This window comes from Sphaerodactylus townsendi, linkage group LG07, assembly GCF_021028975.2.
Source record: "Sphaerodactylus townsendi isolate TG3544 linkage group LG07, MPM_Stown_v2.3, whole genome shotgun sequence".
NCBI classification, from domain to species: Eukaryota; Metazoa; Chordata; class Lepidosauria; order Squamata; family Sphaerodactylidae; genus Sphaerodactylus; species Sphaerodactylus townsendi.
Genome location: NC_059431.1, coordinates 122,248,715 through 122,390,216, shown reverse-complemented (window position 1 = coordinate 122,390,216; position 141,502 = coordinate 122,248,715). Strand labels below are relative to the sequence as shown.

The window sequence follows — 141,502 nt, the reverse complement described above, 5'->3', positions numbered from 1 at the left end:
TTATATCCAAGGGCTGAGCTGTCTGCTTTTTCTTGCTATAAGCATAGGTGCCATCACCCTTTTCCGAAAACAATGTGCCCCCTTCAAATGGGAGATCCTCAACTCTGCCGAGTTTCCCCGGGTAGGGCAGTAAATTGTAGCCATGCGTGGCGCCTGAGAACGTGCTACGGCCTGCTTGCTAAGGAGTCAATGCAATGCCTGTTAGCATTGAATTGCTAGTTAAGAATCAATGATTGAGCCAGATAATAATCACACTATTAAGGTAGAAGAGATTTAGATAATGCAGGTGCTTTGCTGTAAAAAAAAACTCATTCATATGACAAGCAAAGCAGATTTCTCTGGATCAAAATCTCAAAATAGATTAGGTAAGATTTCTCTATGCATATAAGATTTGAGTTTATAGAAAATCCATAAAAGGATTCTTAAAACAAAAACCTGAAAGTTGGTTTTGCTTTAAATTTTAACTTACTATAATAATGTTCGGAGCTTTGAAATGTCTGGCACTTGTTTTTAACAGCAGTCCCAGGATTAATTTTGTATTGTCCTGCCTAAGAAAGAAGACTATTTCTTTTTCCAATAAAAAATTAACTAGGAAGGTTTGCTGCCATTACCTCACCTGAACAGATTTAAAGACTGATAAACAACTTTTATTAGGTATCTGCTGCTAAACTCTTTTACAACTGTGTTTTTCTTACAACTTTGCAAAGTTTCCTGCCTGGTTTGCCAATCTTAGTTCAATAAACAAAATTCACAATTATCTGTACTATTAGATTTACAGAATAATAGACATATTATATTAGGTATAAGAACGCTAAATGTTTTAAACAGAGAAAGTCCTTTAGAAATGTTTAGTCCAGATTCTCCAAATAGGTGCAGGAGTAAAACATCCTGTTGCGTGATGTGTCTGCTGATGCCCTCTGAGGTTGAGGATGGAGTGAAGACCTTTTTTGAGATCCCTAAAGCCCTGGGCCCTTCATGCACCCAGCACCAACATGAGGGCTGGGGCTTGATTTTTATTTCTACCCTGCCCTTCCCAACAGCAGAGTGGTATGTGGGAGAAAGCCATCAAGTACCGTTTTCAGTTTCTGCTGTACCAGTTTTGGTGCTTTCAGTGGCAAGATCAGACTGCTGATAATAAGGCTGTTGATGGTTCAGATTTCTAACAATAAAAGTATGGAAGAGCCAAGACACAAGCAGGATGAAGATCTACCCCAAGAAGGCCTTTGCAATAGTGGCTCAGAGCATCATTTCAACATCTCGACACCTGGAGATTGAATCCTAAGCTAATGATGCCCTCAGAATGTATTTATTAAGACTAGTAGCTGAGAGGCAGAAACGGTGGCTCAAGAGCAATTCTGGCCATTTGGGAAGCAGGTCTATCAGAACACACAGGAAAACATTCGTCGCAGGGCCTGCCTGGAACACCCCCTTCCAATCTGCCTGCCACCCTTTTGATGTCGCCCCTTGGGTTTCTCATTCCTCAGTTACAACAATGACCCAGATTTTAAGCTTAGTATTAGCAAGCAAGCAAGCCTTTATTGGCATAGAAAGCTTAGTATTAAGGAATCCTGATATCACCCATTAGACCATCAAAAGCAGCACTGATCCTGAACAGACGGGTATCTGTGTGCTTGGAGCAGCAGTGGCGCACTCTAATCTAATCAGGTTTTCTCACTGCTCTGCCGCTTATAAGAACATAAGAACTAGCCTGCTGGATCAGACCAGAGTCCATCTAGTCCAGCACTCTGCTATTCACAGCGGCCCACCAGGTGCCTTTGGGAGCTCACATGCAGGATGTGAAAGCAATTAATAGGTTAGAGAGCACTGGACCCAAAACTGATCCTTAGGGGACACCACTCCTTACATCTCTCCACATTGGCGCAGAATTCCCTCCCATTTACATCCTTCACTCTTTGGCTTCCTGTTTCCTCTAAATCCAACTTTTTTTTGAATCCATAGGAGGACTTCCCCTCTTATTTCTTCATTGCTGAGTTTTCTCAACAGTCTCTGGTGAGGAACTTTGCCAAAAGCCTTTTGGAAATCCAAGTAGACAATGTCCACTGGTTCCCCCTTATCCACATGCCTGTTTACACCCTCAAAGAACTCTAGTAAGTTTGTAAGACAGGACTTGCCTCTGCAAAAGCCATGCTGACTCTTCCTCAGCAGGTCTTGCTTTTCTACATGTTTTATAATTTTATCTTTGATGATAGATTCTACTAATTTACCAGGAACAGATGTCAAACTGACTGGCCTGTAATTTCCTGGGTCCCCCCTAGACCCTTTCTTAAAGATTGGTGTGACATTGGCCATCTTCCAGTCTTCAGGGATGGAGGCAGATTTCAGGGATAAGTTGCATATTAAAGTGAGAACATCAGCAATTTCATGCTTGAGCTCTTTAAGAACTCTTGGGTGAATGCAATCTGGGCCCGGGGATTTGGTAGCATTTAGTTTATCAATGGCTGCCAGCAGAGGTGGGATCCAGCAGGTTCTCACCAGTTCCCGAGAGTGGGTTACTAATAATTTGTGTGTGCCGAGAGGGGGTTACTAATTGGGTCCGCTTTTCCATCTCCACGCCCTTACCTCCCCGTGAGGCATCCTGCCTTTGAATGTGAAGGTTCCGTATAGCAATTGCGACTAATAATGTCACTCCCTGAACTGGGTTAATCCCTTCCAGGTACTGCAATTCATTGATTCTCAGCCTTTCGTACCTTTTATCTCACCAGTCTCTATCAAAGAACCTGTGTGTTTCACCATTGCTGTGGTCAGATTTGTGAGTTGGGGCATTTTCTATAATGGGATGATGATTTAGAAATGACCTGGTGCCAAAAAATTTTGGGGGGGGGGCTGTGGTGGGGTGGCTGCCCATGGGGAGGGGGGCATCCAACTCAGGTTTTGCCCAGGGCTCAGGTTTTCCTCTGCCCCCTTTGCTGAGGTGGGGGGGGGGGGGCTGGCGGGGGAACCTGTTACTAAAATTTTTGGATCCCACCACTGGCTGCTGTGAACTTCTTCCTCTGGTTCTACAATTTCACTATTTTTCATGAAGGTTGCCTGGATCTAGGCCTCTAAGAGCTGCTTGGTTCAGGTGCAGGAATTTTCCTCACCTTTTCTTGGGTGAAGACAGATACAAAGAATTCATTCAGTTTCTGTACAATCTCCCTGTCCTCCTTTAGCACACCTTTTGTTCCTTTGTCATCTAACGGGCCTACTGCTTCCCTAGCTGGCTTCCTACTTTTGATATACTTGAAGAACTGTTTGTTGCTGGTCTTGATGTTCGCAGCTATGCGTTCCTCATAATCCTTTTTTGCCTCCCTTACAGCCAGGGGCGTAACGAGGCAGCCCTGGGCAAACTGTAGCCCTGGGCAAAACCTGAGTTGGATGCCCTCCCCCCCCCCCATGGGCGGCCACTCCACCACAACCAATTTTTTTTGGCACCAGGACATTGGTGCCTGCAGGGGGTGCATTTTTAGAAATAACAGCACCACAATTTCAGCATATCATCAGGAGACTGTCCTTATGCTACTCCCCAAGTTTGGTGAGGTTTGGTTCAGGGAGTCCAAAGTTATGGACTCCCAAAGGGGGTGCCCCATCCCCCCATTGTTTCCAATGGGAACTAATAGGAGATGGGGGCTACAGTTTTGAGGGTCCATAACTTTAGCCCCCTGAACCAAACTGCACCAAACCTGGGGGGTATCATTAGGGCAGTCCCCTGATGAGACCCTGAAAGTTTTGAGACTGTGCCTTCAGAAATGTCTCTCCCACCCCCCAGCCTGCAACCCCCGTGGACAGCAATACAGAAAACTCAATGCAGAACAAAGATTCTTGGGCAAATTTCTAGGATGTTCCTGCAGGGGGCGCATTTTTGATGTATCGGCACCAAATTTTTAGGGTATCATCTGGAAACTGTCCTTTATGGGTAGGTGCCTCCTCCAAAGTTTGGTGCAGTTTGGTTTAGGGGGTCCAAAGTTATGGACCCTCAAAGGGGGTGCCCTATCCCCCATTCTTTGCTAAGGAGATGGGGGCTACCCTTTGAGGGTCCAGCTAACTTTGAACCCCTGAACCAAACTGCAACCAAATCTCTCAGGGTGCCATCATCTCAGATGATACCCTGAAATTTTGGTGCCGCATACATCCAAAAATGCACCCCCTGCAGTGAACAATCCTACAAAGTCTTGCCCAAGAATCTTTGTTCTGCATTGAGTTTTCTGCATTGCTGTCAATGGGGGTTGCAGGCTGTGGGGGCACATTTCTGAAGGCACAGTCTCAAAACTTTCAGGGTCTCATCAAAAGACTGCCTCTAATGATACCCCCCAGGTTTGGTGCAGTTTGGTTCAGGGGGGCCAAAGTTATGGACCCTCAAAACTGTAGGCCCCTATCTCCTATTAGCTCCCATTGGAAACAATGGGGGATAGGGGCACCCCCTTTGGGAGTCCATAACTTTGGACTCCCTGAACCAAACCTCACCAAACTTGGGGGGTAGCATAAGGACAGTCTCCTGATGATACGCTGAAATTTTGGTGCTGCTAACCTAAAGCCTGCGCCCCCTGCAGGCCAAAAATGGAAAACCACTAAAATACCCAAAAACGAACCCAGCATTTTGATGCCCCCCACAAGGTGATGTCCTGGGCAGCTGCCCACCTTGCCCAATGGGCATTACGCCAGTGCTTACAGCTAACTTGCTTTTCTTTTGCCACCATTTGTGTTCCCTCTCATATTCTTCATCAGTCAAACTGTACTTCCATTTTCTAAAATACATTTTCTTTTTTCTGATAATTTCCTCAACCTCCCTTGTTAACCACGGTGGCTTTCTTTTGGACTGGGCGCTGCCTTTCCTAACCTGCGGAACACATTCCAGCTGAGCTTTGATTACTTTGTTTTTAAATAACCTCCAAGCATCTCAGACAGTTTTGACTCTTGATTTTTCCTTTCAGCTTCCTGCGCACTATCCCCTTCATCTTTTGAGAAATTTCCCTTTCTGAAGGCGAATGTAAGTACATTAGTAGTTGTCACTTGTTCGCATGCAGAGATACTGAATCTGACAAAATTGTGGTCACTGTTCCCTATTGGCTCAACAACACGGACTTCCTGCACCAGTTCCTGGGTTCCACATAGAATTAGATCTAGGATCACCTCTCCCCTGGTTGGTTCCACAACCATCTGCTCTAAGCCACAGTCATTTAGCATATCCAGGAATGTTCTCTCCTTACTATGACCTGAACATGCATTTTTCCAGTTTATATGGGGATAGTTAAAATTGCCCATTACCACTACATTTTTGCTTTTGTTGGCCTCTCTAATTTCTTTTTCCATCTCAGAATCCTCTTGTGCGCTTTGGTCAGGGGGACGATAATATATTCCTAATGTTAAACTATGCTTCACCCCTGGTATTGATATCCACAGTGATTCTGTAGGGGAATCAGCTCCCCCTGCATTGTCTATTTTATGTGACACTATGCTCTCTTTTATGTAAAGGGCAACTCCACCCCCAATGCGCCCTGTCCTATCCTTCCTGCAGAGTCTGCAACCTGGGATAACAGCGTCCCACTGGTTCTCCTCATTCCACCATGTCTCTGTGATGCCCACTATATCAATGTCCTCCTTCAAAACTCTGTACTCCAACTCCCCCATTTTAGGTCAAAGGCTTCTACTATTAGCATAGTGACACCTGTATACTCTGTCTCTGTCCCTAACCTGGGATTTATGTGCTTTGCCCTCAAGTCTTTTGTAGACACTATCCCTTGTCATATGCACATTGCTATGTTCCTCGCTTGTATGTGGTTGATTTAGAAAAACCTCCCACTCTGCCTGCAATCCCATAGATACTGCATTCTGAACCGAAGTCACCTCAGCTCCTGTTGGCTTTCCCCCAGGAATCAGTTTAAAAGCTGTTCTGCCACCTTTTTAATGTTGAGCGCCAGCAGCCTGGTTCCTCTTTGGTTAAGATTTGTACAGGCCTGCCTTGTCCCAAACGGTTCCCCAGTTCCTGACAAATCTGAAACCCTCTGCCTTACACCACCTTCTCATCCACGCATTGAGACCCTGTATCTCCGCTTGCCTAGCTCGTCCTACGCGTGGAACAGGTAGCATTTCGGAGAATGCCACCTTGGAGGTCCTGGACTTCAACCTGTTACCTAGCAGCCTAAATTTAGCTTCCAGAACCTCCTGGCTACATTTCCCAATGTCGTTGGTGCCAATGTGGACCACAACTGCTGACTCCACCCCAGCACTGTCTATCAGCCTATCTAGACGAAGTGTGACTTCCGCAACCTTCGCACCAGGCAGGCAAGTCACCATGCGGTCATCACGCTCCTAACAAACCCAACTCTCTACATTCCTAATGATCGAATTGCCTACTACGAGGAGCCCCCCACTTCCCCGAGGGCTATCCTCAGTGCAAGAGGATAGCTGATCATCAGCTGAGGAAGGGGTCCCATCTAAGGGAGCATCTTCCCTCACCTCAGACTGGCACCTTCCGTCCCCAAAAACTTCATTCTCCATGACATCTGAAGAGATATCACCTTGGGAGTGGGACCCGGCTGTTTGGTCCCTGAAAGCCTCGTCTGTTGCCCTCTCTGCCTCTCTCAGCTTCTCCAGGTCTGCCACCTTGGCTTCAAGAGAACGGACACATTTCCTGAGTGCCAGGAGCTCATTGCAGCGAGGGCACACCCACGACTTCTGTCCTAGTGGCAGATAATCATACATGTGACACTCAGTGCAAAACACTGGAAAGCCCCATCCCTTTTGCTGGCTTCCTGCCTTCATATCTGATTTTATTTAGATATTTAATTATTAAACTTTTAATCAGTGCCCCCCTTGAGCTATCTGTACATACTATCCCTCAAGAAATGTCCTTATTTAGTTTTTTTTTAACAGCGCATGCCGCTGGTTCCAGAGACTGAGCTAAAGACTGACTCACCTCTCAGCAGCCCCAGAACAAAGAGAAAAAAGAGATAACCCCTGTTAACCCCCACCTCTCAGCAGCCTTACAAGGAGAAAAAGAGATAACCCCTGCTAAAATACACGGTTTTAAAATATGTGGCTTTGAAAAAAGCCTTCTAAAATGAAAACCAGAGCTCACTCTGCTCTTCCTGGCCCAGTCCACTTCTCCACTGCTTCTCCTCTCTGCTGGTTCCAGAGCTGTGGAGGCTCATCTGGGGAATTCAGATTAGTCTGTGCACTCCCACACACGCCAGCTGGGTGACCTTGGGCTAGTCACAGTTCTTCGGAGCTCTCTCAGCCCCACCCGCCTCACAGGTTGTTTGTTGTGAGGGGGGAAGGGAAAGGAGTTTGTCAGCCCCTTTGAGTCTCCTTACAGGAGAGAAAGGGGGGGTATAAATCCAAATTCTTCTTCTTCCATTTATTTATTGCTTTAGAGAGCTCCGTCCCAAAGAGTGGGCTGCAATCAGAAAGAGTCCACATGCTTGCCTACTTAGTAACCTTCAGGCAGAAGATGTGAGTCTCTGTGTTAGAATAGTGGACCCGAGTCCAGCAGCATCTACAAGATGAACAAGATTTTTCAGGGCGTGAGCTTTTGAGAGTTAAAACTCACTTCCGATATCAGATGATGGGAGGTTTCACTCTTGAAAGCTTATGCTCTGAAAACCTTGTTGAAGGTGCTACTGGACTCGAATCTAGCTATTCTTCCATAGACCAATATGGCCGGCCTCTGAAAAGCCTGTTTGTTGCTCTTCAAAGAGACCCTGATAATGGGCCAGCCGGTGACAATGTTCTACTGCACTTCAAACATGGATCATAGGTTACAGGCACCAAAGAAGACAGCATTGAAAGAGCACAGGAAAGACAGGAAAACCTGAGATAAAGAAAGGGTGTGTGGGGGGGGGGGGAATATGCTGACGGGGCTAAACAGATGCTCAAAACATGGATTTAATGAGAAATGGAAACCTTCCTTCCTATATGGAGCTCAACTGATTATGTGAAAACAAAAATAACTTGAAGTTTTTTAAAAAACTGATAATGATTTAAAAATAATTGTCTAATTAGAAAGGATATTTTGAAATTGGCAAATAAATGATACTGATTTAAAAATTCATAACTGTTTCTCCAACATACGAATGTTAGACAGGGATCAATTATGGAGTGTTTAATTAATATAGGTTTAGGTAGCTGTTCTCTTTTTCTAACCCTTATCTACACTCTACTATTTTTCTAATTCTTATCTTGACAAATATATTGTGAAAATCAATAAAAGATTTTTTTTAAAAAAGAAAGAATGGGGGGAAGTGACTGTGTGGGGAGCGTATGGGGAAGAAAAACGAGGCCATAGAGGAGACCCGGAAAACAATATTCCTCAGGGCTGCCGCTGGAGTGGATGAAAGAGCTGAGCGGGTCAGGCGGGACTTTCATGACTAAGAGTCAGCTTCTGAAATGTTCCAAGTCAAACCTCTGCCCAGGGGGTCTTTGTGGCCCATTCTCCATATGTGTGATAGAAGATGTTTGACTTCTACCTCCACTCCCAACCATCAATGAGAGACAAAGGTGGCAGGGGAGAAGGACATGGTCAGCCATTTTGTGGGCCGCAGCAGCAACGTTGCAATGACCACCAACCATTTCACTTATCCTGACAAGCGGAAAAGGCTCGCTGTGAGCTAGCAGCATACCTGGTGTATCACTCTGGGCCACTGCGATGGCCTTCCGCAGCACAGGGATGATCTCCCGCACAGTCTTCACCGTGGCACAGAATTTGCAGAGGGGCTTGAAGAGCGACAACTGGTCAATGTCCTGGAGAGCACCTCGCCCCTGGGGGAGAAGAGAAGAGACTTCACACGTGCCCCTGTGATCCTCACCCCTCGCACGCCGCTGGTCCTGCCCTCAGGAGAAGAGGAGTCTGGGTTCACACCTGGCTTTTCTCAACCGGAGCACATTGCAAGGTCCTCTCTTTCCTCTCCCCACAAAAGAGGCATCACAAGGCAGGCGGGTCTGATAGGATGCCGTGACTAGCCCAAGGCCACCCTGCAGTCACGCAGGCAAGTGGGGAAACACTGGACCTTTAGTTGAGGCCACTCACGTGCCCCGATGTCTTCTGCCGGCTTCCCTATAACACGCTGTTCTCCCGTGCGGTCCCCTGATTCAGCCCATGCTGGAACTGTTTAATGGAGGGTTTATGCTCAAGCTAGGCTGGGCCACATTTTCACCACCTTGATTTTTAAGTATTGGTTATGGTTAGTGACCTTCATGCATTGTAAAATTGGTTTCTGAAATGTCTGTATACCACCTGTGGCCTGGCTTTGGGCAGGGAGGGGATAAAAATTTAATAAAATAAATAAACTGAGGGGCAGCGCTGGAGAACACAGAAAGACCAGCCAAAGTCTGACTGTTTATTACATTTATATCCCACCTTTCCTCATGGTTCAAGGCAACTTAAAATAATAGTTAAACACATTTCCAGTTCAAACCAAGCATAAAATTGCAAATCTTTCTTCTTCTTCTAAAAATGCCCGCTGTTCCCACCTCCTCAAAAGCCCTGGGAAGCAGGCAGTGCCTGCTGGAGATCTCCTAGCAGCCCTTTCACCCTGCCCCCACCCTCAACCTTAAGGGAGCCCCTCTACAGAGCCGGAGTCACAGTGGAGAAGGCCCGGGCTCTGGTCGATGCCAGATGAGCCACCCGGAGTGGTGGGACAGCAAACAGATGGCTGCCTGGTGACCATAGTTGGTACCCAGGGGCCAATACTGCCCCACGAGGTCACTTCGTTCATCGGGGGAGTACCTGTTAGAGGTCCCTGGCCCAAAAAGGATCTGGCTGGCCTCTACAAGGGCCAGGGCTTTTACAGCCCTGGCCCCCATTTGGTGGAACAGGCTTCCGAGAGAAGTGAGGGCCTTGCAGAAATTCCACAGGGGCTGCAAAACGGTCCTGTTCGCCCAGGCTTTTCCACCTGGCCAGCCAGGGAGATTGTGAGTATGCCCTCTATTGCCTTGGCCTCTCATGGGTTTAGTGGGAGGTGGGTGGGCTTGTTGCCATCTGTTTTTATCTGTTTTATGTGTTTTATTTAATGGACCTTTATTGAATTATTTGTATTGATGTTGCACTGTTGGTTCTCACTGTACACCGCCCTGAGCCCTTCGGGGGAGGACAGGTTATAAATACAATAAACAAATACATAAACGGAAGTGCGCTGCCCAATATTTCTTTACCAAATAACAGAAGAGAGTTTTAAATACCTTTATTTGCAAAGGGGAGACACCCTGCCTGGGTAGACTCCGCCAAAACAGTGTATCCGCAGCATGTTTATTCCCTTCTCCTGATTTTGGCACTCCCTCTCTGTCCTCCCATTGGCTAAGGGTACTTAGTCACAACCTTCCGATCCACCTATTTACACGTTGCTTCTTAATATGTACCCCCTCCCAAATTCCACAGATACGTACATTAAAATGAGGTTTGTCGTCAGAGCAGGAGGAGAAGTTAATATGCATTAGCTCATTAAGCCAGCTTAATGTGTACGACCTGATGCACGCCTTGCCCTTCAGCCTGGTTACTCAGATCAACTGGTCTCAGTTAGTTCTTATCTCGTCCAACCACAAACCTCCTCCCGCATGACTCATTCCCCCACTCCTAGTGGAAAACACATTTTTCATTGACTACAGAAGGACAAGGTCTTTCAAATATGCAGTCCCCACGATGTGAAGGGCCTTCAAGGTCACGGCCAGCATCTTGAATTGGAAGCAAACTGGCACAACTTGGAAGCAAACTGGCACAACTATTTCAAAATGGGCAACTGATGCACCCGGTGGCTAGCCAGGCTGCTGCATTCTGGACCAGTTGTAGCTTCCAGAGTGCCTTCAAGGGCAGCCCCATGTGGAGCACATTGCAGTAATCCAACCTTGAGGTGACAGAAGCATGGTTCAGATCAACCAACAGAAACAGCTGCTCCTTCCTGTTCAGAATCTGCAGGTAGGAGCTGAAGTTGCCTACCTTCTGCAGCGTGGCAGCTGCCCCTCCGATCAACAGCACAGGGGATTCTGCCATCTGCGCATTCTTCATGGCTGTCACGGTATTTGTCACTCCTGGTCCTGCCGTCACTGCAGCAACTCCCACTGTCCCTGTGCCAGGAAAGAGACATTACCCTGTGCTCAGGGGCTCTCCCCAGCATCAACAATGGGCACAAAGAGGGTACCTGAGAGTCGAGCCACTGCATCGGCTGCAAACACAGCTGTCGCTTCATGCCTTGTGTCCACCACACGAATGCCCATCTTCTCACAAGCCACCAGAATAGGCGAGATGTGTCCTCCCACCAGGGTGAAGACGTGACGCACACCATGGGCTTTCAGCACTTCCGCCACACTCTCCCCGCCATGCCGAGGGCTCTGGGTGTCCACCTGAAACAAACACAGCCTGGGCTTGACAACTGCATTTTGGGAAAAAATACAACAAAAGGGAAGTGGAAGACAACTTATGGCAACCCAACAGGGCTTTCAAGACAAGAGACCAACGGAAATAGTTTACCATTGCCTGCCTCTGCATAGTGACCCTGGGGTTCCTCGGAGGTCTCCCGTCCAAGTACTAACTAGCACTGAACCTGTTTAGTTTCTAAGATCTGTCAAGAACAGGTAGCCTGGCCCTTCCAGGTCAGGGCAACAGAAGGATATGAATAGAAACATCACATTTCCAGAAATACAGAAGCCACCCAGGCACACATCCTCAAAAAAGAGGGGGCCCGTGTCATATTCACTTCTCTTTTAACCCAAGTGGGCTTTGAACCTAAAACGTATCACTTGTAACTTAGTTTGCACATAAAATCATATACCGTAATTGACATATTTATAGATTTAAAAGAATAGAGGTGGACACGGCAATCCTAAAGACACTTCTGTCCCTTAGGACTGCACTGCTACCTTTCCACAAACAAAACTATTGAGGGTGAGTAAGAATTATTTAATGCTGTAGCCTGACTCAGTGTATAGAATGACAAATGAAGTGAATGAAACACTGCCTCATACAGCATTTCACTCAGTAAAAAGTCAAGGTTTCTTCTCCACTACTCTCCAGTTTTTCATTTGCTTGGGCTTTCCCATGACTGGTTGGGCCCAGCATGCCCACGAAGACAACAGAGTTAGCAGAACAAAGACACCTCAGATCCCTGACTCTTGTAAGCCTTGTGATGATTTGCCCGGGATCATAGCCGTTCAGCAAAATCCCCCAGGGTGTCGGATTCTTAGCCTAGAACTGGATTCTTTCTTTTAAAGCCAAGATTCTTCAAAGCGGAAAAATTCTGAACTTAGCATGGCAGCATGCACAACTATCAAAGTCCCACAAATTCCTATTACGCTTCTGATGCAGAGCAGGAGAGATCGAAGAGGACGGGTCACCTGCTACCAACAGTTTATCGGCCCACTCTCCTGGCTTTCCACTGACTGTGTAAAACTGAATTCTTCAAGAGAGCTTTACCACCCAGGCAACAGGTTCACAACCATACAAAACAGTTCACAAAGTTACTTAAATAAATGGTAAGGAACTGGGATCTACACTATAGTGTACAGCTTGCTATAAGGAGAATCATACTCAGCAAAGAAGGAGTAAGAGGGGAAGTCCTCCTGTGGATTAAAAACTGGTTGAGGAACAGGAAGCAAAGGGTGGGTATAAATGGGAAGTTCTCACAATGGAGAGATGTAGGGAGTGGTGTCCCCCAAGGATCTGTTTTGGGACCAGTGCTCTTTAACTTATTCATAAATGACCTGGAAGTAGGGGTGGGTAGCGTGGTAGCCAAGTTCGCAGATGATACCAAATTATGTAGGGTGGTGAGAACCACAAAGGATTGCGAAGAGCTCCAAGCGAACCTTGATAAATTAAATGAGTGGGCTAAGAAATGGCAAATGCAGTTCAATGTAGCAAAATGTAAAGTGATGCACATAGGGGCAAAAAATCCAGACTTCACATACACGCTACAGGGGTCAGTGCTATCAGTCACAGACCAGGAAAGGGATTTGGGTGTCTTAGTTGATAGTTCCATGGGAATGTCAACTCAATGCATGGCAGCTGTGAAAAAGGCAAACTCTATGCTGGGGATCATTAGGAAAGGAATTAATAATAAAACTGCAAGGATTGTCATGCCCTTATATAAAGCCGTGGTGCGACCGCACTTGGAGTACTGTGTTCAGTTGTGGTCACTACATCTCAAAAAGGATATCGAAGAGATAGAAAAAGTGCAGAGAAGGGCAACAAGGATGATTGAAGGATTGGAGCACCTTTCTTATGAGGAAAGGCTGCAGCATTTGGGACTCTTTAGTTTGGAGAGGAGACGTCTGAGGGGGGATATGATTGAAGTCTATAAAATTATGCATGGGGTAGAAAATGTTGACAGAGAGAAATTGTTCTCTCTTTCTCACAATACTAGAACCAGGGGGCATTCATTGAAAATGCTGGGGGGAAGAATTAGGACTAATAAAAGGAAACACTTCTTCACACAACGCGTGATTGGTGTTTGGAATATGCTGCCACAGGAGGTGGTGATGGCCACTAACCCGGATAGCTTTAAAAAGGGCTTGGACAGATTGATGGAGGAGAAGTCGATCTCTGGCTACCAATCTTGATCCTCCTTGATCTGAGGTTGCAAATGCCTTAGCAGACCAGGTGCTCAGGAGCAGCAGCAGCAGAAGGCCATTGCTTTCACCTCCTGCATGTGAGCTCCCAAAGGCACCTGGTGGGCCACTGCGAGTAGCAGAGTGCTGGACTAGATGGACTCTGGCTAGTTCTTATATACTTTTGCATTGTCTGATGTTACATGTTAATATTTATGATCTGTTTTAGTTGGGTTTTTTTTACATTTCTGATTGGTTCCATATTTTTGCCATTCTAATCCCTTTTCATTATTGAATGTCCCATCCCATTGACTGTATCAGCTGACTCTATGTAACGTGTCTTGAGTCCTAGTGGAAAAACAAAATAAATAAATGAATAAATAAATAAATAAATAAATCAGCACCACTGAATCATAGGACATCACCTGTAAGAAAGTGCGACAGGGTATAAGTGGCCATATTTTGGGTCTACCACATTGAAACCCTTTGCACCTTCTTGAGAAAGGGAACAGATATCAGAGGACAGTAACTGGTTTCAGGTTTACCTGATGCCAAAGCTGGTAGGTTAATCCTAGTTTGTGAGAGGCCACGAAAGTCAGCATCCCTAACAGCGCTAAGAGCCAGAGCGAGGGGCCGCCCAGGGCCAAAGCGATGGCAGAAACAGTGGGATCCATTCGGTCAGCTGAGCACACAGTCCTGGTCCAAAAAGAAGACAATGGGTAAGTGCCGTTCATTGACACAAGTGCCACCCACACCAGACATGTTTCACTCCTTTAGGTCCCAACTTTAGCCTTTTTTTAAAGTTTCCCTGAGGTGTTACCCAGCTTAACAGTATACGAACTTATTTTTATAGAGCAATGGGGAATTACTCAGCTTGGCAATGCAAGAGGTAGGCTGGGAGGGGATCTTTTTAGATAACTATACCAGAAACGGCTTGAAACGTATCCATAGAATTCACAAAAGACCAAATTGCAGTTTAAATATTTTTATATAAGTTTTGGTTGCAAACAATCACACAGTGAGATGTTAAGGCACATACACACAGTTCCTAAGTATATAGAATATAGATAGTATATAGTATATAGATAGTATATAGATAGTATAAGTATATAGATAGGGAGGAAAAGATAGGTTGGATGATAGAATGGGGAAGCAAGGGACTTATAATCTGCAGAGAAGTTCCAGAAGAAGGCAAGGATCTCTATGCCAGCATAGGGACCCAAGCGAAGGACGATATATCGTGTCTCACACCAACTTAACCAAGGGAGGGCCAGGCTAGCAATGAGCAATGAGCTTAAGGTGAGCAGGACTTTTATAGGGTAGATCGCTAGTTTGGTGGGAAAAGAGACCCTTTCCATTAGGTTTCGTTTCTTGCATCTGTGCTGGGTTGCAGGGCTGAGCTAATTAACAGCTGTAAGGAATTCCATAGAAGCAGAAATAAAAGGCTCTTTGGTGAAAAAGACCGTTTATTCAGACATCTTAGAAAGCTCAAGTACACGCAGTGGCAGGAATGACACTTCCCGCCAGAAGCACAGGTTATAACTCTATTCACCCCATCCCCCTTCCTGCTTCCCATGGGAACGGAGTCCTCATCTCCCGCGCAAAGATAACGTCTCCGCCGATGAAGCTGGCCCATCGCCCGGGCTGTGGAATGCACTCAAGGTTACTGTACCATCAACACCGTTGAAACCTTTACACTCTGCCTCCCTTAAAGACCCCTCCCCCCCAGGTTTATGCGGAAAGGCGCGGTGGAAAGCAGAAATAAGGGTGGGGGCGTCAATATTTTCGGAATAAACCCATTGATTATACCCAGAGGAATATCCCACCCAAGAGACTAAATATTGCAAGCGTTTGCGATTAAAGCGAGAGTCCAGGATAGCGTCAATTTCGTAGTGCTTGTGGCCATCAATAATAGTCGGTGGGGGGCCTCTCCGGCGGGTCGTGCCAGGCATCGGAAGCGGGAGCCTCCTTGAGCAAGCTGGAATGGAAGACAGGATGAATGTTACTAAGGGAGTTAGGCAAATCCAATCGGGCAGTGACATCATTAATCACTTTAGTAATCTGAAAAGGTCCCACGAATCTTTTGCCAAGTTTGGAAAATTTATGCACGTCTCTGAGATTTTTGGTAGACAAATACACCCAAGCGCCCACACGCAGAGGGAAATCCGAGCGGTGTTTATCCGCTTGCAGCTTTTGGGAGTCCTTAGCCTGTTGTAAGGCGGTCTGGACCGATTTCCACCCCTCGGCTAGGGACGAAATCCATTGTTGAAACTCTGGAGGGTCCAAAGCTGTCGCGGGTAGTTGTGGCAACGGCGGGAAGGAGCGACCAGACACAATTTCAAAGGGGTTTTTCTTTGTACTGCTATGAACCGCATTGTTATAGGCATACTCGCAAACGGAATAAGCTCGCACCAATTGTCTTGGTGGTAGTTGGTGTAACAACGTAAATACTGCTCCTAGGGTTCTGTTAAGTTCTCTCCGTCTCACCGTCACTTTGAGCGTGGTAGGGGGGGCTGGCAACGTGACGGGCGGCCCCTAACAACCCCAAAAGCGCCTTCCAGAACTTCTTTGAAATGAATTGGGGGCCGCGGTCGGAGACCACCTTAACGGGGGCGGAATGTAGACGGTAAACGTGTTGAATGAACACCCGTGCCAACTTAGGAGCGGAGGGGATGGAAGCACATGGAATAAAATGGGCTTGTTTAGAAAATAAGTCCACCACCACCCACAAAACCGTGTTGCCATGACTTTCGGGCAAATCTGTAATAAAATCCATGGAGATGACTTCCCAAAGGCGGGAGGCCACCGGGAGAGGTTTCAACAGCCCATGGGGCTTTCCCGGCATGGTTTTGGCTTCTGCACCAACAGAGCAGCGTTTAATATATGCCTCAATGTCCTTGCGCATGCGCCACCAGAACTGCCGGCGGGCCAAATGCAGAGTTTTCAGAAAGCCAAAATGTCCAGCCGAGGCGGGCATGGTGGCAGGCTTCAAGAACCTGCTTGCGGAGGGAGGGAGGCACGTACCAACATTCCCCCCTCCGCCAAACTCCATTCTCCAAACGCAATTGGGAGTCACTTTCTTCCGCTGGAGGCTCGTGCAGCCCCGCCTCCTCGAGTTCCCGCAGGAGAGGAGAGACGAGACTAGGAATGGGGGTGGAGGAGGAGTGGACGTTTGAGATCGGGTGACAGCCAGCCCCAACTGGGAGGAAGAGAGAACAGTGCGTGGAATGTCTCGTAAGGCAGCTCCACCCCCCTCCCGGGTAAGCGCGAGAGCGCGTCAGCCAGTTTATTGGTTTTCCCGGGGAAAAAATGGACTGTAAAAGAGAAGCGAGAAAAGAAATGCGGCCCAACGGAGTTGCTTTACTTGGCGGACATCTTGAGGGTGGAAAGAGCTGCCAGGTTTTTGTGATCCGACCAAACCTGAAAGGGGTGTTTAGCCCCCCTCCAGCCAGTGGCGCCAAGTGGAGAGTGCTACTTTGATGGCTGCAGTCTCTTTATCCCCTACAGTCCAGTTGAGTTCAGCACCAGAGAATTTCTTAGACAAATAAGCACACGGAACCAGCCTACCATCTTTATTTTTCTGCAACAGGGCTGCCCCAAGTGCTTTGTCCGAGGCATCCGTGAACCACAAACGGGAGATCTGGGTCAGGGTGCTTTAGGATAGGTTCGGTGGTAAAAGCAGACTTTAAGAGTTGAAAGGCTGTGTGACACTCTTCAGACCAGGAAAGGGGGGGCCCCGGGCTTGGCGGACAGTGGATCTTTACCTTTAGTGCGTAAGAGGTCTGTGAGAGGGAGAGTCAGTTCAGCGAATTGGGGTATAAAGTCACGATAGAAATTAGCAAAACCAAGAAAAGATTGGAGTTCTTTGCGGTTGGTGGGGGCAGGCCATTGGAGGACTGCGTCAATTTTAGCAGGATCCATTTTTAAGCCCTCAGGCGAGATCCGGTAACCCAAATAGTCAATGGAGGTCTGGTGAAAACAGCATTTGGAGAGTTTGGCAAAGAGAGAGTTGTCGAGCAAGCGTTTCAATACCTCCCGAACCAATGTTTCATGCTCTTCTATGTTTTGTGAGTAAATTAAAACGTCATCTAAGTATACCACAACTCCCTTGTACAATAAATCATGGAGAACTTCGTTGATAAGGGCCATAAAAGCCCGGGGGCCCCTTCTAATTTAACCCGAATGGCATTATCAAGTATTCAAACTGTCCAAACTTTGTGTTAAACGCGGTCAAGTGTTCATAGCCTTCAGCGAGATTCTGACCCTGTAGTAAGCTTCTCCTCAAGTCCAACTTAGTAAAGAGATCGTCCTTTGCGGGGAGTGCATCCTAAAAGGTCCTTGATCAAAGAAGGCAAAGGATATTTATTAGCGGACAGGGAGACCCGCTGTGAGACCTCGATAATCTGTGCCAAAGCCGTAAAGACCCATCTTTCTTTTTACAAAACAAAAGCGGGGGGGCAAGCGTGGTATTGTGCTGTTTGGTAGCCCGCCATTATGAACCAGCGGCGAGGTTCTTGTCAAAAGAAGACTACGAAGTTCAGCTTCTCCTCATTGGGACTCATCGCGGTAGATTCTACCTTTGGGCAGTTTCGCCCCTGGTTGTATAAGCGATCTTGCAGTCGAGTGTCTCTCTATGGGAGATTTGGCAACTGATGGCATTCTTGCTCCACAAGAAAAAACTTCTAGAAGCTAGAATCATGATCACGCGGGTGGGATGCCAATAGAATGTCCCGGGAGCAATAAGCTGAAGGAAGCCAGGGAGAGGGCCATGTCAGGAGAAGTTGGGTTTTCCCCCCAATTCATGTGTTCACCGCAGGGAGGAAGTCGGTAAATTCCAAGATCCGGTTAACTTTCCAAATGAACTTTGGTTCATTGTAACAATAACCATAGCATGCCCAAAACTATGGAGTGTTTGGCCACTGGAAGCCAAAATAAAATCGGCTAATTTTCTCCCAATAATTAGCGCAACGGAGGAGAACCCGGCACAGTGTGTTTTGAACTGGGCGGTCCTTCGTTCCGAGGGGGCTGCCGATCCATTTGGGTAGATGGTTGATATGGAAGCTTAGCCAGGGGAATTTGGTCAGACCTGAAAGCTCCTCTGCCACACCTGGGGTACGTGTTAAGCAATGGGAGCAGCCAGAATCCACAAGGAGCCGAGAGCTATAATCGCGAGTGTGTTTAAGCGGGGTTGGCCAAGGAAACGCTTGGACAGTAATGGGAAGCGCTGCCTTCCTCCACCGCGATCAGGAGTCGGGCCCCATGTCCATAGAGGGGGCTGAAGAAAGGCAAACAGCTGCTTCCCCTCACTCTGGTGTTAGCCTTCGTATACGACCGCTTTGGAACCAGCGAAACCCGTGGGAGGCGCGGCCCCGATCTCGCGTGGTGGCTTGGCAGATGGAGTAGCGCGCAGCTTTGGAAGGCGGTTAGTTTTGTTTCTTAGGACAGTTGGCGGCTAAGATGACCTGGCAAGCCTCCGCAGTAAAGACACAATCCCAGTTAGGCGTGGCGTTCAGAGGTGGTTTCGGTAAGAGGCGGCTGGAAGCACGGCTTGGTGAAGCAGTGGCGGGTTTTGGGCGTGGAAGGCCTCCGGCCGCAGCGTATTCCAAAGCAAGGCAGCCACCTGCAGGATCCCAACTGGATCAATCTGCAATGAAGATCACGAGGAACCCGAATTAAAAAGAAACACGTTTCCACGCCAGCTTGCCGTCCACAGCATCCGAGAAGTATTAGCATTTCATGTCGCGTTCCAAGGCCGCACTCAGGAGGAAGTCCGAGGGCAGCCGCCGCACGAAATTCACGGGCAAATTCTTAAGCGAGGCGGTTGCCTTGCTGGATGAGTTTTGGTATGGTGCGGATAGCTTCATTCTACGGCGCCTGGATCTTGGAAAGCTCTTCGCAGGCTTGGAGGAATCACGGGAACTGCGTCGCGAGAGTCTTCATCACTGCTGGAAATCCAAAAGAGTCACCCGAACCAGTGCGGCTGCTGCCCCATCCAGGACTGAGCGATGTCGAAAACGTATTATTTTTTTGGCGCTCAGACCGGTATAAATCATCATAGTCTTCCAAGTGGAGCATTGAGTTGCAAAATGAAGTAGGGAAGTTTGGAAGCCGGTCCCATCAAAAAGACGGGCTGGTATCGGGGGCCTATAGTAGCCACGTTCCACGGACTCTTGGCGCCTGCTGGGGCGGCGGTTGAAACAGAGTTGGGCAGGCGAAGCGCTGTTATGCGGGGCGCTAAGCCGGAATCGGTAGCGCTGGCGGTGCCGCTGGCGTTTTGGGTGGGAGGGACCCAGGTGCGTATTAGCCCCCCTGGCAACATTATCAGTAACAAGCATAGACTCCAACCAGGGACTGGCAAGCCTGCTGCCTCCTTAAGCTCCCTCTCCAGCGCAGCCAGCTCCCTCTCCTTGCGTCGGTCAATGCATCCTGAAGATGCGCATGCAGAGCAGCTTTTTCTCGTTCCAATTTATGCCAGATTCGTCCCGTTTAAGCTGCAGTGAGCTCCGCTTTGCGTCGCGCAGACACAGAACAGCTTTAGCGTTGCCGTTGTGAAACTCCAGTCTGGAGTTGTTTACCAGGGACTTTATCATGGACTGACAGATTCTGGAAGCGTAGTATTATGCGTTAGATGCGCATCTTTGGCAGCGGTAAGCTTCGAGGCTGGAACTTCTTTCGTTGCCGTTCCCGGTCCCTCTGCGGAGTTTTAGCTCTTGCTGCCAACTTCAATACTGCCGTTCATCCTCTCCATAGCTGGCGTTCCACGGGTCCATGCTTGGCTTGGGCATCTGCGCGGTCGCCCACTTCCCTCATCCCAGAGTCTCTCCTTCCCGATGGGAGAGGAACAGATCCAGGCTTTAAAGGAGTGCAGGCTTTCCCTGCGGACTCTTCGTCGTCGGGAAGCGAGAGACGCCGGAGACACAATAGCCCCCGGTGGCTCCAGGCACCTCAAGTGCGCGACGCTGACCGGTCAAGGGGGTCCGATTGGAAAGCAATCTGGATACCTCCCAATCCCCGGTTTGATCCGGTGTCAGCTGGGACGGGCCCCAGTGCTGCAATACCACGGTGGTTTCTTTGTGGAGCATCCCACCGCAAAATACGAGTCCAGGAACCGTTCAGCGGACGTTCCCGCAGTTTACCTGGCCGAGAAGGTGGTCAGGCCCACGTCTCCTCCATGACCAGAGTTGCCCTCAAGGGTTTGTAATCCACGCGCAAAGCGGGTAGAGATCCGAATCCTGCAGGCGCTACCGATCCATAGACCAGCAGCCCCAGGCGACTCATAATATAAGTCCCCATGGTGGAGTGGTCGCGTCCCCTCGTTTCCAGCGGAGTAAAAGGAAGACTTCCGGGTGCTGATCACGAGGGGCCGGGAAAGAGCCACCAGCGAGGCCCGTTCTCCTGCCGAGTTTCCTCCATGATCCAGAAGGGAAAAGGTCGAATTGCCCTCTTTAGGGGAGCTACCGCACCTTCCTGCAGTAACATTCAAAACACTCTCTCCGGCTGTCGAGGACACTAGAGGAGTCCACTTCGCACTGAAAGTAAAGATAGATGGATTAAGGATTCCTGCCACAATGCGTAAAGGAATTCCGCATAGAAACTAACAAGAAATAAGTGCCAGGCTCTTTGGTAGAAAAAAAAGACCGTTTATTTCAGACACATCTTAAGAAAGCTCAAGTACACGCGAGTGGCAGGGAACGACAACTTCCCGCCAGAAGCACCGCGTTGCGCAAGCTCTATTACACCCCATCCCCTTCCCTTAGCTGGCACCCCATGGGAACGGAGTCCCTCATCTCCCGCTAAGCAAAGATAACAAAATCATCCGCCCGATGAGAGGCTGGCCCATCGCCCGGGCTGTGGAATGCACTCAAGGTTACTGTACCATCAACACCGTTGAAACCTTTACAACAGCTCTATCTATTGTCTCTTCTCCCCAGGACAATGGGGCCAATTGGTCCTAGTTTATATCAGTGAAACCTTGAATGGTTTATGCAGAGGTGCTTCCCTAAAGTCTCTGCCTTAAGTATTCAAATTTGGCTGAGGCTTGAGTGAATCAGGAAGGGATCTTGTTAGGGAGATCGTATCTGAGGTTGAGGAAATGCATGGAAGAGGCAATTGTCTGGAGAAATGTTTTCTCAAGAGCACAGTATCAGGGAGTTTTCCAGGATTTATTGTACCAGAACAGCTTAGCAAGGTGTGGTGTTCAGGAGTTCTACAGATTCCATTATATTAACGGAGTACTCTGGCAGGGTGGGATAATCAAAGATTCATGTCCTTGTTATGAGGCGTCCAGATGGTATCACTGGAGTAACTCATAGATCTCTGCAAACAGATGTTTTTCCTGAGGCTTGCTTTCAGTTTGGACACTCTGCTATCCACCCATACAAACATGGAAACTGGCATTTTGTAGCACACAGTATGAGAAACAATATGAAATCCAATAATTCATAAGGCAGGGGATGAAGGCCATGCTAACAGAGGTGAAAGACAAAGAAGTCTCAGCCTGGGATTCCCATCTTACCAAATACCTGTTGAGCCTCAGCAACCCAAGTACAGCTGCCAAAAGCTATTTACTGTATCAGCACTCTTACTTCAAAGTCAAGAAGTCTCTCGGTTTCAGAAGCCACAGCAACTGCTATGACCGCAGATTTATCACTGACATTTTTGAACAGAGCAGTCACTGAAGGAAAAGCAGTTAAACTGCCTGGGATGCAGACGCAAGGGCACCCAATACGTATATACCATGGTCATCATAGTCACACACAAAGAGAACTCTGAGAATCAGCTTGTGTAGGGTTTTGATAGGTAACTATTTTGGGCGTGTTTTATTTCTGTGGCCTAATGTGGGGTGAATACTATCACGTCGGGGGTCGAAATCTAAACAGTGTTGTTGGCCCTGGTTAACACATAAATGGGAGACTCCTAAGAAGCTCAGGGTTGCCACACAGAGGGCGACAAGGGCGAACTGTTTCCAAGTGACTTGTGCCTTCAAAACCCTACTGAGTTGCCATAAGTTGGACAGATAGATGAGTGAAATGTCCTATGACTGGGTGGTAGTTGTGCTTAGAGAAGCAGAGTTGACAGGATTTTTAAAGGGTTTGAGAAGAGAGAAAAAGGAAGATGAATGGATGAAGAGATTTATGGAGATGCTGTGGGAGGGTGAGAGAAATCTGTATTGTTTGCATGGAAGTTATGAGCCTAAGTAACAGAGTAAAATAAGCCTTCTGTGGCGAGGTCTATTTAAAGTACTAAAGAAAGAAGGAGGATATTACCTGTATATAACCATTACACTTATGAACCACATTGAAACCACTGCACTGTTATGCTTCTAAATAAAATATTTTTGTTTAAGAGAAAACAGCTGTTTCAGTTAGAGTCAAGGATACACTTTGACCTCCAAGTCAACCCCACCCCCACCCCCCACTGTTCTGTTATTCTACTCAATATAACTAAGCCGTCCTGGTTTTTTGGTTCAGCTAAGAAGTCTAAGAGGAGAGCTTTTGGTGGCAGCAAAAATAAACAGGAATTGCTAAGAAATACTCCTGAGAGGAGCCACTGCAGGTGCTACAATTCAGGGGGTCAAGCATTGCAGACTGTCTTTCACACACTGTACTTCCTTCCGTCTACATTTAATACAGAAACTAACAGCAAAGCCCACTGCAGGGAAGATGCAATGGGAGAGGAGGCATTTCCTGGGTTGCTCTGCCAGCCTGGGGTCTTTGCTGGGGTGGAGGGCTTCTCCGGACCTGCAGAGCAGCAGGCACCAAGGTTCTGCTGGCCTGGGCGTCCTGTTGGGGTGGGTGGGTGGGGGAGGCAGGAGGGCTACCCTTACAACAGCCCAGTGAGGTAGGTTAGGCTGAAAAAATGTGACTAGCTCAAAGTCACCTGGTGGCATTTGAACCTGGTGTTGTGTCTTTACAATAAATCCTCCAAACCTTGTAATCAAACTTTATTCAAGTTCATCCAAACACTCTGTAAAATACTCTCACAGCTGCATGCATTCCCCTTCCTTACATGTCCTTCAACACTAGCCTCTCAAGGGGACACGCACACTCCACCCCACCTGGGTCTGCTGGATTCTAGCCTCACACGCTCACCATTAAGACCAGGTGGCCACCAGAACATCCCACTTCAGGGGAGCACGGCTTCCCACGAGCTCCTGCTCAGGCCATTCCAGGTACATGCAGCACAAAATGAGGCAGAGGGCAGATCTACACAGCACAAGCCCCCCACCCCCACCATTCTGAAGACAGAGCCCAGCTCCCACACACACGTGGACCCCCTCCACAGACCAGCACAGCTCTCAGAGTGGCTCTCTTTCAGGAACTTTTAGACAGGCTGAACGCTGCACCTTGCCGTTTGGATTCTCCTGCATGACAGGGCGAGACCCACCTGCAGACCACCACAGGACTCCAGGGGAAGGCCGCCAGCCTGGGGATCCCCTGAGATTGTAGATCACCTACAGAGATCAGCTCCCCTGGAGAAAATGGGTGCTTTTGGGGGGCAGGGGGTTCTATGGTGCTGTACCCCACTTTCCTCCCCAGGCTCCACTCCCAAACCTCCAGCAGCTTCCCAACCTGCCTATTCTACCCCCCCCCCCCCGCCCCACCCCCCAATTCTCACCAGTGGCTGGAGGGAACCAGGCAGCCCTACAGTCAAGGCAGGTGAGAGCATCCCTAAGTCCCAGCAAAGGAAGAGCATCCCATTCACTGACAGCACCCAGGAGAAAAACTACCAGGCGGCCTCCACCAAAGCACGTGCGCCATGCGCCAGCACCACAGGACAGCCACCACTCCAGGTGCAGGCTCTCAATCTGGGCAGGGCTCCAGGGGTGTTGTCGAGGCCACAGGGAGGAGTTTTGTGGGCCGACTTTTAGCTCGGCTAGGGGAGAGGTACATGAGCAGAGCAGCAGCCAACCCTGCCGGACAAGATGCAGGGAAGTCATAGGGTTACCAACCTCCAGGTGGGGCATGGAGATCCCCTGGAATACAACTGACCTCCAGGCGGCAGAGACCACTTCCCCTGCAGGAAAAGGCTGCTTTGGAGGCTGGGCTCTACGGGGGAGCTGAATTCCAGGAGGCCTCCTGGGTCCACCCTGAAGCTCTTTTGGGGTTGCCACCCTCCAGGCAGGACCTGAAGATCCCCCGGAATAACAACTGACCAGCAGAGCTGCCATAGAGCTGCCCTTTTACGCAAGATGGACTCTGCCCTCGGGATTTTCCTGCCTGGCGGGGCAAGATCCACCTGCAGACCGGCCGTCTCTGAAGTGCATGGAGCCAGTCTGGAGGTCCCCTGGAGTGAGCGGTCACCCGCAGGCGACAGAGATCAGCTCCTCTGCAGGAAATGGGTGCTTTGGGGGGCGGGGGGAGGGTCCAGGAGCTGAGCCCTCTGCTCCAGGGGGCCCACCGCGCCCCACCCCCGAGCCTCCGGGGCCCTCCCACTTGGATCTGGCTCTGCACGTGTGGCCGGGGGGCAACCCAAGGCGCGTGAGAGCATCGTGGAGCCCCAGCAAAGGAACCTCTCCAGCCACTAAGGAGAAAAACCACAAGGCAGCCTCCACCGAGGCAATGGGGTCTGTGTGGAACTGCACCCTCCCCCCCGGTCCCTCCCCCCCTCCGCCAGCCCTGCGCTCTCCCACGCTCCACACTTGGCCTACCTAGCAAGCACCACACACCCCGCGGACTCTTCGCCGCCTCCCCCTCGGCTGGCGGCTTTTATGGGGCAGTCAGAAGACCGGCTTGGCCTCCCTTCCGCCCCCGTGGCGTCATTTCCGGCCCGCTCCTTCGCGCCCCCTCCCCTTGCAGGGTCAGGTCTGGGCTTCCCGTCTCGTCAGCAACCCCGGGAGGGCGTCCGTTGGGGGAACAGGCGGCGGAACCGGCCGGGCCTTGGCCTGCGCATGCGCCTGCCTCTTCGGCCGGACGAGCCGGGACGGCCGAGTTATTCCTCCTCATCGAGTTTGACTGGCCGGCCGCGCTCCTCGACCGGCTCCCGAAGCAGCAGAGCGGCGGCCGCCGGCGGCCAGGGGAGCCAGTCCAGCAAACTCGATTGCAGTGGTCGAGTCAAGTCGAATCAATCAGTACCAATCAATCAATCAATCAGTCAGTCCCTTTATCGGCATAAAATAAATAATAAAAAGCTGAGGGTAGAAGGCAAAGCTCGTAAGGTCAGATTCCTATTACAAGAAGTTATAACCATATTTATTTTTAAGTTATTTATGTTATTTACTTACAAGCTGTTTATAAACTTATTTTTATTTACTTTACACTTTATTTTTAAAAGTATTTCAACAACCTGACAAGAGTACTAATAGCCAAGCGAGCAAAAGGTCTTAGAGGGTCTCATGTTAAGAACTTATATTTATTCTCTATTTCTTTATGTTTGTTTTATATTTATTCTATATGTTCTTTATTTGTATTTATTAATATGTTATTTTTACATTCTTTACGTTATTTATTTAAGAAGGCAAAGGGCCTTCCCCCTTGTAAGATGTTTTCTGGTGAAACAGATTTTTTGGGGACTGGGTACGTGGCACTAGTCGTTCATACTGGCAGCGGTTTATTTCGTGGTCTATACACACTCACTGACAAGAATGCTGACATTTCTTCCACTGTTGCAACTTATCTTGCCTTAGCTCTTAAAACGAGACCCTCTAAGATCTTTTGCTCAGTGGATGATAGGTATTCTTCACACCCACAGTAAAAGACCACCTGTCAAGAATACTAATAAAGGTAAAGTAAAAGGTCCAACCTAGAGGGTCCCATTTTAAGAGCTAAGGCAAGATACACAGCAATGGTGGAAGGAATGTCAGTGTTGTCGTCGACCAGAATATATATCACAAAATAGATGGTTGCCTGCATGAATGCCTAGTCTCCAAAAATCCATTTCACCAGAAAACATCCCACGCGGGAGATGGCTCTTGACTTGAAGTCGATGAAAATGCTAACTCGGGGTGCGGTGGCAGTAAAAAAGATTTCTTGCTGAGGATTATTAGAAAATGAATTTAACATTAAATAGCCACTGTTATTATGTATAGATAATATGGCCTCATTTCTGGTTGCAACCTGAAAAAGGACATTGTGGCATGTAATGGGCCCTTTCTTTAAACAGAAGTGGAGACCCATGTTTGTTTTGACTGTAAAAACAGAGATCACTTAGGTAGGTGTAACCTCTAACTGTGGGTTCTGTGGGGCAGAACTTGGAAAGAGTTGCAACAACTAAATTTAAAACAAAATGGTTTACTTTTTTGAACAAATAACACTTATTAAACATTAACATTTAAGTGGGGTGCTGTGTGGTTTCCAGGCTTCATGGCCGTGTTCTAGCAGCATTCTCTCCTGATGTTTCGCCTGCATCTGTGGCTGGCATCTTCAGAGGATCTGATAGTAGGAAAGGAAAGCAAGTGGAGTATATATACCTGTGAGTAAAGGTCAATAGCATAAGCATTTATTGTCATTGTGCACGCACAACGAAATTTACAGCAGCATTCCTCGATGCACACAATTTCAGACTCATACCCCATCCTCACTTTCCCCATCCTCCACCCATCCCTACACAGCCCCAAACACATCAACACGAAGCTGCGGAGTCCAGCATAGCCACAGCTCTAGAGTAGAAGCTGTCTCTAAGCCTCTTTGTCCTAGTTTTGATAGACCTGTATCGTCTGCCGTATGGTAACAGTTCAAAAAGAGAGTGTGCTGGATGAGACAGGTCTCTCAGAATATTTTGGGCTTTCTTTAGGCTTCGGGAATTATAGAGTTCTTCCAAGGAGGGGAGAGGGCAGCCGATAATCCTCTGTGCAGTAGTGATCACCCTTTGGAGCGCCTTCCTATCTGCCACTGTGCAACTGGAGAACCATACACAGATGCAGTAGGTTAAGACACTCTCTATAGCACAGCGGTAAAAGGACACCAGGAGTTTTCCATTCAGTTGTTGTTTCCTTAAAAGTCTCAGATAGTACAGTCTTTGCTGGGCCTTCTTAACCACCATGGCAGTCTGTACGCCCCAGGTCAAGTCCTCTTTAATCATAATGCCCAGAAATTTAAAACTAGCCACCCGCTCTACTTGATCTCCATTTATAGTCAAGGGCTGAATTTCTGAGCTATTCCTTCTATAGTCCACTATAAGCTCCTTTGTCTTGTTAGTATTAAGAACCAGGTTATTTTCCCTGCACCGTGAGAGCAATCGGTCCACCTCACTCCAATAGGCAGACTCATCCCCTCCAGAGATGAGCCTCACCACCGTTGTGTCATCGGCAAATTTGATAATGGTGTTATTATGATAGACAGGAGTACAATCATATGCATAAAGGGTGAACAATAAAGGACTCAACACACAGCCCTGTGGCGTTCCCATATTTAAGAACTGAGGAAACCCGATTTTCCAGTCTAACCCTCTGGGAACGTCCAGACAAGAAGTCCCTAATCCACAAACAGATTGAATGTGAGAGTCCAAAATCCACAAGTTTTGTCACCAGTCTTTGGTGAGGGCATCTGAATAGGAGTGGCCTGGCAAGTGAGCAACAATGGAGATAGCAAGGTGAGGCATCTGAATAGAAGTAGTCTGGCCTTTGTTCCCTTTGATTATCTATAGTCATCCTATGTTTGTGTGGAGCTGATTAGTCACTGTCTTGACTCTAGTGGAAAAGCTTTAGGCTTCAAAACTCCAAGGATTGGGACCCTGTTCATTTTCAAAGGTTTCTTTTCCCTTTCTGTTGAAATCTGGCCCATGTGCTTGTGTGGATTTCAGGCGTGGCTTCTCTGTGTAGTCTGACACAGTGGTTGTCAGAGTAGTCCAGAATTTCCTGTGTTTTCAAATAACATTCTGTGTCCAGGTTGGTTTATTGTGTGTTCTGCTATTGCTGATTTTTCTGGCTGAAATAGTCTGCAGTGCCTTTCGTGTTCTTTGATTTGTGTCTGAGCGTTGTATTTGATGGTTCCTATGTAGACTTTTCCACAGCTACATGGTATGCGGTAGACTCCTGCAGTAGCTAGAGCCGTGGTGGCAAACCTTTGGCACTCCAGATGTTATGGACTACAATTCCCATCAGCCCCTGCCAACATGGCCAATTGTAGGGGCTGATGGGAATTGTAGTCCATAACATCTGGAGTGCCAAAGGTTCGCCACCACTGAGGTAGAGGATCCCTTTTGAAGGAGGTGGGGTTTCATCTTGAAGGAGGTGGGATTCACAGATTCTGTTTGCGCGATCTACCAAAGTTTTTATGGTGCTCCTTTTTTGTCCTGGATGATGATTGGAGTTTTTGTGTAGATATCTATCCATGTGCGTAGGTATATATATACTCCACTTGCTTTCCTTTCCTACTATAGGATCCTCTGAAGATGCCAGCCACAGATGCAGGCGAAACGTCAGGAGAGAATGCTGCTAGAACACGGCCATACAACCCGGAAAACCCACAACAACACCCTAGTGATTCCAGCCATGAAAGCCTTCGACTATTGAAAGCCTTCGACATTAAAGCCTTCGACATTAACACTTCACAGTCCTGTTGAGTTGCATTTCAAGTCCTTCTATTTACAGTCTTGTAATGTCAAGTCCAATTCTTCCTGCTGGTGGTTGGCTTATGAAGACTTCAGAGGCTTGGTGAACTGGATTCAAAATGATGAAGGTCCCCAAAAGAACTCCCATCAACTACATACACAGAAAGCCCTGAAACAATAAATTCGAACATTTACAATGCAGCAAAAATAAACAACTCCCTTCCCACTAGTTCCCAACAACTTTGCAGTTACCTTAAACAAAATGTTAAGAGCTTATAAAGAATTAAATCCAGGTCCCAGCCTGGTAGCCCAAGAGCTTCCTCCAACTTCATGAGTTTTTGCAGCCTCCTGCTGCTTTGAGTCTCCACCCCTTTCTGGGTCAACATAAATAACAAGGTTTTATTTTTTTAGGGGTTATTTGAAAGAACAGACCAGAAGCACCGGTCTCCAGATAGCCAAAGGCCATGTACCTGGTGTAAGCACATATGTTTAAACAAGTTAGTGTGATTTGATTGCTTGCAGGTACAACCTGCTTTCACTGACTAACCAGTTTGCTGAATCCTTTTGATTCCACCCACACCAACCTGACCCAAGAATCAGACTACAGAGGTCTGATGGTTACTACTAGAGATAGGCTTCACAACTGGGTGCCAGAGCTGAACCTCTCTGTCTGGCAGAACTTCCCTTCAAGCAGTTTCCCCTCTTGCTGAGGCAGACCCCAGAATGGCTCCTTATCTACTTCCCTCCAACATTTTATCCTACCCATGGAAGGTGATTGGATGCTGAGAGCCAGCAAGGTATAGAGCAGGGGTAGGGAACCTGCGGCTCTCCAGATGTTCAGGAACTACAATTCCCATCAGCCTCTGTCAGCATGGCCAATTGGCCATGCTGGTAGGGGCTGATGGGAATTGTAGTTCCTGAACATCTGGAGAGCCGCAGGTTCCCTACCCCTGGTATAGAGGTTAAGGGCAGGTGGACTCTAATCTGGAGAACCAGGTTTGATTCCCCACTCCTCCACATGAGAAGCGGACTCTTATCTGGTGAACTGGATTTGTTTCCCCACTCTCCCACATGAAGCTTGCTGGGTGACGTTGGGACAGTCATAGCTCTCTCTGAACTCTCTCACCTCCACCTACCTTACCAGGTGTCTGTTGTAGGGAGAGGAGGGGTATTTCTAACCTGGAAAGTTTTTGTATCTCAGAATTATAAAATAATGACTTTGGCCAGATTGTTTTTCTGATCCTCCATTTTCTACATCTCAATAATGAGACAAATACAATATTTTATGTGGCTAATGTATACAACTCATATATGTGAAATTTCATGAAGGAATCTATCCTTTGATTCTTCTGCCAGTGGTTTTACTGGGTGACTTTGATCTAGTAACTTTTGCTATGTTTCAGTTTTCTCATGGATTTGTGAGACTTTTGCAGTACCCCAGAACCTACCAACATCCGTCAAGGACTCCAGAAAGGAAATCATACAGTAGGAAAGGATCAGACAATATTTCAATCACCTCTGATGCTTATTCTGCTCCCAAGCTGGCTTCCAAATCAGATTGGGGGGTTTTATCAGCAAAAAACGAACACATTAACTTTACAGCCCAGTCGCCAGCATCCTGAGACCCCAGTCTTAGAGTTGTTAATTAACAAATTTTGCTGAATATGTTGCAACAGCACAGCAGCAAAGAAGATTTCTTTGGCAGGGTCACTTCTACTTCATAGGCTTCTACTGGGCTCGGTGGCATGCTCAGTCAGATATTTTATATTTTATTTATTTTACCAAATTTCTATACCTCACCTTGACTTCACGCTCAGGGCAGTTTCCAACAAAACAAATACCCAAGTAAATACAATTCTAATTATCTGCTATAAATTATTTTTAAAAACTATACACACATCTACTAAAAACAAGACAGCAAAAACATCTACTTTCACTGAGCCCCAATAGATCATGAAAGAAGGGGAAGATGAAAACAAAATCTATTATCTAAAACTGGTGATTGGGGGGACAGAGGAAAGGGGAGGCCAAAATAGTAACCTCAATAAGCCTGATGGACCAGCTGTGTCTTATAGACCCTGCAGAACTGCATTAAATCCTGCATGGCCCCAGTGTCATTTGACATAGCGTTCCACTAGGCTGGGGCCAGGGCTGAAAAGGCCCTGACTCTGGTTGAGGCCAGCCAGACTTCCTTCAGGTCGGGGACCACAAGCAAGTTTTCACTAGATGATCAAAGTGTCCATCAAGGGACATAATAGGAGAGATGGACCACAGCTGCATTGGTCTCAGACAGTTTTCGGGCTTGGTATGAATGTTCCACCCGCTGCCACCCCCTCGCTTTGGTAGGAATTGCCCACTGAGAGGACGAGGGCTCCCAGCTTCATCTCCCTGTTCTAAAGCCTTGCCTTTTGTGTCTGCTGCTGTTCAGAGTCTTATAGCCACGGGGGCAGCTGAGTGCCTTATGTACCACTAAGGGACAACCGACTTGCTAACTGACAGACCTGCTTCTTGGGACTTCTGTTTTAAAATAGCACACCCAGAACAATGGAGGTCTAATGTGGTACAGAGAATGACCACCAGCTTTAAAAGTTATAAAGCATTTCTTATAAAGAAAATGTCCACACACATGGTCTCGCGCACAGCACAAGCTGAGCGAGGGATCCAAAAGGAAAAGGTGAAATGCAGTTCCTGTGTCCCTCCCCCTGTAATGCTTAAGGGAATGTTAACCTAAGACTGGCTCTTGAGTGTAAAAGGTTACTGCTGTTCTAATGGGTTCCCATTACCTTGAAGCCTCTGCTCAGGTGTGCAGCCCTGCACATGGCAACGGCTGCCTCTAGGAGACCTCAGGTGAGACTTTCCTCCAAGCTCCTAGGACTTTTATTATTTCTCCTCTATCTCCCACTCATAAGGTCAGGTCAGGTCAAAGAGGTTTTTCTTGAGATTTCTTGGAAGTTTTTCCTGATATCTGTCTAGCACATGAAGTCCCACCTCTGCCCGACCGAGTCACATTTATGCCATATCCAGCCCTCGCAACAAATTAGCCTCTTAACAAATATCCCTGCTGTAAGTCCTCCAGATCTCTGTCCCCTGCAAGAAGTCACTGCCTAGCTGGAGGGGTGTGTGTGTGTGTGACATGATCATCTCCTTGCATTCTGCCAGGCCTGCCGTTTGCCTTTCTAAAGGCTTGGTGGGTGACTCTGGCAAGCAATTGACTCCTCCCGCCTGTGCTCTGCAAGGGACAGAAAAACCTTTTAAAACTCAAGGTGAACATTTTGCTCAGTTCAAGCCACCAAAGAAAAACACACACATCACTTCTCCAAATCTGAATGAATTGCGAGTGAGTCCAAGTTGCACAGTTCACATGTTAGTTTTGGTTTATCATCTTTCAGAAATAATATTCCCTGTGGCTCACAGTCCATCTCTGTGGGGGAAGTTATTGTAAGGCTCTCTACTTATAGTTCTTGCAAACATCACTGCAAAAACAATGAATAGCTATTAGCAAGGCAGGTGGCTGGAACGTGGGGCGTACAAAGCTCTTGTATACCTGAGCAGCTCACCAGCCACTGGGCGTGACAGAAAATGTTTGCATGAACAGTCTGGAAAGAAAGCCCACGTAAAACAAAAGTTATAGGGATGTTTGTGAAAGTTTCTCTCCGTTTATATTTCTACTTCCAAATTATTTGCTTGTGTACATGTAGCGGCACCAATGTGTTATCAATCACTTGTTTGTTCATGTTTGACTTCCAGACTTTGTCCCAATGCATGAGTGCCATTTGGCATCATTTTCAATGCCTTCCGATAATTCACATTCTTTTTTCCCCTTAGTGCAGGTTACCACTGACCCCAAACCAAACAAACAAGAATTGTGGTCCAAATAATACCTCCCACCACTGCAGACCATCAGGCGTTTCCACCATGCTCTGAAATATTTGCATACTACTTGTGTAGTGTTGTATAATACTTCTGTTACTTTTGGATGTAAGTTTGGGAGTCACAGTTTCTGAGCCGTATTTGGATGTGAAAGAGAGTCTAATAAGGCTCATTCCGCACACGCAGAATAATGCACTTTCAAACTGTTTTCAGTGCTCTTTGAAGCTGTGCGGAATAGCAAAATCCACTTGCAAACAATTGTGAAAGTGGTTTGAAAACGCATTATTTTGTGTGTGCAGAAGAGACAGCTGATGGCCGCTCTTCTTCAATTCTTTGAGGCAAACGCATGGGTCCAGCAGGCCAGCCCAGCAATTGGTCCGTTTAAAGCCGCTGCTCTTTAGACAGTCTTCATTGGCAGGGACACAGTTAGATGGTGCCAGGTGCCGATTTGTCCAGTTGTTTCAGAAATATGTGGGTAAGTTCCCTGGAAGTCTGAGACCTACCACTTGTCTGTATGACCCTTCATCTTCCTAGCTGTTTCAGTCTGCTGGGGTGAGGCGGGGCTAGCTGACAGGGCTAATGCCTCCTTGAGAGGGGTGGTCACTTTAGGCTGTGGTGCACCCACTTCTGAGGAAGTCTGTCTTGACTCAGAGATCTCAGTAACTATTTACCAGTCTCAAATGTTCCATTCTTGAACAAGGTGGTTGAATAAGTAGTGGCTGAGCAATGTCAGACTTTCCTGAATGAGACAAATTGCTTAGATCCAGTCTCATTTTAAGTCTGTTTATGGGACTGAAATAATAGCGCTGGTCATCCTGGTGGACAACTTGCGTTAGGAGATAGACATCAAAAGTGCGACTTTGTTGATTCACCTGGACTTCCCCATGGCTTTGATACCATTGGTCATAGTATCCTTTTGGACCATGTATTTTATTTATTTACTTCATTTATATCCTGCCTTACTCCCTAATGGGGACCTAAAACAGCTTACATTGTTCCCTTCTCTATATCCTCACAAAGCCTCTGGGCCCTTGAGGTCCCGCAAGGTTCCCTGTGGGTGAGATCATCTGGAGATTTTCATTGGGATGTCAGTCACCAACAGGCAGATGACAATCAGCTCTACCTCATGCTTCTGGCTGTGCCATATTCACTCTCTATATAGGTATGTAATGGAACAGTCCTCTATTGTCTGTGTAATTTAGCTTGGGTCCAGTGGGAGGAGCTCTTGGTTCCAGTTCCTAGTTCTTGCATGTTAGCTAAAACTGATGGATGTTAAGAGTTGCTCTTCTTGCAAAGAAAAAACTGTTGATTTGGATCAGCTTGTCTCTGCTGAATGAATTTGAGAACCGGTGCCTAAGGAAATACTATGCTCCAAGGGATACCACACTTGCTGGATCCAGGCACAGTGTAGAAACCCTGAATGTATTATGCCTAGAGGTAGTTTTGGAGGGCCCGTGGGCTAATAAACTGAACCTTGGTCCTGATAAGATGGAGTCATTACTGGTGAGGGAAGGTCTGACCAGGGGTGTAAGGTACCACCTGTTCTGGATGAGATTGAACTCCTCTTGAAGTTCATGGTTTTCATTATATGATTTTATGATGCATGTTTGTAATTTGTTAGCTACCTCGGTGGCCCTCATAAGGACAGAAAGGAACAGTATGAAGCGAAGGGCCACTATATATGCATGAACCTAGAGCAGTGGTGGCGAACCTAAGGCACGGGGGGCCAGAGGTGGCACTCGGAGCCCTGTCTGTGGGCACGCACAGAGTTCATCATGTGGGGGGGAAATCGCTTCCATCCTAGGGCTGCTGGCCTGGGCTGCTGGGTTCGTGGGATTATTAAAGCATTACTAACCTAAAACCTAGTAGTCTTTGGGGAAGCAGTGTAGGTAACCCTGTTAAGTGCTGTTAACCCCTGCTGATTTTCATGTGAATAACTAAAGCGCGATCCTTTACCTGGGAGTAAGCTCGGTTGCTGGCAACGGGGATTGCTTCTGAGTAAACCCTCCTAGGGTTGTGATTCGAAGAATTCCATGGTTGCTTCAAAGCAAAGCCACCGACTACCACCAAGCTTACTCGCGAGTAACTCATGCCTCTGAGCCAACCGTTTTTTCTAAACTAAAACCTCAGTATTCAGGTTAAATTGCTGTGTTGGCACTTTGCGATAAATAAGTGGGCTTTGGGTTGCAATTTGGGCACTCGATCTCAAAAAGGTTCACCATCACTGACCTAGAGGTAACTTTTAATCAAAGATGAGATAGTCAGAAGTCAATATATGATGTGTAGTGCATGGTGTTTGCTTGCATGTTTTGTTTGTCTGTTTTACAGGTGAGAAAATTAAAAAAAACATCTTTTTTGGTAAAGGGTGGGGAATACATTGAAATAATAAACAAACAAATAGATAAAAATCTAAGAAGACATTTTATTAAGACTTTTATTTAAAAAAAATGGTAAAGAATCTCAAATAGGTTTGGCCCAAAGGCATTCTTAATTTAACAACAGCATCACGTGAACTGAGATGTGTCCACTTGAAAACACTGAACATGTTGCTTGGTTTATAAATCACCCTGCGCTGGTGAGAAGGATCCAGTCTAGTCTAGACACACTTCCTAGCCCTTCTGCTCTTTGGTAGAAAACGTTACCCTGCAGAAAGGCCCAGGGTGAAGCAGTTTGGAGGGAGGCCTCAGAAACCAGGGGCAGTTGTTTGACAAGAGGCTGCTCAGACTTTTGGGTCTGTCTAGCCCCTTTCCAGTCTGTCTGTACATCACCCTCTAGATCAGGGTCCCCAGTGGGCGACATGGCATCTGAAAACAAACACCTTTCCTGGCTCTCACCAGCATTTGTGGAACATGGGTAGGACTTTTGCCCAACAGGGTATCTGACTGACCCTTTGAGATCTGACGGGCTGTGAAGGTTAAAAAAAATGTTTTGGCAACAGCAGCCGCTGCTGCTGGATCTTCATTGCATGACTGGAGGCAAGAAAATGTTTCCAAACAAAATGCTCATTTAAAAAGGCATCCTGTTATGCCCGACTCCTGCCTGAAATGCTGAAGTGTCATGCATATCCTGACATTTAGCGGCTGGTTCCACCCAGGACAGCCACTGGGGGTTTGTGCCCAACCACCTTCTGTCAGAATTGAGTTCCCCAATATGGATGATCGGGAACAACTTCCTGATGTTGCACCTCCAGTGTCAGGAGTGACCGGGAATACAGTTGAGGAATGCTGAATATTGGGGCGAGACACTCAAGACTGTTGAGGGAAAGGGGCAGAATTGGCCTCCCTGATCCCAGAGTACCTCCATCCACTAAGGGGTTCTATTGGTTCTTCTTAGCCTGGTTGGGTGTAAATGCATCCAGGTCAGGGTTCAATCTCTGCCTAGGTGACAGTTAGATTGATGTTCTGATTGCAATGCCTTCCATGAACCCAAATCCCCAACTCTTCCTGCCTCTTGCTCTGTTTTCCTGCCTGCCACTCCAGCCTAAGCCTCTAGCAGAATTTCCACCTGGGCACTGATCTCTCTGGCCACCAGAATGCGCACCTCTGGCTGTTTTACCTCCTGGTGACCTGTTCCCCAGTACAGTCACCCAGAGCAGATCACAACAGAACAATTCAAGAGGCAGCTTTTGACACTAAGGTCTTGCCTGCAGTGGGGGTGCCATTCCTGACTAATGGACTAGTATTGGGCTCCTCCTTCTGGTGGGAGGATTGTTCTGATTTGCTGGTGCTGCCCTCCAATATGGGGGGGCCAAAGCGTTTGGCTCGGCTCTCCTCTGTGCTCGGCGCAATGGACAAGAAGCAGCACATCAGCCTGAAGATGGCCTGCCGCAGGTCCTTACTGGTCAGGGTATAAATGACAGGATTCAGTAGAGAGTTAATCATCGCCAAGCCCAGGAAATAATCCACCTTGTAGAGTACACTGCAGGCTCGGGTTTGGCATGTGACATCCAGCAGTAAGAGGAGGAACAGGGGCAGCCAGCAGGCAATGAACATGCCCACCACGGTGGTCACAGTTCTCAGCAAGGACATGTCCTTCTTGGGTTTCTTGAGCACGCCCTTGTGAAGGTAGCCCAAGCGCTGCCTGTGGGACGTGACCATGCAGTAGATCCGGGCATACAACACCACGATGGAGATGAGGATGGCTAGGAAAATGCTGATGCAGAAGAGGATGTAATGCTTGGAGTAGAGAGGCAAGACCGTGGAGCACTCAGGAAGGCGACCGATGCAATTCCAGCCCAGGAGTGGCAGCAGTCCAAGCAAGATGGCGGCTCCCCAGCTGGCCCCCACCAGCAACAGCATGCGCCCTTTCTTGTTCCCATGGTAGAGTCGCACCCGGATCATGGTGATGTGTCTCTCCACGGCGATTGCAAAGAGGCTGAGGACAGAGGCGGCAAGGGTGACAAAGACCCCCCCTTCACGCAGGAACCATTGGACGGGAGTCAGCCAGAGGGTGCTGGGCCCTGATAGGATGATATTGGCAGAGTAGGTGACTCCAGCTAGCAAGTCTGACAAGGCTAGATTCCCAAGCAGGTAATACATGGGCGAGTGGAATTTCTTGTTCCTCCATATGACCAGCAGAACTGCTAGATTTTCAGCCACAATGAAGGCACACACCACCAGGAAGACGACGGCTTGGGCTTGGAAGCTTCCCCTGTACTTCCTATTGTGGAGCTTCCCTGTGTAGTTATAGTGCAGGGAAATTATGTTGCTGTTGGGGTGGTGATACTCCTGAGAGGAGATCTGGACCAAAGAGGGTAGAGATTCCATGATGATGGGAGTTCATGCGACAACCCCACCCCCCTTCATCTTGCAGGTCCACGCGGAATTATGTGTTCTCTCCCACCCCACCTGACGTCACGCCGTGCCTCTGTTGTGCTTGTCCCACGGGAGCAATACTGCCATTTCACAAATATTCTCATTCCCCCATTCCGGTCCAGGAGAAGCCGTCACGGTACTCACAATCATGAAGGAACCTAGAAAGTTAGCAAGAAACCCTTGTTCAGTTGATGTGCTTGCAAACTGCAAAGTCAGTAAAGGCCAGAATAGTGTAAGGGGGAGAATTTGAACAGTACTCTGAGACAAAAGCTGATCCCTGGTAGGCCCTTACTGCCGACGTTGCTGTCAGCAGCTCATGAAAACAGGCCCCAAATAATCAGTTTTATGACGAATCTGGTATGATGATTAATATTATATTTTTTTTAGGCCAGTTCTCACTTTTATTGTTATTACTGGTCATTGAACAGTTTAAGGTATCTGTTCATCAGTGTATGTTAGTAGCCATTTCAGTTGTGATTTGGAAATATGCTAGAACCATACACAATATGCTTGTGAACACCTGCAGAATGATTAAAGAGTGTTCGGAAAATTGTATGTGAGAAAGTTTTGTAACGCCTTTGTGCAAATTTTATGATTCTAAGATTTTAATAAATTTTATTCATTTGGTTTCATCCATTTTTATAATATGTGCATGATTATTTGTATTCTATCTCTTTTTATGCCAGTTGTCAATGTTATTTGTTATTATTGGTCACTGACTGTAAATAAATAATGTATATCCCCAAATAAATGTTAGTCTTCACGATCTTCAATTATCTTAAAAGGCCATTTATGCACTTGCGGGCTCCTTCATATTGACTGAGTATTCTCTTGGAGTTGGATTCTCAGTTCCACTTTCCCCCCTCTTCAAAATTTGCTGCACTGTCAGTTTACAGAATCTCCACAGTTTCTAAAACCTGGTTAAGCCTGATGTGTCTCACTTTCTTCGGGATTTCTCGCTGCTCCTCCCTTTTTCCTCCCACTCTGGGCATCAGCATCACAGACCAATCCAAAGGACTTTCTTTTTTTTAAAAAAATGGGTCTATCACTTGTAAGTTCACCATGCACATTCACACAACAGAATACACAAATAATAATTTTGCATGCCAATTAATTGCCTTTTTAAAAAGAGTGTGTGGTGATCCTAGCAGGAGTAATACTGAGCACAGTATTGATATGGACATATAGCTTATAATGTTTTAACAGTATCATAGCCAGAAATGCATAATACTTCAAAGTCCACAGAATACGTGTGGAAACAAATGGCACACCAACCTGCCAAAACTGTCAGGAATCTTCAAAACACCACCATGCTGGTCTCATCATACCCATAGTCTGCAAAGGCAAAGGGACCAAGAAATTATTCTGAACACAGGGGTCACACAGAAAATGCAAGGCCACGGTGTCAAGTTTGGGAGACATGTAGAAAACTTTAATGGAAGAAAATGGCCCAGAAGGCTGTTTGACCCAGCAACCTGGTGGTTTGCACCAACACAACTGCATATGCAGCATTAAGAATATAAGAGCCCTGCTGGATCAGACCAGGGGTCCACCCAGTCGAGCATCCTGCCTCACAGGGGGGCTACCAGTTCCTCTGGAGAAACCACAACAGGGCATGGAGGCCAAGGCCTTCAGAAGAGCATCAGAAGAGCCCTGCTGAATCAGACCAAGTCCATCTAATCTAGCATCTGGTCTCACATGGTGGCCCAACAACAGCACATTAAGGCCAAGGACTTCATAGGAACATAAAAAGAGTCCGGCTGGATCAGACCAAAGGTCTATCTAATCCAGCATCCAGTCTCACATGGTGGCCCACCAGTTCCAACAACAGGGCATAGAGGCCGAGATCTTCAAAAGAACATCAGAAAATCACTGCTGGATCAGACTGGTGGTCCATCAAGTCCAGCATCTAGTCCCACACAGTGGCCAACCATCAACTGGAGGCGCAAGAACAGGGTGTAGGCTAGAGGCTGACGTCATTGATAGACTTATCCTCCATGAATCTGTCCAATCCCCCTTTTTAACTTTTTTTCAGAAGAAAGTTTATCATTATGGTACAATCTAGACATAAGCATAAACACCATAATTTTACAAGAAATGTTTACCATATTCTTTGTAATGGTTACACATCATATCTTCTCTTTACATTTTTTTGCTTTTTTGCAGAAAAAAAGTTTATTATGCTGTAATTTATACTTAAGCATAAATACAGCTTACAAGAAAGGCTCCCCATATTCTTTACAATTGTTACATATCATGTAACACTTTTTGCAGGGCATAGAGGCCTCTATGCCTCTTTACACTTTTTGCAGAAAAAAAGTTTATCATGCTATAATTTATATAGAAGCATAAACATATTTTTACAAGAAAGGCTTCCCATGTTCTTCGCAGCTGTTTCACATCTCTTGTTACATTTGCCAATTTGACTAGGAGCAAGATTTCCTTACATTTCAGAATCTACTTGTCAACTACAGGGCTTGAGTCTGATTTCCAATATCATGCATATACTAATCTAGCAGTTGTTAAGAGATATACAATTAAGGTCTGTTTATTTGTCAAAAATATGGCTAGATAGCTTAGTAGCATGATGACCTCGGTAGAAAAAGGGAGATTTACCTCACGGCCTTTTTTTTTTTTTTTTAGATAATCCAAAACAGAGGACCAATAGGTGCTCCCTGCAACATCTCTCCCTTTAAGGATGCTTATGCCTGTGGCCATCACGACATCCATCTGGCAGTGAGTCCAACATGGCTTGGTGCAGGCTCTCAAAGGAAAGAGATGTAGGACCATCCATGCTGATAAGAAGGCCTGTGACTTCTCCCCCCAACCACTGTACTTCTGTCTTGTCCATATATCACACCTTTCAAATGTCCCTTTAATCTCAAATCCTGCACAGACTCCTCCTGAATTCCATCTCCTACACTCGTCTCCCACCATCTCCCACCCATTGCTCAGCAGCTGTGCTCACCCGCTTCACCATTCCGCAGACTGAGGTCTCCTTGCATGCAGCTTCCCTCCTCCTCTGTTGTTTAGACAGCCAGGCTCTCTCAGGTTTGCCACCCATACATTCCAGGCAGGCCCTAACATGGTTGCCCGCAACCTGCCCCCTGCGCACCCATGCCAACACCTTTCATTTTCTAGAGGACGGCCGGGTGCCGTCTTGTTTTCTTCCTGGTTAGACTGCCTACCAGGCAGAACAACAACAACCTCTGTCCGTTGGCAAGCTGCAGAAACCTGCTGGGAGAGGCTTAGGTGTGTCTCGAAGATGCCCGGAGAGTTTGCAAGAAAAGTAAAAAAGTGGGGAAAAACAGGATCGCCTGGCTCCTGGAAACAGGTGATCTTGCAAAAAACTGGCAAATGTTCTCACCAGCAGAACTCACACAGAAACAGAGACAGATCTACACTAGAATCTAAATGAGGGCTTCACCCAGAGAGCATCCCTTCGGCAGGCAGAAGGTCCCAAGTTCGATGCTCGGCATTCTCCGGGTCAGATAGCAGATGATGCGAAAGATCTCTGCTTGAGGTCTCTGGAGAGCTGCTGTCAGTCTGAGTAGACAAGATGGACTCTGACGGACTGAAGGTCTGATTTGGTAGAAGACGGCTTCGTGTGTTCATGTGCAGGAAAGCACCATTTCCGTTCCCGATGCTTGCCCTGGGGGAAATGCATTCACAGCGCTTTTCCCAAGCAGCTGAGCTCCCAGGCATCTGTTACACGAGCTTGAACCCCAAAACCTGTCTTTTCAGCACTGACCCATCAACAGGCCTAAAGAAAGAAACATCTGTCTGCTATCTTACCCCAATGGAGTGGATAAGTCTCAACCCAATATTCATTGCAGCTCTAGAACTGCCCAGCATAATAAATGTTATAAAAAATTGAACTTTGGAAATTGGCATATTTTTTCTATTGAAAATTTTCCTCCCTACGTGAAGACAAGCTTCACTGTGCCCGAGAAAATGCCGGAGGAGTTGAGAACATTACATGTGAAGTTTCCTCCAACACGAACCTACACTTGGCTCACCACATTCCCCAACTTCTGCATCCACAATAGTTCTAAACAGCCTGTTTCCACACCCCTGGTTCTAAGGTCAGTTTCGTATTAAAAGAATGGGCATACAAGCAGCACCGGAAGGGTTGCCACCCTCCAGGTGGGGTCTGAAGATACCCTGAAATTACAACTGTTCTTCAGAGATCAGCCCCGCTAGAGAAAATGGCTGCTTTGGGGAAGGGCACTGAAATCCCGCAGTCCTCCCCAAACTCTGCCCTTCCCACTGCCCACCCTCAAATCAACCACAAATATAAACCAACTCCAAATCCAAAAGGAAAGGCTACTAATGTTTAATGCAGTGAAGAACATGTCAAATTTAAAGGGCCATAACCATCTAATGTCACATTGAACATGTAAATCACTTCTATGTATAACATACAAAGCTCGAGACACAGATGATGCACTGACTCCTATAGCAGTATACTTGATTCAGAGTCTGTAAACATCCACAGTATAACACTCAGAAATTCTTAGCACCCAATGGCCGATTATGTTGCCCGCTGCTAGGGCAACACTCATTGAGTTTATTTCGATGATTCAGACCTTCAGCAACAGATCAGCGAGGGCAGCAATAAAATTGAAGCCACAAAGTCCAAATTGAAAAAAAGAAAACGAAGTTTTCATGCGGTTGAACAGAGTTTCGTTCAGTAGCCAGTGAAGTCAGCAGCAGCTCGGGGGTACACTGGCACGCAGGCTCCATGCACACTGACCACCAGGCAGGGCGCAAGGCCAAGCCTGCCAGAGCGCACTGAACACGGAAAAATACAGATTTCTTATAGTAATTTTAGAGGTTACACCATAGGTGGAATTATACAATAACAATACAGAGCCACCAAGGGCCATCAAGCTTCTTCTTCCGAGACGTCCAGGTCTTATCTTTGGTGAGGAAACACCTCCGAATGGTTGTTCCTGTGATAGCGTAGATGCTTGCCTGCTGGCTCTTATGCATGTTCACCTTGAGTCTCTCCGCCCTGCATCTGGCTGTTAATGGGTTTTTACAGCATTTAGTGAGGCCAGGTGATTAGGTTATTCTTTAGTGATTTTTCCCAAACTAGGAGGAAGTTACTTAACATAACTTCTGCCATCGGCTGTGGGCTTTTCCTGGGTGTGTGTGACAATCACTTGGGGCTCTGTCAAAATGCAGAAGGGGGTTGCCTGATTCATCAACTGTCTGCATCCTGTTTCTCTGGGTCCATCTTTAATCTTTTTGTTTCAGCAAGCTTGTGACTTAGAGAGTGGTTTGAGGGAGTGATGCATTTTACAGCAGGAAGGAAAACTTTACAGAAAACCAGAATAAAACCTAAATTCTACTAACATTATATATCTATCAAGGCTATATTAAAAACAAAAATAATTATCTGTCTCTCTGGCTACAATTGCCCATGTGGCACATGGTGGGACCAGAAGCATGATGTCAGGGCAAGAAATCTTGTCCCTACATGCTTCCTCTTTGCAGCGCATCAAGGGAGGAGGTTGTTGGAGCAAAAAATCTTGTCCTAACTTGCTTCCTCTTTGTTGAGTGCTGATAGAGGAGGTATGTCAGGATAAGAAATCTTGCCACAACGCGCTTCCTCTTGCTCTGCGTGTGTTTCTTGCTTTCCGTGGGGGAAAAGAAGAGCACTTTTGACAGAACTTTTTGCACCACAGGGGGGCGAGGACTGGAAACAGACTGCAATGGGCAATCGGCCAATGTGTAAAGAAGAAAGTATTCGTGTTTTGGGAGAGTCTTTCCCTACATCAGCTTTTCTTGTCAGTTTCAGTGCTGCCCTTTTATCTTGCAGAGCTACAACCATGAATCAAAATAAATAAGTTACAATAAATATTCAAGTATTTTGCCATGCATTATCTTAAAGAAATTTTTAAGATAGTGCATAATATCAATACAAAATACTATCAATACTACCCCTACAAAATACTATCAATACGTGTACAAATGTACAATAAATATTGAGAGATATTATATGTAATCTAATAGTATTTAAAAATTCTTATTTAATTCATGAATATGATAGTAGAACCTTGTAACAAAATATGCATGTTACATTTTAAATGGTGCTACAAAACCACTTACAGTTCATTTTGCTGTGTGATGCATGTACAGCTCTGCTGGGCTTAGCAGCACAGAGATCCCTCGCTAGCACTGAATGTACAAAATGCATCATGCAGCAAACTGACAAGAAAAGCTGAAAGGGGAAAGACCCTACCAAAATGAGAACAGCATCACTATAGGTGTCAGTGCATCGTCTGTGTCTCTAGCTTGGTATGTTATATACAGATGCAGTGTACATGTTCAATGTGCTATTAGACGGCCATGGCCCTTTAAATTTGAAACTTTTTTCACTGCATTAAATATCAGTAGCCTTTCCTTTTGGGTTTGGAGTTGCTTTATATTCATGGTTGGTGCTCATATCTGAACTCAGTTGTTTTTTGATGGTTCCAATCTCAATCTCCAGGAATTTCCCAACCCGGACTGGGCAACCTTAAGAACACTTCTAATGCATAGTTTCAGTTGTGATGAACCTCCTTTTGCACAAAAACTGTCATCACAACAAAGGTGTCATCTTTTGGCACACCCTGGAAACTTCTCGGTATCTTCCTGATTGTATCTGCCAAGCTGGAGACAAGCCAAATACCATCACAGAGGGAGCTCTGCACAGCTCTCTCCAACAAGGACTTATTTAACTATTTCTCTCCTGCCTTAGTTATCATAGCGACTCCCATTGCATTCATCTTTATTACGATCCATGATCAGCAAACAAACACATCAGCAATGCTATGGCTAATTATACATTGCTTCTCTGTCCCGCAGTGAGGGAACCTTTTCTTTGGGACAGAAATTTCCTTGCAGATGTGCTGTGTGTGATGGTGGTGCTGCAGATCCTGAAAGGCCAGCAGCTAGTGAGAATGGGGAAACCCCAGTGTTTACCTCGCTTTGGGGTTTCTGCTCCTTTCAGTCTTGCAACCAGGGGATCTACAGTCAGCTTTTGTGAAAAGCACAAAAATATTGATATAATGCAGAAATATTGCTCTTACACAAAAGTATTGATGCAACACAGAAATAGCAATACAAACTTTAAAGGGCCTTAAAAACAAAGCCAGCAATCTGGGAACAATCTGCAAGCCATACAGCAGGCAGTGGGGTGCCTCCTCGGGTGTAAACAAACACAAAGAGACCTCACTACCACCCCATTGGGGAGCGAAGAGCCCCAAGGAAAGCACTCCATGCATAATGGGCTTACAACAATTGTATTAAACAATACTCAATGCAAGTAAATACAATGTTTAAAACATAAACTAACTGAGTTGTGAAAACTGAACCACAATTTTCTGCCTTATTGAGCATGCCATAGTGCAGAAGGTGGCTTCATTGGAGCTATCAACAAGGAGCAAAGAGATATAAAAATGGTTTGTTTTGCCTGGGTATTTAGACAAAATTGTACAGATGTACCGAGTTCCAATTTCCTGATAGAAACTAAAATATAAAAGCACACGTTAATTGGTTTCTAACATTCCCAACACCACAGTGACTCAAGATGGCCTACAAAGGCCTAACCACCATGAGCACTGTGAACCTGAAATGCATAAATTGGTACAAAGCCATTTTGTAAAACGACTCCCATCAAGTTATATTAAAAGGCCCCTCAAAAAAGAATGATATTTGCGTCTTGAGCTTCCCACAAAGGGCTCAGGGCAGCATCAGTGCCACGGGGCGTGATGGGTCTGAGGAGCAGGCAGAGGCAGAGAAGCTAGAATGTAGCTCCCAGTGGAGTTCCCAGCAATGTAGCTCCCAGCACTGGCTCCCAGTGGAGTTCCGGATCGTTTTCAAGGTGTTGGTAATGACCTTTAAGGCCTTACGCGGCATGGGGCCCTCATACCTACGGGACCGCATCACCCCTTATGTCCCAAACAGGCCGCTGCGTTCGGCGGCGGCAGAGCTGCTGGAGATCCCTGGTCTCCCGCGATGGGTGCGGTTTGGTTTCGACCTCGGCCAGGGCCTTCCTTATCGGCCCTGGCTATTCCTGCCTGGTGGAATGCTCTATCTCCAGCTGTCCGGGCCCTTCGCGCGGGACCTTTTGGCAGGAGTTCCTCGCGAGGGCCTTGTAAGACCGAAAGCTTATTCCACCGGCGCCTTTGGGGGGGGCTGGCCGTTGCCCTACACCACTCCCCCACTGAAGCTGCTCAAGTTTCCATCTGGCCGGGCCCTGGTTTCCATTCTTGGGTCGCACTCTATCCCTCCCTCCATTGGCCTTCTAGTCCAGGCCTTCTCGGATATTTTAACCAGTATGTGTAATTAGAAATCGCTTTAAGTTTTGAAAGTTTTACGCTTTAATGAATTGCTGCTAACTCTTTGTACTTAGATAGGCTCTTTATTGATTTGTTATTGAATGTGCAGCCATTCTTTGGTGAGTCAGCTTCCTGAATTCCTTCTTCGGGGGTGAGGCGGCTTATAAATCTCATAATAAATAAATAAATAAATAAATAAATAAAGTTTTAATCCCTCGCAGAGCCTGGGAGCACGAGTGACCAGCTGGGGTGGGTGGAGTGGAAGGAGGAGTCGGACTTTCGGACAGATTAGAAAGAGTTCAGCTCTGATTTCCAAAGAGAACAGATGTGATAAGTGTTTGTGAAAAACCTGTGGTTTTGGCGGGAAGAGAGTGTTGGGGAAAGAGCGAGGGACGCTGCCGCACTGCCTTCTGGGGCGCTCCCCTGTTTCCTGCCCTGTGACCGGGTGGGAAACCGGGGAGTGCCCCAAAAGGCAGTGCACCCCTCTCGGCCGCGTGCGCGGGAGGCTGCCACACTGCCTTCCAAAAATCCAGAGATTTTTGAGTGCACAAACTCATAACCGTTTCCATGTTCATTTTATGGCAGTTGCCACATGGATAGTTTGCCCTTGAGGCAAATTTGAAATATTTTCATAACAAGCTTTTAAAAACAGGACACAGGATGCCTTCATCTCCTCCTAAATGCCTCTAAACTATCCTGCTCCGATGCCCTCAGGGCTTGCCTGATCAATGTTCAGCTTAGATATCCTCGCTGCTTGACTCCTTGTTCAGCTCAAATAAAAAATCAGAAGTTTTCTTATTTCTAAAAGTGAGTAGCTACAAGTGACTAATAAAAGTAAGCAATTAATATAAAATGGAAATATTAGTAAATGCAATTTGATATAAGTAATTAATAAGTGCAATTAATTCTCAGTGATAACTAACCAGGGGGCTGGATAGTACGGGAGGCAGTCCTTCAGACCAGAGAGATGCATCCAGTCACCCATTGACTACAGAGTATGTTTTTTCCTGTTTCCTTCACCATATCTTTCAAAAATATATTTTATTGTTATGTTGTTTATTTAAACCCCGCTTTCTCATCCAAAATGGCTCACATTGTCCTGCTCTCCTCCAGGATAACCTCACAGCAACTCTGTGAGGTAAGTTAGGCTGAGAACGCATAACTGAACCAAAATGATCAAGCAACCTCCTACGACCAGGTGAAGATTTGAACCTGGTGTGGTGGTTAAGAGCAGCAGACTCTAATCTGGAGAACCGGGTTTAATTCCTCCCTCCTCCATATGAGCAGCAGACTCTTACCTGGTGAACTGCTCCTCCACATGAAGTCTGCTGGGCAACCTTGGGCCAGTCACAGTTCTCTCAGAACTCTCTCAGCCCCACCTACCTCACAAGGTGTCTGTTTGGGGAGGTGTATGAGCCAACGGGCCCGTTCTGACTTTCTCACAGCCCTGCAGGCTTTGATCCAGCACTTTCACTCCAGCGAGAGAAGAAATGAAAGCAAGGGAAACCAATTCCTTTCTATAACGAAGTCCAAAGCCTTTTATTCGCCGTCATTTAAAATCACAAAAACAAGCCATCCTTCAAACAGTTCCAAACATTCCAAACGATAAGGATTGGTTTCAGTCTACTGACCAAGAGTCAAGGCTACGTGCCGACTCAGTGAATCACTCGCAAAACAAACTTGCTTCCCCCCTGCCTTTATCTTGTCTCCTTTCTCAATCAGCACCAGCTGTGTTCACTCTAAGGAGATGGTCATTTATCTCCTGCAGGCAGCATTCTGACTGGCTCTGAGATGCAACCCTTGCATACAGGAGGGGAAGGGAAGCAGTTTGTAAGCCTCTTTGATACTCCTTACAGGAGATAAAGGTGTGGTATAAACTCAAACTTTTTTCTTCTTCATCCTAGTCTGCCACATTAACCACTGCCGCACACTGTCTAATTTCTGTATATTGCCATTTTAATGTCAGATTTGTGTTCATGGATTCCTTTGTTCAAGGGCTGACCTCTTTGTCCTCTGCAGAAAATAAGGCATTGTTGACACATGAAGGTGTATATCCCATTCAAGGGTGAGCAGGTGAGCAGGTCCCAGAGCAAACCCTCACACCCTTCCGCTCCCTGCTTGATCGTGCTCTCGCACCAGTCCTCCCAGCTGCAGGTGCTCTCCAGTGTTGCCGGAGATGGGCATATGGGTCGTACACGGGACATCAGAGTTCCCAGTGGCTGTGGCCGTGGCCATCCTGACATCACTGGGGAAAAGGCATGCAGGAAGCACAGGGGGCTGAGACTGCAGGTGCTCAGAAAGCTACAGGTGGGCTAGAGAATGATGCACAAGCAAGTGGGGGCACATGGGCAAGCAGAGAGGCCTGGGAGTGGGCAGCAGGGGCCCTTGGCACTTTCTGCCCAAGGCCCCCCAAAACCTGGAACCAGCCCTGGCCTGACAGTTCAAAGCATCCCCCCCGCCCTCACACCATGTTTGGGTCATTGGAGGTGAGAACAGCACACATCCTAGGCAATCCAAATGTTCAGTCCACTGCTCACTGTCTGATTCCTGCAATTAGGCCACATAGTTTGTGTGGTGTGGTGTGGGCTGAAGCCCCCTATATAGCATGACAATTTGCCTGTGCAAAACTGTGCGTGCTGCGCCGCCCCCTGCCTCAGCCTCAGGATCCCCTTTCCTGGAGTGAACTTCATACACGTGTCCACACATATTCAGCTCCCTGTTTATGGCAACTCCTTCCACGCAGCTTTACCCATCCTGATATTTAATTTGCACGTGGGAAAATCTGTACACTCAACCATGCTATTAATTTTGACATTGTCTTCCCGGTGGATCCTACATAATGGTTAAGAGCAGGAGAACTCTAATCTGGAGAACCAGATTTGATTCCCTGATCCTCCACATGAGCGGCAGACTCTGATCTGGCGAACTGGGTTTGTTTTTCCTGCTATTCCACAAGAAACCTGCTGGGTGACCTTGGGCCAGTCCTGGTTCTTTCTGGACTCTCTCAGCCCCACCTACCTCACAAGGGGTCTGTTGTGGGGAGGGGAAGGAGTTTGTAAGCCTCTTTGAGGCTCCGTTCAGGAGAGAAAGGCAGGGTATAAAAACCAGCTCTTCTTATATTTCTAGCACAGGAATGGCTGCTTCTCTCTCTCTCTTCACATTATCTTGCAATTATCACCAAGGATCTGCCCTGCTCAAACTGGTTCTGCTGGCGCCCGTCCTGCCTGCCCTAACCCTGGGGTGGCTCCCCAGCTGTGTTCTCACCTGCTACGCATGCCAGCCTCACCTGCAGATTCAGCTCAGCTTCTGGGGTTGTAGGGGGGTTCCATCTGGGCCTCTCTCTCTCTTTGCAGCACCCACAAAACTGAGGTGCTATCACAAGGGACTGCCACAAGGAACTGAGGTGCTGTCACAGGGGTCATTTTACCACACCCTGACATGTGGGAGGCCTCATTTATTCCACTGAATGGGAACTCTCACTGAGTTCCCATTCAGTGGAACAAACAAGGTCTTCCACATGTCAGGGTGTGGTAAAATGACCCCACAGATCCTAGTTTTCCTACAAAGAAGGAGAGATTTATTCAGCTGGTCTTGGTCTCAGCCGGCTAGATTTCAATGAGAAGGTCACCTCTCCAGCTTTATCCCACTTGCTCCCCTTCACAAAGGTGGATTCCACACAGCATAAATATACTGTCTTTAGGACATTATAAAGGGATTCATTTTGGCATTTTGTGTCCCCACAGCACAGGAGAACACAAGCATTGCCATCTTTTCCCCCATCTGCTGCACAGAGCTCTGGTCAGTTTCACAGGGACACCTGCTATGTTGTGTGCTGCGGCAGATTCTCCATGGAGATTCCCCACTCAGGTTTCCTCTACTTGCAGCTTATCTGTTTGCTATCTCACTGTAAAAAGTAGATGAATAAAGTTTGTTTAACCTAGCTATCCTGTGCATGTGTTGTTGTTTTTCTTTTCTTCTTTTTTGTTCTGAGGGGAATGTCAACAAAGCTATGACAGAAATATGTGCATATTGCAGCTTCCCTAATTTTGTCACTATAGCTTCGCAGACATCCCCCTCAAAACAAAAAAAAGGAAAAATGACACGTGCACAGGATCACTAGACAAGAAGAAGAGAAGAAGAAGAGTTGGATGTATATCCCCCCTTTCTCTCCTGCAGGAGACTCAAAGGGGCTGACAAACTCCTTTCCCTTCCCCCCTCACAACAAACACCCTGTGAGGAGGGTGGGGCTGAGAGAGCCCAGGGGTCTGCAACCTGCTGCTCTCCAGTTGTTCATGGACTACAATTTCCATCAGTGTTTCCTGCCCGCTGGCATTTGCTCAGTAGGCAGGAATTGTCTTCAATCCAGGTTGGGGGATAACGATCACTAGTTTAATGATTTTTGAAAAACCTGGCTTGAGAGGAATAACACAGGACAGACTCATTTTGAGGAAGAGAGCTGTGCAAAGTTCTTGCCCAAAATATGTACAATGTCCTAAAGACGTTATATTCGTGCTGTGCAGAATCCACCAAATACTCTGCTGCCACCAGCAGACAATGGCAAGCACTGGGGCCTGATAGTTCATATTCAGACCTCCCCCGGAACTATTTTCAGTCAGCTCTGGGTTAGAAAATCCCTGGAGATTTGGGGGCAGACCCCGGGCTGGCAGGATTTGGAGCGGGTTTCATCCCACCCGTTCATTCCACCCACCAAAGCGGCCCTTTCCCCCAGGAGAACTGATCTTTACCGTCTGTGGAAAAGCAGATTTTGGGAGGTCTCCCTGCCAGACCTGGAGGTTGGCAGGTTCCCATATTTGTTAGGATGAAATAACTCTAATATGAGTGCAGTTCTCTTTCTCTAGGTCTAACGCTCATCTCCACCATGTTGAAAAAAGGGGGTACACACAGCAGCCAAGGAGGTGGAAAACATCCACAGAGAGCAAACAGGCTGTTGTGGAGTGGTTTCCTATACTTGGGCATGCTCTAGCTATTTCCCTGTCATATCTACTCAGCCTGCTGGTCTGCACCAGCTATGGAAGACTGCTGCTGTTACCCACTGACAGGGCAACAAGAAGTGATTGCAGTGATTTCAGCCATGAGCTGGGTAGGGCATACTCTAGGGCAAACTTGGAGCCTCCCTGGGCAAAACTCATATGTTTGATGCCCTGATGGGCATGGCCAAACCTCTCCCACGGTAACCAAACAATGATTTTTTTCCACCAGGTTGTTTCGAAGTCACCATCACATTATAGAACATGCCCCAACTCACAAATTTAAACACAGCAGAAATATTTTTGAAAACATTTTCAAAATGCTTTCGAAATGTTTTATTACTGCTATGAAAACATTTTATAGTGTTGTATCCAGTCCCTCCAATTGGGGAAAACAGCATCACTTTCTAATGTTATTTAAACAGTCCCCAGATTCTCCCTTTAAGGTGGATTTAAAAGGAGAATCTGGGCTCCCTAGTTTAAACAAGTGATGCTGGAATCCACCCCCAAACAGCATTATTTTCAATAATGTTTAAACTAGGGGAGCCCAGATTCTCCTCTAGAACTAAATCCACCTTAAAGGAGAATCTGGGGTCCCTCCTGTTAAACCACATTGTCAGTGATGCTGTTTTGGGGTGGATTCTCCCCCACCCTGAAACAGCATCACTTTCAATGTTTAAACAGGGGACCTCTCAGATTCTCCCCTTTAAATCCATGCCGAAGGTGTGGATTTAATAATAAGCAACCAACCCTTTATTAGGGCACTTGAGAGTTAAATAAAGAAAGAAAGAAAGAAAACAAGCTTGGGGCAGGAAGGGGTGGATTTAAAAGCGAGAATCTGGGGAAATTTAGGGTGCTTCTGCTGTCAGGGGTGTAATTATTAAGATAGCAGCACCAAAATTTCAGAGTATCTTCGTGAGACCCTACTGATGATACCACCCAAGTTTGGTGAAGTTTGGTTCAGAGTGTCCAAAGTTATGGACCCTCAAAGGTGTAGCCCCCATCTCCTATTAGCTCCCATTGGAAACATTGGGGGATGGGGCACTCCCTTTGGGAGTCCATAACTTTGGACTCCCTAAACCAAACCTCACCAAACCTGGGTGATATCATCAGGAGAGTCTCCCAAAGAATCTCTGAAATTTTGGTACTGCTAGCCTAAAAACTGCGCCCCCTGCAGGTCAAAAACGGAAAAAACATTGAAAATACAAAAAATCCCACAAACGAACCTACGCCCCCCCACAAGGCTGCGCCCTGGGCAACTGCCCACTTTGCCCAATGGGAGGAATGCCTCTGATGAGCGGGCAGCAGTGAGCGGACGCAGAGACCGGAGGCCTGCAAGGCAGAGGCCCTTTATTGTGATTTCAAGCTCCTTCACCAGGCAAGCACTGCCCTGGGCAGAGCAAAACTAAGACCTTTTATACAGGTAGATGAAAGGGAGGGGAAAAGGGGCGGGTACACAACACACAATATAGAAACCTAACTTCCAATAGAAACACTCCAAAACGTAGTACAAGGTCTTCAGAGTTTTGTGATTGGCTCTTTCGAACTCCTTTCTCGGGTGTCTGAGATGATGATGCAAGAGGAAGGGAGTGAGGGAACAGTTTTCTGCCCGAAGCTAAAGTCCAGAATGAACAAAAGAAGCAAGGCTGGGCTTCCCGTCTTCAGGGGCCTTCCTTTGTAGCTTTTTCTGTTGATAAGTTCAATGTCATTGTGGTCTGTGATGGGATTATGTCTTCAGGAATGCTGCAGGAGGGGGTTGGTCAATTTGCACATTTCCTGAGCTTCCAGGGCCCCAGTTTTAACTAAAACAAGAAACTAACTTAACAATCTAAGAAAATATTATTATAAATACAAAGAAATCAAAGGTAATATTGCTATGATACCCTCAGGTGGAGAAAAGAGAAACTATAAATCTCTTCAAAAGGGTACTTGGTTAATTTCTAAAACAGAGGAAATAAAATCATGTTATTAAAACACACACATTAGGTTCAATAAGGTGAACAGAAAAATTATTTTATTACATTCTGGGGGTTCACTGCTATCACTACTCTGGGTTGTACCATCAGTGGTATGGACACCCCCACCCTCCAGTGAGTACTCCACCGTCTGGAGCGTGGAGGTGAGTGTCATGGAATCCCACTCACCACGGTTGAATGCCCCTGTCCCTTTTGTCATCAGCCACCTATGTGCTCTTCTCCCCAAAAGGGATTTTTAAACTGCAAAGTTCTAGCTGAGCTGTGAAATTGCTTCAGAGTTACTGTAGCCAAGGCAAGGGTTATTCACCTAATACCATAGTTCCCAAACTGGGGTGCTGTCAGGATCATGCCTTTGTACTTATGTAACCACTACTGTTTGATCTTTACCTTGCTTCTTACTATCCTGACTTTGGCTCAAGGCTTTTTGCAGCTTCTAGATAACTTGGCCTGGCTGGAGACTGGCCTGCCAGTGTCCTGAGAAAGTGTAATTGTTATCTGGACTCCAAGGGGCCAGCTGTAGGGGTGCGTTAGCGGACCCAGTAGAGCTTCAGAAAGTGCGCAGGAATGCCTGCGCCATCTGTCCCCTCCTGGGCTCACACGTACGCACATCACGAGATCTCCCAGACACCCAGGTCACAAGATACCTGAATGTGGATTTGACCCAGACAGGAACGTTTCTCCCCGCACGTACGCAGCCCTTCACTGAGTCATGAATTACGCAACTTTTTCCCGCTCTCCCGCCTTCCCCAAACCCTTAATAAAGGTGCCAGGGACCCCAGCTCGGCAGATTAGCCTGATCGGCCAGACTAGCCAGACTATCCGGATCAGCTAGATCAGCCGCTGGCTTCTCTCCACCAGTCTCCTGATATCGCTGCGTCTCGTCTCATTCATTGCGTCGCCGTAACGACTACAGCCAGCCAGATGGCTAACGGTAATTATCAGCACTGATAGAGCAACCTTAGTGCTGAGTGTAATCGAAAGCAACTGCTGCCAAATGTTCTGCTCTGGGAAAGTGGAAGGGGAGGATTTGACTATAATAATGTGTACCAACCGGCCAGTTCCTTAGAACTGGCTTCTCCTCGTGTATATTCGATCTGTGTATCCGTAATAAAGACTGCTGAGCAATATATCAGAGTCTGGTCATTGGACCAAGATTCAGAGATCTAACAGGTACACACTCCTGTTACCCACTGCCAAGAGTAACTAGAAAGTGATTTCAGCTTTGGCAGCAGTGAGTGAATGCAGAGGCAGGCTGCCTTCAGAGCAGAGGTTCTTTATTGTGATTTCAAGCTCTTTCCAGGCCGGACTGTACTGGCTAAGCTAAGCGTCGGCCTTTTTATACACATACATCAAAAACAGGTAAAGGGGGCAGTCCCCTGCCACATAATACAGAAACAATCTGAAACAAAAGAGGAGGAAGACAGTCTTTTGCTTTTGCTGATGGGATTAAGTCAGGAGAAGAAAAGGCTGCAGCTTGAGAGTCTGTCAAAGGAAGATTCAAATAATCCAATGAGTCTTGAGATCCTAGAAGTGGAAGATTCAATAGACCAATGAAAGCTCAGTGAAAGTTCGAATAATCCAATAGGAAAAGTAGGATGCTGTCTCCAATGGCCATGGCACACCTTCCTCCTATCACTTGTAAGTACAAAAGGTCTTTTGTTGATGTTGATGGGTTTCCTTGATTGCAGAAGGGGGTTGGCTCATTTTGCATCTTCTAACTTACTTCCTGGAGATCTTAATATTACCTAAACTAAAACTACTATAATCCTATGGAACTTATTCTACTAATATAATAAAGTAAAAGGAATATTTCTAATCCATTTCTTTTCTTGTCTATTACTTAATGTAACTCTATAGAATCTCTTAACCTTATAACAACATGCTTATATATTGGGGAGAGATAACATATATCTATTTTTGGAATTGCTGTTATAATGTATTTTAATGTTTTACTGGCATATTGTATTTATGATATTTTGTATTGTATTTGTTTTATATTTTATTGTACACCGCCCAGAGCCCTTCGGGGGTTGGGCGGTCTATCAAGGCCAATTAATAATAATAATAATAATAATAATAATAATAATAATAATAATAATAATAATAATAATACACACATGGGTAACAAGCAAAGCAATATCAGTGTAATATCAAGGAATCTACAATGTATCTAAAGGTACATATATAAAAAATAAAGACAAGAAAGGAGTTATTTAAGTAATATCCTTATTTCTAAGCCTACTTCTTTAAAGGTTTACACAATTGCATTCTTCCAGGCAAACGCTTGGTTTTGCTTCGGGGGGGCTGAAGGTAGTGGAGTAGATGTGTGACAGAAGCAGAGCTGTCTTTGCCTGACAGTAGATAATGCCTGGGAGGAAGACAAACTCCGGAGAATGAGCAGTGCCTTCAGAGAGCAGGCTTGACCAAGGAGAAACAGCTTGCTTCAGAAGTTGTAAATACATCTATAATAGGTCGTGGTGGGAAAGAAAACTTCAGAGCATAGCAAACATGCAAGTGCTAACTTGAGGTGGAGGATGCATCTGAATTTAAACAGGAATGTGAACTACCCCAGGACTTGCTCTCTCCCTTAATTACGATCACGTTGAGGAAGGTATACCTGAACGAAGCAGTATGCCTTGTTCAGTAACAACATTATTCATTTACTTGGAGCAACCAATTCCTTTACAAGCATTTTAAACTATTTTCGTTCCCATGGTCTCATTATGTGCAAGATAAAATGACACTAATAAGATCGTGGGAATAAATTGTGTCTCACCTTCAAAAGTAAAAGACAGCAGCCAAATATAAATTGCAAATGATAACCAAGTATAATAAAGGAAAACATAAGTAACTCCAGCCATAACAGTTTAATGCTTTAATGCATCATGTTTCTGGTCAGGTTTAAGTCGCTTATTTTATTGTAAGCTACTTTGAACAATGAGGAAAAGCAGTATAGAAATATAGTGAATAAATATATAGATTGGATAGGTGACTCACTTTTGAGCATACTTGTTACCGCTGCCCCGGTAACTTAGAGTGAATCTAGGGGTGATTCAAGTGATTTCAGCTCTTGGCAGCAAAGCAAAGAGGAAAGGCGCAGGAGACCGGAGACTCTTCGAAAACAGGACATTCTTTATTGCAAAGTGATTCCGCGAAAACAGTTCAGCAAAGAACGCACTGGCTTCAACAGAATACCCACCTTTTATACATTTCCCCCAGTAACCCAGAAAGGGGTGTAGGGCAGTCCCACCCCCACAGTGCAAAACCAGGAAGAGGGTGGTGGTGGTCCACTTCCACCTAATACAGAGAAAGTATCCTAAAACACCAAAGGGAGAAAACAGTCCTTTTGTAAATGCTGATGAGATCAAATCCCAGAGGTTGCACCTTCTTGTCTGAGGTGCTTTCTTGAGAGTGTCAGACAAAGAAAAGTTTGAATGGTCCAATTAATTCCTGGATCCTGAAAGTAAGAGTGTGAACAGTCCAATAAGCCTCTGGATCCTGAGAATAAAACTTCAACTAGTCCAATAGCAAAACAGGGTGACATCTTCCAACAGTCAGTCCACACCCTGAGTTCATCTTTTGTAAGTCAAAAGGCCTTTTTGTTGGTGGAGATGGGATTACCTGGGTGTTGGCTTCTGCCACATTCCAGGACTGACTTCCTTGAGTTCTAATATCAACTGTTATTGGCTACTAGAACATATTGTCAGGATGATGTTGATGTGTGTTCTGTCCTTGAATTTTTCCCACCTGTCAGTCCTGGCTCTCTGCCTGGACTGGGGATGTTTTGCTTTCACGTTATCTCGGCTTGACTGTGTGCAGCTAGGCACTGTTGAATTTCATTTGGCAGGAAGGAGGTTTTCTACTGTGTTAAAACTATTATCAAAGTTCTAAGGCTCTCAGAACTTGCATTGCCTGTATTCGACTATGACTGCCAGTACAATAAAGAACTGAAAACAGTTACTTTTGCCTGGACTTTACTAGTTGGTTACATTATGCGAGTTCTCATCTCTCAGTGTAACTTTTGACGTGAAGTACAAGGTTACCTGATGTCTCGCCGTGGTCTCGTCTCCACGGATCCTGACAAGCAGGGATTCAGGGGTTCTTTCAACTTTGAATATGAGGTTAGGACAGAGACCCCTATAGAGGGTCCTGCCCATCCTCCCCCTGCCCTGGTTCATACAGAGGAGTCGGAGCTGGAGCCAGATCCAGAACCAGAGCCTCTGTCGTTGGTTGCACTGTCCCAACCCCGCCTCAGCCGGAGCGTTACTTTCCTCCGTTTTCAGGAGTAGGTTGAACAAGCAACTCTGATGGCGACCCACAGAACCCTGTCAGCATGCTGTCTCCCCCTGACCCGGGAACAATGCGACATGGGCGGAGGAGCTGCCATAGACCGTAAACCGGCAGCGATGCATTTCACCACCCGCCGCCGGATGGATTACAAACCCTTTATGAGAATGGTAGCGGAGGAGATTGGTCTGTCTACCATCCATGGTACTACTCGTGAGTCGCTTGAACGATTCCTTGATCAATGCTTTGAGGAGACTACGGCTGCCGGACACCTGCAGAACACCGGCGCCCAACCCAAAGTTCCCCCAAAGGCACTTCCTTGACACGACTCGGGTGATACCAAGTCCCCCCTGAGGGGAGACTCCAAACCCTTGGCCCAATGAGGAAGTGGAATGGGATCAGTTGGTGAATCTGGGCGCTTCACGTCCAGGTTCTTTTCCCCTCCGAGCTTTTGGGGAGGATGAACCGGTGGAGCCAATGGACCCTCCAGGTGCAGGCCCTTCGTGTGAGGAGGACATGCCAGGATGGCAAGGACCTCAAGATGACCCCAGTCTACATTCCCTACTAGCACAACAGGCTGCGCTTGACCGGGCTAAGCGTGAATGACAGGATGCCCGGGAAGCCTTGATTCATGAACGTGTTCACCAGCGGTTTCAACTCAGGGAAGAGTTTGACAAGGAACATGAAGCGTTATACCAGCAACTGCAAAAGGATCGAGAACAGCAGGAACGAGATGTTTTATAAGCTGCGGAGCAGTCCAAACAAGAATTGCTCCGGGAAGAATAACAACTATGCGCTCTGAAATTACAACAATCCAAAGATTCTGCAGCACACAATGCTGAACTTCTTCAAATCCAGCGTGAATGTGCAGCCCTAGAAAAAGAAAGGTCCAAACTGCTTTGGAAGGAGTGTGACTTGGTGGCCATCAAAGTTCATGAACGCGCTGCAGTGGAGGATCTCCAATGTGAGCCTACGAATGTTCAACCCACCCGGCTGCCACCAAGACGCCACCTCCAGCCCGCTCCAGCCCAGCACTTCCCCCCAGACTTCAGGGTCGTGGTTTCACCTGTCCACGTATTCCGGCTCGTTTTGATGATAAGGCGACCAAATTACCATATTTCATTTTGCAACTGGATGCCCATATGCAGGAATATGATGACATGTATCGTTCCGAGAGGGAGAAGGTTCGTGCCATCGGATCAGTTTTGGACAGAGAAGCGGCAGAATGGTTTGTGGAACTATTTGAACTCGAGGCCGAGGAGCTTAACTTGGTGGCCAATTTCTTGCAAGTATTACGACTGCGGTTTCAGGATTGAGATGCCTGTGATAACGCTAAAAAACTCTAAAGACTATGCGGCAGGGCAGCAAGCCATTAGCAGAGTTTGCTCATCAATTCCGTGCGGTGGCCAGCAAAATTCCTGATTGGCCAGATCAAATGAAAGCCGAATATTTCTTTTTAAAAAAAAATTTATTAAAAAGATGAAATTAATAACAATACAACAAAAACCATTACACCACAAACGATGAAGAAATAAAGGATAACGGGGAAGAAAGTTGCGTAAAAAAGACAAAAATTGTGTACAACAAAAATTATGACTACTTAAAAACAGAATTTTATTTAAAAAGGAATTTTTCATGCATCTTGTATTGTTCTCTATAATGCATTGTTGCATTATAGCTTGACTTTCTAGTCTTCACGAGAAATACATTACAACATGTGGTTTGTCTATTTTATAGCATAGAACAAATTAAAGGTATAATATTTCTATCTTTTATAACAAAATAGATCTACTCTAAGTGATATTTTGCTGATCCTCAGCGTCTAATAGTACTATTATTGTTCTGTTGTATGAAAAATATTCTAAATCTGCAATAAAGTAAATTCTTTTTTATTTTATTTTAATTTTAATTTTATTAAAAAGATGAAATTAATAACAATACAACAAAAACCATTAAACCACAAACGGTTAAGAAATAAAGGGTAACGGGGAAGAAAGGAGCATTAAAAAAAACAAAAAATGTATACAACAAAAATTATGACTACTTAAAAACAGAATGATATTTTTAAAAGGAATTTTTCGTGCATCTTGTATTGTTCTCTATAATGCATTGTTGCGTTATAGCTCGACTTCCTAATCTTCACGAGAAAAACATTACAACATGTAGGTGCTGTGTGGTTTCCGGGCTGTATGGCCGTGTTCTAGCAGCATTCTCTCCTGACGTTTCGCCTGCATCTGTGGCTGGCATCTTCAGAGGATCTGATGTTGGGAAAGCAAGTGGAGTGTCCAGGGTGGGTGGGGAAACCTTGTCTGTGAGTAACAAAGGCGGCAACCAGGTCAATAGTTGAGGGCATCTGAGTAGAAGTATGAGTAACAATGAAGACTATAGCCTGGGAGTAACCCTGTAGATAGCAAGGTCACTCCCAGGCTATAGTCTTCATTGTTACTCATACTTCTACTCAGATGGCCTCAACTATTGACCTGGTTGCCGCCTTTGTTACTCACAGACAAGGTTCCCCACCCACCCTGGACACTCCAACAGATATATACCCACAGCTTTCCCAACATCAGATCCTCTGAAGATGCCAGCCACAGATGCAGGCGAAACGTCAGGAGAGAATGCTGCTAGAACATGGCCATACAGCCCGGAAACCACACAGCACCCAAGTGATTCCGGCCATGAAAGCCTTCGACAATACATTACAACATGTAGTTTGTCTATTTTACAGCATAGAACAAATTAAAGGTATAATATTTCTGTCTTTTATAATAGATCTACTCTAAGTGATATTTTGCAGATCCTCAGCGTCTAATAGTATTAATGTTATTGTTCTGTTATATGAAAGATATTCTATATCTGCAATAAAGTAAATTCTTGATGCTATTTCTGCTTATCTTATTAACTACAAACACATGAATTTCTAGATTCCTTAATCAAGGAAAGCGTGGCTCCAGTGGTATTCCACTAGTTCTGTTTTCTGTTTTGACTGGTGATTTCTATCTTCTCTCCTTTAAGTATTGTTGTAGTGGGTTCCATACCGCTTCGTACTGCCAGGAAATGTTTTTCAAATAAGATGATAATCTGTCTATATTTCTGTGTTCAATTATTGAGTCAATCCAGTCTTTACATTTTTGGTCTCTTGTTCCCTTTCCACTTTTTTTTTTTGATATCTGTAATCTTATGGCTCAGAAAGCAAAATACAAAAAAAGATTAATATTTTTTGGCGCTACATTATCTTGAAACACCCCCAAAAGATAATTTTCTGGACACATCTTAAATTTATAGCTTAAAATCTTTTGGGTGATTTTATGAATTTTCCTCCAAATTTTTTATTTTATTTTGGGGCACGCCCACCACATGTGGAAGTAGGAACCAGGTTTTTTTCCACAATTCCAACATGATGAGGGATTTTTTTTATCTATTTGGGCTAGTTTCTGAGGTGTTACATACCACCTGTGAAATACCTTGTAGTAATTCTCTTTTAGACTCATACATAAGGTGAACTTGCCATGCCATCTCCATGTTTCCTCCCACTTATCATAGTTTATATTTTTGCCTAAGTCCTGTGCCCATTTTATCATCACGTCCTTGATCAGCTCTTGTTCTAATTCAAGTTGAAGTAAATACTTATAAATCCTGCTGATCATTTTTTTTATTCGGATCCCATATTACTTTGTCAAAACTGTTTTGGACTTTCTCTATTCCTCCAATTTGCTTGTCTCTCTCAAATTCTTCCCTGATTTGGAAGTAGAGAAACCATTGACAGTCTACCAAACCAGTTTTAATTTGGTCTCTTGGTTTAAGAGTTGGTTGATTATTTTCCCATGTGAGAATGTCTGAGTATCTTAGCCAGTTTTTACCTACTAGACCTTGTTTATTTTGCAAGGCTTCCTGTCTTGAAATCCACAAAGGGATTTTTGGATACAATCTCAGACGATATTTATTCCAAGTGTTTAACAGAGATTTTCTTATTATATGGTCTTTGAAATTATTTATCTTTTTTAAAAATTCGGCCACAGATAATCGTGCCAGCCCGATACATTGTCGAAGCCTTCCAGACATAATAATTGGTCATTTTCTAGATAGATCCATTCTCTAATCCACATCAAAGAGCAAGAGTCATAATATAATTTTAGGTCCCCCTCTTTCTTTACTGTCTATTAGAGAGGAGTATTTTATCCTAGCTTTTTTCTTTTTCCAAATGAATTGAGTTATCTTTTTTTCCCACTTTTGGAAGACTTTTGTTGAGACAATGATGGGAATATTTTCGAAAAGGTATATCATTTTTGGGAGAACCATCATTTTAATTAGTGCTATTCTGCCCATTAGGGAAACCATTAAGTTTTCCCATTTTTTCAGATCTAGTTTAATTTCATTCCACACTTTGTCATAGTTGTTGGAAAACAAATTCCTATTTGATTTTTCTAAAGTGATCCCAAGATATTTTATCTTGTTAGCGGTTAGTATTTCAGATTGCTGAGTCAATTGGTATGTTTTGTCTTTTGATAAGTTCCAGAGAAAAATTTTTGTCTTATATTTATTAAGTTTAAAGCCCGCCAGCTGGCCAAAAACAGCTATTGTTTCTAGAAGGGGATTTAACTGATTCTCAGGGTTGGTTAGAAAAATCACTACATCGTCCGCAAATGCCTGGATCACTAGATCGTCCGCAAAGGCCGAATATTTCTATGAGGCTGTTGATCCAGAAATTCGGAGCTGGGCTGTTATGAACAACGAGCCTCATACAGTCACGGAATGGATCGAAATTGGCAGTGTGATTGCAGGCAGACTCAACCGTTCCAAGAGGGCAGGAACTAAAATTTAATCAGCCAAGCGCCCTATCTCTCAGGTGAAGAAAACTCCTGCCTCACCTACCATCCCACAGTCTAGTACTGAAAGCGTCTCTGGGCAATGTCGTCGTTTAGAACTTCGTCTGTACTGTGGCAAACCTGGTCATGTGGCTGCCATTTGTCCAAAGAAACCCAAATCTGCAGGTGGATTCCCTCCCAAGAAGTCTATGGCTAAACCAGCAAGGAGATCAGTGCCTCCTAAGTTAACCCAGGGCACATCAAAAGCCTTGGCTGTGGAGGAACTCGATTTCCCCGAGGACAAGGAAAACACCACCGGTATCGGACTCTCTACAGCAGTTCCCGGAACTACGGAGCCTCCTAAAGATGCAGTGAGTGATGGTGGCGCCCCCATTACCTTAATGACTACATTGTCTAATCCAGCCAAGCACACTCATATTTTGGCTCGGGTGCTTGTGGACTCCGGGTGTTCCCATTGCCTTATGTGACCGCAAATAGCAAAGGAACTTGGATTACAATTAATCCCGTTAGCCAAATCCATACCGTTCGCACAAATGGACAGTAGCCCTTGGGGGGGTGGTCCAGCTCGTTTTAAAACTGAACCCATCCTGTTGCAGTGTGAGGAGCATTGGGAACACCGCAGCTTCATTTTGGCCCCAGTGGCGAGACACCCGATCGTTCTTGGAATATCCTGGTTAGAGACACATGATCCCACAATTCGATGGGTGTCCCACATAGTTCGTTTTACTGACCCGCCCTGTGGAGATCACATGCATGAAGGTGACCCACCTGAACCGAACACCCCTGTGTTGGCTTCTGGCATTTCCTTGTTTCCCGAACTACCCGGAGTGCCTGAGCATTACTGGGACCTCTCCAGAGATTTGAGGAGCAGGAATGCAACCAGTTGCCCCCCCCTCATAGGGACACGGATTGTAAGACTGAGTTGACTCCAGGAGCCAAACTTCCAAAGGGCTGTGTATATCAGATGAGTCCCACCGAGGAGACTGAGTTAAGGGCGTTTTTGCATAAGAATCTGGCTCGCGGGTTTATTCGGAAGGCAACTAGAAACATGTACACTGCACCTGTGTTGTTTGTCAAGAAAAAGGATGGCTCTTTGAGATTGTGCACTGACTATAGAGGGTTGAATGCAGTGTCGGCCTCCAACAAATATCCGTTACCCTTGATCAAAGACCTCTTAGACGCTTTGGGGTCAGGGAGGATTTTGGAAGGCTTACTATAGAGTGTGTATTGCAGAGGGCTACAAGTATCTCACAGCCTTCAACACTAAGTTTGGACAATATGAATATCTCGTAATGTCCTTTGGATTACACAGAGCACCCGGGGCTTTCATGTCTTTGATCAACAAGGTTCTGCAAGATTTATTGTTCAAAGGAGTGGTGGTGTATTTAGATGATGTCCTGATTTATTCCCGCACCGTGGAGGAGCATGTAGCTCTGGTTCGTAGTGTTTTGCAGAGGCTTCTAGACAACTCTTTATTTGTGAAACTGTCCTAGTGTGCCTTCCATCAGGAAAAGTTGGATTTTCTTGGATACCATGTGTCATGGGCGGGGGGATTGGAAATGGACCCTGCTAAGGTGGAAGCAGTAGTAAATTGGCCCATCCCTACCACCCGCAGGGAACTCCAATCATTTTGGGGATTTACTAACTTCTATCGTGATTTTATTCCGCAATTCATCCAAATAGCCTTTCCCTTGACTGATTTACTATGTACGAAAGGCAAGGGGCCGCAGGCTGCTAAGCCGGGTGTTCCCCTCATTTGGACTCATTTCAACAACTTAAAACTGCCTTTACGACTGAGCCTATTTTGACCCATCCCGATCCTGCCTTGCCATTTATAGTACATGTAGACACGTCCGACAAAGCTTTAGGGGCAGCCCTGTTACAACAGGGTGCGGATGGAAAACTGTCGCCTTGCGCCTATCTTTCAAAAAAGTTTTCTGGTCTTGAGCTCAATTGGACAGTAGGTGATAAGGAAACTGCAACCATTAAAGAAGTTCTCAGCACTTGGCGCCATTGGTTAGAGGGTGCTGCCCGCACTTTCCAAGTTGGGTCGGATCATAAAAACTTGTCGGCTCTGTCCACTCCCAGTAAAATGTTGGCTAAGCAATTGCAGTAGGCTGATTTCTTTTCCCGGTTCCAGTTTACAGTGCATTCCCCCCCGGGAAAACCAACCGATTAGCGGACGCGCTCTCCCGTCTTCCTCAGGGGCGGATACCTCCTTAGACGCCATTCCACGTATTGTACTCTCTCCATCGCAATTGGGTCTCTCAGTCACCCGGTCCCAAACTCGCACACAGTCCAATCCGCCCCTGGTTTCATCACCCCCGGCCGATGCTCCTCACGGTGGGGAAAAGCCCCATTCCAGAGAGTGAAGGCAGCCCATCACTGTTACTGCAGGACGGGGCGTGGCGGAAAGTAGACTGTTGGTATGTGCCGCCACATCTCAGAAAAACTTTTGGTGGCGCACCATGCGAAAGGACATTGAGGCTTATGTCAAAGGGTGTCCTATTTGTGCTAAAGCCAAATCCATTCTGGGAAAAACTCATGGGCTGTTGCAGCCTATTCCTCCTCCCAACCGACCATGGCAGGTTATTTCCGTGGATTTTATCACAGATCTCCCGGAAAGCCAAGGCAATACTGTCTTGTGGGTGTTGGTGGACCTGTTTTCTAAACAAGCGCATTTCATACCTTGTTCCACCATTCCCTCTGCCCCCAAGTTGGCAAGATCATTCAGCACATCTATCGATTACACTCCGCCCCGTCTAAGATAATTTCGGACAGGGGCCCTCAATTTGTTTCTAAGTTTTGGAAGGCATTTCTGGCCCTCTTGGGAGTTGAATCGGCTTTATCTTCTCATCACGTACAAACTGACGGCCAATCGGAACGTATAAATCAGACTTTGGAACAATATTTGCACTGCTACACTAACTATCATCAGAATAATTGGGCAGACTTGCTGCCTTTGCTGAATATACGTATAACAATGCTGTGCATACCAGCACCCAGAAAACTCCTTTTGAGATCGTTTCTGGACTTTCTGCTCCACTATTTCCTCTTTTGGGCTCAGACCCATTACAGCGTCCTGAACTTAATGACTGGATCCAAACCATTGTTAAGGGTTGGGACTCAATCGGAATAGCTCTGCACAAAGCCCAGGAGTCCCAGAAAACACAAGCGGATAAGCATCAGATTTTTTTCCCTTGCACGTAGATGACTGGGTGTATCTTTCCACAAAAAATCTCCGGAATGTACATAAATATTCCAAGCTTGGGAAAAAGTTTATTGGTCCTTTTAAGATTGAACAAGTTAGCAGTTACATTATTGACAAATAATGTAACTGCTAAACTTGAGTTGCCTAAATCACTTAGCAATATTCATCCTGTATTTCATTCCAGCTTGCTCAAACGGGCTCCAGATTTCGCTGCCTGGCACAGCCCGCCCCCCCCCCCGAACACCCTCCACCAGTTCTGATTGATGGGCACAAGCATTATGAAATCGATGCCATTCTGGATTCCCGCATGCGCCGCCAGCGGTTACAATATCTGGTTTCATGGGGGGGGGGGGTTTCCCACAGGTCATGATCAGTGGGTCTATGCTACAGATGTCCATGCCCCTATTCTTGTTACTGCTTTTCACAAGGCATTTCCTGACAAACCCGAGGGGAGGTTCTTAGGAGAGGCAGAATGTCAGGATGATGTTGATGTGTGTTCTGTCCTTGAATTTTTCCTGCCTGTCAGCCCTGGCTCTCTGCCTGGACTGGGGATGTTTTGCTTTCACGTTATCTTGGCTTGACTGTGTGAAACTATGAACTGTGAATTTCATTTGGCGGGAAGGAGGTTTGCTACTGTGTTAAAACTATTATCAAAGTTCTGAGGCTCTCAGAACTCGCATTGCCTGTATTTGACTATGACTGCCAGTACAATAAAGAACTGAAAACGGTTACTTTTGCCTGGACTTTACTAGTTCATTACACACACGCAAACGCACACACGTGTGTGCGTGTGTGTGTGTGTACATGTATATATGTATGTATGCATGCATGTGTATATGTTTGTGTATATGTATGTATGTGTATGTATGTGTGTGTGTATGTATATGTATATATATCCTACCTAAAGACATTAACTTCCTAAAATGATTACAAACGTTATTAAAATCAAGCCAATATTAATGTAACATCAAAGAATCTACAACGTAATAAAAAAGCCTACATACATGTTAAAACAAAATAAAGGAGAGGAAAAGATTGTTTGAGCAATATTTGTTTCCAATGAGTGGTTTTGTCACTGACACACATACCCTTTCATTTTCTGGCTCCATGGAGGGTGTAGTATTATTACCACTACTGCTTGGGTAACATTAAACTATTGTAGTTCAGGCAACGTAGTGAAGCGCAGGAAGCTGGTGTTCTTTGAAAGCAGAATATTTTATTCGAAAGTGATTGATACAGCTTGGGCAGGGGAAATCGCGCCCTCAGGGCCAAGCACAGCAACTTTTATACACACAGATCAAAAGGGGCAAGGGGGCAGGTCCCTTACCTTGCAACAATAAAGAAAGCATCAACACATAAAAGAAAGGTATAATTACAACTTTTTGAATGGGACCATGAGGTCTCGCTGTCAGGCGTTTTCCCACGAGACTTTATGACAGTTCCGGAACAGGGAGCGAAGAGTGTCCATTCATAAAACTGGGTGAGGCTGTTAACACACCCAGATACCTGGTTATCAGATGGGCTGCTTCCTTGAATTATGTCCTGAGGCTCCCGCGCCTTTTATATTTTTTTTATTTTTTTAAAAATATAAACAAAAGAAAGTTCAAATGGTCCAATGGTGATCTTAGTTCAATCCCTCAACAGCTGGGACCTCTGGGGTGCCGTCATCAGATTCAATTTGTAATCCAAAAGGGTCTTTGTTCTTGCTAAAGAGATCTACCGGGTATTGGCCGAAACTGAATTCCAAGACTAACTTCCTTGGATCTTAATATCAGCTGCTACAAGCTATTACTTTTACTAACAGATACAAATTTCTAAAATAACATTTCTAAACATTAGATGCAATCCTACAGAACTTACAATACAGTAAAAACACCCATATATACATAAGAACAAGAATATCCTACACTAACATTAATGGACCTTAAATCAACTGGGAAACCTAGTCAGGACATAAGCCTAAACATTGGGCAAACCATAAATCCAACACTGAGGGGCTTACATTAAATCTTAAAAGGGATAAAAACAAGAAGAAAGACCATGTGAAACATTAGCACATTCCTTTATACACGTGCTTTCCAGGCCTTATGGAGACTTTTGCTCTGGTCCAGTGTAGTTTAGTGATAGGCTTAGGAAAATATTTTTCATATTTTCCTGGCACTAACAGTATGGTGCAAAGAGGTTCATTTATCTAACTTTATTAGAAAGCATAATTTTTCAATTTTCCCAGTGGTAACATATTGAAAGTAGCAGGAGGGAAACCATGTCTTGGAGTCAAGAGCACTACCTGAAAGTGGATTTTTTGTTAGGATCATTTTAAAAAATGAGAGTAGAACTTGGGAGGGAGGGCAGGATAGTGTGGAGACAAATGGTCTTGGGAGGACAGGATGGTCGAAGAAGGAAGAGTTTTATAAGTGTCTACATGCCAGTTGTAAAAGCTCTGGTGCCAAGATGGAGGACATGGACTGCTTGGTTCTAAATGACAGTGTAAACACAGGCCTTTTCCGCACACGTGACTTACACTGTTTCAAAGATGTTTTGATATCAATGTTTATGATAAAGTTTGTCCACACTCCCCTTCTCAAAATGTTCCCTGGCCGCCAGTTTTTCCCCTCCATACATGTGCTACAGTGATGCTTTAATCCACTGAGCTATCCTTTTTCAATCTGTGGATTTTATCCTGGCTACAACTGAGGCGGGTATTTAAACAAAACCCAGGAAAACTGACAGAATTTAAAAGTTACAGATGCTTCAAAGACAAAAAAGGCTGCCTTTATGGAAAAGGAAGAGTTTGGATTTAAAACTCACTTTTCTCAGCCATACGGAGTCTCAAGGTGGCTTACAAACTCCTTTCCCTTCCCCTCCCCACAACAGACACCTTGTGAGGCAGGTGGAGCTGAGAGAGTTTGGAAAGAACTGTGACTGGCCCAAGTTCACCCAGCAGGCTTTGTGTGGAGGAGTGGGGAATCGAACTCAGTTCTCCAGATCAGAGACCACCTCTTCAGCACACTGACTCTAATATGCTTTGTTCAATCTTTGCTCCATATTCAGGGATGCCAATCTCCAGGTGCAGCCTGGTAATCTCCTGCATCTACAATTTATTTTCTGACTACAATCCCCTGGAGAAGAAAATGGCTGCTTTAGAGGGTGTGGTCTCTGGCATTATGTCCCTTTGAGGTCTCTCCATTTTCCAAACCCCACCTACCTCAAAATCTCCAGGAATTTCCCAACGAGAAGTTGGCAACCCTAGTTTAATTTCCACCTTGAGGGTGGTGGCTGGAGATCACCTGTTATTTCGACTGGTCTCCAGGTGACACTCGCAGCCCTCCAGATGTTATGGACTACAGTTCCCATCATCCCCTGCCAGTAGTCTTCTGTAGGCACAGAAGAAAGTAGAAAAGAAGAAAAAGAGAATGTAGAGAAAGAGAGAGAAGGGTTTTGGATTCAACAAGAAAGGTTATTTCTTCTTTCCCTCCATTATTTTTCTTATAATGGAGAGATGGCAACCATAATGCTGCTGACCAAAGAAATCATGCAGGCCTTACATCTATTCTTTTAATGCTGCTAGCTTAGCCTAATAGCTCCAAAAATGCCCCTTTGTTGACAGTTATACAAAATGTGCAAGCCAAACTGTTTTCAAGATCCCGTTGTACCCAAAAGATACCTTAAAGTTGCCCTTTGTCTTCTTGAGACAATAGAAAGGCCTATGGGAAAGTTCAGGCTCTTTGTCTAAGACAAAGGGCAACTAGAAACATTAATGATAAGCAGAAACAAGGGTTTTTGATTCATATAACGTCAAAGAGTGAAATACTGACATCTTCCAATGGGGATTTTGGACAACCCCAAAGGGCTGTGGGAACAGGGAAAGTCTCCACCTTTTGTGTGATTGATTGATGATGTGGGCATTTCGGGGTGTATTCTTTGCTGCCATTTTGATAGAGCTTGTCATTAATACTATAAAAGTGAGAACACACCGCCATTTTGGTCTGGCTCCCCTGATATTGTCTTGCCTGCAGTTGGCCGAATAAAGATCTCTCTGATTTTATTCTGTATCGGCCTGAGCTTCTTCGAGCTTATTTATTTTAATTCGTTACTCCTTGTAACAATAACATCCGGCGGGCCGCGAGCTTGACACCTGTGAGCTAGACAAAATGGCGGCTTTTGGAAGGCTGAGATTCCTCCCCTCCCCAAGCCCCGCCCTTCTCAGGCCCCGCCCCCCAAATCTGCAGGTATTTCCCAACCTGGAGCTGGCAATCCTCGCCCTATTGCCTTATTCACTGAACGTCCGGCCCTCTTGATGGGATCTTTGTGAGGACTATGAAGAAGGCAAATAATTTATTTTGATTTAGGTTAAGGAAACAGAATAGTTGTGCCAGGGGCGTAATGCCCATTGGGCAAGGTGGGCAGCTGCCCAGGGCATCACCTTGTGGGGGGCATCAAAATGCAGGGTTCGTTTTTGGGTATTTTTAGTGGTTTTCCATTTTTGGCCTGCAGGGGGTGCATTTTTTAGGCTAGTGGCACCAAATTTTCAGCGTATCATCAGGAGACTGTCCTTATGCTACCACCCAAGTTTGGTGAGGTTTGGTTCAAGGAGTCAAAAGTTATGGACTCCCAAAGGGGGTGCCCCATCCTCCATTGTTTCCAATGGGAGCTAATAGGAGATGGGGGCTACAGTTTTGAGGGTCCATAACCGTGTTGGTCTCCCCTGAACCAAACTGCAATCTCAGACCTGGGGGGTATCATCAGGAAGTCTCCTGATGAGACCATGAAAGTTTTGGAGACTGTGTCTTCAGAAATGCTTCCCCTTCAGCCTGCAACCTCATTGACATAATGCAGAATCTTCACGTAGAACAGATTCTGCTGGGGTTAGATCAGACAGCCTGCAGGGGGCGACATTTTGACGTATCACTGGCACCAAAATTTCAGGGTATCATCTGGAGATGATGGCACCCCCCAAGTTTGGTGCAGTTTGGTTCAGGGGGGCCAAAGTTACGGACTCTCAAAGGGTAGCCCCCATCTCCTTAGCAAAGAATGTGGGATGGGGTACCCCCTTTGAGGGTCCATAACTTTGGACCCCCTGAATCAAACTGCACCAAACTTTGCGGGTACCATAGGGACAGTTTCCAGATGATACCCTGAAATTTTGGTGCCGATACATCAAAAAATGCGCCCCCTGCAGGAACATCCCAGAAATTTGCCCAAGAATCTTTGTTCTGCATTGAGTTTTCTGTATTGCTGTCCATGGGGTTTGCAGGCTGTGGAGGGACATTTCTGAAGGCACAGTCTCAAAGCTTTCAGGGTCTCATCAGGAGACTGCCCTAATGATACCCCCCCCCCGTTTTGGTGCAGTTTGGTTCAGGGGGGCCAACGTTATGGACTGTCAAAACTGTAGCCCCCATCTCCTATTAGCTCCCATTGGAAACAATGGGGGATGGGGCACCCCCTTTGGGAGTCCATAACTTTTGACTCCTTGAACCAAACCTCACCAAACTTGGGGGGTAGCATAAGGACAGTCTCCTGATGATATGCTGAAATTGTGGTGCCGATATGTCAAAAAATGCACCCCCTGCAGGCACCAATGTCCTGGTGCAAAAAAATGTTTGGTCGTGGTGAAGTGGCCGCCCATGGTGGGGGGCATCCAAGTCAGGTTTTGCCCAGGGCTACAGTTTCCCCAGGGCTGCCTCGTTACGCCCCTGAGTTGTGCCCTGCTATGACGAGCTTCTACACGGACGCCTATTGCATTTCCACTAGTCAGACCCGCCCCCCCCACCCCCGCGAGGATCATGGACTACAATTCCCATCAGACCCTGCCAGCATAATGCGGGCGTGTCCAACCCTGGCCCCCCGGAGGCCTAACGCTGGCAGGGGCTGACGGTGACGGGAATTGTAGTCCACGAACCTCTGGCGGGCCAGAGTTACACACCAGCGCCTCAGCCCTTTTCACCCTTGGCTTGGCCGCTCTACTCGGCCCTCATATCTATGGTCCTGCCGGGAAACCATAGAGTCCTCCCGCGAGGCCGCGTGCCCTTCGGCGGAAGCCTCTCCCTCTCAGGGGGCGGGGCGAGAAGCGGGCGTGTGGGTGACGTCACTGACCGGGGCGACGCTGGTACTCCTCGGCCTCGCTTGGCGCTGCGCACTTCCGCCCAAAGGTAGCCCCCCTCGCTTCCGGGGGCGCAGGCAGGGGAGGGCGTGGCCAGGCTGGCGGGTGGGCCCCGGGCTTCTGCGCCCCGGCAGGGTCTCCTCGAGAGGCGGAGGGCAGGCGAGCCGGCCGCTTCCCCCACCCTCGTCCGACTCCGGGGCAGGCTGTCCCGCAGGGGGTGGGGGTGGCCCCGGGAAAGGCACTGCGCGCGCCCCGGCCTGGCCTGGCCTTGCCGGGGCGGAGACCCTCTGCGGTTCGTCTCCCGTGACTTCTTCGTGGAGGGGGGGGGGGCGCTCGCAGGGCAGTCGGACAAGGCGCGGCAGTCGGCGGGCGGGGGCCCCAACAGGGTTAACCCAATGTCTGTCTGTGCCAGTCGCTGGAGCCCCTCTCGAACCCAGAACGCTCAACATTTTTAGATGACGGTTAACGACAACACCTTTTTCTTGTCAAGGTACATTCGCTTGTCAGTGGAAACTCAAGACTGTAACTCTTCTTACTGAATGAATTCCAATAAATTTATCTTTTGTTTCCTGATTTTTTTTACATGGACGGCATATAACTTAAACGTTCTTACTTCAAATACAACATTTTGTAGCTGTGCATCATTGCTGCCATCAATATACATTTTTTAGGCATTACAGCATTATTTCATAATGCAAAAACAGTTTTGTAATGCTTAAGAAAAATGTGCATTGATGGAGGCATTCAGCTACAGAGTTTTGTATTTGGAGTATGAGTGTTTGGGTTATATGTATTCTATGTAGAAAATTTATTGGAATGTATTCAGTAAAAGGCATCACAGTCTACTTGACTTTCCAGTGATGAGTGAAAAGGAGGAGGGGAAAGAAAGGATATTGGATATTGTTACTAACAGTCATTTAGAAATTTTGTTGAGCATATTAGGTTCGAGAGAGCCTCCAGCAACTGGTGCAGACTGGCATTAGTTTAATCTCCAGTTGGGGCCAGGAGATGTCCCAGGATTACAGCTGATCTCCTCAGGGCTCAGAGAAAGTGGCAGCTTTCAGAAGCGGACTCAAAAGCGTTATAACCCTCTGAGATGCCCTGCCCTCCCAAGGCACCACCTCCAAATCTCAAGGAGTTTCCCAAATCAAAATTGGCGACCCTGATGTCTACCTCCCTCTCTTGTCCTTGCCTGACGGGTCAGCTTATTTCCTGTCCGCGGCGTGGCCAGGCAGAGCACTGTTGGTCTCTGGGTGGTCATCACGGTCAGCATGCCCCAAACACGCTTCCTGCTAACATTTGGACCTGTCTTGGCCAGGGTCAGGTGGTCTCAGTTTAGGCCATCCATGGAGCAGAAATGGATTTACCAGCTTCAGACCCTTTTACCAGAGGCGTTGCCAGGGTTGGCAAGAGTTGAAGCCACCAGAAGTGGTCGTGTTGCTCTGTTGATGCTGAAACATCAGGAGTTTTATGATGGCTTAAAAGACTTAACTTACATCAGGTTTACTGGAGCATAAACTTTTTTGAAACTGCTTTGCCAGAAAAAACGCTGTGGTCTATATATACTGAATGGCCGAGGATCCTTCGAGACCTGGCTGTGTTACATTATTTTCCACAGTTCTGGTGGGAACAGCTATCAAGTCACAGTTGACTTGTGGCAAACATGTAGGGTTTTCAAAGCAAGAGGATGAAGGTATTTTGCCATTGTCTACTTTGTGACCCTGAGCCTCTTTGGTTGTCCCTCGTCTGAGAATGAGCCAGGGCAGATTTTGCTTCTTTTTCAAGATCTGACAGGATGGGATTAGCCTGGGCCATCCAGGTCAGGCCTTTTTCCACAACACTGATGAAAATAAAATGTATCTCTTTAAAAATATTTACTCTCCACCTTTGCCTGGGCAATCAGGACAGCTTGCAAATGCAGCAGACCTCAAGGGCAAATGATCACAACCATCAAGGTTGCTGTTTGAGTTTAGTATCCTTTGAACATTGTTCATTGGGGCATCTCCTAGATGTGACCATGAAGTGGTGGTTATCTGTCCGGGTCCTTAACAAGGTCGAGAGCAGTCGTGAGTCTTGTTTGCTTGTGAGATCTCAGGCTTTTTGTGCTGTGGTTGTTGTGGATTTTCTGGCCTGTGTGGCCATGGTCTTGTAGTTTTTGCTCCTAACGTTTCACCTGCATGCTGGCATCTTCACTGTGACATGCCTCTGAAGATACCAGCCGTAGATCCGGGCAAAACATTAGGAGCAAAAGCTACCAGAACATGGCCACATAGCCCGGAAAACCTACAATAGCCAGTTGATTCCAGCTGTGAAATCCTACCACGCTCCCTCAGTTTCTTTGCCAGCGAGAGAGAGTCATCCTTGTCTTTCCTGTTCTGCAGTTTTGCGTCCTTGGAAATGCACCTGGGAGTCTCACCCTGCCTGCCAAAGAGGACGCGGCCCGTACTACTCCCAGATGTTAAATGAATTCTGTGTCACCTGCTTCAGTGCAATACTTGAATCACAATGAGCTGCCCCACTCCGACGGACAGCAGCTCTTTAGCTCCAGGGCCAGCAGCCACGGGGAAAGCCACAGGAGACCCGTCTCTGTGGGGAGCTCTGCCCACGGCCAGTGCAGTGAGCTGGATGAAGTGGACAAGATCAAGTGCAAAGTGCTTTCTGTCTGGAACAAAGTGAAATATGGTGAGTAGTGGCCACATGGGATTGGTGGGGGAAGCTAGTGCCCCCTTTTCAGCCTTTATTTTTATTCACATATTTTTATTATAACTATTCATAATTTGCCTTTCCTCATGCTCCAACTCGAGTAGGATGTAGAATCTTGACAACTCTGACATCTGCTGTTTCAGACTACACAGGGTAGCCATTGAAATCCACAAATGCTGAGGCATTTTGGATAAAAAGAAAAAGAGTCTACTGGCATTAAAGCATGTCAAAACCAGGGAACTTTTCAATCGCCATTTAACAGTCCTCCACATCCTACAAACTCCTCCCTCTTCCCACTGTCCCACCTGACTCCTGTTTCTGAGATTAGTCACACATATATAAATGCAACTGCAAATGAACTCCACCCAGACACGTGCAAATGCATCTCATCCTCTCCCACTTGAGCTTAAAAGCAGTGGACTCTAATCTGGAGAACCGGGTTTGATTCCCCACCCCATCACACGAGAGGCAGAATTTTATCTGGTGATCTGGATTTATTTCCCTGCTCCTGCACAGGAAGTCTGTTGGGTGATCTTGGGCCAGTCGCCGGTCTTTTAGAACTCTCAGCCCCGCCTCTCTCACAAAGTGTCTGTTGAGGGGAGAGGAAAGGAGTTTATGAGCTGCTTTGAAACTCCTTTAAGGAGAGAAAAGTGGGTTATAAATCCAAACTCTTCTTCTATTTCTCTAGGTTGTGACTGACACTAAATTCGCTTGTAATTGCCAGTAAATTTTGGTTATAACATGTTTGTGTTAAACTTATCCTGCTCTCTTTCTTTTTACTCATCCTGGCCAAGAGTGTTCCTCAAAGCGCTGCCTTCCTTTTGCTTCATCTCCTTTTCTATCCACAGAAGTTTTAGGGGTGTGGATGGGAACAAGATCTTAAAACTCCTTTTTGACGTAGCCAGAAAGTTCACTGCTCACCTGTTCACTCCGCGTAAGCTGAGGCAGGGGATCTGGCTTCTGCCTCTGACTGGCTTCTTTTGCTGGTGGGGCCTGTCCTTCAGGTATTGTGGGGCAGTCCAGAGGTCTCCATTGTGCGGCTTTCAGAGCCCTCTACAGTGCGATGAGCCGTAGTGTCTGTCTCTTTGGGTTCATGTTCTTTGTGTGTGTGTGTCCCTCCCCCCTCCCCCCCAGCTCATAGCAAGATGAAATGCATTTCATTTCCTGGCTGCTTGTATTAGGGTTGGGAAAGAAACTTTATTTTTCATGGCCTGAGGGCAAACGAACTCTGCTATTGAGGTGGAAAAGGCTGCGCTTAAAGAAAGGTCCCCTTGCCACAGAGCAGAGGACAGCAAGCAAAGAACAGCACTGAAGAGCAGGGGTCCCCCCCCCCCCGACCTTTTTTAAGCCTGAGGGCATCTTTGCAATTCTGATATAGGGCTGTGGGTGCGACCACAAAATGGCTGCCACAGAAGATGGAACCAACCACTGGAATTGAAGTTAAGCCTAACTTAACAGTAGTGGTGGTTTCAGGTAGAAGTTCTGTTTAATAGGATGCCATTTTAAATGAGCAAGTTGCTTTAAAATATTTTCTTGCACCCACTGTGTGCTGTGGTGGCTGCTGCTGCCAAAAACATTACTATTTTTAAAATCTGCACAGCCTATCAGATCTCCATTCTCTGATCGGAAACCCGACTAGGCGTGCCCCATACACTTTCAAAAAAGATTTGGTGGGCACCAGAAGACTTGTCCGTGCCCACGGGCACAATGTTGGGGACTACTGCTGAAGGTCTTGTCCAGTGACTGCTGTTAATTTCACACAGTCCAGTAAACAGTGTCTAAGGGGACTCTTCTAATGCATGATTAGTGTAGCAGGTTATGTGCTGTTGTCATATTGCTGTGGGGCACGGAGGGTAATGGGCGTAGTGGGGGGGGAAACCATTTTGGATGCTAGGAACGGATCAGATCCCCCCCCGCCTCCACAAGGGGAACGGAGGCCCACTACTGTAAGCCTGAAATGCCACTCAGTGGTGTGTAACCAACATTGGACCCGTTTGACTCCTTTCCTCCTCCAGGCTGGACCGTCAAGAGCAAAACCAATTTCAGCAAACTCTCCCCAGTCTACCTCTTTGGCTACAACTACCACTTTGAACACGAGGGTGAGTTGCGTAGATGTGAGAGGTGATTTTGTTTCAGAGCTGTTCTCCCCCATGCTTTCCTTCCATCCTCTCTCCACTTGGGGGCTGCAAACCCTCAGTCCGTGGAAGTGGGTTCCTGGCAGCACCACTTCCCAAGTAGCTCATAAGTGACTCCGAATAACAAGGACCGGAGAGGCTTTTTTGCACCTGCCTTTGCTATTAATCACCCCCTTCCCTACCTGTAGTCTGCTGTTTGCGTGGCAGGAGCCAAGGAGGCATTTCCGTATGGGCAGTGGCTGCCATCTTTCCCTTGGCTGACTCTTCATTGCTTTGTTTTACCTTTTACTGAAGGTTGATTGTCGTAGCAGAACGACGAGGGAGGTCTTCCCTGCAGGGTCTTTGGGATTTGTGGAGCAGGCTTGGCTGCCTGAAGTGACGGATACAAATGGGAATCTCACTTGCCTGTGGGCCTGTTCTAAGATCACAGGGAGAGACCTTCCTGACTGCCCCACCAATCAAAGAAGCCTGTCTGGTGGGCACGCAATAGGGTCTTTTTGGTGGCAGCCCCACAATTTTGGAACAACTTCCCCAGGGAGGCACGCCTAGCCCCTCCCTTTCAGGGTTCAGGAGACAGTTGAAGACAGTTTTATTTAGGACTACATTTGACTGTATTTTTTAAAATATAATTTTTATTTTCTCACTCAAACAACAAACAAAACAAACATACACAAAGATAACACAACAACTCTATACATCATATATTGACTGCCAGTTATCTCATCTTTGATTAAAAGTTACCCCTAGGTTCACGAATCTACAATTAAACATTAATTTAGTAGTTATTTCTTAAGTGTATCCTAATGATTACAAAATTTGTTTTCTTTAGATTTCAGACCCTGCCACTACTTCTCGATTAGAATAGACTTTCAAAAGATATCCCATAAAAGGTTTCCAGTTTTCTAAAAAACAGTTGCCTCTTAATGTTATCAATTTCTGAATTTTCTGTATCTTTGACTAATTTTCATTTTATTTATTGGCAGTCCTAGCTGAGATTTTAAGTTATGGTATTTTATGTGGTTTTTATAAGTGTTCTTCTGTTCTATTGTAATCCACCATGAGTTCTGCCAAGCAGAAAGGCAGCTAATAAATATTTTATTTATTATTCGAAGAGACTGACAAAAAACTGGAAAGACTGGATAACAGTAGGTTGCATACAAAAATATACCAAGCTTTAATTCATTTTAACTCATAGAAAATATCCTTAAAATCAGCTGCACTTGGGCCGAAACATATCTGTTTTTAAGGATATTTGTAATGATTTAACATGTATTAAAGCTTTGTTATTTTCTGAATGTAACCTGTTATGCTGTCTTCATTAGGTTTTTTTGTGAACCTCTGGTTCCTTCTTTCTTGGTTGAATTTTTTCCTCCCCTATCTGTTTGTGTTAAATTGATAAACGAAATACTTGCTGTTGTTCTGTCCTTCCTCACAGAGGACGTGGAGCGATTCCAGAAGGACTTTGCTTCCCTTCTCTGGCTGACCTATCGGAGGGAGTTCCAGCAGCTGGAGGGCACCACATGGACCACGGATTGTGGCTGGGGCTGCATGCTGCGCAGCGGGCAGATGCTCCTGGCCCAGGGGCTCCTTGTCCATTTCCTTGGCAGAGGTGAGAAAGCAGCACGGAGGAGTGGAGTTGGGGGGCCTGCAGGGGGAAGGATCCTCTCTGCTCCCTTTCAGAGTACGCCAACTACGCATATCAGTGCAGGACTCTGGAACTTCTCAAGTCATCCGTGAACAGGCCCAGAGAGCCACCTGGGTCCACCACAGCCTCTCTTCCCCATTGCACTTGCTGCTGGTGTGCCATCAGGGCCGTTTCCAGGTTTTGGGGGAGGGCCTAGGCAGAGAGAGCTCAGGGGCTTCCCTGGAGCCGCTGCTAGCCCCCTTTCTTGCTCATCCATCCCTCCCGCCCTCCATTCCCACATCTTCACTCTGCCCTCTCCCAAGCTCTGTCACCACCTGCAGTAACAGCCATCCTGTCAAGACTGGTTGAGTTCTTCCCATGCTTCCCGGACGGAATGTGGCACCTGCGTTCCTGGGGTGTTATTCTAACTGCCCCTTGCTTGTTTCTGGTCACCTTCCCTTTTCACTGCTCTGCTGTGTTGCTTGTGTGTGGGCAGGCGGGCGGGCTTCAAGTTGTGCAAATTCTCAGGCACAGAGATGACACAGCAGCCTTCTGCCTGGGAACCTGACATAGCTTAAGTAATGGCTGAGCGGGTGGGGGGCGAATTGCCTGGCACTGGAGAGGGCAGTGGGGCTGTATGGCTTGGAGATTTGGGTGCCAAAAAGTAGTCTTGTCAAAGATTCTTACCATGCAGCATTTCTGGGAGCTGTCTTTCAATAATGGATGCCATTATCACGTTAACCTGATTATTGGACAACCTGGGGCCACGACACATCCACGCTTCCTGTGTACCTTTTCCCTGACTGTGCAGAATGCCACCATCCCCAGGAACGCTGATGCTTTGCACCCCACTCAGGTGCCCTTCACCAGCAGTTCTGGGCAGCCCTTTTCGCTGGTGGCAAAGCGCTCACACGCAGGCAGTGGGAGGATGTGAGTGCAGGCACGACGGGAGAGGCACGAGTGTGGAGTTGGCAGCAGCAAATCCTGCCAGCCGCTGTTCCACTCCAGGATATGCCGATGCCACTCCTGTGTGGCCTTAAAGCTTCCACTGGCTAAGACTGTTTCAGGGAGTATCGAGTAGTGCATAGTTGATTCCACTTGTAGGATTTTGGGTTCCAGACTAGACCCTGTTGTCATCAAGGGTTGCTGTTATTAACTAATTTGGGCAGATGAGACATTCAGGTGTTTGCTGTGCTTGTGAGCGTCTGTGGAAGACGAGTGGCTGGGCTGAACGGCTGCTCCTCTTGTGCTTTTCAGACTGGACCTGGCCTGGCACCTTGCTCGCCAGTGGTTTGGCAGAGACGGAAACCAGGAAGAGCTCCTCTGTGTCCCACCCCAGCACTGCCCACCTGCCTCATGCGCCACCCCTCCTGGCGCATGGAAGCAGGGCCCCCTTGGAATCCAGGACCCCCCCGCCACCTGGCAGTCCTGATGAGCGGGAGAAGGAGCGCCGCCACCGCAGGGTCACCGCCTGGTTCGCGGACAGGCCAGAAGCACCTTTTGGGATCCATCATCTTGTTGCTCTCGGGCGCAGTTCAGGGAAGAAAGCTGGGGACTGGTACGGGCCTTCCGTCACAGCCCACATTCTGAGGTGAGAGGAAGCAGGGAGGAGCTGACTTGACGCTAGAGCAGAAGAGCGGGCGTAGGGAGGTATCTTCAGCTCTGCTTTGATTAATTTTACCATCTCAGTTGGCGTCTGTTTGACAGGCCACGCCTTGGTTGCTTTTGAGCACCGGCCAGGCCACAGTGGTGTCCAGCGTGTCCAGCATAAAACAGGCTTCACAGGCTTGGGGTGCCTCGGTAGCGAGGCCAAGGAAAGCCAGTGCCGCAGTCCCAAAATTGTCCCATGCATGTGTGATCACCAACCTCTAAGGGGACCTTTGGGATTTTGAGAATGGGTGGTTGGCATGACCCCAAATGCATGCTTCCACGTGATTAGGCGCTTGGTCCAGATTGAGACATCTCCCTCATCTACGCACCAGGGAAGAAAGAGGAGGCCTGACAGGCAAAGCAACTCTGCAGACTGCATGCTGGCTGGAAGGCTGCTTGGCAGGAGAGTGGCCTCCTGAGGCCACCTCCTTGTCCTAGCGCTGCTTGTCTGCATCAGACCCCGCCCACCACAGCCCATGTAGCCCACACCGAAAGGGCTCTGCTGTGAGCATCTGCCTTGCATGCAGGACGTCCCAGGTTCAATTCTTGGCACCCCCAGGTAGAAGGCCAGGCGGCAGACGATGCAAACGATCCCTGCGTGAGACTCTGGAAAGCAGCAGCCTGTCGAAGTAGACGAGGGCTCAGTTCAGTATAAGAGAGCTTCACGTGTTCAATACTGCAATCTGTAACTCTTTGCAAACAGATGGGCTCTCTTTTCCTTCTCACGGTGGAACATGGCAGAAGAGGGAGTTGGGAGGAATTTCATGCCTAGCAGGTTCTTCTTCTGACCTGGCCGCGGCAACATCATTTAGCCAACGGACTGGCCCCACTCTGAGCCCCCCCCCTCCCCCCGACTCTGCCTTTTCTGGTTTCTGAGTCTTTAGCGTTGTAACAGCCGGCTGATCCTCTGTCAGACCTCTGTTACTTTCAGGACCTTCAGCGTTTGGTGGCTGTGGAGATAAAGAAATCCTTTCCAGGGCACCTTTCCTGAGGAGCGCCATGTGACGAATACCAGCTGCCAAAATCTCAGTTGTGTCGCTGTGGTCTTGCTTACTACATCATGCTCCTGGAACTGTGGGCACCAGACCGCGCTGCTTGCTTCCTTGGCAGGAGAAGATTGAAATAATAATCCTCTCCACAAATAAGTCCCCCTTCTCCCTGCAACCGTCACAGTAGAGGGGCTTTCTCTCTCCCCATTCTTCTGATACCAGGAAACCAGCCTGCCTCTTATTCATGTGGATTTGGGAGAGCAGTCTAGGAGGCAAAGCAGGCCGGGCCGCGTCCCACTGAACTCTGTCCCCTCTCACCCTTGCAGGAAAGCCGTGGATTGCTGTTCGGAAGCAGAAAGCCTGGCTGTATATGTGTCTCAGGACTGCACAGGTAAAAGGAACGGGTGCGCTGGCTGGTGGTTCATGCCGCACCTGGTGAGGTCATGTGGGGGCGGGTGGAGCTGCCTTCCTTGGGACACACAATCATATTGCCTTTTTTTCTGGTGCCCCCCACCAGTGTACAAAGGGGATGTGGCGAACTTGGCCTGCAGGAGCAAAGGCAGGGCTACGTGGGACCCCTGTGCAGAGTGGAGAGCCGTCATCGTCCTGGTGCCCATGAGGTTGGGTGGGGACAGCCTCAACCCGGCCTACGTGGACTGTGTTAAGGTAATAGGGTGCCAGGGGGATGTCATCTGGGTGATTGAGATGCATTCCTAACTCTGTGTAACTGATTAAAATTACAAACCAATGCTGCTCTGAGATCTATGTCACCAGCCTGCTATATGTCACCACTGCCATCCGTGCATTCTTTTCTTGATCTTTGTGGCTTCACACGCTTTGTAGGAAACTAGGCTTCCCTTGGCACCCCTGTCCCATGAGAAAAGAATTTGAAGAATTTAATTTGAAGAATTTTGATTTATACCCCGTCTTTCTCTCCTGTAAGGAGACTCAAAGTGGCTTACAAGCTCTTTTCCCTTCCTCTCCCCAAAACAGACACCTTGTGAGGCAGGTGGGGCCAAGAGAGTTCGGAGAGAACTTGTGACTAGCCCAAGGTCACCCAGCAGGAATGTAGGAGTGCGGAAACACATCTGGTTCACCAGATAAGCCTTTGCCACTCAGGTGGAGGAGTGGGGAATCAAACCCAGTTCTCCAGATTAGAATCCACCTGCTCTTAACCACAACACCATGCTGGCTCTCTGTTATCTCGTAGGGGCACTATCTGCTGCCGACCTTGGGGCGCCTCAGCTCCAAAGACGGTCTTTCACAGGTTCTTGGGAAACCACGGGGGGTGGGGGGGACGGGACTGGTGTGTGTCTTTCAGCAGGGGGTAAAGGGGACCGGGAGTGCATGCTTGCCAGAACTGGCTGTTGCTTTGACACCTCCTCAGTAAACGCTGCTGAGTGATGCTTCAGAGTCTGCTGATTGGCTGAAGGCTCTGAGACCGAACATAGGGCGTCCGGTGGGATTGGATGGAACATGTGACCACCTTTCCTGGGAACCCAGATCTGTGCCTCATTCTGTCCTAGCAGTGGGCCTGGAGCAGGATCCCCAATGCGGTGCTCGCCCCCCCTTCCTTATGCTATCCACGTGCTCTAGAAAGCGGGTGGGGGTAGGTGGGACATTTCCCCATCTGATTGCTGTACAGATTAAAAGGCCTCCTGGTAATGTGAGCTTCTGCCTGCTGCGTCTAAGCTCAGTCCCTGAGGTTTTGGGGTCCTGTTGCGGCAGCTGTCGTGTGCTTGGCGTTGTCATTTTGTGATTGGCCCCACAGCCCTGGGTCCAAATGGCGAAGGTGCCTGCAGGCCCCAGAGCAGCAGCGGTGCCTCTTTACCTTCACAGGGCAGATGAGAGGGTGGGGAGTTGGGCGTGTTCTCTGTGCAGGAGAAAGTTTCTGGGGGTTCCCTTTGCTCTAACAAGCACCTTGTTGAAAAACAGCAACGTGGAACACAGTTGTTTGGGACCGGTGGCAAATGAAGAGTGGCCAGCCGCTGGGCCTGATTGGCATCGCCCAGGCTAGCCTGCTCTCCTCAAATCTCAAAAGCTAAGCAGGGTCAGCCCTGGTTAGCACTTAGACGGGAGACCCCCCACCCACCCCAGGAAGACCACGGTTGCTACGCAGAGGCCGACAGAGGCAAACCCCCTCTGTTTGTCTCTTGCCATGAAGACCCCGTGGCTGCCTCTAAACACCATTTTCCGCCTCCGTCACTTGTCTTTCCACCTGTGTTTTCTTTCCTGCAGAGTAGTCTTGCCCTGCACAGTGTATTGCTGGGGGCGGTGGGGGGCATCCCCCGGTGCTGTGATTAATTCTGAAAGGTCCATCTGTGTCTCTGTGCCCTGTAGGAGCTTCTGAGGTTGGATTTCTGCATTGGGATCATTGGTGGAAAACCACGGCATTCTCTGTACTTCGTAGGATATCAAGGTACTGACCCCGCCCCCAAGACCACAGGCCTTGCTGCTCTCCTGTCTCCACCCCTCTCCCTCGTGCTGGGAAGTTAATTGCATTTTTGCCTTTTTTCCAAAAGTTGGTGGATCCTAGTCAAGGCAGGCACCCAATGGCTGTATAAAGAAGTGCACTTCATGTAACTCTGGTGTTAGTTGTACAACAAAAAAATACCCTCATCATCATAAACATGCCCTGCACGGTACAAGTGAAAACAGAGGCTTGCCTGGTGCAAATTATCAACTGATCTCTGGAAAGCAAACATGGAACTTTGTTTTTATATATGACAGCAGTGGCAAGAATTTTATATGCACAGAAGTGGAAAACTCCAGCTGTGTCTACAATTGAAAAATGGTGGGTGAAAGTAATGGAGCTGACTGAGTTGGCCAAACAATTTACTTTTTTAAAAGAACTTAATTAAATTATGTGGACAACTGGAAACTCTTGATAGAATATCTAGACCAAACAGAAAAAGAAAAGAAGAATTGGCGACTAGTGGTTTTGAAGGTAAAGAACTATTTTAAGGAGATCAAACAGGCAGTTCAAGCACAGTTGGAAACTCCTGACACAGTCCCCAGCCAGAACGGAAATACGTGGAGGGCTCGCACTTTTGAAAGTTAAGGACTGATAAAATAAGATCCAACAGAGAAAAGGGAGATTTTTAAATCAATAATGATTTTGAGAGATTTAATTTTATTTTGCTATTTAATGACCAAGTACTGAAAGTTTAGCGTTCAACGGTTAATATTCGGCACAGAGAAAACTGGAAGTTGTTATGAACCTGGCCAATTTTTTTTTTAATATATGTTTTGGATTTTGATTTTTAACTACAAATAAAAAATCATTACATAAAAAGAATAACCATGCTGTGCGCTGTGCGCGATGCGCTTCCAGTTGTGTGCGTACATTCTCTAAGGACGTATTTTATATGCATTATTAAACAGGGCACAGAGAGAGGGCCGGCAGCATCTGCTTGGCTTGCGAAAATGTGCCAGGTTTAGTCTATGACATCTTCAGCTAAAAGGACAACCCAGGTGGGCAGGTGGCGCGAAAGAACTTTTCCTGCCTGTGACCCTGGAGAGCCCCTGCCTGAGTCAGCGGTGCTGGCCTTGATGGACAGAGTCTGCACAGAGCAGCTCCAGATGTTCAGACATTCCCCTCATCCAAGTATTGATAACGTCGAAGGCTTTCACAGCTGGAATCACTAGGATATTGTGGGTTTTTCGGGCTGTATGGCTGTGTTCCAGTAGTATTTTCTCCTGACGTTTTGCGTGCAGCCACAGATGCAGGCAAAACATCAGGAGAAAATACTACTGGAACATGGCCATACAGCCTGAAAAACCCACAACGTCCTAGTGATAACATTATTATTCATTTCCATACTAAATACTAACATTCAGGAGTGCTTTAATGTCCTGTGAAGGTTGTAAAGGCCATAAATGCTCCTAAAAGTTGTATCCACAGAAGAGAGGTTCAAAAGGCTGGTCACATAATGTCCACAGTAGCTATTTTGACCACCTGACTCTTCTTGCATCCATCCAATCATAATGTAGTTAAGAAAATCCTGTGTGTGTGCTCAATGCCCTCCTCCAAAGCCGTGATGCGTTTCCAGTGGGATCCCACGGCTGATGGAGCTGAAGGCCCCGGAGAGGTCCGGGAGGATCAGCAGGGATGCCACCTCCACTGCCCCCCGGTCACTGTTGGGGCGAACGAGGCATGACCCAGGCTGTGACCTAGGATAAGATCATCTGCCTCCTCTCAGACCGTCTGGTGCTGCTCAGCCATGGCCTACTTGAGCACCTTGCCTAAGAATAGAACGTGGCCGCCTGGTAGGAGCCACATGGGGTCACAGCCTTAATCCATTTTTGGAAATCCGTATTAAAGTTAAGTTATTCTGAACGTTGGAACGAAAGGTCATTTCACACAGGGGAAAATTCTATCATCGAGGAAAAAAATCTGTTGAGTTTTTTGTTGTCTTTTAAAAAACTTAAATACTTCTTTAATGTTCAAAGTCTTATTTTCTCATTTCTTAAGAAACCGCTTTGGGTCTTGGTGTCTGCAATATTGTGGTTAACCAGCATTCCGCTGAGAAATTAGCCTGTAAGAATTCAGTTCTTTGTCAATTACAAGTATTTTTTGTTTCTTGCTACCTTTCTGCTAACTTGGAAACTTAATGTATAGCCTTTCTTAAGTGTCTTGGAAGCCAATGTGATATAATGCTTAAAGCAGGGGTGTCAAACATGTGGTCCGGGGATCGGATCCAGCCCCTTGAGGGGGCTTATTAGGCCCGCAAGCCAGCTGTGGCAACCCCCTCCCTCTCTCTCCATCTCAAGCAAGTGGGGGTTTGCTTCAGTTGGCTCGTGGGCCTGATAAGCCCCAAGCCACTCCAGTCTAAGCTCATTAACTTTAGTGGACTTAGACCGGAGCCACCCTGCATAGGAGAGCCCTAGAAAGACCATATACCTTCTGACTGGCCGTGTCCCACACAAAGAAACAATCTTCCTTTTAAAAAATATCTTTGCAGATTGTGTAGTTGCCCCATGACCGTTTGTCTTGAGGATGACTGTTGCTTAGAACAGCATGTAGGAAGTTGTTGGGAGTCTGTCCTGCTGCCAAGTGTCAAGGGGGTGGTATCTAGGTAATTGAGATGCATTCCTAGATAACTAGACTTTCCTCTGACACTTTGCTCTCATGAGAACAGGGATCATGTCTGTTATCTCGTGGGGGCAGGAGGCCAGGTGGCTCTCTGTCTCTATCTGTCGCCAACTTGGGGTGCTGTAGCTCCAAACTCACTCTTTCTCACATTTCTTGGGGAAACGGGGACTAACCTCGGAATAAAGGGGTCAGCAAACGCCAGGTTCGCCAGAACGGGTGCTTTGATGCCTGTCAATAAACGCTGCTGATCAACAATACAGAGTCCGTTTGTTGCTTCAAGGTTCGAGACCTAACATCAAGCAGTCTTGTTAAACAAAGACAGGCTGCGCCAGCTCTGAAGTTCTTTTCCCCTTGAATTTACTTCTTGAAAAGGCAGCAAGACATCCGAGTGGGGTATGGCCTGGTCTCTGCCCAGTGTGCACACGTCAGCGCAGGCAGACAACCACAGGACTAGCCAGGATCTTTGACCTCCCGCTTCCTTGTCTTCCAGATGACTTCCTCCTGTACCTGGACCCTCACTATTGCCAGCCCTTCGTGGACACAACCCAGGAGAATTTCCCCTTAGAGGTGAGCGTCTCCAGCAGCTCCTTCAGCTTCAGGGGTCTAGACGGGGCTGTGGCTCCACCCCTGCAATTGTTCACCTTGTGGCCCGTGTGGAGTTTCCAGTGTATTTAGTATTTATTTATTTCTTTTATTAAAAAATGTTTACACCCTGCCTTCCTATAGCCATATTCAAGGCAGCTTACAAAATACCATACAATGCAATAATACAGTGAAACCAATAACAATAAAACCCTACACAATACAATACAATCAGCATATCATTAGAAAAATCAATAACATGTGCCTACGAAACCTAAAACACTGTTTGCTAAAATCTAGATGTTAAAAGCTGTTTGAAATAAAGACGTTTTCTCCAGACAGTGGGAGGAAATCAAGGAAGGGGCATGCCAGGGTTCCGTTGGAAGAACGTGCCAAAGTCTGGGCGCCACCACTGAGAAGGCTGACTCCTGAGGCACTGCCAGGTTCACAGATGGGGCGGAGAGTCAGCCCTCTGGCCAGACCTTTTTCTGCTCTGGCCCCACTCTGGGGGAGTGCTCCGTCCAAGCCCTGCAAGACTTCCCACAGTTCTGCAGGGCCTGTAAGATGGGCCGTTCCGCTAGGTCTTTGGTTGAGGTCAGCAATAGTTCCCCACCCGTTGGGTCTTTCTTCCCTTCCCCTTTTTGGTTATTGTTGAGGCTCCACGTCTTATACGGCCAGTTCCATCCTCAGTTGAGACCTACGTCGGGTGCCGTGGTTTTGAAACTGAGTTTGTTGGAACTGTTAGATATTGTTTGCTGGAAGCTGTCCAGAACCCAGAAGGGGAAGGGCAGCCTAGAAATCAATTCACTGATCAATATAAATGTGGGATTGAGAGGGCGTGGGCGGATTTGAATGAAGATTGGACAGATTCATGGAGGACAGGTCTATCAGTGGCTACTAGCCATGGTGCCTAAAGAGAACTTCCAAGTGCAGAGGCAGTCAACCTCTGAATCCCATTTCCGAGAAGCAACACTAGGGGAAGACCTCGGCTGTCACACCCCGTGACTAGAGTCTCAATTGAAGAACTCAGAGCTGAAGCATGATGTTGTTTATTGCATACTTATAGCAGGACATTGGTAGGGAGGGAACCATAGACAGATCTGAAGTTACATCACAAGTCTTCATTGATATACACAGAAGAGCGCCTCACTTTTACCAGCACCAGGTAACAGCACCCGCTGTTACATGAGCATTCAATTATGTTATACTGACTGCTTAAACCGGTTCCACCTGGTGCTGGTAAAAGTGAGGCGCTCTTCTGTGTATATCAATGAAGACTTGCCTGGAATCTGCCTCTCTGCCCTGGGAACTTAGTTCTGCTGTTACATGAGCATTCAATTAAGTTCCCAGGGCAGAGAGGCAGATTCCAGGCAAATGAAATGCAGTTTCCCACACAAAGGCCCAGAAAGAGATCAGGAAGGGGAGCGCGGTAGAGCAGGCAGAGACACACAGATGCACTCACCCGCTCAAACTCCTGGCAAACACCAACAACAGTGCAGGGGGGGGGGCACTCCCAGTAGATGAGGAGAGCAGCATTTGGGCGGGACTGTCAGGGCCATGACATCGGCCTCCAGAGGAACTGATTGGCCACTGTGTGAGGGGGGGGGGTTGGGCTAGACGATGTGGTGGGGGGGCCTCTTCTGAAGTTTCTAATCCTGTCTCATTCCTTGCTGACTGGTGCAAGACCTTGCCAAGAGTAGCTTCCAGCTCTGGTGGCCTCCCCAAGTCCCTTTCACTGCAGCTTCCCTCGGAAAACAGCATTTAGCAAGATGGATCCCAGCTGCACCATTGGCTTCTATGCTCGTCACAGTGGAGAGTTTGAGCAGCTGTGCTCGAAGCTGACTCAGGTGAGGCGTCCCGGCCACCCTCATTTTCCCAGAGGCGTCCTGATGGTGGACTAAATTACGCCGGCTGCCTGTGGTTTCCCTCAAGTTACTGTGTGGGTTTAAATTGGCAACATGCTTTTGGGGGAAAGGGGGACGGTTCTGTTTGCAGAATTCTGCTTTCCATTTTGAAAGATTTGAATCAGGGGTTTGGGGAAGGGGGGCTGGGCTTTGTTTCAACCGGGGCTCCCCCACCTTTTTTGAGCCATCCAGCGAGCACAGCCGCAAAATGGCTGCCAGAAGATGCAGAGCCAGCCACGGGACGGCTGCCATAGCTCTCCTTTACCCAAACAGTGGAGATCCTGATGTTGTGGCAACGGCCGCTGCCAAACCAATGCCTGAAAAACTGCACAGTCAATCCAATCTCCACTGACCAATCAGATGCCTCGGTGGACAAAAGTCCCCCATGACCTTGCTCACTTCCTTGGTGGGCATCGTTGCCCCCGTGGGCTTCACATTGGTATCCCCTGCTGCTATACTTCATTAAAAAAAAATTACTTAGTCCATTAAAGGCCTCCTCCCATAACTGCTGACATTCTTGTAAAGCAGCGATTCCCAACAAGGGTTCCGTGGTACCCTGGGGTGCCGTGAGCATGTTTCAGGAGTTCCACAGCAACGCTACCGGCCCCCCTCACTTTTGCAATGTCTCCCACCGGCACCAGCAAGGACATGGAGCTGGCCCAGGGGCAGGGCCTGCCGCAAGGTCAGCAGCCACTCCCCCCCCACCCCAGTGCTTTCCTTCACCCTGGGAGGGGAAGGTGTGTGTGTGGGGGGGGATGGCAGGGGTACCGAGAGATATGAAGAGTGAGGTCAAGGGTACCGTGATGTCGAAAAGGTTGGGAAACACTGTTCTAAAGCCTTTAGAGAGACATCTTTTCCATACCTGTTGGAAATTTCAAGGGCACGTCTACCAGCTCCCCCACCAGCATACTGTAGTGGTTAAGAGCCGGCATGGTTAAGAGCAGTGGACTCTAATCTGGAGAATCAGGTTTGTTTCCCCACCCCTCCACATGAAACCTGCCAGATGACCTTGGGCCAGTCACAATTCTCTCAGAACTCTTTCAGCCCCACCTGCCTCACCTGTGGTGGGGAGAGGAAAGGAAGGAATTTGTGAGCTGCTTTGAGACTCCTTACTGTTGAGAAAAGCAAGGTGTAAATCCAGACTCCTCTTCTTTTCTTCTCTATGCTAGTGGCCCCTCTCAGTGACAGCCTCCCCACTTCTGGGTTCAAGTGCAAGGTGTACTAAGCATCAGGTAACTTGGCTGTACCAACCCATCCTTTTCTTTGTCCACAGGTTCTGAACTCTGCCGCCATCAAAGAGCGCTATCCCATGTTTTCAGTTGTGGAGGGCTGTTCCCGGGCATACGGATTGGATGAGCAGGGCTCCCATTTCTCCCAGCAGATGAAGCCAACCCAACATTGTACCAAGCGGGACAGGGCGAAAAAGCCCTCCGTGGAGGAATTTGTCGTCTTATGATTGCTGACCAGGTAGTCTCATCTTCACTGGACTTATTTATTGTTATTTATGTCGAGCCTTTGGGCCGGCTTCCTCCCTTTGCAGCAGGGAGGGGGGCTCCTGAGTCGTCCCTAGAGGTGACCCTGCTGCTCAGACCACATCCTGCTGCAACCAAGAGGGTCTTACTGGCCAAAGCTGGGCCACTCCGGGGGAAAAAGTCACCACACTGGAATAGTTAGCACTGAAATTGACTGTGCATGTCAGGAAAAAAAGAGAGAGAGAGATGTCGAGATGGGGGAGTGAAGACTTTTGGGAAGGGGGTTGTAAGTTTGGTTTGTGAAAAATACGTTTGTCTATTTTGCTGACGCTGCAACCTGACTTCCAGCCAACCCTTTGATTTGCTGCTGTTGTCCCAGAGTGAGAATCCTTTGCTGTCCTTCCCTGGATTTACTTTGCCGTCCTCTCTAGTGAGGACCATTTGTCTGTACTGAGCAGGGGAACGTCCCTCATCAAGGAAGGGAAGAAGTGCTTGGGATGGATGGTGCTTTTGCCCTGCAGTTCAGGGTCACCTCTCGGGAATCAGGGTGGTTCTGGCCCCTTCCCTGCAAATCACCCCTATTCCCAAAGCATTTCTGTTCTCTTGCACCATCAGTTCATCTTCACGCAATCAAGGGTGTAAGTTACGCCAAACCCGGCTACGCGAGACACCTGAGAGCACTGACTGAACGTGCCGGGAGGGGCATAAAGTAGGCGTGAGCACGCTGGCCCGTCCTCCGCCTCCGCAGGATTGGCCAGCCACATGTGCAATGTGAATTCATGATGACAGTGTCTGTGCATGTGCTCCATCCCGTGGTCAGGGGTATCGGATGCTGCTGCATCCGTGAGGTCACTTCCTCCACAGGTTCCCAAGCTGGTGGTTGTGGGGGAGGCCAGGCCCGTGTGCCTATGCCCCAGTCTCCCTCTTTGCCCGTTCCGTCAACATGTGGAGGGTTCCTGCACAGAGGGTCTCGTGACATTTGAGAACCTGAGCAAGCAGGTTTGTGCAACTCGAGTGCTGTCATCTGCCCCACCCTCCTGGATTTTGTTGCTCACGGGCAGCCAGACTTGCTCTGTGGGTGAGAATTCTGACATTTGCTGTAATGGGGCTGCTCCGCACCCGTTTCCTTCTGGAGCAGCACCTCCTTCTGAAAGCGTTTGAGTTAATAAATGATCAGTTTGGCACACCATTGTGTAGTTGCGTGTTTACCTGGATTTGCTGTACAATTGTTGGGCTGAGAGGGGACTTCAAGTGACTTCACATGTTTGGGAACCTCCCAGCAAAACCTAGATGCTCAAGTAGACGTGAGAAATAAAGGGGTGTTCGTAGGCTACACCCGCATATAGAACCTCCTGCCCTCTCTATAATTATGGCATGTTTGTCATAGCATTTCAGAGTTTAAAAACCTTCCCCTGTATATGTGGCCCAAATCTGCTGTGCACAGACTGAGGTAACATCAGCCTCAGTGTCCTGTTGTTGGACCTCCAGAGGTGCTGGTTGGCCACCATGTGCAACGAGGTCCTGGAATAGACGGACCCCCACTGACGGTCTGATCTGACAGAGCTCTTCTGATGTTCTCAAATCTGAGCCAAGATACTGGGAGGAAGCCAACTTCCACAAAGAAAAGTTTGACTGTGGGATCTCGTCCCTCACATTCTTCAGATAGAATTCCAGGTTGTTCTACTTACGTATGATTTCAGGATCTTGAATTGTGATGAATACATAAGGATCTTTCGAACTGTAAAGTTATTGGGAAATGTCTGGGGATTTGGAGGCGGTGCCTGTGGGAGGGGAGGTTTGGGAATGGGTGGGATCTCACTGGGGTCTGCCCTCTAAAGTGCCATTTTCTCTCGGGAAACTGATCTGTTGTCGGGACATCAGTTGTAATCCCAGGAGATCTACAGCCCCCACCTGGAAATGTCAGCAGCACCATCTGCGAGAGAGGTGGCCGTGCTTGGTCACCAAGGAAGTTCCAGGTTGCTACATAGAGGCAGGCAATAGCAAGCCAGCTCAGGTTTAAAACCCTACTGTGACTTGGCGGCACTTTCCCACCACCACCAGATCCCGGTATCCCACCACCCCCTGTGTTGGAAGATCCACACTGGCTGCCACCTTGTTTCCCATCACGATTGAAACTGCTGATTCTTCGCTATGAGGTCCTGAAGGACTGTTTCATAAACAACATTTTAGGCTGCTCAGTGTATGTTTTATCCTGTTTATTTATTTTACAAAAATGTACACCGTGCCTTTCTGCCCTCATGAGGGCTATGAAATTAAAGCGTACGTCATAAAATCACATCTTAAAAACAGTTCAAACGAAATTCGGGGTTAAAACAAAACCAGAGCTACAATACGAACAAAAACACAACATGAGACAGGAAGGTGGGATGACTGACACAGAAACCAGGTCTGCACTTGCTGGTCGAAGTGGGCAACAGAAGCAGGTGAATGTGTCTGCCTGGCAAAAGAACCAGGAAGGCCTGCTCCCAGAATGCTATCTGCATAAACTCAGAAGGCGGGGGAACCAAAGCTGGGCCTCCGGAGATTACTGTGATGGTTGGGAGTAGGAAGTGTAACCAATTTGCCCCGATTCCCGTTCAGCCCTTTAAGCCAAAAGGGCAAGGAATCCCTTCTCCCTAAGCCAAGGAAGAAGTAGAGATTCAGACCAATTTGTATAGGAGTTCCTTCTTAGCTCTTTAAGCCAAAAGAGCAAGGAATCCCGCTCTCCTCAAGCCAGAGGAGAAATAGAGGTGCCTCTCTAGTTAGGGTCTCCGTTTCAGCCTCCTAAGCCAAGGGGGCAAGGGACCCTTCTCCCCTCAAGCCAGAGGAGGGAAGGAGAGGTAGACTTCCCAGCCAATAAATCACTTGCATAGTTAAGGAAAGTAACAAGAGTTTATTTCTTTAGGCAGCACAGGTTGTCAGCATCAGGAGAGCTGTCCTGAACTGCCAAGAGTCCGAGGATGTTCTCAAAGTAGTCTGTGAATGTTACACTTGCATCCTGATTACCCTGAGTTGGTATGTTTATGGTACCTCTATCAGTATGTTTATGGTACCTCTTGTAACAACTAAGATCATTAGGTTCCGGGCCGCAAGCAAGAAGTGTCAGATTTTTGTGCTTGCTTGTAGCTACTCGGAATGGTTATCTCCTTCTAGCAGTCATGAGTAAATCTTTTTGTTAGACCAAAGGGCTCCTCCGGTCATTCTGGAGATGTAGCTACAGTAGTTAGTATAATTAGAAAAGGCTAAAGCAATTTGCAAGAGAATGTGACCTTTGACTTATAGGTCATTCCCTAATTCTGAGTTTACTGTGGCTATATTCCAAGCTGGATTTTCTATAGTTGGGTTTTTAGCTCTGGGTGTTGCTCACAGCAGTATTTCAAGCATGCTGGTCACAAACCATACAGGGTTTCAAATGCCGCTGAAACAGACAGGGAGGCCGTGCCTGGCTTCATGTCCCGGCTTCTGGCTAATGGCTCGTTCCATTTCATTGAATTGTTTTAGCTGTGAGTCCCTTTGACCCAGTCTTTGAAGAGGTGACATTGATCTACTGCATTGTAACCTGCCTTTCTCACAAAGACTCAAGATGTCAACAAACAGAAAACAGCTGAGACGCCTCTCATAAAAATCCAATAAGAATAGAAGTAAAGAATTGGAAAACAAAGCAAACATGTTTTTAAAAAGCAACCCTTAAGGCAGCCCCCCCCCCCCCCCCACACACACACACACGCACCTTTCTGAGCCTGCTGGACCTTGGGAAATCTGACTTATGGTCCTGGGTTCAACCACAAAATCTCAGCCGCAGGAGGTGGAGCCAACCATAGCACAGCCAATCACATATCCAGTGGCCAATTAGAAACCTTGATGGGAAAAAGTCCCACCTACTTTCTAAAAACACTTGGTGGGCACCATGTTGGGTTTAAGGCAAGACACGCTGTAATACGGAAAATGGGTTTCGGAAGTGAAAGCTGGTGGAAGCATCAAAAGCAAGACGAGGCATATGTGCAAGATGACAGTCACGGAACAGGCACACGAGTGAGTTTTCCTGCGTCTTCTGTGGCACTGCATTTTGAATCCCTTTTTGAGAAAGCCCCCCCCCCCCCGAACATGTCTGCCTGCACAGTGACAGTGAACCCATGGCACGTTTGTCAAAGGTGACATGCCACGATGTTTTGAGTGACACACCAGCATTCACCCACACCCAACCACAACTGTTGTCTTTCCTTGAGTCGTTTTTTCCTTGAGTCGTTTTTTTCACAATGGAGAGATGTGGGGAGTGGTGTCCCCCAAGGATCCGTTTTGGGACCGGTGCTCTTTAACCTATTCATAAATGACCTGGAAGTAGGGGTGGGTAGCGTGGTGGCCAAGTTTGTGGATGATACCAAATTATGTAGGGTTGGTGAAAGAAACCACTAAAGGATCGCATGAAAGAGCTCCAAAGCGGACCTTGAAAATTCGCGGTGAGTGGAGCTCAGAAATGGCCAAATGCTACAGTTCAATGTACTTAGCAAAATGCAAAGTGATGCACATAGGGCAAAAAAATCCAAAACTTCACATATTGTTGACGCTACAGGGGTCCAGTGCTATCAGTCAAGCAGACCAGGAGGAGGAAAGAGGATTTGAAGATGCGTCTTAGTTGATAGTTCCATGGGAATGTCAACTCAATGCATAACTTGTGGCAGCTGTGAAAAAAAAAGGCAGAACTCTATGCTGGGGATAAGATTAGGAAAGCGAATTTGATAATAAAACTGCAAAGCATTGCCCATGTGCCCTTATATAAAGCAGTGGATGCGACCGCACTGGAGTCCACTGGGTCCAGTTCTTGGGGTCACCACATCTCAAAAAAAGGGATATTGAAAGAGTTAGAAAGAGAAGTGCAGAGAAGGGTAACCCTTTAAAGGAGGATGATTGAAGGAGTTGGAGCACTGCAGCAACTTCCTATGAGGAGGAAAGAGCTGCAGCTGCTTTGGGACTCCTTTTAGTTTGGAGAGAGGAGGCGGCTGAGGGGGGATATGATTGAAGTCTACACAAAAGGTATGCATGGGGTAGAAAATGTTGACAGAGAGACATTTTTCTCTCTTTCTCACAATACTAGAACCAGGGGACATTCATTGAAAATGCTGGGAGAATTAGGACTAATAAAAGGAAACACTTCTTCACGCAACGTGTGATTGGTGTTTGGAATATGCTGCCACAGGAGGTGGTGATGGCCACTAACCCGGATAGCTTTAAAAAGGGCTTGGACAGATTTATGGAGGAGAAGTCGATTTATGGCTACCAATCTTGATCCTCTTTGATCTGAGATTGCAAATGCCTTAACAGACCAGGTGATCGGGAGCAACAGCCGCAGAAGGCCATTGCATTCACATCCTACATGTGAGCTCCCAAAGGCACCTGGTGGGCCACTGCGAGTAGCAGAGAGCTGGACTAGATGGACTTTGGTCTGATCCAGCTGGCTTGTTCTTATGTTCTTATGTTCTTTTTTACTTTTCTTTATGTAATGCATGGCACCAAGCATGATTGGACTGTAAGTTAGGTATTTTCTGAATTTTTGACATGCTGAACCCAAATGTTTTGCCAACAGTGGTCTAGCGCAGCCCAAGATGTGGGGGTCTTCCTGACCCCAGGCAGGTCATTCCAGAGGTGGGACCCATTGCAGAGAAGGCGCATGAGTGGCGCAGGGTGGCCAATCTTACTCATTTGCAGGGCGGCACTGTGGGAGGATTGAAGGGGTTGTAGCGGAGCACAGTGGGAGAGACGGCCCTGCCGGTATGTGAGGCCAAGCCCAGTAAGGCCTTCATAGGAGATGCATCACCAGACCCTTGAACTGGACCCAGGAGCCAACATGGCATAGTGGTTAACAGCAGTGGACTCTAATCTGGAGAACTGGGTTCAGTTTCTGACTCCTCTGCATGAAGCCTGCTGAGTGACCTTGGGCCAGTCACAGCAAACTCTCAGCCCACACGGAGGTCAGCCGTGGCAAACCACCCACAGCAGCCCCTTGCCTTGGAAACCCAACGAGGGCGCTGTGATTCCCCCATTACCGCGAAGGCCCCGGATGTCTCTCGTCAACTCTCTTGCACACTTTTCTTTTCTGTGATTTTGGGGAACCTGCCAGGAGTCGGGGGGGGGGGGGGGCCGAGACGGCCGACAGACGAACAACATGGGTGAAAGCAGGTTCAGCCTCTCAGTCCAGCAGAAGCAGCGTCATGAAGTTAAAGGTCATGTGAAGTTCAAGTGGCAGTTGGGCTTCAGTGAAAAAAGTAGCAAGTGTAGGAGGACTTTGAAGGGATCGGTGGAAAATGATGGACCAATCGGGGGCTTGTTGCTGAGGCAGGATAATGTGTCCAGTGTGTGAGACTGAGCCTAAGCTGGAGTTGGGAACCTTTACATGTAACCTCCTACTCTGCATATTGTTCTTCTGTAATGAGCTGTGTGCTTCGAAAGCTGCATGCTGTATATAGATTAGAAGTGTTCTGTATTGTTAGGTTAGTTTATATTTGTAGTCTTGCATATTCTTGCAACTTATTAAGTAAAGGCCTTCCTATGGAAAGAAGAACATGTTTGAAGAGTGTTTATTTCCATGAGTGAAGAAGGTTCCTGTTGTGTGCAAGAAGACGACACCACTCTCTCCTTGTCACAAGTTCTACTGTTGCGTTAAATTGCCTCTGCCGACAGAACCTGCAAGCACCGCAGGGGAATTTATGGGGCTGGCTGGTGATCGTGCGCAGCCGCTCCAGGGGACACAGAGAAGACTGTAAGAATATCACCCACGAAGGTCTGTAACAAGCAGGCTGGGCTGCCGTGCCCAGGAGCAGGATCGATCCCTGAGCCAGCCCTGGAACAAGAAGCGATGCTTCGGACTCAAGGATGGTTTTTAATGCACCTCCGCTCCTCACCTGCCGCGGCTGCTGGCCAGCCTCTGGAAAGAACCTGGGGTGGGAGGGAATGTGCCATCAAGGGCAAGGGGTGGCAAATTTATTTGTCACGAGGGCCAGACATGACATAAATGACTTGGCTGGGCAGGGTGTGTGTGTGTGCGTGCCTCCACTGGTGAGCCTGCAGCATTAGGGCAAATAGCTACTTGGCTGGTGAGCACAATGGGCTTGCCAGCCCAGATTGGCACTGGGGAGTGGCTACCTTGGCTGGCGAGCCCTGGGGGAAGTGTTCAGCACTGGGGGGAGGGGGAAGGTGGCACTCAGCTGGTGAGTCCACTGCAACCTTGCCAGCCCAGATCAGCACAGGGGAGGTGGTTTGCACCATGGGTGTGGGTGTGTGTGTGTGGCAACTGGCAACCTCACAGTGGGCTCACCTGCCCAGATTGCCAAAGGGGGGGGGGAACGCTTGCCAGGACAGATGAGGAGCCAGGTGGGGGTGTGTGCTTGGACTGGCAACAGACTGACTAGCCAAGAAGGGTGCTGGGTACCTGGGCTGTTGATACTGCAGTGGGGTGGGTACCTGGACAAGCCCGATCAGGAGTGGGGTGTGTGTTTGGGTTTGCTCTCTCAAGGGGCCAGATCCAGCCCCCAGGCTACACATTTAACTCCCTGGATTTTGCAGGATTTTGAAGGCAAGAGACGAAGAGATGGTTTGCAATTGCCTGCCTGTGTGTAGCAACAACCTTCGTGGTCTCCTGTCCTGCTTCTGAGGTCAGATGAGGTCGGTGTGGCCTGGCCCATCCTGGTCGTGGTGGGAAGAAGACATTTCCTTCAGATGGGTGGATGGTGGATTTGGCTTAGAAGTCTTTGAGGGCATCTCTGAAGGGGCTGACATGTTTGGGATGCTTTGGGTGAGAGCTGGTGTTGCTTTTGTGTACATTCTTCCTTGTTCTTTAACCGTCAAGTCCCGTAGCTGAGGAGCTGGGAGGAGGAGACGGATTCTACTTTCGTGTTTTCGTGTGACTACCTCTGTTGTGGGGAGAGGAAGGGAAAGGAGTTTGCAAGCAGCCTCGAGTCTCCTTACAAGAGAGAAAGGGGTGGGGTATCAATCCAAACTTTTCTTCTTATGTTCCATTTGTATCCCACTCTTTTGCCAGGGAACTGGGGGTGGTATAGACGGTTTCCCACATTTTTCCCTTTTCTTTCCAAAGGCACGGCTTGTGCAGGGCTCTTTTAAATAAGATGAACATCTTGGCTCCACCAGCATTTTTGTAAGTTTTGACTGGTAAGAATACACGGCTGTAGTTGAGGACAAGAAAACTATCTTTTCTAGTGATCTGCATTATTTTTTCCAGTCCAAAAACTATTTCCCTTTTTTAAATCCTTTCCTACAGCAACTCAGGCTCAAACTCCACAGCTGCAAGTTCTGTCTAGTGCAACGATGGCGTTCACCCGTTAACACAGTTTTCCATCTCTGCATTAATTAAACATTTGATTTTTGTTAATTACTTCAATCTGCCCGAAGTTTAATGTTAACATGTAGGTATTAAATATGCATTTTTTAGATTGCTCTGATCCGGATGTCTCAGGCTAGCCCAATCTTGACAAATCTTGGCTAATAAAAAGGGTGGGTCCTGGTTGGCATTTGGATGGGAGACCACCCAGGAAGTCCCAGGTAGCTAAGCAGAGGCGAACAAAGGGCAAAAAACCTCCAAACGCCTCTTGACTTGGAAACCCTACAGGATCACCAAGAGGGCTGCAGCAGGACCTGCCTTAACCACCAACACGTTTTTATTTCACATGGATCTCTGTCAACTGCCTGAGATATCCGAGTCCAGGTTCAAAGGTCGAGGCAGCTTGCTAGGCAGGGGTAAGAAGACCCTTCCCAACAATCCCTCTCCTGTGAAGGAGCAGTTAGGGATTTCTAATAGACGTTTCACAGGATCTCCAACAAACTAGAGTGTGAAGGATTCTGTAACACCTGTCCAAAATGGATCCCCTTGTGTAGTGTAGACAGCCTGGTGTAAAAGATGTCTGTCTCTAATGTGGTCTGACTTTGTATTGGCCCGATCCTGCTTTCCACCCAACCTGCCTTCCAGGGTGCCCCAACAAGCCAGAAAAGGAGGGAGGTGGGCAACGAGACCCATTCACCCTATTTGCAGTGCTAATTATGAAGTGCCAATGGATGCCAGCTGCTATGAGAGGCCTCCGAGGTAAAGAGGAGTCCCCAGGCTTATTGAGCTGCAGGTGTCTGGATTTCTGGCTCAATATGGTGGGTGCAGCCACAAACCCTTACCTTCAGCAACAGTGGCGTAGGGGGTTAAGAGCTTGTGTATCTAATCTGGAGGAACCGGGTTTGATTCCCAGCTCTGCCGCCTGAGCTGTGGAGGCTTATCTGGGAAATTCAGACTAGCCTGTGCACTCCCACACACGCCAGCTGGGTGACCTTGGGCTAGTCACAGCTTCTCGGAGCTCTCTCAGCCCCACCCACCTCACAGGGTGTTTGTTGTGAGGGGGGAAGGGCAAGGAGATTGTCAGCCCCTTTGAGTCTCCTGCAGGAGAGGAAGGGGGGATATAAATCCAAACTCTTCTTCTTCTTCATTAGTTGAAGCATTGAAGATCCTTTTGCTGTGGTGGCAGTTGCTGCTAAGGCAATTTTATGTGTGCAGCCAATCAGAAACCTTGCTGGGCAAAACCCCTCCCTAATCTTGCCAATGGGTACCATGTTGGGGACCCTGGGAAAGAGGAACCAAGTCCCTCAAGCTGCTGTTTCCACTCAGCTTTTACACAGTGGGAAGGGGGCGCATGTCCCTCCCATATTGCCTGTAGTACAGGTAAGCATGATACTGGAGCTCAGGTAGGACCATTCTGAAACAGTCTCGATGTTGGCTGGAGGTCAGGTTTGGCTTCAGATTGTAGCCCAGAATGGTGACGCTTCCTGGCTGCCAGGGCCGCAGTTCATCGGCCGTGATCTCTGGGCCAACAGGCTCCCCAGCCAGACACTTTGCTGCTGTCTCCCGCAGCAGGGCTCGGAAGGCGGCCAATTCCCGCTTCATGCGTACGTAGCCGTAGTGCTCCACCTTGCGCCAGAAGACACTCTGGAAAAACCTGTAGAGTTGTACATCTGCCTGGTTCCAGGCCTGGATTTTCTCCACCAGTTCCTTGGCCATTGGCTCCTCCTCTTTGTGACGAACGTTTAGCCGAACGTAAACCAGTTCGTCCATGTCCAGTCCTAACAATTCCTGGGCGAGAAGCAAAGACTCGTCAAAATGTTCTGCGATCATCACCAGCTGGAAGGTCCGGTTGAGCCTTTCCAGCTCCCTCGGCCACCAGCTGCTTAGCCCTTCTTCCCCACTGGGATTCAGGCCCAGGTCAAAGGTCATGGGGTTCCTGGCTAGCCCATTGCTGATGTCCTCAGCATTGTAGTAGTGACTGGATGCCTCCAGAAAAGCAGGCAACGGGCTGGAGTGGTTAGACAGCGACTGGAAGGCAGGCACCATGTTCTGGTAATAGTGGAAGACCGATTCGAAAGTTTGCACAGGGTCACGCAGGATGGTGAGGAAGACAGTTGGTGGGTGCATGAGGGCCTGCACTTCCCCAACGTCCAGTCGCGTGTGGCTGCAGAGCAAGTTGAAACGGTCAGCCCTCGGGGGAAGGTCTTCCACAAAGTCCCTGGAGAAGGGCTCAGGGTAAGCAAACTGATAGGAGTAGCGGGGGAACGCCACAGTCCAGTTGCGCCGCTCGCCAGCACGGAAAAGGATATTCTGCATGGTGCTGCTTCCTGTCTTGTGGGTCTTCAGAAAGAAAACGTTGGGGCTCCCCTTTCCTGACACCCACAGCTTGGTTAAGGAGGGAGGGGAAGGAATCTTCTGATGGAGGTGGAACGGCTTTTCTCTGGGGTTGATCTTCAGCCTTTCACTGTAAGAGAAGGCCACAAAAAGCGAATGAGTATAGCTGGCTTGGAATGGAAGGACATCTGAGAAGTAGAGTAATTGCTGGGAGACTGCTTGTGACAACTGCTTCGGAGATCCTTGAATGGCAAAGCTCCGTGCCCTGTGGGTTCAAGACTAAAGGAACTGGTACTATACTAGTTTTATAGGATAGGTGTGCTAGTCTGCAACAAAGAGATAGACTGGAGCGCATTAGCACCTTAGAGACCAACACAAGGGTTTCAGGGAATCAGCTTTTGAGAGTCAAAGCTTGAAGTATAACGTTCAAGAGTCAAAGTTAATTAACAAATTGCAGAGCAATAGACTTCCTCCCACCCCCACCCCGGCCTGAACAGGGAGACGGGCCCAAAATCAGCACATGTAGGACATAATAATCCTACATATTTCTCCCCTGCACTGCACTGATCAAGATGGTGGTGTTTTGCATCAAACCTCTGCAACTTGACTTCCTTCTCTGCAACATCCCGCCCACTTTCAGACTCCCTGACATCTTCAGGCATCTCCATTTCACCTTGTAGCCAACAAAGGGAGTTTTGTGTATTGTCGAAGGCTTTCACAGCCGGAATCACTGGGGTGCTGTGTGGTTTCCGGGCTGTCTGGCCGTGTTCTAGCAGCATTCTCTCCTGACGTTTCTCCTGCATCCTCTGAAGATGCTGCCAGCCACAGATGCAGGCGAAACGGCAGGAGAGAATGCTGCTAGAACACGGCCAGACAGCCCGGAAACCACACCGCACCCAAAGGGAGTTTTGACTTGTAAGAGCTCACACCCTGAATATCTTGCTGGTCACTAAGGTGCTACAGGACACAAATCATGCTTTGGCATTCTGTTATAAACGAGTAGGAGCCTGCGAAACCTGCGGGGGCGGGGGGGGGGGCGGGGGGATCCCATTTGCTCCACAATTCTGAGCCTGGGGAGGCCGCTGCTCGGTCCCAATCAAGTCCTCCCGCAGCCCTCCTCCCCCCACTTCACTTAAAACCCAGAGCAACTCCAGATGTCTTCTCTGATAGCAGACAACCCCAAGTCCGGGGAGCTGGGCTGTTGCTGGGGGGTGGGGTAGATGAGTAGTAACAGGCTCATTGCCTTGCCAGCAGCTGGACCAGGCTTCCAGCCAGACCAATGGCTGGACTTGACAGAAGGAAGTGTTGCGTGGTCGCTAGACAGTCCTTTTGCAAAGCTCCACCTCTGGCATTTGATTCCACCTCTGCTGGTGGACCTTTGGGGGTGCCCTGACCACCCGCTCTCAACATGCCAGAGATGCCTGCAGGTTCAGAGCGTTTTGGGACCCCTCCCACTAACCTCGTCCTCCTCACCCAAATGTCCTGACCCCCTTTTCGAAATTGAAATTCTGACAGTCAAAATATGTGAAGAGTATACTGAGAAGCACCTGCAGGGTCAGATGGGTGCATCAATACTGGATTGTCCCGTCCCGTCCCCCCCCTTGGGGGAGCTGTCAAATCTTCCTGGTTCTGACCGGTTTCTTAAAACTTTATTTATTGGGGGGGTCTATATTGGAGGACTAAGTTGCTGCTCAGCGTTTGTTTTATGCTCCTGGCCTGCTTTTGACAACTTCTCTTCAATGCCTGTCATTGATGTTGCAGATTTATGGCATTGTTCTTATGACTTTGCCTTGAGCCAGTCTGAGCAGCAGCAGCAGCAGCAGCAGCAGCACCCTTGGTGTGTAGCTACACAGCAGTCCACTGTCCATCTCGAGACAGATGAAGTCCCGGCAGCGTTGGCCTTCGCCCACCAACACTCAGCTGGTCAGCAGGTGGAAACAGCCCCGTCAAAGGAGGGGCCAGAGATGGCCTCTGGTGAGGTCCCTTCCCCACCTCCTCAGCAGCGGTGAGACTTGGTCTCCAGATCCCCACTGAAAGCAGAGCTGAGCCGCTGCCAAGGCTGGAACTTCGCTTTCTCACTTAAAACAGAAACAGGCCTTTATGGTGAGAGAACCCCACACTGGGTTGGAGAGCCACAGGAGCGGCTTCTCACTACTGAGCTAGACTTGGCCGGAGAGAGATTGTAGAAGACATGCTCGGCCCTCAGGGTGGACAGAGAAGAGAAATGACCGGGAGGAACCCTGAGAATAGGATTCTGGGTAAAACAGGAACAGCAGCAAGGGTGGGCAAAGGAGAGGTCAGGGAGCACCCCAGCTATTCCGTGCCGCCTCCAGTAAGGCAACGCAGAATGGACGTGCCCCTGGCCAAAAGACATCAAAATGTGCTCGTGGGGAAGAGGGATGTCAAAAGGGACTTGTAAATGACGGTGGTTTGCAACTCAAGCAGAATCGATGGGCACTGGGAACTGGAGGGAGACTCAAGTAGAGCCCTTGAAAGCAGACCTGAGGAACCCGGGTTCAAATCCCCTCTCAGCTGAGGAAATTTGCTGGGTGACCTTGGGCTAATCACATGTTCTCAGCCCCAAGTCTAGCTGGTATTTAGATGGGAGACCTCCAAAGAGCAGCAGGGGGGCAACGTGGAGACTGGCAATAGCAAATTTCTCAATTGAAAACACCACTAAGGGGTTGCCATAAGTCAGACATGACTTGACAGCAAAAAAAGGGACCCAACTTTAATGACGCACCTGTAGCCCGGGGGGGTGGGGGGGTGGGGGATACATGCAGCCAATAAGATTTCACTCCTGGAAGATGCAAGTGCAAAAGCCTCTACAAGCCACAAACTGTCATCTGTTGGTGGTGCAGGTGGCGCATGCGGCTGCTCTGCAAGCAAACGCTGCTTTTGAGTCAAAGCTCCCTCTGCCATCTGAGTATCTGCCGGAAGGAACTTTGACTTTCGAAAGCACCCCCCCCCCCCAACCTTGCCAGCATCTCGGGTGCGACTGGACTCAAATGGAGCTGTCCTGAAGAGCCAGTGGAGGCACCAAGGCTCTCACCCCTGCCCACGGCGAACACGGACTATCTGGACAGCTGCAAGGTGGTCGCCTCTGTGCAAGCAGGAAGAGGGTGTCTACCGGAGCGAGGGCCTTCGCAGCAGGCTGCCCCCAGGGAGATCTTGCCCAGCAGCGGAGGGGAAACTTGAGCCCAGGCACAGAATCGATCTTCTGGAGTGGCAGCGCACCCAGGGAGACTGGCAGGCGGCAGTTCTCCAGGGGCAGCCTTTGAGAATTGCCTTTAGACTGAACTGGGGCCTGCCAAGACGCAGGAGTCTTTTCCGAGGCAGCCTGGGCCGAAAGGCATGAAGCACTTTGAAGCAAACGAACCTTCCCCAGCCCAAAGGACTCACCGTCCATTCAGGGGCCACCGGAGCAGCAGCAGCAGCAGCAGCCAAAGGGAGACGAGGACAGCCGCGAGCCAAGCGCGGCGCTTCCAGATGGCGAAGGGCAGCCAGCAGCAGCTCATGTCAGAGGGGTTCTCGGGAACAGCCACTCTGGTGGACTCGGGGGCCCGGCCGGGACAGGCCTCCTCTAGCACTGCAGCAGCACCCACACCAGGCTTGTGCTGCGGGCCCTTAAGCCTCTCAGCCACGAGCCTCGCCTCAGCTCACCTCTCTAAAGCTGCTCAGAACCTCGACAGGCCGGCTGGCGACGAAAGCCAAGAGGGCAGAACTGGAGCTGCTGCTGCTGCTGCTCCATTTCCCAGCCAGGTGGACCAAAACCCAGAGGGGGGGGGGGCCACCAGCCGCCCCTCCCACCCCACGCAGCCAACAGAGGGCACCTCCTGCTCAGCTGCCACCCCAAGGCATCACCACAAGCCAGCAGTCTGTACAAGTGGGGGGCCCGGAAGGACTTGTGGGGAGAGGGGATTTCAGTCCTCCCCGTGGGTTCCTTTTCCTTGTCACTCAGCATTCACCCCTTTAGTGGCTCCCATCCCCTCGCAGCCCCCCTCCCCCCCGCTCTCCTGGCCAGCTGACTGACTGGGAGGAGGGTGTTGGAGCTGAAAGTGGGGGTGGGGTGAGCTTTTGGCTATAGGACTCCCCAATCAGCCGGCCACTGGTGGGCCTGGCAAGGGGACCACACAGCTCCACCGCCCTTCTCCATCCAAGGCTTCATGGGGGACTGGGAGGTCCCGTCACCCACCATACAGGATGCTGCTGCTGATCAGGCCCTGCTATGGGCAGCCGCCGCTGCCAAAAGCCACCGCCAGAACGGGCAGAAACGGCTTTCCAGCTTTCACAACCTTTTCAGGCCCCCCCCCCCCCCAGGTTTGCAGAAATAGCTACCCAAGTCCAACGTTGTCTCCATTGAGCACATTTTTGAGCCACACACATTGACACTAAAGTCAGGAATAAGGTTTTATTGGGCAGGATTCGTACTCTTGAGCAGTTATAATAGTTGGTCGGGAAGTAATCCAGTACAATGGAGAGAGGGAACCTGGGACAGAAGTGGTCATTTCAGGGAGCTCCACCCTGAGACGGTCACTCTGCCACTGATAAGAGTCAGAAACAAGGGAGAAGAAAGAGGTTCTTGTCTGGATTACCTTCCCCAAAGCTGTTCTTTGGCCCTTGACTAGCTGCCCTCAGTCCCCTCGAGGTCACAACATTTGAAAAGGCCAAGAGGAGAGGACTTCCTAGTGTAGCCTGCTAGGAAATGGGGAGGGGGTGACTCAATTCCACCAGGCAGTGGGGGAGAATGATGATTCCAGCTTTTGAGACTTGCAAAACTCTCCAGAGCGCTCCAGTATCCTCGGGGTGGGGGAGGGCATTCCTTTTCACTTCCTTGAGCAAATCTGAATGAACCAATCCCTTAAAGCACGACTTTGCTAAATGGATCTTGTACTAGCTGCCACTGGGCCTGCTGATCCTGCTTCCAGGATGATGGCAGCTGATCGCTCTTCCTTGAATCCAGTTGTAGATGTTAGAGAACAAACAGCTGAAGAAAAATCCAGAGGTCGTAGGAGAGCAGAGGGATTTATTGGAGCCCCAAGAACTCACACGTTCCTTCTACTGACGGAGTCCAAGATGGTCCTGCTCAGCTCAAGGGCCAGCAGAACCATTCTCCTTGCATTAATTTGCTCCCCCGCTTTACTGGGTGTGCCCAAATGCCGCCACCTTCTTATTCTTCTTCTTCAGCTTTCTCTTCTGCCTCTCCCGGAGCAGCTGGCGGTAGTGCAGGCGCTTGGGATTCAGCCCGTAGGCCTGGAGCCGGCAGCGGCTGAACTCTGAGCCCCCAACCCGCACCTTAGCCCCCAGCAGCTGCCCCTTCTTGCCCCCTTTTCGTCTCAGACCAGGCGCTGCAGCAGGCGGACAGGGGTCCACTGAGGAGGCGGCTGCCGGGGCTGCCTTGCCCGCAATCGGGTTCAGAGCGATGCTGGCTGTTCCATTGGGACGCTGGAGCCCCCCTTCCTTGCACGCTGGGGCGACGGGGGACAGCTCTTTAGAAGGCAGCTCCTGCCGTGGCGCCTTCTTCGGACCCTTCTTCCTTCTCTTGCCTGGAACCGCCTTTGCACCTTCTGGCTCTCCCTCGCTGCAAGGAAATCAAGCTCTTGACCACAAAGGGACAGGAATGCAAGTTCAGGGGGAGGTGGGAGCCCATCTGGCTGCTGCCTTCTGCCCCAAGGACCCCTGGAGCCTCCCCTGGGCCGCCCACTGGCTGAGGACGAGGGAGACGGCAGATCGGCAGGAAGCAAAAGGGTCTCCCCCTTCCCACCCCTACTGTCCAGAAGATGGTTTTTGGGAAGGCTGCAGACACTTATCTGGATGGCAGGGGGAAGCCAGGCTCATTTCTGATCCATGTACAGAACGCGCACACACGCGCACACACCCCAGCACTGGTGCCAGCACTGGTCTCACTCCCACAGGGCAGTCTGGAAGGGGCTCCTCTGAATCTGCAGTCTGACTCTGCAACCCCCCCGGGAGTCACGGGGCTAGCGAAGGTGAAGAGGGAAGAGCAGGGCTTCGGGTGGAGGCCGAGAGCTCCGCCGCCTCTCCCAGCCCACCCCCGTCATACATACTCTGCCCAGAGGGATTTCAAAATCTGCTGCTTCTTCCAGGTGTGCTGGCCTTTGCACTGGTAGACTTCCTTGTCATGCAGCTCTTCCTTCTCTGACCTGCACAGAAGCCAGAGACCCTGGTCAGACCCAAATACGCAGCTCTTTCGGGAGAACGGGAGAGAAGAGGTAGACACAGCAGACTCCACGAGACCAAGCTCAGAGGCAGAGGCAGGTTTGATTCCCCACTCCTCCACATGAACAGCAGATCAGATTTGTTTCCCTGCTCCTACACATGAAGCCACATGTGACCTTGGGCCAGTCAAAGTTCTCTCTGAACTCTCCCAGCCCCACCTTCTTCACGAGGTGCCTGTTGTGGTGATGGTGAGCCACTTTGAGACCCCTTTCCGTAGAGAAAGGCAGGGTTTGAAAAAACAACTACTCTTCTTCTCCAACGTGAGAGCCAGCTAGTAAAATCACCATGTTCTCTTGGCACGTCTGCAGTATTCTGGACTCTCTCTTGGATGATGCGGCCGTGAAATGATAGCAGTTAAAATCGGGCTCTGCCTGCCTGCCCAGTTTTGTGCTAACAGTGAGACATGGAGCCTGTCCACCTGCACTTGATGTCACGCGGGTGATGCCACAGTGAGAAGAGAAGAGGGGCTCCTGCTGTTCTTCACAGTCATGCATGGATCCCCCTCCCCCCCATCTCAGTGCCACTCCTGGGCTTTTAAAGCTCCTTGTTCTCTGAAACTGTTGTGTTCCGCTGAGCCCCCTCCTGCGGACACGTGCAGCTGCCCTCGGCCAAATCGGACCCTCCGTCTATCAAGGGGAGCCCCGTTGACTCAGACCAGCAGCAGCTCAGGCGGAGGCCGAAGACGTCCCCACCGACTGCCTGGTCCTTCTCGGGATTGAACCAGGGCCCTTCCGCGTGCTGAGCCGCCGCCCTCCCAGGGCCAGGTGGTTCCCCAGGCACTCTTCCCTGCGCTTCGGAGAGCGCGAGGCATCGAGGGCAGGCAGGCTTCCTGCCAAGAGAAGCCTCCGAACAGGAACCCCACGGCCTCTGTGCCTCTCCCTGGCAACAAGCAAAGCAGCCGCTGCCATCTTGCTGTCCCCTGAGTTGTCAAAGGCCAGGGAAAGAATGACAGGACAGCCAGAGAAGTGAAGGCCACGCAGACTCAGCAGCGCCTCTTTGTGCTGGCTTCATGCAGACACAAAATTCTCACGGGAGCAGCAGTGGCGTAGTGGCTAAGAGCAGGTGCACTCTGATCTGGAGGAACCAGGTTGGATTCCCCGCTCTGCCGCCTGAGCTGTGGAGGCTTCTCTGGGAAATTCAGACTAGCCTGTGCACTCCCACACACGCCAGCTGGGTGACCTCGGGCTAGTCACAGCTTCTCGGAGCTCTCTCAGCCCCACCTACCTCACAGGGTGTTTGTTGTGAGGGGGGAAGGGCAAGGAGATTGTCAGCCCCTTTGAGTCTCCTGCAGGAGAGAAAGGGGTGGGGTTTTAATCCAAACTCCTTCTGGTTTTTCCCTATCCTGAATGCAATCTTTTCAATAAAACCTCCTGTATGTCTTGGACTCACACACTATCCTGGTCACCGTGCCCTGGGAAAACCCAAGCGGCCAAGAGAATGGATGGAGAGGAAAGAGGGTAACTGCATGTTTCCCCCCAAATAAGACATGGTCTTATATTAATTTTTGCTCCAAAAGTTGTGTTAGGGCTTATTTCCAGGGGATGCCTTATTTTTTGCACCCCAGGGGCGTAGGGAGGGGGAAATGGTGCCCAGGCCTTTCTGTCGCACCCCCACAAGGTCGCCCCCCCCCCCCCCCCCCGCCAGGCCAGGCCAGGCACAGAAGCCTCAGATGCTCAGCCTGTCGACAGGCTCTGTGTGTTGAAAAAAGTTGTCTTTTAGCAGACCTCGTCCTGCCTTTGGGCTATCTTTTAAGTCATGGCGAGCATTTTTTAAATTATGATTTTTAACTGTAATGTAGGTTTAACATGTTGTTGCTGCCCTGAGCCCTTCTGGGATGGGCAGGATATAAAAATAAAAATGAATTTAATTTTTTTAACAGCATACCTATGAGCCTTTGCTAAATATGCAAATTAATAATACCTAGATTAACACTTATTCCTAACAACGCAAAGGTTTATGGCGCCCTGTAGGAAACCAGCTACCCTCTTGCACAGATCTGCGGAAGGAAGGGCCAGTTAATAAAAAGAACGTCACGGCTGCAACAGTCGGCCTTCAGTGCAAGAAGGCGGGTTAAGAGCTGGGCCCAAATCACCACCCAGAATGAGCAGAAGACTGACATCCCTTGCACGGCTTCAACAGTGCCTGAATCCCAAGGGCAGGCTCCTCCTGCAGGTGTCCGGAATCCTCCAGAGCGGAGGGCAGGCGGCCTAGCGTTAAAGCAAGTGGAAGCGTAAGCTCTGGGCTGCCTCGGCTTTTGTAACGGGAAGGTATTCAGCTACACGGCCCAGTAGGCTTGGAATTCCCAGACTCAGTGGGGAGCATGGCTTAGTATTTATATTTGTACACCGCCCTTCCCCTTATGGGCTCAGGGTGGCTTCCGTCAGATAAAAATACAATCACATTTAAGACCTTGACTGTAAAAACAGATGTGGTATCTAAGAACTCATTTTAAGCACAGTCTGCCCCGATCCTCTATAATGGGGGTGGGGGGGGGGAGAGAAAGAGGGAGGGCCAGACTGGTAACAAATCCATTTGCTAAAATCGTTCCTGCCTCAGCCTGGCAGACCAGCTCCACCTTGCAGGTCCTGCAGAACTGAGTGAGGTCCCGCCGGGCCCTGGTCTCAACTGACAGAGGGCTTCACCAGGCAGGGCCAGAGCTGAGAAAGTCAGCTGGGCATCGTCTGGGTCAGGGATTAGCAGTACGCAGCTTCGGGGCTGTACAGGGAGAGGCAGTGCTGACCTAAAGCATACCTGCCCAGTTCATTGGTACAGACAAACATGCCACTGGGGGGGGGGGAGGGGGGCTAGTCCATGATTCCAGTCCAGCCCCCCTTCCTCCATGAGAGTCAATGGAGCAAAAGGAATGCCTCTTCAGCAATCACAGGTGGCTGGCCTTTATGAATTCCAACACCTGTGAGGAAGACCCATCACCCAGTCTGTTTGTTTTAAAAAACAAACCTGAAACACACACAACAAAACACCACACTACACTAGTCCATAATGCATCACTGCAGAATGTGTCTGAACCAAAAGCCAGTCTTCCAATTAGAAAAAGGAAAACACATGGCTCTTGTACCCTGATTTCCCTCTCCCTTTAAGCATCTCAAAGCAGCTTCCAATCACACTGCCTTCCTCGCCCCACCACAGGCACCTTGTGAGGCAGGTGGGGTTGAGAGAGTCCTGAGAGAACTGTGACTGGCCCAGGATCACCCAAGCAAGCTTCATGAGGAGGAAGATGAAGAGGAGTTTGGATTTATACCCTGCTTTTCTCAACTGTCAGGAGACTCAAGGCGGATTACAAACTCCTTTCCCTTCCTCTCCCCACACCTAGTGAGGGAGGCGGGGCTGAGAGAGTTCTGAGACAGTGACTGGCCCAAGGTCACCCAGCAGGCTTCATGTGGAGGAGCAGGGAAACAAATCCAATTCACTAGGCCACAGGCTGCTGCTCTTAACCATCACACGACACTGGCTTCAATTAGTAGTAGCCTTATTAGTAGCCATTACTAGACAGCTGTGGGGCCAGACCTCTGCCCATCCTGACACACCGGGGGCACCCCCCCCCCTCAACTCTGCATCACCTGCTCGCTGGCACTGCCACTTCTGACCAAAGAAATCATGAACTCTTTCCAAACCTTCAAGCAGGAGGCCTGATTGAGTCCCAGGCCTCACCTGCTGCTTCCCAGGAGAGCCCCCCCCCCCCCGCCAAACGAGCCACAGCCACCTGAGTCCAGGGCAGCCCTCCCAATAGCACCTGTCCACTTCCACCTCTCACCTGTACATGCAGGTCTTCCGCAGAGAGCACCAGCGGTTCAGCTCCTTGTCATCGGCAGCCAAGATCTTTTTGGTGGGGGGAGAAAGAAAGCGGTGGGTTTTTGTGCTTAGTCGGCTGCTCAAGGGCGAAGGCCACGGGAGGCTCGAAACTGTTACCTCCTCAGTGGAGAGGCCGTAGCTGCAGGGAACCACACTGCGGTAGTTGAAGCGGCAGGGCACGTCCCCGATCAGATCCTCGTAGTCCAGGCGGTAGAACTCGTCCAGGTATTTCTCGAACGTCTCCGTCGCTGTAAGAACAAAAGCAGTTGGAGAGCTTTCTTCACAGTGTGGAGGCTGCACAGGTCTCTTCAGCTCTCCCGGGGCCCATCCAACCCACCCAAATGCTGCAGTTCCTGCCACACAGGGAAATACCGATGCGCTGAACATAATTCTTTCAAGCTAAACAATGATCCTGGCTCCTCCAGCACATCTGCAAGCACTTCACGGACAACTCAGGTCTGTTTCCTTGAACCTTGTGGGGGAGCTGCAAATGCGGGGGCTCCGTCCAGCACTCTAACCACTGTACCACACAGACCTGGGATTTCTAACTCATTATAGTTGTCATCCGAGCAAAACCTGGAACTCCTCAACCCAATGCAGGGTTTAGCCAGCACAACAACGCTAAAGAAAGCATCTGGATTTTTTCTTGGTTACAGCTGAATTTTACATAACGATCCCCTTTCTCAGGCCTCTTGCACAAATGGTCTGCCTAGTGAGGATCCAAGAGCCCCGCGGTGCAGAGTGGTAAGTTGCAGCACTGGAGTCCAAGCTCTGCTCACGACCTGAGTTCGATCCCGACGGAAGTCAGTTTCAGGAAGACGGCTCAAGGCTAGCTCAGCATTCCATCCTTCCAAGGTGGGTAAAATGAATACCAGCTTGCTCGGGGTAAAGAATAGATGACTGGGGCGAACACAGCCTGTATAGTAAATGTTGGGATGTGATGTCACCCCATGGGTCAGTAACAATCTGCATTTGCACTTAGTGAGGATCCACTATACTGCACCTCAACAAACAGGGGTCCAGCCCACAAAAACATCTGCTAGAACAGAACCTGGTTAGCCTTTGTGGAGCCAGGGGATTCCGACAAACAAAAGAGAGTACAAGCCCAGCTACAGCAGAACGAGATCCGCCAAACCTCCTCCGTGGGGGCAGCCAAACTCCTCTTTAAAAGCGCTGCGAAGCCTTTAGAAGATCTGCTCTCTCCCTGCGTTCGCCATCCTTGGCCAGGTGAGACAGCTCCCCACCCCGATCCCAATCTGCCTTACCAGTCCAGACACCCACCCTGCTCAACTTCTAAAACTCTGCCCAGGTAAGATGCCAGCACAGCAAGCAGCCTTACCTGGGTCAAAGAGTTTTTTCTCTTGACGGAGGAGGGCCTTTGCAAACTGCGACTGGCGTTTCTTCTTGCCCAGCAGGGGGAGCTCTGCCTTCCGTTTCTTTTTTGAAGGACCGGGCTGTTGGGTGGGGTCATAATCGGCATCCATCTTGGTGTGCGTGGGGAGGGGGAGAACAAACAGAAGAGCCAGAAAATGAATGGCAAGAAGCACAGACCCTTCAGGGGAGCAGAACAAGCAGCCCCAGTTTGCCTGTTTTGGCAGGCCAGGCAGACAGAAGCCCAAAGGGGCCCCCACCCCTGGGGTCGTGGAGAGCCTCGCTCCCCACGACCCTGCACCCAGCCTCTATCTCTCCCCCCAGCAACCCACAGAGGACGCAATGCACCCTCCACCATTCAAACACAGCTTGGGAAAGACTCTTGCAAAATTGCAGCTTTATCTTTGGTAGGTAAAACAGGTCTGTGCTGCATGCAAAGAAGACGCCTGCAAGTGGCGCCCGCAAGGGGTGTGGGGGTGTGTGTGTGTGTGGGGGCATCATTCCATTCACTTGCGTGGCCAATCCCTCCTGTTGCCAGAGGCCCTGCCAGCTGGCCCCTCTTAAACAGCAGAAAGCACAATGCTGCCAGTTCTGGCCACAACATTTGCCCCTCTGGGTGCTTCTGCCAGCCTCTATGGTACAGGACAGGAAGGACCAGGTGACATGGAGGAGATGCCCACAAACAGGACAAACAGGCATACCACGAAGTCAGGATCCTCACAGTGGGGCTGGCATTCCTCCACCCGCTGCAGCGAAGCCTCCGCTTCAGGACCACCCGTCCCGGTCCACTTGTCCCAATTCCACTCACCTTGGTTGGGAGAAATTAAAGCCTCTGTGACTCTGTGTTCAAATCAGCAACTGCAGATTCCGCCGGCCGCTGGAGCCCTCCCAGCCATTCGGGGGAGATATTTAGTGACAGGACAGGGTCCTGCAACCAACGCTTGTATTGCAAATCAAACACTCTGGTCTGCCCCGGTCACTTCTAGAACGAGCAGCTGCTTCAAGGGGGGGAAAAGGGGGGAGAAATGCAGTTCCCCGCGGGGTGCTTCTGAGAGCCAGCGTGGTGGAGTGGTTACGAGCAGGTGAATTCTAATCTGGAGAACCAGGTTTGATTCCCCACTTCCCCACCTGAGTGGCAGAGGCTTATCTGGTGAACCAGATGTGTTTCCACACTCCTACATTCCTGCTGGGTGACCTTGAGCTAGTCACAGTTCTCTCAGAACTCTCTCAGCCCCACCCACCTCACAAGGTGTCTGTTGTGGGGAGGGGAAGGGAAAGGAGCTTGTCAGCCCCTTTGAGTCTCCTGCTTACAGGAGAGAAAGGTGGGGCATAAATCCAAACTCTTGTGTCCACCGCATATGCTGCCTCACCACTTTCCTGAAGTGAGCAAGGCCTGAGGTGGCTGGCTGCCAGCGAGGCTTCTGATAGGCCCCTGGCGATTGGATCGGCAGTGCAGATTTTTAAAAATGGTGCCACTGCAGCACTGTGTGCTGAAGGCAAGTTGAGGCAGCCATTTCACGGCTGCGTCCACCCCCCTGTGCCAGGAGTCCAAAGGCGTCCCCAGCCTCAAGGCGGCGAGGAGGGGCTCCTGCTCCAGGGGAGCAGCTATTAAGAACCCCCAGTTCTCTGACACATCTTCACAATGATGTGAGCGCCCGAGACTGAATCCCAGTTCAAACCGTACGGACGGTTTCTCCAGGAGGTTTTCAGCGTGGGAGGGGCATCCTATTCCTCCGCCACGGGTCCAGGGCCCACGGCTTCTACTGAGCAGCCATCCTGGCCACGGACACCCCCAAGGACCTGTCCCCACCCCCAGGAACACATGAGAACTGTGACCATTTGCTGTCCCACCAACCAAACGTGGCCGTTCCATTTACCCGTCACAGGGGATACCTGCTGGCCCAGCCTCAGTGAGTTTATCTAAGCCCTCTTAGATAAAAGTCAGTTTCAACCCGCCATTGCGCTCTCCTTGCCCCAGAGCGTCCAACACACCGTCACTTCCACTCTCTGCTTCAAACTGGGGCTTCTCTTCCTCGTTGACACCGTAATATTCATCTCCAAAGAGTTCCTGAGGAAGACAAGCAGGCGCCCTCAGCAGCAGCACCAACGCCCACCGGGACAACTGGGGGCAGCGCCTCCTCCCAGCAATAAGCAACTTGCAGGCCCCGACTCACATGAACTCTCCAGCCTTTTCCCAGAAACTGTCTGCATTGAAAACTTGCTTGCTTTGGAAGCAACGCTTCACTTCTCGGCCCTGCTGCCCGTGTAAGATGTCTTTGGAAAGGGACTGGTGAATTGCTCCAGGTCAGGGATTCTCAAAGGTATTTTGAGGCAGAAGTGGGGGGAAGAGAATTTCGGGGCAAGGATTCCTGGGCCAGCTGGGGGAGAAAATGTCTTGCCTTTCCATTATCACTATGTGATGACTGCCAAGTTTTCAGGAAAGATGCAGCACTCTCCTTGCTGTGTACCCTATTCGGGGGTGGGGGTGGGGGTGGGGGGGATGTGTGTGCCCGTGGGCCTCTGTGTGTGGGGTGTGTGGCTGAGGGAGAGGGCAGCTGCAGGGTCAGGGTGGGCTGGCGGGCTGCTTTGCATGGCAAGATGTAATTTTTAAAAGGAAAAACAGCGGCACTCTCCTCAGCGTGCAGCCGGGGTGGGGGTGGGGGGAGTCGAGGAAAGGGGCTCCCACGCTGCTCCTTTATCAGGCAAGGTTTTTTTATAAAGGAAAAGCAGCAGGACTCCCCTCATTGTTGTTCTGAATTTGCAGTAGACTTAGTACCAAGTAAGAGGCGTGTGTAGGAACCACTGCTCTAGATAATGGCACTCACTCCACAGCCCGTGGATGGCCACATCTGAAATTACTATCAGCCTAATGAGCCACGTTTACTTCAATTCCAGGCATCAGACTGACAGCTGACCCATATTCCTTCAGGTGGGAGCTCCTTCAAGCTGATGCCAATTAACAAGCCCTGTTGGGCAATGGGTACGCTCACTTTCCGGAAGAACCGGGCAGGTGCCACACTGGGAAAAAGCACTCAGGTGAGCCACAGGTGGCTCCTGAACCACTGTGCAGTTATCACAGGAATAAGATGTTGCTTATGTGAAGGATGAGGAGGATACCCCTCCCCGCTTCTCTCCTGTAAGGAGATTCCAAAGGCTGACAAATTCCTTTCCCTTCCTCTCCCCACAACAGGCACCTTGTGAGGCAGGTGGGGCAGAAATGAGTTCCAAAGAACTGCAACTAGCCCAAGGTCACCTAGTAGGAATATGTAGGAGTGGGGAAACAAACTTGGTTCACCAGATAAGACTCCGCTGCTCACGTGGGGAATCAAACCTGGCTCTCCAGATTAGAGTCCACTGCTCCTGACCACCACATCATGCTGGCTGAAGCAGGAAGGAAGAGCGAGAGACAGAGAAGACTGTCCAACCAGTTCACAGCTAGTCAAGAGAGGCTAAAGATGGAATCGTGGCTGGATCTGCCATTTAATCACCACTATCTTTAAGAGTGCAATGTCAACATTAGCCCAAATAAACTAAAAAATACACACGTTGCACTCTGGCTGTGTCCAATCTTATATATTGATCTTACATTGATCTTATATTGATCTTGAGGCTTCTAATGGGTATATTGGCTCTCTGTTAAGAAGGCAGAGATGGGAGTGGGCAGCTCTTAACAGAGAGCCAATATACCCATTAGAAGCCTCAAAGAACTGTTGGAAGTTGATTGAACATACTGGCATACTGAGGAAGACGCATGAAAAACGTTATATACGCGCAAGAAGTTTTTATGTAGAACCTACAGAATTGGAATATGGACTACATGGTTTCTGAACAAAGAATTGATGGACTAAGTGATTATTTATGTTTAGTTATAAGAGTTGGAAGACTTATGCTGTAACTTTAAGAACGTTGTCAGAGAAATAAGGAAATGTAAATACAAATAGAAGTGTTAAGTTGTTTAATTATATGTAAGATCAATATATAAGATTGGACACAGCCAGAGTGCAATGTCTGTATTTTTGAGTTTATTTGGATCTGCCATTTATACATTTACCAATTTAGTTTGGAAACTAAGTTTAGTCTGTGAACCAGTGGTCAAATGCCCCAATTAGTCATGAAGGTCACTGGGTGATGTTGGGACAGTCACTACCCTGCCTCACTGTTATACAGACAGAGAAGGGGGGGGGGGGAGAACCAGGTAGACTGTCTTGGAGGAAGGGTGGATGAAAACATACTATTATTGTGATTATCTGGTTATTTATTATCCGCCTCTCTTGCTGAGGCTCAAGGCGGATGGCAGAGTGTAAGCCAAGCATAATCAACAGGGTGAGACATCCAGTGAACAGAACAATATGGGATCAGGACCACAGAAATCTGAAAACAAAGCGATCGCAAACAGGGCAGAAACATAAGTAGACTGCTGTAATTTATAGAAATGTTTGCAGTTTTTAAAGAGTCAGATATAGTATTTGCCTTTAATTATTTCAAGGATTTGTAAACACCTGTATGAATTGCAGAAGAGTGGCTGCATAAGTCTTTAAGGTGCTCCTAGATGCCTGGGGGGGGGGGGTTGGGGGGGGGAGGAAATTTGGCAGCAAAAATAAGAACCAGGAGCTTGAAGGGCGTCACTGGATTTTTCGGACTTGTGCCCCAGTGATGCTTGGCCAACGCTCCCAACTCCAGGCCTACTGGCCCAAGATGGACTTAGTTATCAGAGAGGATGTAGGCAGCGCTGCAGAAATTGGGTGGGAACACAGAATACTATTATTCTGTGTTCTGGAAGCAGCTCAGCTTTTGCTTTAAAAAAAGGAAGATCACAAGACAAAGGCTGGATTCAAATCCTGCATGTAGACTGCAGCTTATGGAATGGCCCTTTCCTACCTCCCTCACCCCAATTCTGCTCTCGAGCCTGAAGAGCCTTTTTAAGACAGCAGAACTATCCAGTGGAAATAAGTGGATTAAGGTGTGAGGTTTGGAGGACGGTTTTGCTACGAAAATGTGGTCAGAAGCCGGAGGACCCATCAACCACCGAACCCAACTTAAAATACTAGGTGAGCATTGGGAAAGGTGTTAGTCAACACCTTTGCCTCCATCAGACTTGCAAATTGCCTCTTAGCCCCCAAGCCAGTCTGTCCTCCCTGCACAGTGGGAGATGTACAGCAAGCAGAGCACCTTATATAACAGTGGTTCTCAAACTTTCTTCACCCACGCACCCCTTGGCAACCCATCCCCCATACTGCACCCCCATATTAGAAAACCCATTATGTAATATTTTTTGCGTACCATCAAACGCTCTTGCGCATACCCCTAGGTGTACACACACACACCAGGTTAGGAGTTACTATTCTATAAGAACTCTGGGAGAGCTATTCCTGGCAGGCCCTCTCAGATGCAGGCGTGGGTAAGCCAGCTCTCTTGCCAACCAGCAAGCCCTGGCACACATCTGGCTAACAAGAGAGGAAGCATCTTTGCCAGTCAAGAACCAGAATCCCTGGTTTAAATGTTTCCTTCGCCATGAACTCAAATTCAGCAAATAGCACCGCACCTTTTACCTGGAGACCCCACTGGCCCACACCTGAGAAGCACCAGGTGAATGCATGACATCTCCAACCCCAGCAGCAGGGAATGGCCCCTCACCTCCATCAGCTGGTCGTGCTGGGCGGGGTCAAAGTCCGTCTCCAGGTGCCCCTCCTGGAAGGGGCTGGTCTCACTGCCGGTGATCTCCCGCAGCTTCTCCAGCCGCTGCAGAATCTCCTGCCGTTTGAGGTTCTTCAGCTGCTTCAGCTCCTCCTGTTTGCGTTCCTTTGCCTTTGAGATAGACAATTCATGGCGTAATTCGGCAGGGCCCGCTTTGGACCATCCCGGCACCCAGCTCCTTGAGGGACAAAAGCCTCTGCAAATGCCCTCATCCTGAACCCCAGAGACATCAACTCACTTTGCTCTTGCGCTCACGGATCTCCAAGCGTTTCTCTTTCCGGCGTTCATCTTTCTGGCGCACTGAAGTTGCAATAACGCGGGGATGCGATTTCAGCTGACCAGGGTGGGGTGGGCAGAGAGAAAGACATAAAGGGGGCATTCATTCATTTCTGCACCCTTTCTGATGGAAGTCCAAAAGTAGTACCAGACCCCGTACAGACGCCACCAAACCCAAATTCCCGTCTCAGCAATGAGGCTGGAAGGCCCCAGAGGGACTCCAGCATCCCAGCCCCACAGAGAACCCCCCCACCCGAGCAGAAGAATCTGTTCTCACCAGCTGGGCCTGAGGCTCCTCAAAGCGGAAGTTGTACTTGCGTTCAAAATCCTCTTGTTTCTTGAGAAAGAGTTCGCCCTCATCGGAGGAGTCTGACGCGGACAGCTGGCTGAGGCATGAGAAGGAGAGAGAACATGAAGACCAGTTTTGGCAATCCTTACATTGGAGTCACAATGCACTAAAGAGTAGCATGATCCCAAGCCATGCAAGGCTTTCCTAAGAAGGATCACAGAAGCGGTCACACACGAACACACCCACACCCACGCCTCCGCCTCATGCAGAACCAGACTGTTGGTCCACCAAGGTCAGTATACTCAGACTGGCAGCTGCTCTTCCAGGGGCCAAGCAGAGGACTCTCACGTCACCAACAGCCTGGGCCTTTTTCACTAGAGGTGCTGGGGACTGAACCTGGGGACCTTCTGCCTGCCAAGCACTGAGCCATGGGGTCCCTCCCTCCCCAGGTGGGCTGCCAGTCGCCTCAAGCAGGACGGTGGGAAAGGCAGCCTAGAAACCCCCCAGACCAAGAGAGATGCGCAGGTGGCTGCCGCCCTGAACCAAACCAGGATCCTGTGTGAGCGGCCAGCAACCTTGCAAAAGTTTCAATGTAACGTATAACAATAAAATCTTAAATTGATGTTGTGGCTCCCGATCTGGAATCTTCTGCTTGCTTCAGCCGCATCAGTTCAGGCAGAAATTCCATTGCTTACATTGACAATACAGACAGCTATTCAACTTGGTTCCCGATGGTATTCAGCCTGCTTTCACTAGATTTCTTATGTCCCAGCAGAAATTAATATATTGGCATGTTATAGGCAGAAGTTCAGTACTGAAACAGGACAGACACAAGTTGAATTTCTGCCTGTAGTGTCAACACTGGCTGCAAACAAGTTGAACTTTGGCCTGTATCAGGTCAATATATTAATGAACACAAGGTGAATTTCTGCTGGTACTGATGAAAGCTAGCGGCAGAAAACAAGCTGAATGGCTGCCTGTGCTATGTCTATATCAGCGGGAACCAAATTGAACTTCTATCCATATTGTGTCAACACATCAATGTAAGCAAAGACCTTTTTGGCTGAACTGATGTAGCTGAAGCAAGTAGAAGTTCAAGAACAGAGAATCACAATACCGATTGAAGAGTTTATTATTATATATCATATTGAAACTTTTGCCGGGTTATTTGCCATCCACACAGGACCCTCTCTTGTACTGACAACTTCCAGTGCGTGTAACCAGTGAGCCATTGTAGGACTGAGTGGCACATCCGCAGGAGATCTGTCCTCAGAGGACCACCGAGCTGGAGAAATGGTCTGCTTGCTCCGAGGGGAAGACGCTTCAAAACAGTCACGGCAGCGGCTCCCTGAATGCTCCCTTGGAGAGTCTGCCCTTGGCCTCGGCCCCCGACACCTCTGGGCCCGAGGAGGCAGGCGTATAACGTGCCTGCCCCCACCCCAGCAGGTGCCCAGAGGGATCTTCCCGTCCTGTGCTCTACATGTGCCAAGGGGAGTCTCTGGTGCCAGCACGTCTAGAAGGTTCTCCCCAGCCAAGGCAGTATCCTGTAGCCTTGCAGATGCTTCCCCCCAGCCGGGCAACATTGCGCATGAACACACGAAGATGCCTGACACAGAACCAGGCCCTCGCGCCACTAAAAAGTCAGAACTGTCTGGCTGTAGCGGCAGCGGCTCTGCACGGTCTCATGAGAAGTCTTTCACATTGCCTTTAACTGGAGATGCGGGGGATAGAACCTGTGCACCCAGAAGGTACTCTACCGTAGAGCCACTGAACCAACAACATTCCAGGTGGCCAGAAAACTCACAGAATATAGCAGCTGAATCAAGGTTTACACCATGGGAGAGATCAGCTGTCGGCAAAAGAACCTGTCTTTTGAACCTGGGTCTCGCAGGCGCAGGACCACCCCGACTCTCGGCTGATCAGTGGAGGGGAGTGGGCGAAGGGGAGATACCGTGCACACATAGTCTCTTTCTCAGCGGCTGGGAACAAGCCAAGGCAGAATATCCGAATGCCCAGAGGTCACGGCCTGTATGATGCCCCCTGGCCCCGCCCCCTCTGTCTCCCCGGCAATAATCCAGGTCATCCCTCAAAGCCGTGCTGTAATTGGCCAAAGCCACAACCTCCTTGGAGCAGCCAATAAGAGTGAGAGGCAGATCTCTGGGATACCTGCAGATTGATACAAAGAAGGCGGGACAAGTTACTCTGTTGCTATCCTAGTTGCTACTCAAATACCGGGCAAAGGGGGCGGGGGAAGGAATCCCAAACTCAACCTCTGGTATTTCGAGTGGAGGGGCCGTCAGCAGCAGACAGTGGGAAAGACTCGGATTTGCTTGAGGTGCGCAAGAGCTGGTGCACGGGCAAGCAGGCGCCCTGAGGGGATTCACAGGGAAGGGAAATCCCACCCCCCACCCCCTCGTTTATGTATTTATTCCTCCAATTAGTTTCATACGCCACCCTCCCCCTGATGGCCTCGGGGACAGCCTCATAATCCTTTTCAGCTCCTGCTTTTTTAGTTTTACTCAATTTATACCCCACCTTTCTCCCCCTGGAGACCTGAACTGGCTGACATAATTATCTCCATTTTCCCCCTCACAACAACCCTGTGAGGTAGGCAAGGCTGAGAATATGACTGGCAGAAGGTCACCAATCAAGGTTCCATGGCAGCGCAGGGAACCAAACCAGGGGCCATTCAGGTTGTGGTCCAACCCTGCAACACTGCACTGGCTCTTCTCTTCCCGTTCTTCCTCCCAACCCCATCACAGGTTGCCAAAGTCCAATTCCGTCTCCCCTTCCTCCCCTCGCCTTTCTTAGCCTCACATCTGACAGGGACTTTCCAAGCAATTCAAAGGCACTGGAATCTCTCAAGACTTGCATGAGGCCATCTGCCATTTTTCGGTTGCCCAGGCAGTCAAGGTGTCATGAGGTAGCCCAAGGAGAGCTCAGCCCTTGCAAACTATTTGGCTCCCTCGCCCCCCAATAAACGAGGCCTTTTTTGCTCGTTTGAGGCTTGTAAACAGCTACCCCATTGTGAACCTACGCAGGAGGGCTGCAGCTGGCTATTAGAGAACACTGACCCAGAGGGACCAGTGGCCAGAATGGGCAAAAAGCCCAGCCTTACATGCAAGAGAAAGAACGACCAGCTGACGTCGGCTATTCATAAATGGTGACTGCAAGCGGGAAAATTAAGTCAACCAAGTACAGTTTTCAACACTTTTTTTTTTTGTTTTCCAGGGGCCTACTTGGAATTGGCACCCTGTGGATTTTGTACACACCCAAGGCCCAGCTCACACACACACAGAAACACTGACCTAGTTCCACAAGGCGTGCATGAAGCACCTTCCATTGTGATTCAGTAATTTGTGCCACAATACAGCTCCTTTTTCCACAGGGCTCCTGAATGTCGCAAGAATTGGCAGCGCCATGAAGAGGACACGCACGGAACTGACCGCGCAGGACTACTGTGCCCTGAATCCCACAGCCTTGACCACGGGACAAAAGGCTGCACACTGCAACTCCAAACACACCAAGGCTGAAATTATTTAGTCTGCACACACAAAAATGCATTAAGGTATGTTCAGAAGCTATTAAACACCATTCTGTGGTTTTGCCTCAGCACACTTGAAGACAAGCTGCCTAGTTCAGCAGACAGTATCTGCCAGAATCTCCTCCTCCTCCCCCACCTGAGAGCACCCCTCACCTTTCCTTTCCTTCCCCTGCTTCCTTGTAGCATTGGTTCAGGATGTAATTGCGCAGGAATTGCTCTTTCTCATCCAGTTTGGGGTCATTCCAGTATTCTCTAAGGGGAGCCTGGAAGGAGATAGACACAGACTGACACCTGACGGAAGGTCACCCATTCAAAGGCCCCAACAGCTCCATGGGGGTGGGAGCAACGGTTCTTCCACATCAAGCAACCAAAAATCCAGACAGGGATTGGGAACAATGCCAAAACAGCTCCAACAGCCAGTGACACTTTTATCCCTAACAAGGTTAGAGGTTTCGGTGGTCACATACTGGGCCAGGTGGAAGAACACTTGTGAATTCAGTAACACAGGCCACTGCCAACCCCCACTCCCCGTCTTGGAGGGTAAATGGGACTTCATGCATTCTGCTTCAAGAGGCATCTTTCTGATGGGAAATGGAAACTGTATTTTTTATCTGAGGCCAAATCGATTATGTGAGATTAATAATAATAGTGAGATTATTAATTTGTGAATGATTAAGATATAAGTAACCGATTATCAGATGCTTATTGCTGTTTTGGAACTAAAGGTTAGATGGTGACCAATTTTAAAACTATAGAATGTTCTCTAAATGATATTAGTGTTATAATTCTAAGATTCAATGCACTAGAATGTATATAACTTATGGGTAACTGTATTTCTTTTTTGTATTGTCAAAGGCACCAGAATCAAAGGCCAAGGGCATGCTAGGTTCATGGACAATGAACTCCACCCAGACACAGGGTTTGCATTCACCAAGACTATTGCTGCTGCAGGGAATGCAAATGTGAATCATTCCCTGGACTGAAAAACCCCACCCGCATACAATGCAGTGAACCACACACCTTTCCATAGCAAGTTCCCCCCAAACACTTACTTCGCATTGGGTCTCCCCACACCTGGGGATCGTTGGACAATATACCCCTTTACCTCAAACATTTCCATTCTGCACTTGGGGACACAGTGTGTAACAGACTTCTCTCTGTGACACACCTCTGAAGATGCCAGCCACAGATGCAGGCGAAACGTTAGGAACAAGGTCTACCAGACCACGGCCACGCAGCCCGGAAAGCCTACAACAACCTGTATTTCTTTTCTTTTTCTATATTTCCTTTTCATGTTTCTGAATTATATTTGAGAAAATTAATAAAAATGTTATTTGAAAAGGAGGCATCTTTGCATTCCATCAGAATAGCTAGAAAGCCAACTCAGGACAGCGGTCCCAGAATGAAAGTCTCAGTTCAACAGCGTTGCAAGTCTGAGGGAGATGCAGACAGGCGTGTCTGGTGGTTGCCTGTCCTTCCTGAAACCACAGCTGCCCAAGACTTTGGAATGTGCCTTGAAGTCAGCAGAAATCAGTCAGGGTCAGCTCACAGGCTTCCAACTGGCGCGTCACTCACCAGATCCTGAAGGGCCTCCTCTGCTTGAACCTCCTCTTGACCTTTCAGCCAGCTTATATAATCTGCCTTCTCCAGCTCCTGCAGGGGCAGAGGAACAGAACTGGACATGCCGGCGGCATCAGCCACGCTCACCCCCACCCGACCCAACATGACGCAGCTTTTACTCCTGCCCCTTTTTTTATTTACATCAGGGGTCCCCCAAGCTTTTGAGCTCTTTGAAATTCTGAAACAAGAGGTGGAAATGACTGCCACAGCCGAGCTTCTGTCATACAGTGGAGATCCTGGAGCTGTGATAGCAGCTGCTGCCAAAGCAATACTTTAAAGAAATCTGCACATGTCTAATAGCCAATCAGAAGAGTTGCTGGGCAAAAGCTCCACACCCAATTTCTAAAAACCCTGATTTAAATGCTTAATCCTCCAGAGAAGCTGTAGCTCCTGCCCAGCAAAACCGTCAGTGTAGTGCAGTGGTGAAGAGCAGGTGGACTCTAATCTGGAGAACCCCGCCTGATCCCCCACTCGGGCAGCAGACTCTTTATCGGATGAACTGGATGTGTTTCCCTGTTCCTCCACATGAAGCCTGCTGGGTGACCTTGGGCCAGTCACAGTTCTCTCTGAACTCTCTCAGCCCCACCTATTTCACAAGAGGTCTGTTGTGGGGATAGGAAGGGAAAGGGATTTGTTAGCCACCTTGAGATTTCTCACAGGAGGGGAAGGTGGGATATAAATCCAAACTCTTGTCCAGTCAGACAGGGGCGAAGCCAGAATGTCAGGGGAAATCCCAAAGCCCCTTCGCCTACCTTCTCTGTCTTGCTTTGGACCTTTTTTTGCAGCAAGGTCGGGGAACGGCGTTCTTTACTTTGTTCTTCTTCATCACTGTCAGCCAGAAACCTCTGAAAGCTGAAGGGCGGGGGAAGAACAGACTACTGGAATTTCCCGTCAACGGACTGAAGAGCATTCTTGCCACAGATTACCCCATCCCATCTGCCACAGCAGAACATATGCAAAGTAAATCCAAAAGCTTTCTTATCTGGCTGTGGGCGTGCCCTGAGCGATCTCTCCTTCCTAACCAATGTGTTAATTGTGGTTTTTATATCTTTGCACATATTTTAACTCTGTTTTTTAATTTGTTTTTATGCTGAATTTTGGGGAGAATTGATTTAATAGCTTTAAAATATGATTTTCATCACGTGTTCTTTAAACCATTGGTGGTGCTTGTAAGGGCAGAAAGGTGGGGTATAAATTTTGCAAAGCAACAGGTCCGTAGAGAGAACCAGCAGAGCAGGCATACCACTAGCCACTCCCCCAAACCAGGGTTGCCAACAGGCAGAAAAGGCAAATCCACCTGTGCCAGAAATGGAAGCCAAAGTAAAATGAGGCGATGTGCTACCTGCAGAGCATGGGGACGGGGTAACTCACAGTAAGGATTTCTCATTCCACTGCTGATGGAAGAAAAACAAATTTGGCAACATGTCAAAAGTGCCCCCAAAAGGCTGTGATGTTGAACATGAGACATTTTTGGCAAGAAGTTGGTAATGGCTTTCCTATCTGGGTTTGCTGAAATAAAAAAATGTCGCTTACCCAGGTATTATAGATGGCTTTCACAGCTGGAATGAACTGGCTGTTGAGGGTTTCCGGGCTGTGTGGTCATGGCTCCTAACATTTTGTCCGCACCTATGGCTGGCACGCAGCCCAGAACCCTCCCACCCCCAACCTCCAGCTGTTTACCAAGTTTAGTTTTTGCCATTCCCATTTCAGAAGGCAAGAAGGCAGCAAATGTACCTGACAGTCCCACATCGGAAGTGTCTTTGGGTAAAGGGGTGCAACACTGTTATGAAAGCGACTTTCCAAGATCACTTATACTTGCACTGTGAAACTAAAAAAAAGTAGTACCTGAAGTGGTTAATTTGATGGACTAATTTTGCCATGTAAACATCTCTCGCTCATTGGGACAAAGCACAATACTTTCACTAAAGTTATCAAAGAAACTACCAGCTGCCTCGTGAGATTTGTTGACCATTTTTTCTTCTTAAAGTGCAGGGGCTGAAGTCTAGGACTGGGCCTGGGAACTCCCCCCCCCGCCCCGCCCCTGCCTTGGCAGCTTGTGAGGTGACCTTGGGCCAGTCATACCTCCAGGCCTGATCCTGGCTAGCATTTCGAAAGGAGGGGCCCAAGGAATCCCAGGGTCCTGAAGAGGAGGCCGCAGGCAAACCACCTCTCCATGTCTCTGGCTCTGAAAGCCCCACAGGCACGATAAGTCAGCTGTGATTTGACAGGGGGGAAAAGCTCAGCTGAAATCATTATGAAGCTGGAGGTAACCCTGTTCACTCATGTGTCACTCAACCTTGGCCTGCTTTGGTACTCTGTGGTTTCCCCGTCTTACACCTTCAGCTGTTTCTGCTCCATGTCTTGGGAAGCATCCATGCGTCATGAGTTTCTCACAAGCAGCCAATATCAGAGACAGAGGCATGGTCTTTTTTCCACGCAGCTTTGGAATGTTACAAGTGGCTGGCGAAATGCCTAATTTTTCACTTTTCCAGACCTTTACATCTTTGGTCATAACAAACGGCAGTCTTGCTCTGGAGGACAGATGAGCCTGCCTTTGCAACCCAACTCCTACACAAATGCACAAATTCTCTTCCCATTTCTGTTTAGCTTACCTTTCCCCAACTACCTGGACGTCAGAACTCTAATTCCCCCCAAACAAGTCATTCGAATGACTGAAGGTGGCTTTGGAGGGCAGGGGTGTGGGTCTGTAGAACAGTTCGATCCAAGTCTCGTAAGCATCTTGGAAAACAGTAAGATTTTTGAGGTATAAGCCTTCAAGAAATGGAGTCTTGACTCTTGAGAGCTTATACCCCACAGATCACCGAGGGGCTACTGGACTTGAGTCTAACTTCATTACAGAAGGATTTTTTCCAAACTATTTTACTATGCAGAAGGAAGTTTGTACAATGTAAATTTTCTCCTGACCCAGACCTGTCCAGGGATTATAATTCTGACAGAGCAATCCTGAACAGAGTTACTCAAATCTAAGCCCATTTATTATGATGAGCTGAAACTGGAGTAACTCTGCATTGGATTGCTCTGGACATCTGTCCATTTCAACAAAGTCTGCATATGAGATGAACTGTCAAAGGCTTCCATGGCCAAAATCAACAGGCTGTTGTGGGTGGACTGGGCTGTGTGGCCATGGTCTGGTAGTTTTTGCTCCTAACATTTTGCCTGAATCTATGGCTGGCATCTTCAGAGGCAAGATATGGAAGATGTGCCACAGATGCAGGAGTCACAACAGCCAGTCTTCATGTCATAATTCAGTAGTTCCAAGATATGGTAAGGAAAAAAACCCTCCTTACCAACTTTCTGTCAAGAATCCTCCCATGTACAAATAAGCACATTTATGAGAAATCACTGAATATTATGGGAAGCCAATACAAAATCAGAGGCAACTGTATCATGGGCACCTCACAGCTTGTTCTATTGTGGGGCAAAACTCCAGCAAGACATATCATGAGGTTGCAATGGTGTCTACTTAGGACTCTCCCAACTGTAAGCTCTGGGAAGTTCTGGATGTGGGAAGATCTGGGACTCAGCTTAGATCAGGCTTAATTTAGCCCCAGAATCTGTTTTCAATGTCTCCAGAGAAGTGGGGAACTGCAGTTCATGAAGAATGGATTCTCTTCCCCATATGTGCAAACAAGAGGAGGCATGAGATGCTAGGCAGGCCTGAGTCTTGGGGGTGGCACAGAAGCACAGATACAGACCCAAATCCCAACAAGGTCTGCCCCTCCCTCAAGCTTACCTCTCCTTAAGCTGCTTCTGTTCTTCCACATAGCTCTGAGAAATGGGAAGGGGAGGAAAAAAAGATGAATGCAACATGCCACCAAAAGCCATTAACAACATACTTCAACCACAACAGTGCAGCCAGACAACCATAGCATGTTCGCAGACCCTCTGATGCAAAACCCAATGACATGGAGACCCCTTGGTCCATGTAGGCCCCTCCCCGTCCTCATCCGCCTCCCAGTCTCACCAATTTATTTTTGACTGCTGCTCCATCGTCATCTTCATCCACATATTTGCTGCAGAGAAAGAGAGAGAGAGAAGGATTGCTGGGCCAGACGATCCCCTCACAGATGCACACATAACTGCAGCACTTTATTCCAGACAGTCAGTTGGTCAAGGCAGAACCAGCTGAACAAGAAAAGATAATCCACAGAAGCTGGTGATGCAATAAGTCAGTCTGCAAGGTGCCACAGGAATTAGTTTTTTAATCCATTCCCAGTTTCTACTGAGACTTCACTTTAAATCTATGTATGAACTTCATTTTGGCAACTTCACGTTGAAGTCTCTCTTTGATTGTGGGGGCCGAGAGGAGTGAATTATGCCCGCTCTCTAAATATCTGGGAAGGTTGCAACACACACAAAGGTTTCTCAGAGTTGCCGTTTGTAATGCCTATTACTTTTTGGAGTTTGTCTCTATGCAGGACCATGTCTTTCCCCACAGTTATAAAAATTTCATCTTTTACTGCAAGAGACTGTTTTTGGACCACATCACTGGCACACAAACCCCACAAAATTGAAGGATTGGAGACCCCTGACAGCTTTCTACAAATCTTCTTTGAAAACCCTGATAGAAAGGTGCCTCCCTCCCTCAGTAAAACACCTGGTCCTTTCTCTCGTGACACTGGAGAGCTTTCCCATCGGAGAAAATCCCAAATATCACAAAAGGACAGCGGTATCAAAACACAGAGCACAGATTCAGTTCAAATTTACAAACAGAAGGAGGAGGAGGAGGAGGAGGTTGTTACCACTGGGAAAATTGAAAAATTATGCTTTCTAATGAAGTTAGATAAATGAACTTCTTTGCACCATACTACACCCTCCATGGAGCCAGAAAATGAAAGGGTATGTGTGTCAGTGACAAAACCACTCATTGGAAACAAAACATTGCTCAAACAATCCTTTCCTTTCCTCTCCTTTATTTTGTTTTAACATATATGTAGTCTTTCTTTATTACGTTGTAGATTATTTGATGTTACATTAATATTGGCTTGATTTTAATTCAGTGAAACCTTGGTTTTCATTGCCTTCGGTTTTCATCGGTTTCGGTTTTCATCGATTTTTTCAGTGAAAAAATTGACTTGGTTTTCCTCGATTTGCAGTAAGGTGCAGGGGTTCGTGGAGAAAAATCACCTGGACAAAGCTGTTGCAGGCCGGGTCTGCAACTTGTTTAATGACAATGTCTTCCCCCATTTCAGACAAATCATAGAGGTGTCAGAAACAGACCTGTTCCAACTCTTAGCAAAAATGAGAACTTTAGTTTTAGAATAGTTAATTTCCAGTCTGTTCTCTTCGCAATAATTAGCAAAACTGTACATTAGGCGTTTAAGGCCAATATTGGACAAGGACAATAACACTGCATCGTCTGCATACAACATTAAAGGAACATGGGTAAGATGTAATTTAGGACTATGCCCATTCACAGACACCAAAGCATGAGGTAAATCACTGAGGAATAAATTGAATAAAGTAGGAGTCAGTATGCAACCTTGTTTAACCTCACAAGGAGTACTAATTCTGCTGGTTAACTGACCTTCCCCGGAGCATCTAACTTGACAAACAGTGTTGGTATACAACTGTTTGATCAGGACTAGAAGTCTGGGGTCAACATTCAATTACCTCATCTTGTCCCACAGGAGATTTCTTATCACGGTATCAAAGACTCCTTTTAGGTCAATAAAAGCAGCAAATAATTTAGAAGCCTTTGTAGTAGCATACTTATTTACCAGATGGGAGAGTACTAAACAGTGATCCAAGGTTGACTTATTTCTACAAAATCCTGCTTGCTCAGGTCCAATGATTTTAGTTTGATCCAGCCAAGTTTGCAATCTAATCAATAATAATTTTGAATAGAGCTTTCCAATTACCGATAGTAGACTAATTGGCTGGTAATTGGAAGGATCAGTAGGGTCTCCCTTTTTGTAAATTGGTACTAATATGGCTAATCGCCAGCTGTTTGGGATAACGCCTGTGTTATTAATGATGGTAAACACTGCCGCCAGGAGAGGGGTCCACCACTCCAAATCTGATTTCAAAATCTCCGGGATTGGCTCCTTGCCACTGTACGGTTCCCCCATTTGGATTTCGGCAATAAATAAATCATTTAATTTATTACATTCCAAATTCCTTCGGAAACTAATGGGGCTCCCTAGATGTGTGCCTTATGCTGCGTTGTGCATAGAGATCGGCCATACAACTCTAGAAACCTTGGCATGGATAAGGGCCATAAAATATTGGCTGCATATACATTTTCTAGTGGGATCCAATAGCTATATTCCCTCTCTGTTATCAGATTACTTTATTTCAGAATGGTATACTTTGATCTTTAGAAAGGTTGAAGCTATTGGTTTCCCCTTGGAATCACTCCTTATGCTCACAAAGGTGGAAGCCTTCAGACTAGTTAAGAATAGGCTCTTGGATCTTGATTTTCATAATTTGACTCTTGCTGCCAAGACAACCTGTTCTCCGACTACATTATTAATCCCATGCGAGCGTGGAATTATGGCAGCATATCTTCGTCTGCTGATTAATCCCACCCAGAGGAGAGCCTTGGCTACTGCAAGATGTAATATGCTGCCATCAGCTCTGCTGGAGGGAAGATTTAAGAATATGGAACGTTCTAAAAGAGTTTGTTCGTGTGATATGACTACGGTGGAAACACTTGACCATTCTCTGTTTCTATGCCCTAAATACAATAAGATACGCATGAAATACATGAATCCCATTGTCTTGCAATGTTCTCAGTGGCAAGAGTGTTATAAGATACCCAATCTCCTGAACAGCTCTGATGTGCTCTTTTGTGAAACTGTTGCAAATTTTATACTGGAAATTAGTAGTTTTAACTGCATTTCTTAACCTTGTTTTGTTTTAAAATTTTGCCCTGTTTTATATGCCAATAAAGGCTTGTGTTGTTGGTCCTAGTGTTATTGTTTGTTACTGTTTTCAGTATAAACCAGGGGTAGGGAACCTTTAACACACAAAGAGCCATTTGGACCCGTTTTCCATGGGAAAAGAAAACACTTGGAACCACAAATAATTTTTGACATTTAAAATAAAGATAACACTATATATACAGGGTTTTTTTTACCTTTTACTCCGCTCATTCTGAGAAGCGCATGGATGCGCGGGCAAGGATGAAGCCGGCGGCACGGCCTTGCCGGCCGCCAGGAAAGTGCCCGCCCCGCTCCAACGGGGCGGGCGAGAGGGGAAGCCCGCTTCGCGGCCCAGCCAACCGTAGGCAGTTGGTGTGCCTGCCCTGCTGCCTGCAGGGCGGGCAAGGATGGGGCCGGCAGCTTGGCTCGTGGAGCCACAGTGCAAGGGCAGAAGAGCCGCATGCGGCTCTCGAGCCGCAGGTTCCCTACCCCTGGTATAAACACTATGTTTATTCACCAAAAAAATGTGTTTTTGGTATGTTTTTGGGAGTGCCTAGAACGGATTAATTGGATTTACATTGATTCCTATGGAAAAGTTTGCCTCAGTTTTCATCGGGTGTGTGTGTGTGTGTGTGTGTTCTAGTAGCCAATAACAGTTGATATTAGAACTCAAGGAAGTCAGTCCTGGAATGTGGCAGAAGCCAACACCCAGGTAATCCCATCTTCACCAACAAAAGGGCCTTTTGACTTACAAAGGATGAACTCTGGGTGTGGACTGACTGTTGGAAGATGTCACCCTGTTTTGCTATTGGACTAGTTCAGGGGTAGGGAACTTGCGGCTCTCCAGATGTTCAGGAACTACAATTCCCATCAGCCTCTGTCAGCATGGCCAATTGGCCATGCTGGTAGGGGCTGATGGGAATTGTAGTTCCTGAACATCTGGAGAGCCGCAGGTTCCCTACCCCTGGACTAGTTGAAGTTTTACTCTCAGGATCCTGTCAGGAGGCCTGTATTTGGGACTTTGCTTGTGCTGCTGTTTCGTTTCATTGTGGGGAGGTCGGTAGGGGTTAACTGTATTTCTAACTGCCTTTTCTTTACTGCTGTAGAATGTGTAGTGATACCAGGTGGCGTCAAGGTCACTGTCCACTCATCTCCTGTTATCTCCTTGCACTTACTTTCTGGCGGCTTTCCCAGGCTGGGGGGGGGGGGGGCGGCTGCCAGTTCTTTTACTATTGCAGTTTGCGCGGGATTTCTCCAGTCCTGGCTTTGCCAAGGTAGATCCCGAACCAATAAAGCTGCTGTTCTACAACAAGAGTTTTTGTGAGTTTTTGGGATCCTGACATTAAGCCAGGACTCCCCTTAGGTTGAATTCCATGCAGCCGTGCATTGCTGGAATTTCACCTTTCCACTTTTGCAGAAAAAACTAATCTTTTATCATGATGTCTTCTTTGGAGTCTCCACTGGGAGAGGGGACTGCCAGAGCCGAGTCTGGGCTTCCTATTGCTGCAGACTTAACCGGGACTTCTGATTCTTCCCCCGACCCTCCCGGGGGACCCCGCATGCCAGCGGGGAATGCAACTGCATCGGGAGGAGAGCTTCCTCCTCTCGGTTACTTGGATGCTCCTAATCGGTTCCTGACTGCCCCGTTAGATGGCTCGCAGGGGATTACTGTGAGGCGTCCTCGGGGCGCGGATTTTTACAGAGATTCCCAAACTGTGGGATTTGGGAGTGCAAGTTGGGCAACTGCCCCTCTGGCTGGGAATGTGTCGGTTGTCGGTCGCCCATCTGAAGGTCCCGATTCCTCTGAGGCTGCAGCCTGGCGGATGCTGCAGGTGTCGGAGGAAGCGTGGGACTCTGAGAGAGAGGAGTATCGTCGGGTGTTGCAACAGATGGAACAAACCGTGGGGCACCTTCGGGCAGCTCTCGTCCAAGCGCAACCAGCTACTCCTGCACCAGCTGTTCTGCCTGTTCCTGGGGCTGTTGGCGGAGGGGTAGCACCAGATCAACCTGCACCAGTCCAGCCTGCCCCGGTTCCCCTGCTGCCTCCGGCCCAGCCTGCACCTGCTCAACCACCTGCTCCGGCCACCCCTCAAATGCCTGCTCCCCCCCAAGCTCCACCGCTGGCGGCGCTTGCACCGGGATTGTTGGAGGCACCACCGTTCTGGGCGATGGAGGGTGCCTTGCCACGACTGTCGTTGTATGGAGTGCCCCCCCCCCCCCTCCGTTCATGGCCAGGATCCAGTTGATGTCTCGTTTCAATGGAACTCAGGACTTGCTTCCAGCCTTCCTGGTCCAGGTAAATGCTCATATGTTGCAATATGGGCGGCAACACCTGAATGACTTTGAACGGGTGTGTGAGGTGGGCTCAATGCTGGATGGTCTTGCGGCAAACTGGCATGTGGGCCTCTTCCAGCGCCAGGCTGGTGAGTTGCATAACTTCCAGGACTTTATGATGGCCCTACGTCGCCACTTTGAGAGTCCTTTTGTTGGGGAGCAAGCCAAGCGAGAACTCATGGACATGCGTCAAGGCAAGACCCCTTTTGTGGAATTCGTTGAAACTTTTCGCACAGTGGCCAGCAAGATTCCTGATTGGGATGATCCCGTGAAAGTATTTGCTTTCAAGAAAGCCTTACACCCTGATTTGCTTAACTGGTCACTTGGCGCATCCTGGCATCAGCCATGCCGGCAAGCACCTTTCCTCTTTGCTTTGCTGCCAAGAGCTGAAATCACTTGAATCACCCCTAGATTCACTCTAAGTTACCGGGGCAGTGGTAACAAGGTTGGATTTATACTCCACTTTTCTCTCCTGTACAAGCTCCTTTCCATTCCTCTCCCCACCAACAGACACCTTGTGAGGCAGGTGGGGCTGAGAGTGTCCTGGGAGAACTGTGACTAGCCCATGGTCACCCAGCAGGAATGTAGGAGTGTGGAAACCCACCTGGTTCACCAGTAACCACGTTACTAGTATTCCCATATCGAGAGAAATGGCTCAGGGGTGCAGCTCAGCAGCAGAGCATCTGCTTAGTGTGTAGAAGGTCCCAGGTTCAATCCCCGGCATCTCCACTAATGGGTGATGAGAAAGACTCCGCCTACGATCCCGGGATGCCACCCTGAGTAGACCACACTGACGTTGGGAGACCAAAGTTCTGAATCAGCACAGAAAAGCTTCATTTATGTACCCCCAACATGAGTGCCCTCTGGCGATAACGTCCCACTTTGTAAAATATGAAAGTGATCTTTTTATCTGTTACAAGTGCATTTGAAATGGAAACCTCTCTCCATCTAACCACCGCAAACAGTCCTCAGCACCATACAAGGTTAAAGGCAGTGCTGCCCCCACACAAGGTAATTTCTGTACTTGTCTGCTCTTCCACCATTTACTGACACCAAACTGACATCAGAAGGTTTTTCCTTTCCTCTGGGCATAGTGCAGGGGATGCATGGGGTGAGGTAAGGTAGTTGTGAATGTGTTGCTTGTGCAGGGGGTTGGGCTAGATTACCCTGAAGCTCCCTTCCTGGTATGGTGTAGTGGTTAAGAGCAGGTGGACTCTAATTTGGAGAACCGGGCTTGATTCCCTACTCCTCCACAGGAGCTGTGAACTCTTATCTGGTGAACTGGATTGGCTTTCCCACTCCTACATACGAAGCCTGCTGGGTGCCCTTGGGCTAGTCACAGTTCTTCAGAAGGTGTCTGTTGGAGGGGTGGGGAGGGAAAGGAGTTTGTAAGCCCCTTTGAACCTAGTTTCCATACAGGAGAAAAAGGGGAGTATAAATCCAAACCCAGTTTCCTTACAGGCAAGAAAAGGAGGTATAAATCCAAACTCTTCTCTTCTTCTGCTCTGTGATTCTAGCCAGAAAGCAACGGGCAGAAAAAGTCTGCATGTCCCTGGTGGCCGAAGAGACCAGCCTCACATCCTCACGCATCACGGTTGCAGTTGTAATGAGAGAAGAGACCAGTTCCAGGCTGCAGCTTCACATGCTCAAAGAGGCAACTGTCAAAAGCCAAGTCACACAAACTCATCCAAGCACTGCAACATTCAGGCAAGATATTTTAATAAAGCAGCCACCTGGCTTGCCCTTGTCTTACCCTGCTTTCTCCAAAATGACCTTCCTCTCGTAGTCCTTCAGGTACATGGGCTTCACTTTCTTCTTCACGTGTGGTTTCTCATTCTCGCTTCCCGATGAGGACTCTGAGGACCAAGCCAAACATAGTGAACCAACTGGAAACTTCCAAGAGAATAAGGCCAGACTGAAACATACATAAGAATGAGGCAGAAACAAGGTAGAAGAACGGGTTGCTCCATTTCAAATGAAGCACGAAGAAGCCCACTCAAACAAAACCAGTGTTGGAGGGAGGAGAAAAACCTCTGCCCCCTGACATCACTGGTTTTCAGCCTGAGAGGAGTTTTAATAACAGGAAATATTCCCTTCTGGTACTAACACCAGTCTCCGCGGCATTGCAACCCAGACTCCTCCCCAATAAAATTAGTGTGAGGGTGAGATTTTTCACGGCCTTAAAATATTATTTTATCATGCACATTTTACATCATTAGCTGCCTTGAGAGCTCCTATAAGGCCAGAAAAAAAGACACGAACTATAGCAGTGACGGCAAACTTTTTCGAGACTGAGTGCCCAAATTGCAACCCAAAACCCACTTATTTATTGCAGAGTGCCAACATGGCAATTTAACCTGAATACTGAGGTTTTAGTTTAGAAAAAATGGTTGGCTTCGAGGTGTGTGTTACTCAGGAGTAAGCTTGGTGGTAGTCGATGGGAGCAGCAGTGGCGTAGGAGGTTAAGAGCTCGTGTATCTAATCTGGAGGAACAGGGTTTGATTCCCAGCTCTGCCGCCTGAGCTGTGGAGGCTTATCTGGGGAATTCAGATTAGCCTGTACACTCCCACACATGCCAGCTGGGTGACCTTGAGCTAGTCACAACTTCTCAGAGCTCTCTCAGCCCCACCCACCTCACAGGGTGTTTGTTGTGAGGGGGGAAGGGCAAGGAGATTGTAAGCCCCTTTGAGTCTCCTGCAGGAGAGAAAGGGGGGATATAAATCCAAACTCTTCTTCTTCTTCTTTTGCTTTGAAGCAACCGTGCAACTCTTTGAACGGGTGAATCACGATCCTAGGAGGGTTTACTCAGAAGCAAGCCTATTGCCAGCAACCGAGCTTATTCCCAGGTAAAGAATCGTGCTTTAGTTCTTTGCATGAAAATCAGTGGGGTTTAGCAGCGCTTAACAGGGTTACCTACACTGCTTCCCCAAAACTAAGTCTCCGGTTTGATGCTAATAATTGAGCCCAGCGGCCCAGGCCAGTCTAGATGTGTGTGTGGGGGGGGGAGGACTCTGTTTGCACGTGCCCACAGAGAGGGCTCTGAGTGCCACCTCTGGCACCCGTGCCATAGGTTCGCCACCACTGAACTATAGGAAGGAGCCATGTTTCAGCAGGAAGAGCATCCGCCTGAGCCCCTGGAGAGCTGCTGCCTGGCTAAGCAAACAATACTGATTCTGATGGACCACGAGTCTGACGCAGCAGAAGGCAGATCCCTGCGTGTTCTTGTGCAAAGCGCTGCTTTCGCAGGAGGACCGGAGTTCAGCAGCACAGCGTCTGCTTGGCATGAAGAACGTCCCAAGTTCAATCTCTGGAATCCCTCCAGTTGAAAGAACCAGGCAGCAAGGGATGCGGAACACCTCAGACTGAGACTGTAGAACAGGGGTCTCCAACTTATGGCCCTCCAGATGTTCATGGACTACGATTCCCATCAGCCTCTGCAAGCAAGGCAAATGGACAGAGCTGAGAGGAATTGCAGTCCATGAACATCTGGAGGGCTGTAGGTTGGAGAATCCTGCCCTAGAATGCAGACAACATTTTGAATCAAGTGGGGATCAGTACACTCAGTACAACCCAACAGAAATCACATTGAAAACGGCAAGCACCAATTGCTGTCTACTTTCAGATGACAGCTTGTTATAAGTTCAATACACAGGATATGGACAACCATCTGAATCAAGTGCAACCCAACAGAAATCATGTTGAAAACAGCTTGAAGCTGTCTACTTTCAGACAAAGTCTTGATGTAAACATAATTCACAAGATTTTTGTCAGTGTGATTACAGTTTGCGTTTCAGACACCTTGTGGTACTGCTGTACAACTTGTACTTTGGGACACGTATTATAATGGTGTCATCTGAAAGCAGACAGCAATTGCTGCGAGGATTCCTCAGTGTAATTTCTGATTGTTCTATCTAGACCATACCGATTTTGACCGATCCGGCATATGAGTGCTTCACGTGTTCACACGTGAGTAAAATAATATATAACAAAACCACGACACTCGCACGCAGACCCCAACTCCGGGGTTTCAATGGCCGCTGCCGGAAGGGCGCCCACCTTTCTCGCCGCCCTGGGCGGCGTCCTGCCGGTAGATGCGGGGATCCCTCGTCTTCAGCCAGCCCAGCGTGCGGTAGAAGGCGCCGTCAGCCTCCGGGTCCTGAGGGGGAAGAGGAGAGGGCGGGAGCCGAGGCTGAGCCTGGAGGCCCGTCCGCCACGGGCGCCCCCCGCCCCCCACGGAGCCCGACTCACCCCCGCCTCGTCCGACGACGACGACGACGACGACGACGACTCGGAGCTGGCCTCCTCGTCCCCGTAGCGATCCTGCACTGGAGGGGGAAGGGGGATTAGGACGGCGGAGAGGCCGGGGAAAGGAGGAGGAGAAAGAGGGCAACTCACGCCGCTGAAGCTCCTCCCGCCGCCGGTACCGGCCGTACCGCTCCGCGAAGGCAGCGTTGATTCGCAGCTTCGCCGGCGCAGACATGTTGGCACGGCCCACTCAGCCACTACAGATCCCGCTTCCGGGTAAACCGGAAGTGGAGTCGTCCTCCCGCTCTTACTTCCGTCCCTCGAACCAATCAGAAGGAAAGGCGAGCAGCGGGCGTTATCATCAAGAGCGCTGGGCTTGCCCTCGTGGGGGGAAACTTCCGGGAAGGTCAACGGGGAACAGGCACCGTAAGGGATCGGCGCATGCGCACTTTTGAACTTTTGCCTCCCACCCCCTTCCCGCCCTCGCGCGGTACTGGCAAAGCGACTTCGTGGCGCATCTGTCCGCACATGGGCGCCGAAGAAGGCGCCAGAGCCTCAATTCCCTCCCCTGCTCCCCCTATAGGGACAGCCCCGCTGATCTCGTAGGGCAGAGGTGTCCAACCCTGGCCCTCCACATGTGCAACCTTTGCAAGCAGGGGGCAGAAGTAAAAATACAGGGAAGGGTTGGCTTGACCCGTAACACAAATACCCACATCAGCTCCTGCTGAGAGCAACATTTGTGGGGACAAAAAACAACTAAGGCTTTATTTTCCAGCAATTGTTTTATTACAGGAGCTAAGCAGCATTCTGTTCCATTTATTGTTTGTTTGTTTGTTTATTCAATTTGATAAACCGCTGTACCCCGAAGGGCTCTGAGTGGTGAACAGACCAACAATAACAAACAATAAATAGCAAAAGGTGCAGAGAAAGACAAATTGAATAATTCATTTAAAATCCAATAAAATCAGTAGCAACAATACAACCTGCCCATATTTTGTTAGATGACATCCGGTCGCTCCCAGGAGGGAGGACCAGCAATTTGCTGGAATTAGAAACAGATGTTACACAGGTATCAAGGGAGGACAGACCCTCTGCTGCCAGCCTCCCCAAAAGCCCCGTGAAACAGCTTAGTTTTGCAGGCCCTGCAGAACTCCCCAAAGTCCCGCAGGGCCTTAACAGCTGGAGAAAGAGCGTTCCACCAGGCAGGGGCCAGAGCCATAAAAGCCTGGCCCGAGTAGAAGCCAGCCGCATCATAGAGGGGCAGAGGCAGTGGTGGGATTCAAACATTTTAACAACAGGTTCCGATGGTGGTGGGATTCAAATAATGACTGTTAAAAAGTATTAAAAATATATTTTTAATATCACTTTTTACTTTAAGAATTAAAAATATTAATACTTAATAAAAATATTTTAAGTATTAAAAAAGTGAAAAAGGACATTTTAACAACAGGTTCTACGGAACCTTCGGAACGCCCTGAATCCTTCCTCTGGGTGGAGGACTGTTACCACCCAGGAAAATAGCCAAAATATTTTCCTGAGTCAAGTTACCTGACTACACCAGCTCCATGTCAGGACACAGAGACCTGTGTGGCTCAGATGCCTCCATAAGGCTTGCAAAGGACGTAAATATGCGATTGTGCCAATGTTATATGGTTTCCCTCTTGCCTTTGCGCCTCTTAGGATATAATGAAAGCCCTTTAGTGTTGAATTTACTATTTGCCCGTTGTCTAGGTTTATATTTTAGCTAGGTTGATTTAAGATTTTGTTATTGTTTATTTAGGATATTCTTGCCTATCAGTATATGTGCTTGCACTCTCAAAGGTTTTCTCTAATGTTTAAGGTTAGAAATGTTATTTTTGATATTTGTGTTTGTTAGTAAAAGCAGTAGCCTGTAGAAGCTGATATTAAGGGACAAGGAATTCAGCTTAGACCAACACCCAGCCGACTCCTCAGCAAAGACAAAGACCCCTTTGGTTTTGCAAATTAAATCTGATGGCAGCACCCAGAGGTCCCAGCCGTTGGAAGACGTGTCGGGACCACCATCGGACAGTTTGAACTCTCCTTTGTTGCGGAACTGAGGTGCGGGAGCCTCAGGTCATAACTGAAGGAAACAGCCATCTGATAATCCGTGCCCCGACAACGCCTCACAGTAACACCCATTTCTATGAATGGACCTTCTCCGTTCTCCTTTCAGCACCATTGTGAAGTCTTGCGGGAAGACGCTTGACAGCGGGATTTCGTGATCCCATTCACAAAAGTTGTAATTGTATCTTTCTTTTGTATCGATGTTTCTGTATTGGTGTAAAGTGAGGGGCCTGCCCCCTTACCTGCCCCTTTACCTCCCCCTTTGCCCTCTTTGATGTATTTGTATAAAAGTTCTTGCGCTTGATTTCAAGAGCGTGATTCTCCTGCCTGAGCTGTCACCACCACTTCCAAATAAAATACTTTGCCTTGAAGAAACACCGGCTTCCTGCACCTCACTACGTTGCTTGAGCTGAAATCACTTATTGTTACCCGAGCAGCAGTGGTAACAGGACCACCAGTAAATTTGCCTTTGCTGAATGGAGAGGCTAGATCAGGACATGGGGGAAGGTGATCTCATAGGTATGAGGGCCCCAGGCCGCAAAGGGCCTTAAAGGGCCTTATGACAACATAATCTACTCTCGCCATTTTGGGCCCCAAAAAAGTAAAACAAAAAGTAATAGGCCCAAGAACGGTTAACATGGAAATATGGGAGAAATGGAGGACGAAATGGATGCCTGGCATCCTGGACAGTGCACCGGTAGCAAGCATGGTCGGAAACGAGGGACAGAAAGCTATAAAAAAGTTGAAGGAAAAAGGGATACTGAAAGCAGCTGATTTAGTTAAAGAAGGGGAAGTTATTCCATTACAAAATGTTATAGAAATTGGAGGGAAGGAGAATTGGTTGGTATTAAGAGGGATTTGGGAAAGATTAAAGAATTACAGAATAAAAGGTGAATGTATTATGGCACAATGGCTGAAAAGTCATGAAAAATCACGAGGAAAGATATTGGGATCCGTATATAACTACATGATGGAAGATAAGAGATTTATGATGAGAATGTTGAAACGAAAATGGGAGAAGGAAGAACTGTTTGATAGCAAAAAAATAGAAAGAATTATAGATAGCAAGAATAAGATAAAGATAGAAAAATATGCAGAACTGGAGAGAAAGATAATTCTTAAATGGTATAGAACCCCAATATAGCTAGCCTATATGATTAAGGGATTATGCCCAAGATGTTGGCACTGTGGCGAACTGGGAACATACTACACCCACATGTGGATTGAATGTAAGGAGGTAAAAAAGTTTTGGGGAAATGTTTTGAAGTATGTAGAAAAATTAGTCAAAATTAAAATTGATTTAAAAAATGATTTATTAATGGCAGGTGTAATTGAAGAATAAAGGGTGAATAGAAGTTATGGACCAATGTACAAGATTATGATTAGAGCTGCACACATGTTGATTGCATTGGGATGGAAAGATAAAAAGAAATGGACAATCTCAAAATGGTTGGAATATGTTTGGGAAGAAATACAGTTAGAAATTTTTGAGATGATGACAAAATATGTTATGGCAAGAAAAACTAAGAGACATTATGAAGATATGGTCAATCTTTGAGAAATGGATGAGAGAAGCTGGATTTAACGAAGAAAAATAGGGGAAAAAAGAATAAGAAGAATGAACTTTCTGCTGCTTGCATGAAAAAAACAAAAAAGAGGAAGGGAGGGGGAGGGGGGAAGGAGAAAAAGGGGGAAATGTATAGGCTGATTAAAAGTATAGCATGTATCTGTTACATAATTATACTATACAATAAAAAATTTATTAAATTTTTTTATTAAAAAAACCCTAGTGGCCAGCTGCAGAGTGCAACCCGTCCATCACTGAAGGCCCCTGCTCAACGCCAGATTCCATTCCCAGTTTCTTTCCCTCCCACCAGTCCAAAATCTACACCCCTGGAGCCCAAACCTGTAAAAACACCACAGATATATTGTTCTAGTGTGTATGTGATTACAGTGATGGATCAAATGTAAAGAGGATAGTAAATAACCTCTGTAAACAATTCTGTTCTCTCCACCCTATTCTGTGCCAGTGTATCAGTTGGCTATAATAAATGCCTGATACCTGGGTCTCATTAACTATAATAACCTAGATTCAAAACACAATATGCTATTTACTATTTCATATATACCACAATTTTCTTCCATGCAGAGAATATTTAAGATTTCCAGCAGGACTCCCAAGAAAGCACTGATCAGATCTATTAGCAATTTAGACAGTGATGTTACTAAGAATGTGCCTTCAAATCACACCCAGGGAAAAGTCTAGTTTACTGACACATCCCAGACCCTGGGACCACTTCAGTTTACGACAGTGGCTAGAACCACATAAAAATAATAGTTTGAAAACTGAGCTTTTCCCAGAGGGGAGGGTAGAAGGAGGGGGCGTTATGCTGGCAGAGGCTGATGGGAATCGTAGTTCATGAATTTCTGGAGGGCCAGAGAAGTCCCTACAACCCCTGTTGTAGGGACTTCTTTGCACGATGGAGCACAAAACAGTCCCTTTCACTTGCATTTATTTGTAGCCTGCCTTTCTTGCTGAGGCTCAAGGTAGATGACACCCATGGGGACAACTCGTGCAAATAGCGAGAGTATTTTGTGGAGATGGGCCAGAATGTCTATAAATTGTATTTGATTAAGGAATATGGAAAGTCATACGAACCAAAGATATGAAGAAACAAAATGGGAGCTTCTGAATAGTGACCAGCAAGATTGCTTGTTTGCAACAGGTCAAAAGGCATTTTACAAGCTTGCTAGTGATTATGCAGGCAAGCAAAGATAACATCTTTAAGATCTTGTCACTAAGGGCCAACGTGACAGAAGACATATGCATTTTATAACTTTGTTTTGTTAGAATAGCTACATGAATGTGATT

General features: G+C 48.0%; 6 protein-coding genes across 10 annotated transcripts in view; 2 read left to right on the top strand and 4 right to left on the bottom strand.

Annotated features, from left to right (window-relative positions):
• ILVBL (ilvB acetolactate synthase like) overlaps window positions 1-25,369 on the bottom strand; it is a 46,257-nt gene extending 20,888 nt beyond the window's left edge. The window contains exons 1-5 of the mRNA XM_048502689.1: window positions 25,178-25,369; window positions 14,073-14,223; window positions 11,127-11,328; window positions 10,925-11,052; window positions 8,616-8,754 (exon numbers count right to left, since the gene is read on the bottom strand). Of these exons, the coding sequence (XP_048358646.1) occupies window positions 8,616-8,754; window positions 10,925-11,052; window positions 11,127-11,328; window positions 14,073-14,201 (598 nt within the window). The 5' untranslated portion in view covers window positions 14,202-14,223; window positions 25,178-25,369. The remainder of the gene's footprint in view (window positions 1-8,615; window positions 8,755-10,924; window positions 11,053-11,126; window positions 11,329-14,072; window positions 14,224-25,177) is intronic.
• LOC125437094 lies at window positions 24,719-40,822 on the top strand. Its single transcript, XM_048504463.1, has 4 exons — window positions 24,719-24,818; window positions 24,919-25,093; window positions 25,144-25,684; window positions 40,344-40,822. Exons 1-4 carry the CDS (start codon window positions 24,719-24,721, stop codon window positions 40,482-40,484), a joined length of 957 nt encoding a protein of 318 aa, XP_048360420.1. The 3' UTR covers window positions 40,485-40,822.
• Window positions 35,295-40,756, bottom strand: S1PR5 (sphingosine-1-phosphate receptor 5). Its single transcript, XM_048502692.1, has 3 exons — window positions 40,669-40,756; window positions 38,976-39,035; window positions 35,295-37,858 (listed from the first exon to the last, which is right to left on the bottom strand). Exon 3 carries the CDS (start codon window positions 37,650-37,652, stop codon window positions 36,498-36,500), a length of 1,155 nt encoding a protein of 384 aa, XP_048358649.1. The 5' UTR covers window positions 37,653-37,858; window positions 38,976-39,035; window positions 40,669-40,756; the 3' UTR covers window positions 35,295-36,497.
• Window positions 40,823-71,364: 30,542 nt separating the features above from the next.
• Window positions 71,365-90,761, top strand: ATG4D (autophagy related 4D cysteine peptidase). Of its 5 annotated transcripts, none has more exons than XR_007245048.1 (11): window positions 71,365-71,467; window positions 73,800-74,100; window positions 76,137-76,220; window positions 77,692-77,865; window positions 79,138-79,471; window positions 80,846-80,910; window positions 81,037-81,185; window positions 82,860-82,938; window positions 86,105-86,181; window positions 87,923-88,043; window positions 89,374-89,510. XR_007245048.1 is itself a non-coding variant. In XM_048503212.1 (10 exons), the coding sequence occupies exons 1-10, from the start codon at window positions 73,881-73,883 to the stop codon at window positions 89,554-89,556; spliced, it is 1,485 nt and encodes a 494-aa protein (XP_048359169.1). In that variant the 5' UTR covers window positions 73,748-73,880; the 3' UTR covers window positions 89,557-90,761. The 5 variants fall into 5 exon arrangements, 1 of the variants encoding a protein (XP_048359169.1); XR_007245046.1 differs by lacking the exon at window positions 71,365-71,467 and adding an exon at window positions 71,490-71,710; XR_007245047.1 differs by lacking the exon at window positions 71,365-71,467 and adding an exon at window positions 71,492-71,616.
• An 8,324-nt stretch (window positions 90,762-99,085) lies between these two features.
• On the bottom strand, window positions 99,086-100,903 carry LOC125437093 (galactosylceramide sulfotransferase-like). Its single transcript, XM_048504462.1, has 2 exons — window positions 100,830-100,903; window positions 99,086-100,500 (listed from the first exon to the last, which is right to left on the bottom strand). The coding sequence occupies exons 1-2, from the start codon at window positions 100,901-100,903 to the stop codon at window positions 99,231-99,233; spliced, it is 1,344 nt and encodes a 447-aa protein (XP_048360419.1). The 3' UTR covers window positions 99,086-99,230.
• Window positions 100,904-104,632: 3,729 nt separating this feature from the next.
• KRI1 (KRI1 homolog) lies at window positions 104,633-136,828 on the bottom strand. Its single transcript, XM_048503885.1, has 19 exons — window positions 136,696-136,828; window positions 136,549-136,625; window positions 136,357-136,456; window positions 134,054-134,156; window positions 127,065-127,113; window positions 126,834-126,868; window positions 123,832-123,931; window positions 123,035-123,112; window positions 121,613-121,722; window positions 117,904-118,012; window positions 117,589-117,684; window positions 117,291-117,461; window positions 113,649-113,724; window positions 112,358-112,464; window positions 111,625-111,769; window positions 110,403-110,533; window positions 110,248-110,312; window positions 106,304-106,399; window positions 104,633-105,816 (listed from the first exon to the last, which is right to left on the bottom strand). The coding sequence occupies exons 1-19, from the start codon at window positions 136,778-136,780 to the stop codon at window positions 105,375-105,377; spliced, it is 2,175 nt and encodes a 724-aa protein (XP_048359842.1). The 5' UTR covers window positions 136,781-136,828; the 3' UTR covers window positions 104,633-105,374.
• Window positions 136,829-141,502: the final 4,674 nt, after the last annotated feature.

Coding starts and splice junctions, on each gene's coding strand:
- ATG4D (XM_048503212.1), top strand. CDS start 73,881: ATGAATTCTGTGTCACCTGCTTCAGTGCAATACTTGAATCACAATGAG. Junction 77,866..79,137: donor TGTCCATTTCCTTGGCAGAG/GTGAGAAAGCAG, acceptor TGTGCTTTTCAG/ACTGGACCTGGCCTGGCACC. Junction 86,183..87,924: donor GGAGAATTTCCCCTTAGAGG/TGAGCGTCTCCA, acceptor CCTCCCCAAGTC/CCTTTCACTGCAGCTTCCCT.
- S1PR5 (XM_048502692.1), bottom strand. CDS start 37,652: ATGGAATCTCTACCCTCTTTGGTCCAGATCTCCTCTCAGGAGTATCAC.
- LOC125437094 (XM_048504463.1), top strand. CDS start 24,719: ATGGACTCTGCCCTCGGGATTTTCCTGCCTGGCGGGGCAAGATCCACC. Junction 25,094..25,143: donor GCCTCCACCGAGGCAATGGG/GTCTGTGTGGAA, acceptor CCCCTCCGCCAG/CCCTGCGCTCTCCCACGCTC. Junction 25,685..40,343: donor TAGAAGGCAAAGCTCGTAAG/GTCAGATTCCTA, acceptor TTTTTTTTTTAG/ATAATCCAAAACAGAGGACC.
- LOC125437093 (XM_048504462.1), bottom strand. CDS start 100,903: ATGGAGATGCCTGAAGATGTCAGGGAGTCTGAAAGTGGGCGGGATGTT. Junction 100,501..100,829: donor AAGGAAGTCAAGTTGCAGAG/GTTTGATGCAAA, acceptor TTGAACCCACAG/GGCACGGAGCTTTGCCATTC.
- KRI1 (XM_048503885.1), bottom strand. CDS start 136,780: ATGTCTGCGCCGGCGAAGCTGCGAATCAACGCTGCCTTCGCGGAGCGG. Junction 126,869..127,064: donor CAGCAGTCAAAAATAAATTG/GTGAGACTGGGA, acceptor CCCATTTCTCAG/AGCTATGTGGAAGAACAGAA. Junction 112,465..113,648: donor AGCAGAGAGTGGAAGTGACG/GTGTGTTGGACG, acceptor CTCCCAACCAAG/GTGAGTGGAATTGGGACAAG.